The sequence below is a fragment of the Arvicanthis niloticus genome, chromosome 2, assembly GCF_011762505.2.
Source record: "Arvicanthis niloticus isolate mArvNil1 chromosome 2, mArvNil1.pat.X, whole genome shotgun sequence".
Taxonomy (NCBI): Eukaryota; Metazoa; Chordata; class Mammalia; order Rodentia; family Muridae; genus Arvicanthis; species Arvicanthis niloticus.
In genome coordinates, this window is record NC_047659.1 from 93,622,562 (window position 1) to 93,740,026 (window position 117,465).

At 48.9% G+C, this 117,465-nt stretch overlaps 5 protein-coding genes and 3 non-coding genes across 11 annotated transcripts; 3 read left to right on the plus strand and 5 right to left on the minus strand.

The window, feature by feature from the left end:
- Positions 1-7,654: 7,654 nt before the first annotated feature.
- Duox2 (dual oxidase 2) lies at positions 7,655-26,564 on the minus strand. Its single transcript, XM_034495402.2, has 34 exons — positions 26,402-26,564; positions 25,905-26,036; positions 25,533-25,622; positions 25,151-25,321; positions 24,466-24,653; positions 24,089-24,290; positions 23,770-23,936; positions 23,147-23,207; positions 22,967-23,063; positions 22,476-22,566; positions 21,929-22,031; positions 21,234-21,397; positions 20,481-20,656; positions 20,149-20,267; positions 19,698-19,835; positions 19,336-19,449; positions 18,958-19,160; positions 18,461-18,646; positions 17,351-17,576; positions 17,175-17,268; positions 15,465-15,652; positions 14,938-15,007; positions 14,508-14,591; positions 13,583-13,761; positions 13,187-13,417; positions 13,015-13,114; positions 12,305-12,354; positions 11,903-12,030; positions 11,513-11,666; positions 10,121-10,353; positions 9,776-9,934; positions 9,320-9,475; positions 9,097-9,225; positions 7,655-8,956 (listed from the first exon to the last, which is right to left on the minus strand). Exons 2-34 carry the CDS (start codon positions 25,972-25,974, stop codon positions 8,834-8,836), a joined length of 4,644 nt encoding a protein of 1,547 aa, XP_034351293.2. The 5' UTR covers positions 25,975-26,036; positions 26,402-26,564; the 3' UTR covers positions 7,655-8,833.
- A 200-nt stretch (positions 26,565-26,764) lies between these two features.
- On the plus strand, positions 26,765-30,650 carry Duoxa2 (dual oxidase maturation factor 2). The gene is made up of 6 exons (XM_034496942.2): positions 26,765-27,034; positions 28,225-28,282; positions 28,663-28,797; positions 29,246-29,459; positions 29,706-29,920; positions 30,234-30,650. Exons 1-6 carry the CDS (start codon positions 26,888-26,890, stop codon positions 30,425-30,427), a joined length of 963 nt encoding a protein of 320 aa, XP_034352833.1. The 5' UTR covers positions 26,765-26,887; the 3' UTR covers positions 30,428-30,650.
- A 551-nt stretch (positions 30,651-31,201) lies between these two features.
- Duoxa1 (dual oxidase maturation factor 1) lies at positions 31,202-41,916 on the minus strand. 2 transcript variants are annotated; one of them, XM_034496941.2, is made up of 8 exons: positions 41,838-41,916; positions 41,121-41,228; positions 34,760-34,935; positions 34,394-34,451; positions 33,638-33,772; positions 33,147-33,360; positions 32,673-32,890; positions 31,202-32,021 (listed from the first exon to the last, which is right to left on the minus strand). In XM_034496941.2, the coding sequence occupies exons 3-8, from the start codon at positions 34,904-34,906 to the stop codon at positions 31,768-31,770; spliced, it is 1,026 nt and encodes a 341-aa protein (XP_034352832.1). In that variant the 5' UTR covers positions 34,907-34,935; positions 41,121-41,228; positions 41,838-41,916; the 3' UTR covers positions 31,202-31,767. The 2 variants fall into 2 exon arrangements, with proteins under 2 accessions (XP_034352832.1, XP_076785758.1); XM_076929643.1 differs by lacking the exon at positions 41,838-41,916 and adding an exon at positions 41,323-41,417.
- A 57-nt stretch (positions 41,917-41,973) lies between these two features.
- Duox1 (dual oxidase 1) lies at positions 41,974-76,768 on the plus strand. The gene is made up of 34 exons (XM_034494272.2): positions 41,974-42,060; positions 43,805-43,913; positions 46,257-46,340; positions 46,713-46,877; positions 47,659-47,846; positions 48,022-48,223; positions 48,376-48,542; positions 48,925-48,985; positions 49,082-49,178; positions 51,283-51,373; positions 52,096-52,198; positions 52,415-52,587; positions 54,714-54,889; positions 55,155-55,273; positions 55,800-55,937; positions 56,593-56,706; positions 57,401-57,600; positions 58,195-58,380; positions 61,502-61,727; positions 61,908-62,001; positions 62,235-62,410; positions 64,413-64,482; positions 64,862-64,987; positions 65,810-65,988; positions 66,141-66,371; positions 66,882-66,981; positions 67,193-67,242; positions 68,674-68,801; positions 72,857-73,010; positions 73,374-73,606; positions 73,811-73,969; positions 75,039-75,194; positions 75,289-75,417; positions 76,066-76,768. Exons 2-34 carry the CDS (start codon positions 43,856-43,858, stop codon positions 76,186-76,188), a joined length of 4,656 nt encoding a protein of 1,551 aa, XP_034350163.1. The 5' UTR covers positions 41,974-42,060; positions 43,805-43,855; the 3' UTR covers positions 76,189-76,768.
- Positions 76,769-77,737: 969 nt separating this feature from the next.
- Positions 77,738-98,259, minus strand: Shf (Src homology 2 domain containing F). 3 transcript variants are annotated; one of them, XM_034494274.2, is made up of 7 exons: positions 97,741-98,259; positions 88,626-88,767; positions 86,159-86,365; positions 84,217-84,357; positions 82,801-82,972; positions 82,537-82,656; positions 77,738-78,380 (listed from the first exon to the last, which is right to left on the minus strand). In XM_034494274.2, exons 1-7 carry the CDS (start codon positions 98,224-98,226, stop codon positions 78,194-78,196), a joined length of 1,455 nt encoding a protein of 484 aa, XP_034350165.1. In that variant the 5' UTR covers positions 98,227-98,259; the 3' UTR covers positions 77,738-78,193. The 3 variants fall into 3 exon arrangements, with proteins under 3 accessions (XP_034350165.1, XP_076785759.1, XP_034350167.1); XM_034494276.2 differs by lacking the exon at positions 84,217-84,357 and having other exon boundaries at positions 78,014-78,380; XM_076929644.1 differs by lacking the exons at positions 82,801-82,972; positions 84,217-84,357 and having other exon boundaries at positions 82,537-82,732.
- An 8,100-nt stretch (positions 98,260-106,359) lies between these two features.
- Positions 106,360-106,431, minus strand: Trnah-gug (transfer RNA histidin (anticodon GUG)). Its single transcript has one exon. It is a non-coding gene; the product is annotated as a tRNA-His (tRNA).
- Positions 106,432-107,905: 1,474 nt separating this feature from the next.
- Trnah-gug (transfer RNA histidin (anticodon GUG)) lies at positions 107,906-107,977 on the minus strand. The gene has a single exon. It is a non-coding gene; the product is annotated as a tRNA-His (tRNA).
- A 526-nt stretch (positions 107,978-108,503) lies between these two features.
- Trnah-gug (transfer RNA histidin (anticodon GUG)) lies at positions 108,504-108,575 on the plus strand. Its single transcript has one exon. It is a non-coding gene; the product is annotated as a tRNA-His (tRNA).
- The last annotated feature ends 8,890 nt before the right edge of the window (positions 108,576-117,465 follow it).

Consider the following 117,465-nt stretch of genomic DNA (forward strand, 5'->3'; position numbering starts at 1 on the left):
GGCACAAAATTTACTTTGATTTCAAATTTAAGGTTTTCATTGGTATGAGCTTCTTATTAATATAAAAGTGAGATGACTATTGATACTCTCATGGGCATTGTGCCTGTGTAACACATTTAGGAATACAAGGCTTAGACCCAGTCCTTCTTTAACTTTTTTAACTGATTTGGGACGGTTAACCTATGAGTTAAGGGACTATAGCGAATTCAGGGCTTTGAACTTATTGTTAGGAGGTTTCCCATATTTTATTTAGAAATAGCTGAGAGGAATGAACAGACAACAGTCCAGGTTACCTTACATGGATAGTTGGTTTACAAAACATCAGAAGTCCATAGAATTGACGTTACAAATATTTATATATTAATGTCCATTCTGATTAGAGAATTGTCTGCTACTGACAGCTTCCTGTCTTGGATTCTAAGAAGAAATTGAGCATCCTTGGAGTTATTCCAGTTGTGTGGTGACAGCCGCTAGGCAAGAATTGCCTCTTTCCATCTACAGACAAATTACTGTCCAGAAAAGGACACACATGCAGAATAGTCGACTGATTATATCTGCCTAGACAGAGTAATCAGCCCTTAATAATCCTGCAGCACTAATGTCTGTCAGATGGCTCTGGACCAGAAGGCTGAAGATTTGATGCTCCAACTTTCGGTAGTATAGAGGCTTTTCAGGTGTTCAGCGGTCTCTATAAATTGGCTGTTTTAGAAGCTATGTTTAGTGCTTCCCATTCAGTTAACTCAGTCATTCTGGATTTCTGACGGGGTTGAAGATCTATAGTCTCATAGCCAATCCTGGCTATTTACTTTGAGAGAAAAGATCTGATGTAGATGGTTTTCAGCTGACATTCATTCTAAAGCCAAAAAAAAAAAAAAAAAAAAAAAAAAAAAAAAAAAAGCCAGGATCAAAAGTAAGTGTTTTAGTTAGGAGAGATGACAGAGGTTCTGGTTAGTCAACAAAATGATGGACTGGGTATTAGGACTATCTTGTACCTCACTGGAACAATTAGGAATAAGTATGCTCTAATTGTATTTTGAGAGAAAAGTTTTACTTTAACAGGAAGAGTGATATGTAGGAGGAGCTAAGGGGGAAGGAGTACTGAGAGGAAGAGATAGAGTAAGGAGAGAAGATGAAGGAGAGGAGAAGCTAGGTGATGAGAGAGAGAAAGAGAAAGGGGGCATGGAGGCAGATGTTCACGTGTCTCCACCAGTCAAAGATAGTTTTTATATCTAGGTTGGGTATTGGGTTACACTTCTGATTGAGCATTACCAAACTTATAAATCCTTTGAGTAACATTTAAAAAAAAATTGTATAAAAGCAAAAGGGAAAGGGGGGGGCATGGGACAGGGGTTTTCTAGGGAGGGGAAATGGGGAAAGGGAATGGCATCTGAAATGTAAATAAAATATAAGATAAAATAAACAGTCTAACATCAAGCATTATACAAACACTATGCTACAGATACACACACATATGTACACACACACATATACATACTTATGCCCACACACATATACACATACACATATGCACATATACACACAGATACATACACATACACAACAGACACACACTGATGATGATGATGATGATGATGATGATGATGATGATGATGATGATGAGAGTTTTTAAGAGGAAAGATCCAAATGAACTGAGAAGGAACAGTCAGAGGAGCCCTGAGGGACTGCAGGTCAGTTGGTTTGCCAGCATTATCCTGAGAGCAAAGAGGAAAGCGTTTCCTATGCACCTCTGAGGAGCATGTGGGATGCTGATGACACTGTTAATATTCCCAGGCGTAGAAGTTGATTTCTAAGAATACTAAAGAAAGATTTGCACTTAAACAAAAAAGATCCACATGCAAGAAAATTCACTGATTCTATATTATCAAAATGTGGAGGAAATCCAAACATCTAGTACCAGGAGACTCACATAGAAACACAATGGTGCGCAGTACGTGCACACAATGGACAGGACATGCACTGGGTGTTCTTACTTGCACCATTCAATGAGTGTGCTAAGAATGCATGATCATTAAAGAGAATGAATATTACCTATATGGACTTAAACAGAAATAAATAGAGCCAAGATATAACCACATTAACTTACATTTATGTATAGTATATGTTATATGTGCACATACAGCTAAGCATGTACAGTCTGTGTATATGTGTGTGCATATGTGTGTATGTGTGCATGTCTGTGTATGTGTATATGTGAGTGTGTGTGTGCATGTGAGTGTGTCTCTGTGTGTGTGTGTGTGTATGTATGTGCGTATGTGTATATGTGTAGTGTGTGTGTATGTATGTGTGTGTATTTGTACACTAGCACCACAGCAGGCATGTGAACAACTTCTGGAAGTCAGAAGGTTTTTTTCCATTTAGAGTTAGAGTCTCTCTTGATTCTGCTCTGCTGCTCACTTGAAGCTAGCTTCAGGTTTCCTCCTGGCTTCCATCTCGCCATAGGTGTGCTGGGATTTCACACACACCAGGGCAGCATCAGACTTTTTATGTACACTGCCGGGGTTGAGCTTGGGTTGCCAGGCTTGCCCGGTAAGCTCGTTTACTAACAGAACCATATTGCCAGCCCACTTTTCCCTTTTGGTAGTGAAACACTTATTTTTAAAATTTCATTTGGAGCAGGTAGTGATGATGCATGCCTTTCATCCCAGCACTTGAGAGACAGAAGCAGTCAGAGGTAAGTTTTTTTTCTCTTTCTGCCATGTAGGTTTTGGGGATTGAATTTGGGTAATCAGACTTGCTGGCAGGTGCCTTTATGTACTGAGCCATTTCTCCAGCCCACCTCTTTCTTTCTTTCTTTCTTTCTTTCTTTCTTTCTTTCTTTCTTTCTTTCTTTCTTTCTTCCTTCCTTCCTTCCTTCCTTCCTTCCTTCCTTCCTTTCTCTTTCTTTCTTTCTTTCTTTCTTTCTTTCTTTCTTTCTTTCTTTCTTTCTTTCTTTCTTTCTATTGATGAGAAATTTGAGGCTCAGAAACCTCCCTTAGGTCACAAATTAATTCTATTAGTAGAAGCAGAGACGAAGCCTAGGCTGCCTGATTGCCTTTCTAGAACCTCAGAGTTGAGGTCTCATTTCTCAGAGGGGAGAGGAGAGTGCCTTTGTGGTATAGTCACCAGAGTCACCAGAGTTCTCTATCTAGGGATTCTTGATAAGTCAGCTGGGAAAATTCCCAGCCCCTCCCCCTTCCCTTTTGTTTTTTGTTTTTGTTTTTCGAGATAGGGTTTCTCTGTGTAACCCTGGCTGTCCTGGAACTCACTCTGTAGACCAGGCTGGCCTCGAACTCAGAATCTGTCTGCCTCTGTCTCCCAAGTGCTGGGATTAAAGGTGTGCACCACCACTGCCCAGCTCCCAGCCCCTTATAATGGCATCCTGTGACTAGGACAGAGACACACGCTCACTACCTCACTTTCATTTCAGGCCAGACCAGGGTGGAGTAACTTCCCAATAATGGGTGGAGGGAAGTCCTCAGAGGGCAAGAGAGATCTCCTTCCTGGAATTGCTCCAGATCCTGGTTGAACAGAGTAGGAACTCTGGGAGATGGGAAAGGAGAGTCAGATAGGAGACTGCTCTGTCTGAGAACCATCATTTAACACACCCAGCCCCACTCCCTATTCCTTGGAATAGAGCTCTGCCTTCAGACCCTTGGCCTCAATTACTAATAATGATGGCAACTGAAACCTTACTTGACATCTAGCATGAGTAAAGTCTCAGTTTTGAGAGGCTAATATGATAGCTAAAGACATGGCCTCTCTCTAAGCCTGCTGGGTTCAAATCACTTACATAACTCCAAGCTTATTTAAACATTTCTGTGTTTCCATTTCAGTACCTCAAAATGGGGACAATGATAGCAACTGTTTTGTAGCTCATTCTAAGGACTCGGTGAGCACTGGACACACAACAAGAGATGTCTGCATAGGTTGTTAAAAATCTTATTATCTTTGTAGGGGCTTTCTTATTCATCTTATCTAAAGGAGCCTTCCTTCCAGTCTCTCACTGTTATTTTATAGTCTTTAAAGATTTTATAAGCTGAAATCTTCTCCTCCCTTTAAATTGCTTGCTGTTTGTGTCCACTTCCACGTAAATGCCCTTGGAGCTGTGCCTGTGTCTGAGACATACAACAGGGCCAGCACCTTCGGAATAAGTTGATTGTTTCACTGGACCTTGCTAAATACTCGGGAGAAAATACTCAAGACTCTGCCATTCTGTGAAGGAGCAAGCGAGACGCCAAATGTTCTCTTTATTTACTCAAACTTACCCAGATAGAACTTAAACCCAATTTGTCTCAAGAGCTGTTCTTTATAAAAATCACCTGGACTGGATCCCTGCCCTCAAAAGCTGGTACCAAGAGCTGGGAAGGATGGTACATCTTGTCAACTGTCTTCTTTCAGTTGGACTTAAGTTGGGGAAAGAGACAGCAGTTCAGGCTTTCTTCCTTAAGCAGAGAACTCAGTCCCAGAGCCTCCTGTCCTGGTCAACCGCCTTCCCACCTGGCCCCAAAGCGTTTCCCTCTCAACTCACCCTAATCCTCACCTTCTCTGTCCTTGGTCCCTTAACCCTCCATCCTAGCTGATATTTCTTCTTTATCTCTCTTTTAGGCTTATTCTCCTTCCTATTTGTGTGTATTGTGGAGGGGAGTGGCAGGGTGGTTGGGATGGGGTTGGTTCCAGGGATGGAGATCAACATTGGAAATCCAGAGCAGAAACAGATTGCTTTCTTTTATGCTGTTAATATAAGAATTTCCTCTGTCTCATCTTCTTCCAATCTTCTTTCTCTGGGACATTTTTGCAGTGTCCCTTTTTTACAGAGCATAACTTTGGCACATACACTTATGATATTAGCGACTTCATTTTCTCTACCCAAGTAAGAGCTGCCCAGTGCTACCCTCTCACCACTGCTCAAGAAGAGTCTCTCAAAAGACCCCAGACAGGATGAAGCCATTTAGGGTCTTGCTAAAGACATTGTGCCCATCTCATTAAGTCCTTGACTTTTTTTTTTTTTTTTGGTTTTTCGAGACAGGGTTTCTCTGTGTAGCCCTGGCTGTCCTGGAACTCACTCTGTCCTTGACTTTTAACTCAACCATTCTGGGTTTCTTGAAATCTGTCCAAGATTAGACAGAACAGTCAAATTACATATATGTCTGTCTACGGCCAATGTCTAGAGCCTGGCTGTGGCATCAGGATTAGGCTAGGCAGGCTGGGTGCTACTCAGAATGCTCACAATCATAATAGAATGTCTCTCTGTCCACCTGGACATGCACTTAGCACTGCCTTGGAGTCAGAGCGACAAGTAGCTGGATAAGCATAGTCTTCTGTAAGGCAGAGGACACTGTCAATAGGACAAAACAGCAACCAAAAGATTGGGAAAAGATCATTACCAATCCTACATCCAATAGAGAGCTAATATCCAATATATACAAAGAACTCAAGAAATTAGACTCCAGACAACCAAATAACCCTATTTAAAAGTGGGGTACAGAGCTAAACAAAGAATTCTCAACTGAAGAAACTTGAATGGCCGAGAAGCACTTTAAAAAATGTTCAACATCCTTAATCATCAGGGAAATGCACATCAAAACAACCCTGAGATACCACCTCACACCAATCAGAATGGCTAAGATCAAAAACTCAGATAATAGCAGATGCTGTCAAGGATTTGGAGAAAGAGGAACACTCCTCCATTGTTGGTGGGATTACAAGCTGATACAACCACTCTGGAAATCAGTCTGGCAGTTCCTCAGAAACCTGGACATAACATTACCTGAGGACCCAGCTATACCATTCCTAGGCATACACCCAGAAGATGCTCTAACATATGACAAGGACATATGCTCCACTTTGTTCATAGCAGCCTTATTTATAATAGCCAGAAGCTGGAAAGAACCCAGATGTCCTTCAACAGAGGAATGGATACAGAAAATGTGGTACATCTACACAATGGAGTATTACTGTTATTAAAAACAATGAATTTGAGAAATTCTTAGGCAAATGAATGGAACTAGAAAATATCCTGATTGAGTTAACCCAGTCACAAAAGAACACACATGGTATGCACTCACTGATAAGTGGATATTAGCCCAAAAGCTCGCAATATCCAAGATTCAATTCACAGACCACATGAAGCTCATGAAGAAGGAAGACCAAAGTGTCGGTGCTTTGGTCCTTCTTAGAAGGAATAACAAAATACTCCAGGGAGCAAATATGGAGACAAAGTGTGGGACAGAAACTGAAGGAGGGGTCATCTGGAGACTGTCCCACCTGGGTATCCATCCCATGTGCAGTCACCAAAGGCAGACGCTGATGTGGATGTCAGGAAGTGTAGGCTGACAGGAGCCTGATATAGCTGTCTCCTTAGAGGTCTGCCAGAGTGTGACACATACAGAGGCGGATGCTCACAGATAACCATTGAACTGATCATGGGGTTCCCAAAGGAGGAGTGAGAGAGAAGACTGAAGGAGCTGAAAGGGTTTGCAGCCCCATGGGGAGAGCAACAATATCAACCAACCAGAGCTCCCAGGTTCTAAACCACCAGCCTGAGAGCACATAGGGAGGGACTGTATATGTAGGGGAGGATGGCATGGTTGGGCATAGGTGGGAAAGGAGGTCCTTGGTCAAGTAAAGGCTGGATGCCCCAGTGTGGGGGAATTTGAGGGTAGGGAGGTGGGAGTGGATGGGTGTGGGGGGATATCCTCATAGAAGCAGGAGGAAGAGAATGGGATAAGGGGTTCCTGGGTGGGGGCGGGGGGAGGATGGGGAAAGGGGATCACATCTGAAATGTAAATAAAATATCCAATAAAAAAAGTTTAAAAAAAAGAAAAAAAAGATCACAGACTCTTCGTGAGACTGTCACTTCTCCAGCATGGAGAGGAGGAAGAGAAGGGAAGAGAAGGAAGCTACAGAATGTTAGAGAGAGCTCTCATGGCCATGTTAATGGCATTTGGCAGTGTATAGAGGATGAGTGGCTTAGGATTAGGCAAATATTTTTGAAAGAATGAGCAGGAAAATGCTGATGGGTCAGATCTGAAAATAAAGCTAAAGTGACATCTAAGAGGCTGGGATTTAAGGCTGGGGGCTGTATGACTTGGTGAGTACCCGGGGGCCAGAGGCCAGGGCACACATAATGTTGTTCATAAATATGTTCGCTGTTATTTATTTATTTTTTAAAAAGTCTCATTTAGTGAAACTTAAAAATTAAACAGACTAAAACTTAACACACTATAGTTACAAAGCATATTGTGTGTGTGTGTGTGTTTTCTTCCCATGTATATAATTTGAGACATGCTGCTAGCTTGCCTCCCGATTTCTTCACAAACACCTGAATAAATATGGAAATAAGTTCAAAGACCTCGGGAACACTCCTTTGTAGTCTTTACAGACAAAATCGGTGCCAGAGTCCCAGGTCTCTTGGACTCTGGCCTGTTTGTCCAGCTTCATCAGAGATGGCTTCACTATAGAGATATTTGGCTTCTGAATAAACTCACCAAGGAAAAGATACAGGCTTAGGGATGTTGAGTTTGCTTGAAACTCTCCTTGCTACAAATTCTACCAGCTATACAGTATTATGGCTCTGCAATTCTGCTCCTAGATAAATGCCATACCCAGAGAAATGAGTGCGTCATATTCACTAAAAGACAGACACACAAATGTTTATAGCAACTTTATTTACAATCAGCCAAACCCAGAAACAAACCAACCATCTACCAGCAGAATGACTAAACAAACCGATACATCTCTGTAGTGGAAATGCTACTCAGCAGTAAAAAGGGACAAACGTCCAACAAACACAATGGCATGGATGAATCACAAAAGCACCGAGGGATGAGAAAGAGGACAAGATTAAAAGTTCATTCCTATATGACCCAAAGTGCAGTGACAGAAGTCACGTTCGTGGTTGCTTTTATGTGAGGGAGATTCACTGGCAAAGCTTCCGGGGTGGCTGGAATGTTGAAAAGTTTTTTTTTTTTTTTTTATCTTGACCAGGATGGTAGCTACTATAAAATTTATACACTTAGTGCAAATATACCTCTGTACATATGTTACAGCTCAGCTTTTTAGTAAAATTCCAGGGAAAGAAGGAAAAGGGTCTACACAGGTAGAGGTGACATCTGTGTACTGTGATTGGGTGGCCAATTCCCCTAGGGTAAGAGGCTTCCAGTGCCCAGACAGCACAAACCAGGAAAGCTGTTCTGATTCCTCTGGGGAAAGGGAGCTGAGGGGGTTGGGTTGTGTGGTAGAGAGACCATTGCTGTCTTAACCCTGGAGCTCAGGGAATACCTTTATGCTTACAGGAGGATTCACTGAAGGGTCAAGACAGCAGACACTACTGGATGACATTAGGAACACAGGGCATCTGTTCTCTGGCAGCCTTATGGATTTGTGGCCTCTCAGAGCAGGAAGGTGTGGGGCAGAAGCTGAGGGGAAAGACCCAGAGCCTGAGTTGAGGCAGATGGGCTGTGCAGGCTCTCAGTATGTGGTTTCTGAGACAAACTCAGAGAAGATTGTCATGCTTTCCTTAAATGATTCCCCCATGAAAAGGCCACAGCAAAACAACAATTTTGTGAAGGCAAAACAGAAACAGAGACCTATCAGAGGTGATCTCCAGTGTTCTGTTCTCATCCACAGTTGTCAGAAATAGGGGCTTTTCTCTCCTCACTGTACATCCCATAACTTACTATGTCATGAGCTAGGTATTAGAGTGGCTTTGTCTACCTGCCCAGAACATAGGTGCTGTGAGGGGCAGGGCTCCAGTTCCCTGGCTGTGGTCTCAAGTGACAGTAACAATGAAGAAGGACAGCAGCAGACAGGACAGGGACCAAGGAGAGCAGGCTCAGAAGTTCTCATAATGATGCACAAAGTGGGCCCGGTCTTGCCTGTTGATTAGCTGACAGGACTTTTCAACATTCTTGGTCATCCCTGGAGGACCACAGCTGAAGACTCCAATCTTACGTACCTGTCCAGGGAGAGACATGTGCCTTGGAGCCTTGAAACACCCACTGCCCGGAGAGATCAGCTTCTCCAGCCTGACCACAATAATCAGACCAAGATGAGAAAGTGAAATTAGGGTCCTGGGGTGGGAGGGGATGGACCTACTTGTGGATGGACTTCCTGCAGAGAGTTGAAGAAGAGCTCAAAGGGAGGGCGGCCAAAGTGGGTAACAGAGCGCAGGCCCGTGAACAAACTTCTGTTCAGCACTTTCTGGAAGTGCCGCTCACAGATGTACTGGCGAATGAAATGGGGAAGGACAGTCATTGCTAGGACCAACCCTTGGCCCTGAGAGTGGCCCACCTGCCATGCCTGGCTGGCCCTGACCTACCAGCATGGTGGTCCTGAGGTCAAACTTCTCAGCCAGCTGAGTAATATAAATGTGCACAGACACCAGGTCCTGGTGGTCATTCTCCTCCACCTCCCGGATGATGTCAGCCAGCCACTCAAACTGCCTCTGAGTCCTTGTCACCCAGATGAAGTAGATCTGAGGACACACACTGGGGCTCAGGGCCAGCTCAGGTCTGGCTCCCCTCCCTACAATCTGAGATGCTAGGCAGCCCCAGATATCCTGTGTAGAGCAATGCTCTGGTCTTAGCCTCCAATGGACAAAGGCCAGCAGAGATGCTTCTGACCACTCTCCTATCCACACTCAGGATTTGACATGTGAATGGCTGTGTGTAATGGTCCCCACAGACCCTGCAGCGGAAGCTTGGAGTGTGCTTCCGTGACGGCAGGGCTCCTTGGGCCACACATTTCCCACGCAGAGTGGAGAAAGGATACTCACCTTCTTACAGAGCATCTGGTTGCCCATGGACGATTTGAAGACCAGGTCTTTGAGGATGGAAGCAAAGGGGGTGACTCCAATGCCCCCTCCTACCAGCACTGAAACCTCAAACTTATGCCATTCCTGGTGGCCCTCTCCAAAAGGTCCATCGAGGTACAGCTGCCAAGAGAAGGAGAAGTGAGATGAGCCAGGCCCTGCCCCAACTCTGAGGCCAGAGATGGGGAAGACTAACAGAGGTAGGGGACAGCGCACCTCAGTACTCTTTCAGACTAGATTTGTCACAAAAGGTACTGGGGCATCTAGTGTCAGGGTATAGGGAGCAGGGACATTCCCAGGGATGGGCACCTTTGGGTATCTGGCACAGGTGCCACCCTCTGGGGGTGAGTAGATCTCCCTGAGGCGAGTAGTCCAAGGTCCCACAGCCCGGATGTGCAAGCTGAGTGTGTCCTCATGGGGTGCGGAGGTCAGCGTGAAGGGGTGGTACTCATTGGTACCCAGACTCAGGCAGGCGATTCGCACCCACTGCCCTGATTTGTACTCAAAAGTCTTGGGCCTCTGGAACTGCAGGTGGGTGACCCCTAGGGGTCAGAGTGGGAGAAGAGCCTAGATCAGAAAATACCCAAAAACTGACAGGTGTTTGTTCTTTCTACACTGCTGAGGCCCAGAGGGTCTCACACAGGCACATGGTCTAGGCAGGCAGTTTTCTGGAGCTGAGAGTAGTTGAGTCTCCTCTGTTCCCTGGGCAACATAAGAGTTGGGCACTTCTTCCCCAATCTAGTGTCTCTCTTCTCTCCTGCCTCATCCCAAAGAGGGTGCAGGCTCATAGCACTGCTAGATTAACAGCCTCTAGGGTGAAGGGCTCTTCAGGTCTCCAGAAGCTTAGCAAACCTCCCTCACATGGAGGTAACTTTCACAAATGTTGGCACGCCTGACAAGCAACATCTTTTGTTACCACATCTTAATAGGATAGTATTTGTTGTCTGACTACAGTTGGGCCTCAAGTTTATTCACATTTGTTGAAAAAGGAGGTTAACAAGTTTTGGAGAGTGTGAAAGGCTACTTTGACTTTATCCTCATGTAATCTTAACTGGAATAAAACTGAAATGAAATTGAATCCTTTGCAATGTTAATCCTAGAGGTTAGACGATGTTATGACACCTAACTCACCTCCCGCCTCCCTCTATAGTGATAGAAGCTTCCACAACAGCCCATTCAGACACAGCAATCTGCCTGTCAGGGCTGTTTGCCTCTTCGATGTGAACCAGGTTGCACACTGAAGCCTTCCTCCTCCTGGAGCATCGTCTTCATCTGCTCCTTCCCAGCATTGCTTCTCACTGTCTGCGGGTCTCTTTCTTTATTTTTAATTATGTGTATATATGTTTGTCTGTGTGTAGGTATATGCACACTGAGTGCAGGTGTCCATGAAGGACCCAAGAGGGCACTGTATTCCCTGGAACTGGTTAGGAGCTGCCTGACATGGGTGCTGGGAACTGACCTCGGGTCCTTTGAAAGAGCAGAAAGTGTTCTAACTACTGAGTTATCTCCCTAGCCCCTTGTCTGCAAGTCTCACAAGAAACTAAGCATAGCCCTTCTTGGGGTGTCATTTCTATCAGAAAATCTTTAGGGTTCAGAGTTCCTCAAGAGGATGTCAGAGGTAGGGATCAGGAAACCTGGCAAGCCCCTGCCATGTCTGAGGAGCAGATTGGTTCTCCATGCCTGGGTCAGACCAGGTCTTACCTGAAGGCAGCAGCTCGGCCTTCACCACGCTGATCTCCACCTTCTTCCGGCTCAGGCTCACTAGTTTGTCCCCCAGATAAATAATTGCAGGGACCAGGAAGTAGATGTGGAAGCTGGGTAATTGGATGAGGGCATAGCTGCCATGGATGATGAGCTGAAAACATGACCAGTTAGTATTGCTCCACCCATCAGGCCCCGAGTGGCTCCTCCTTGTCAGGCATGGCCCACCCAGGCATGGGCTTTGATGGGCTGGCATAGATCCCAGGGTGGGGGTCTCAGAGCTCAGGATCACAGTCTTGGGTCTAATTCTCCATTTTTCCTACTTTGCCTTCCCTTTCCATCCCAAGTGTCCCCCTCCAAGGTTCACCCCTGCCCAGGGAAGGCACTCACCAGGGCATAAAGCACAACATAGAGGTGGTGGGTCATCCAGAAGCCCCGGAAACTGTGGCGGCGGAAGTGGTGGGAGGCAAAGACGTACATGATGGCCAGGACCAGGAGCAGGAGCACTCCTGTCATACCTGGAGGCAGGAGGACAGGGTCAGTGGGTATCCTTAGAACCTCATCCTGAGCTGAAAGTACAACAGGACATCCCCCTGCACCGTCCTACTTGACATTTACTCTAGTCCTTCAGGGCTTCAGAATAGCATGTCTGTAGGGGCTGGAGCCAGGGCTGGCCTGTCGGAAAGGGGCCTGTGGCTATTATAGATCAGTGTATATTCAGGAAGAGGAGAAAAAGTAGGAGATATGCAGTTAGAGTAGTGTTCAGATTCCACACCCAGCTCCACTTCCTACCTGGAACTGTCTCAAAGAACCACCAGTAGTACTTTGGGGGAAGCTTGGACCTGTGGAGTAAAGGCACAATGAGCCTCTGGCTGAGGGGGTTTGCCACTCCCACACCACAGCCTGATGCTGTCCCCAACTCCTGAGGTTACTAGGACTCCACTAGAATGGCTAAGGGATCCTTCCAGGGAACATGGTGTCCACTGTCACGGTTCTACCCCTGCACCCACCACAGCTCTTCCTGCTAGTCCATCTTACATTCTCTTCCTGCAGTAGACCCTTGCTCGCCTCCTGGAGTACTTGGTTCATTATTCTGTGAGATTAGTGAGGGCAGGGACTTGCGTTCTGTGCCCAGCAACATCGGGTGCATAGCAAAAGCGTTCAACAACTGCACGTATCTGGAATAGCCCTGCTCTCTGGCACTTGACTAAAACACCCAGCACATGGTGTATAAATATTTGTCCAATGAGCCAATATCAAACTAAGATAATAAACTGTGTGTCAAATGGGAAAGAGGCTCTGATGTCATCTCCTAAGGTCCTTTCCTGGCCAGTCAGACAGCTTCCTTCCTGAAGGTAAATCAGTCGCCTTCAGCTTCCCCATGAGGGACAGCTTTGTGTCTTCACTCACTGAGAAGCTGTACTTCTGTGGTCATCTCTTTCTTTCCTATTACAGCCTTAGGCCCACCCAGAGGACCCTGGGATGCCTTCCCCTGAACTGACCCATCATTCACAAAGACTTTAGGAAAGACGCAGGCCATCAGGCTGAGGGGACTGACTGAGAAGATGTACACGTTGACTGCATGTCCAAGACTGTGCAGAACTGAAAGAGACATCATCAGACATATTAACTTGACCAACACTACTCCCAACTCCCATCCCAGGAGCCACATACCAGCTAGGACAACTGCAGCCATGGCAATCCAGCGATGGAAGTCCACAGCGGCATCGAAGGGAATGTAGCGGTTGAGGAAGGTCTCCCGCAAGAAGGTGATGAGGTTGCGGCACATGGTGAGCAGGATGTAGGAGAACATAAAGGAGACACTGGCTGCTGTGCCCCGGGACAGGATGATGCCCACATAGGTGGTTTCTTCAATGTCCGTGGGTGGTGAGGCAAAGCCATAGTCTGGGGCCAGAGTTGAGGCAGATCAGCAATGCACTCAGGCTCCTGAGCCTGAGTCAGAATGCCTGGGCTCTGCCGTCCAGACACTGAGGACTGGGAAGGGCAACCAGACTCCCCATTGAGGTATGGCTTGTTCCCTGCCCACTGCCCACAACCTGGCACTCTTACAGTAGGCACGGTCTGCAAACAGGCCTATGCAGATGGCTGAGAAGATTGTAACACACACAATGTGACGCCGGTAGTTTTCCACAAATCGATTGAACTGCTTGAACTTCTGGGCCAGGAAGCCCCTCTGTGTTTTCTCCTGCAGTGCCTCCGTGTACAGCCGGGGAGAGGGCACCATTACCCTGTGGCAGTGATAGACAGGACACTGGTGAGGAAGGGGTTCCTTGGCCTTCCTTCAGTCCTACCCATAAGTGAAGGTCTAGTAACCATGAAGGACGGGTCATAACAGTGGAAGGGAGGCAAGCAGCCCCCATTCTCCCAACCCTTACCCTGATTCTTACTTGTTCTAGACACCTCCCTTTCTCTCTCTCCACACCCAGTCTACCTTTTCCTCTCTCTGTCTCTCTGTCTCTCTGTCACTTTCTCCCTGTCTCTGTCTGTCTCTGTCTCTTCATCTCTGTCTCTCTGTCTCTCTCCCTCTCTCGTTCTGCACCCTATTCTTTGCTCTCTACACTGGCCTACTTCTGTACCCAAGGCAGCAGAAGCCGGGAGGCCTCTTACAGCCATGGCAGTGGAGTTGTGAGCTGGGAATCTTGCCTGAAGATGAGTTTAGAGGCTGAATGAATGAGTGAAGATGAGGCCATTGGACACTTCAGCCCTCCAGTGGGCAACCCTGAGGAAAGGTCAACGAGTCACTTTCTCAACAGTGCCCTGCCTCTCCTGCTAAGGGCCATGGGGTCCCTCCCTGATGGTACACCCTACAGGAGCAGATCAGGAGCTACAGTAGTTCAGGCGTTTCATGGAGAGCTACTAGTGCCACATCATGTGTGTCGAATGGAAGAGGACTGGAGGTGATGTGTCAGGACTCAGACACCCTGAGACTTCTTTCCAAGCATCCTGGGAATCCAGGAATCTAAGGAAAACTCACCTTTTGCCAAATCTTTTCCTTAGGCCAGCACTTCCCAGCTCTGAGGTTTCCATGTCAGGGACTGCCATTTCCGGGGGGCAGGAACTGAAAAAATCAAACAAACAAATCAAAGCCCTGGATCCTGTTTCCTTTTGATTGTTGCAGCCAGGAGAAGACCTGCCATATCAATGTTGGGCTGGAGTCCAGGGAAGGACCCCAAAACAGGGTGAGCAGTTACAGTCTGCTCATCTGTCCTTAGGGCGACTCGGGCCTGGAGTGGTAGAGAGAGAGCCAAAGCTCCTGAACAACACAGGCTGTAGGAAGCAGCTGCCGTCCGGGCTGACACTGACCTTGCTAAGGCAAACATCTGATCAGTAGCCCGGCTTCCTTTCTTTGCTTCTCTCCATGGACCTAGTCAAGGAGACCACCCAGTCCCTCCCATCTCACACACCTGTTCCCGGGAGTCCGGGTGATGAATGAGACTCGAGAAGCACCGCTTTGTTTAAAGATGTCCCCAGTGCCTAGAAAAGAGAACAGGAGCCCAGATTGGCTTCTCTGGAAGGGCGGAGGGTGGAGTGGGAGACTGTCCTCTCCTCCTGGGCTCTGAGAAGACTGCTCAGCATTCAGTAGTGACTTAGTCATGTCCAGATCTGGGGCTTCAGCCCCATTTTCCTCCAGGTACACAGGGCAGTGTGCACAAAGAAGAAAGGGGCTACCCTCTGGAAGATAGAACTCTACATGTCCTTTGAGAAAAGAAAACAAGGTCCCCTGCTCTGGCCAGATACACCCCAAGCCAATGCCCTGGCTTGTCCCTTGGCTTAGTGAGCGAACTTTGCACAATATACAACTTGTCTCTGAATATCCACGCTGAGCTCAGTACTAACCACCAAGGACTCGGAGGAAAGAAAATAAGGCCTGTGTATGACTACCAGAAAATCTGTTGTGAAGACTCCTCATCTCCCTTTCACACTCACACACCTCCAGCTCCACCCTTGACACAGAGCTTCGTGAATCGGAGATCTCTGTCATAGTCCCGCAGCATGAAATGGAAGTCCTCCCAGGTCAGCTCCTCCTTGTCCTGGAAGCCCGATTCCCGGAACATGGACTCCACCACCTCAGTCAGCTGGTCCTTGGACAGGCAGTTGTTGGAGATCTCAATGAAGGACCTAGTGGAGTATAGAAACAGTAGTTATCATCCAGCAAGGTCAGGCTTGGGCATGTTTCCACATTACCTAATGTGGTCACCATCAATCTGGGAAATGGTACTGGGAGGTGTCATTCAGCCTGAAGGTGACACTAAGGCCAGTGAGGTGATGGCCACAGGCTCAAAGGACCTTGACAGCTTAGAAGAGCAGTGCCACACCCCTCAAAGAAATGGAAACAAATGGGAAAGGATAACACTTGCTGCAAAGATGGGTCCAGAATACACCATGGTCCTCTCTTGTGATGGGCTCACTGCTAACTCTCTTCTGTGGAAGCCCACCCATACCCAACAACCTCTGAGATCCCACTTTCACCACCCAAAAAGGAGTGTGGGAGGGGAGTGGCTACAATGGCAGCTGCCCCCTTATGCCAATACCCCAGGGCATATGGAGGACCCACTCAGGCCCACGTCTGATGTCACCCATGGTGACAGCTGCAGTGGCAACTCTTTTTACATTGTCCACTTGGACAAAAACAATTGTGTGTGCAGGGCCAAACAAGCACTATCACTATGCTAAAAAGCATCATGTCACTGAGGCAAAGCAAGACGCACACATTTTATTATAGGCTGAAAAGATGGGAGCTGCCATTGCTGATGGGACCTCCTCCATCCTCCTGGATTTCCTAAACAGAGCCAGGACTGGACTGCAGTGACATGCCAATGAGATACAGGCTGTAGACATTTTTACTGTTTTAGAAGTCTATGTTGGGGACTGGAGAGATGGCCCAGGGGTTAAGAGCACTGGCTGTTCTTCCAGAGGACCCAGGTTCAGTTCTCAGCACCCACATGGCAGCTCACAACTGTTTGTAATTCCAGTTCCAGGGCATCTGACACCCTCACACAGACATACTTGCAGGCAAAACACCAATGCACATAAGATAAAAAATAAATCAGAAAACCCTCTAAAGAAGAGGAGGAGGACGAGGAAGGGGAGGGGGAGGAGGAGGAGGAGGAGGAAGAAGAAGGTGGTCTGGGTTGGGATTGTCAGGAAAAAGGAGTGTTAAGAACAAAAAGGCAGAAAGACACTTGAAAAGAACCTGAGCTACTGTGCTCTATTTACCCTCATGTATTTCCCTTTGTCTTTTTTCAATGGACTATGTACCAAATGTTAATCTCAGCATGGAAAAAAAGCAGATTCAAGAAGAAATGAAGAGATATGTCTTGTGGTGCTTGAGGGAAGTCATTACTAAGGTTGGTTCTGTCCTTGGGAATGAGAAGTTGAGGGTGCTCACAGCTGGTCTTTATTGACATTTTAAAACCAGAGCAATGTTTTTGGTAGTTTTAGATAGCGTGGATATGGATCCTGTTAAAGGCAAGGACCTGCCTAGGTGATGTCTTGAAGTTGGATGTCTTGAGAATTCATGCAGTATGTACCACTCAACATGGATGGCCACTCAGCCATCTTGCCTGCCCTCCTCTGACCTGAATTGCTTTCCTGTTTAAAACATCAAGATATTTCAGGATTGGAAAGGCCCAGCCTGTACCGCATCATGGTGAAGAATTCATCCTTGGAGAGGAAGCCATTTCCATCCAGGTCATACATGGTAAACATTAGGCGGGACTTATCCTCTGGGGAACCTGAGAGAGAAAGGGGATATAAGTCACCTCCTTGCTAACATACTCGTGGTTCCTCAGATGCTCCACTAGTCCCCACTCCCACCTTTCATGAAGACCACCAGGATGTCCAGGAACTCCCGGAAGGATATGTAGCCATTGCCATCCTTGTCGGCCAGAGAAAACATGGACTCCACAAACATATCCTTGGGCTTGAGGCCTAGGGAATCCGCAAACTCAGCTCTGCTCAGCTCACAGGTCAGAGCCTCTCGTACTTGCTGGGATGAGTCCAGGGGCAAAGTCCCTGCATCAGCCTGATTGATGTCCAGCACCTGCACTTAGGCAGTCACAGAGAAGGAGAGAAGGAGGTAAGGCCTAGCTTACCTAGCTGGGATGGAAGCATATCTCCCCTGTGTGCAGGTCAGAAAACCCACTCCTAGACATACTGGTTGAGGCCTCTACTCTCCCATAGGAGGGGTCAACTGAATCTTTACAAGCTTTCTGTTTCTCTCTGGACCCAAGCTCCATTCAGTAAAAATAGTACTGATGGGGAAAAGGGGGGAAAGTAAGAAGCAGGGGGCAAAGTTGGGGAATGAAAAGAGAAAGAGCCTGTTTCAGAGGCAGTGGGTATTGGCTATAACATGACAAACAGCGTTGAGCCTATATGCTCATGCTAATTCAGATAGCACTGCCATGTGCCTAGAATCTGAATCCTATCAGTGTACAGATAATTTAAAGCTAACACATCATTACCATTTGTTATGCCCGCAATATACCAAGTACTTAGGCTAAACACAGTCTACAAAATGGTGATTTTCAAACTCAAGTCTATAATCAGCATCTCCTAGAAAGATTTGTTAAAATGAAATTTTCTGGGGATCAGAGCTCCTCATTCAATCTGTTTGGGGAGGATCCTGAGAATCAGCTTTTCTATTAAGTTTCCAAGTCAGTTGACGCTGCTGATCCAGAGGTGCCATCAGAGAATCCATCACATAGACCATCTCACTGGCCCCTCTCAGCAATGCATGCTCACAGTTTTAGTTACTGTTCGTTAGATGATAAGGTGAGGAAATCAGAGACAAGAACATGTGAATTGCCTAAGGATCCAACCAAGACTGTCTATGTCTAACCTACAGTGTGAAATCTGAATTCACCCACGAGAACCCATCCAGCTCAGGTTGGCTCCATTCCCTGTGCCAAGTATAACTCATGGCACCTGAGCAAAAAGCTGTCTGAAGAAGATCTCCAAGATGCCTGCCCGCTGCTGCTTGGTCACAGCCTTTCTCAATAGCTCCTTCTCCCCCATCTCAGCTATGCGGAGGCCCGGAGTGCCGCAGATGCACAGGTCTTGCAACAGCCGCACGAAGCTACCCCGGTCCTCTTCGGAGTTAAACATCAGCACCTAGGTTGGAGAAAAGCCTCATCATGTCTGGCGCTGGCTTTTCTGATTTAGTCCTGCTGCAAAGGACCTTAGGCTGAGGGAAGAAGAGAAGTCTCTTCCCTCACCATCCAGGCTGTGGTCAGAGAGTGACCTTAGGGGACAAGTGAGTCTAGAAACTCCTGAAAGGAGACTCCTTCTCCAGCATCAGCCTTCATGGATAAACTCTTTAGCTGAGAGCACAATGCTGAGAAGACTCGCATATGAGAGGGAATATGGATGAAAAAAAAAAAAAAAAAAAAACAGTCCATAGAGGGAGGCAGGATGAACTGTACCAGGTCATACTCCTTGGGGACCTTGAGCAGCAGGGTGCGGCGTCCACGGTTACTGGACAGGATGAGGTTGACCTGTTGTGGGGGCCGCAGCTGGATGGTACGGATCAGAGTGAACCATTTGTCAAGGACCTGCAGACTCCTGTCTGGAAGCAGCTGGAGAGTGACTGGATAGTTCTTCTCCTTAGGGCCTGGCCACTCCATTGCTGAGGAAAGGGCAATTGCGTGGTGACTCAGCAGAGGTCTTTGAGCCCATGTGATTCTCTTATTTGAGCATATAGTTCTAGTGAGCCTGGCTTCCACCCCACTCTGTAACATATTTCCCCCTTCCTCCTCAGGCCCTGACTCCATTTCCCTCCTCCTAGTCCTCAGGTTTCTCACCTGGTACTCCATCACTGGCTGTTTGTTTCTTCAGACTCTCTTTGCCTTTCTTTAGTAGCATCTTGCGTTCTCGGTTCCGGAACTGAGCCACCACTCCAGCGACAATCAGACTCACTGAAGGGAACCAGAAGAGACTAGTGAGAGGGAAGGAGAACCCTTTGCTCGCAGCTTTAAGGGGAGCGCTCCTTAGATACCCAGGAGCTCTCTGAGCCTGGCTCAAGCTATGCAAAGGAGCTAGCCCTGAAAACCAGCATGTAGTGGGGTGGTAGAGGGCAGTAGGGTGGGGTGGGAGGAGGAATGGACCGGGCCAGTCTGTGAAGAGCCGGAGGTCAGAAAAGAGGTAAGGAAAGCTAAGCTCTTACCTAATGGAAAGCAGCAGACAGCCACAAGGGTGACGCCATAGCCAGCACCACTGCCCTCAAAGTAGTCAATCACAGTAACAGGCACACAGGCGGGCAAGACTTCAGTTGTGAGTTGCTGAGGCTGTGGGCAGGGTGCACCTAAGGGACAAATCAGAGAAGTCTGAGTCCAAGAGTCCTACTCCTTGGGTAAGCCTCTTGCCCTATATTAGGAAGGGCCAAATATCTTCTCCCGTTCCCAAACTTACGCCTCTGGAACTTGTTCCTCTCAAAAGACCTCTTCCATATCAAATTTCTCAGCATCCACCCTGCTCGATTGCTAGGTATAGCTCTCTCGGGCTGGCCCAGACTATAGCATAGGAGGCGGCCCGACACAGAAAGCACACAGCTCCCTGTACAGCACAGATGACTCTGTCCCCATACTATTGCTTGTCTGTTTTCCCAGGCTACTCACCTTCCTGCCAGAAAAAAACATTGGGCTGCAAGATGCTGGGGTCCACATTGGAGACAGCTACCAGTACATCCCGCAAAGTGGTGTTTCTGATTTCTGCAATCTCCTCCTTGGAGAACAACCTAAACGGGGTTGGGGGTGGGGGTGGAGGGGAAGAAGGCCATTACTGGATAAATGGATAGGAAGGTTATTTCAGTCCTCCAGTGACCTTGTGTGAAGAAAGAGACTGGAGTGGATGGAAGTGTGGTATGCCCCTAGAATCAAGACCTGTGGGGGCTATCTAGGGCCAGACAGAGGGTCTGGGGCCCCACCCCAAGGGCCCAGCCAGGACTTACCCATTCCTAGTGTTCTCAAACCAGTAGCGATCACCATCCCGGAGCCTCACAAACTGGTCAAGAATGATGCTGCTGAACAGAGGTCCAGGGTCCCCATAGCTCTCCAGGAGTCCACCCAGGAGTAGTTCCAACTTGGACAGGTCCTGGTTGTACAGAGCAGCTGTGGCCTCCAGCACCTGGAACATAATGGAAGGTAACAAATGTGCACGCGACCTCACCAACAATGTCATCAGTAAAACTGCAGCAACACTGAGCGTAACTACCTCATAAATTCTTACGTTGATCAAGTGACTTCATCTGTGTAGAGATATTTGGAACAGCACTGCCATAGAAAGTTTTGGCTGCCTTTTTTTTGTGTATGCATGTATGTGTGCACAGGCACATGTTTCTGTACATGAGTATGTGTGCATGTAGATGCCAGTGGTTGACCCAGGGAGTCTTCCTCAATCACTCTCCACCTGATTCTTTGACACAGGAATTCTCCCTAAACCTGGGTATCATTGTTTTGGCTGGGCTAGCTATCTAGTAAGGGTCGGGAGTCCTCCTGTCTGCCTCCCTAGAACTGGGATCCCAAAAACATCTCAGACTTTTATGTGGGTGCTGAATATCCAAATTCAGGTCCTCATGCTTGTGTGACAAGCATGTTACCAACTGAGTCACCCCCCCCCAAACTCCTGCCCCCAACCCCCCCTTCACCCACCCCCACTCTGCTAACTGCCATTGTTACTGTGTTGTTATTATTATTTACATTACCTGGGGTTCTACTTTGGGGTTGATAGCACTCCAGTTCTTAGGAGGCTCCAGTCCCAAGGCCAGCAGAGCCTGACTATAACTGGGCAGCCCCATATCTCGGCCACGTTGGATACTGCTAGCCACGTAGTCTGTGCGAGAGAATCTCTCTGGGCCAGGCCAGTAATCTGAAAAGAGACCAGACTTTGAGTCAATCATCCCAACCCACTCCATCCATTGCAGCCTTATATCCAGCTGCCTGGAGCTCTCCTCAGCCCCAGTCCCCAGCACTCCTCTATATGACATTGGTGACCTTATTTGCTGTGGATCCGATGTCACCATATGTGGTCAGGGGCACTTTTTCTAAAAAGGTTAACTCTTGATACCAGCCAGAAATTCCCTCCTCTGCATGTTCCAACTTTAAAACACGACTGGATAAGAACCCTTAAGACCTAAGTAAACACCAGAGATGGTGTTCGACTGCTGTACCACCCCCATGCCCACCACATTCAGGCATAGTCGACTTAAAATAAAAGCAACATAAACACAAAACTATAATTGAGGCGGGGAGCTCAAATTTCAATTTCTTGTGACGTTTATTTGAGGTTTGAGAGAAGCACATCTGTGTGTCTGCATCACAGGTACCCTAGGGCTGCTTGGTGACTAACTCAGAAGGATCCTCAGACTTCCAGTTCTGACACCCCACCCTCTGAGCTCACCTCTCAGGTCTTCAATCACTATCCTATCCTCCAGCTCTGATATCTGGGAAGCCATTCCCAGCAGCAGCTGGTCCACATCTCCAGCTGTCTTCAGATTGGGATTCTGAAAGTAAACACAACACTGAAGATTTTGACCCTGAACCTCAGGAAAACAGGTCCCTAGTCACTCTCAGACTTACACTCATATTCTCTCTCTCTCTCTCTCTCTCTCTCTCTCTCTCTCTCACTGTCTCTCACTCCTCTTCTCCCCCTCCCTTCTCCTCCCTTCCCCCACCCCCTCTCCCTCCCTGTCTTTCACTTCCTTTCCTTTCCTCTCTCCATCTCCTTCCTGAGCTTCCAAAGCAGCTAGGACAGCAGGTACATTGCCCCCACCCCCACCCCCAGCCCAGGCATTTCCAGCTCTCGAAAACAATTCCCCCTAGATAATTTTCTCTGCCTTTTGGAGCACTGCTGCTCAAGGGCCAAACGGTTACTGTTCCGAGCATTTATGCTAAGTGACTTTGACTCCACCCCCACCCCCATACTCTGACCCCCATCTCAGGCTAACCTCTCTCATCCAGTAGCTGTTGCAGACCCTGAGAGCTGGAGAGCTGACAGAACCTTCCTTCTGGAATGTCCGGAAATAACATGTGGAGTTTCTGAAACAGGGTGACAAAAACACCATGAGGGAATTCGGGGCAGAAGCTAAGGTGGTAAGTGAGGTGAGCACTTCTCTGGGCTGACAAGAGTAGAGGATGACTGGTGAGTTTCCTTGAGCATTGGCTTGGATTTGCAGACAGAGTGATCTCAATGGTGGGAGGTCAGAAGAGGCCCCAGCTGCCAGACACACCCCACGCTCAGCAACCAAAGTTCTGCTGTTAGAGCTAGGAGATTTCCTGTGGGTCCCAAACTTCCCACCCCAGGATCCTGCTTCAACGCTCCCTAAACAATTCTGCTTCTCTTCTAGATGAAACTGTGGAGGGATGCAAGCCCCAACCTCCAAGCCCACTCAACCTACCTCCGATACTGAGTAGCTCCAACCAGCAACCCTTCCCTTACCTCATGTAGACCCCAGGGGGCACCATGGTAGAGAGGAACTGCTCAGCCGCCACCACGAACTCTGGGGAGATGCTGGGGTCCATGAAAGGGCGGTACCCTGCATCAAGACAGATGCCTTACCTCACACCCTGGCATCACCACTCTAGGTGTCCCCCACCTCCCACAACTCCTCTTCATTACCTGAATACTCTGGAGGTGTTTTCTGCAGGAAGCTGGGCAACCATTGGTATAGAGCAATGTTCTGAGGTTAGAGAGGGGAAAGGAGAGGTTGGGCTGAGCCTTTGGGGAAGAAAGACTTAGGTACAGAGATGAGGACCAGGCAAGGCCAGTTGTAGGGGAGGGAGGGGTGGGCAACTAGAAGCAAAATCACCCATATAAACATTCTCAGGTCCTTTTTATATAGTCTCAGGTCCTTTCCCATTAACCCTTCTGGGAATAAGGGCCACACACAACTAGGGGAGGGGCGTTATTTAGAACAAGAAAAACTTTCCTGGGGGAGCACAGTCTCCCTGGACCTTGCACACATCATAGGAAAAAAGGCATAAAAAAACCAACAGCATCAAGTGCTAGATTCTTCAAAGAATTTATTGGAGAGAGAGAGAGAGAGAGAGAGAGAGAGAGAGAGACACTAAGTAATGATCAAATCCCAAGTCATCTGGCATAAACAGAGTCTTCCTACACATTAGCTCTCCCTGAAGACGGGCCTTTCTACAAAGAGGTATATAGTGTATAGGGAAGGGGCAATGCCCAGGACCCGGGAAGCTTTGTTAAGGGAGTACAGACTCCCTGGTACCAGAACTCACCTGGTAGGTGGCAATGACCCTCTTTCGAGCATGCTGGAACAGTTCCTCATCCCCCCAGTCCGGGTGCTCCTGCTCCAGCTTCCTGGCACACAGGTTGTGGTAGCGAAACCACAACAAGCCCAGTGCCTGCAGAAAGGGCTCCCTGTTCCCGCGCTGGGCCCCGAAGGCTGCATCCATGTGGGGAAGCAGGACAGGAGATGGACAACAGCTTGAGCCAGGGAAACACAGACCCACAGGCAGACCCTCTCCTCCAGTACCGGTCCCCAAGCAGCCTGGTGCCTCCAACCCTACCCCTCCTGCCAGGGCCCCACAGTCTCACCATACAGCCCCTGTGGTCCGCCCTGCCCGGTGGCGGGATCCGGTGCCATCCACATGAGCAGAGAGTTCTGGGAGTTCCGCGGGAAATTGGGGTCGGGCCCAGAAGCCAGCTGTCCTCCAGAGAAGCTCCTCAGAGTGTCGCTCCAGGAATGAGAGGAGCCATAGATGGCGCTGCCATCTAGCCAGCCGGTCACCTGGTTGCTCTACAGGGAGGTGCAGATGAGCAGGGTCAGGAGGACCAGGCAGGTGCCTGCTGGTAGGCTAGAGCCTCATCCTGCTCAACCTTCCTTCCCAGCTAGACCTCAGGCCTCCAGAGGATCAGGCCTTAGATTCCCCTCCCAGCTCTCTGCCCTCCTGCCTTTGGCTGCCTGGCCTCACCAGGTCCCTGGGGTTGCTGGGACTCTGTCCAGTCGTGGGGTCCCAGCGGCTCCTCTGAAAGGGCAGCACCACGTTCCCGCGCCCGTCAGGGTCGAACACTGGGTCTCCACGCGGGATATAAATGTTGAGGAACTCTGCGGGGCAGCCTGGTGTTTCCACACTCACCAGGTCCGAGAGCACATGGTAGCCTGGGTTAAGAGAGCAATGTGGTGGGTAAATCACCAAGTCCTGCTCTCTTTAGGACCAGAAAGACCTTAAATTATCAGGGCACAGAGATCAGAGCACAAGCTTCAGTGTGGTCTCTTAGGCTTATCCCCTGTGAGCCTTGATCTTTTAATAGGGAAACAGAACAGTAGCATTCCCTCGTGAACATGCCAATGTCGTTGTGGGGTGGCGGGAGAATAAGATTTGAAAAACAAGCTCCCTTCACCTCTGTGTGGCAGTCATTAGAATCTTAAGGAGAGATATGGCCGAGGCATCAGTTCCTGAGAGTTCTAGTGGGGACCAATGTACTTGTTGGTTTGGAGTAAGATGTAAGAAAAAGATCCCCACATCACAACCAAGTCCTCAAAGAAGAAAGCAGAAGCACTTCTTGGAAAGTCCCTTTTCTGCAAATTGCGGTGGTCCTTTCCCTGGACACTCAGCAAGCTCCAGATCTACCCTGGTTTCCTTTTCCTACACTCACCAAAGAAGACCCCCAGCACTGTGCGGTTGTGGACCGAAGCCTGCCCTGAAGTTCCGTTAGCTTTAGCGACCGCATCGCTTAGCCGGCGAGGGTTGGGCAGTAGCGGCTCCTCCAAAGCCTGATAAACACCGTCAGCATAATTAGCCGGTACTAGGCGACGCAGTCGGGAGCCTGGAGGGGACAGAGAGTTGAGCTGGATCAAGACTCCCTGCCCCCAAGAAGCCCCAAACCAAGTTTTTCTGAGCTCTCAACGCTCCCCCCGCCCCCCATTTCCTACCCCAGGAATGCATAAGAATGTTACGGTGGGAAGGCAATCCCGCTGGCCACCGCTTCTCTCCCCACACTCGAACTGCATGCCCTCTCTGCAGAACCCAGGGCTTACCTGCAGCACCGCGCTGGTGGTACTTCAGATTATTAAACCAGCCATCGTATCTCTGCACTTCCCAGGGCAGTGGGGGTGCGTCCTGGCCACCTGTGGGAGCAGAGAGCCTTTCACTTCGCATTAACCTTCCAGAAACCCCTGCATGACCCGATGGGCTTAGACTCCTTCCTCAGCTGGCTAACTCCTGCCTAAGAACTCTAATTCCAATCCTTTCGCTGGGCCGAGGCGGTTAGAGGTCTTCCATCTCACTAGCCCAATAAGAGATGGATCAACCCTTCCAGCTTCCAGGCGTCATCTGCCTGCACCTCTCCCTTTCCACACTCCCATGGGACACTGGTTGACCCCTTTCAGCTAGAGGCCCCTACTACTTACCTACTGGGCTCAGGGGTCCAGTCAGCAGAGCTCCCAGGAGCACTAGTGTCTTGGGGTTTGTTGGAAGCATGCTGTCCTTGAGCCAGGCGGTGGAAGGTAGTGTGTGAAGGACACACACTCCCACAGCTGGTACTGGGAGAGTAGCAGAAAGATTACCCAGGCCCCACATCTTCAGGACGTGCTTTCTGGGACAACCTGGTAGGAATTGAGACCGTCCCCCGTCCCCTGTCTCCCGTTCCCCTCCCCCCACCCTAACCCTGTCTGAGTGCTGATTTCAACCACATGAACATCCTGGGCAGGAGTACAGCCGGACTGTCTCCGGAGTTTGCTCTAAAACCTGGTACTGTCACCCCAACTTCCCACATACTGCTTCTCCAGGAGAGGGATAGAAAAGGTGGAGAGGCTAATGAACTGAGAGTCAGGGACTCGCAGCCAACCTCATCCTCATCTAGGGTGAAAGTGCGTGCAAAGGGGAGAGAGGAGCTAGGAGATCCAACCTCTGGTGTAAGACTCCGATCCGGCTCAACAGTCTTCCGTGTTCTTGGAGATTTTCTTTGCTCCGCTCCCCGCTCGCCCTCAGCTCCGAGAATCTTCACCCTTCCTGGACGCACTTTCACCCTGCTTTCCGCGTCCTGTCTCACAGGTGTCAGCTCGCGCCACCGTTGCAGGTGTGAGTGTGTGAATCAGAGGCTTGCTGTCGAGTTAAGGACAGAATTTCCGTTATTTGCATGTCTCCGCCCCCTAGTTTGCATGATCTCATCTGGACAGGACCCTGCTACCTGGTTTGGACACCTCCCCTACTTGCCGCTCCCGCTCCTATAAAAGGGGGTCTGCGTTTGTTTGCGAACGCAGCGAGAAGCCGCAGAGCCAGGAGAGTTTCTGGACATCACGCCTCTGCGCTTCTTAGGAGAGCCGCAGGGTTCAGACTTTCTATCACTCATCCCAGCTCGCTGCCTGCGAGCAGTTCGCGAGCTTCTTGCAGGATGACTGCGTGGGACGGGGTGCTCCCCTTTTACCCCCAGCCCAGGCATGCCGCCGGCTTCAGCGTACCGCTGATCATTGTTATCGTGGTATTCTTGTCCTTGGCTGCTAGTTTCCTGTTCATTTTGCCTGGAATCCGTGGGCACTCGGTAAGGGGGTACTCAAAGCTCTCCTTACAGGGATTCTAGAAGAAGCTCATTTCGTGGGGGGTAAGAGAGCGATATGGAGAGAGTTTCTTGGAGACTCGGGACAGAGGAGACTAAGATTCTCCGAGGATCGGCAAGAGCAAATTCAGAAGTCTGGTGCAGTAAGCAACTCTTCCGAGGGAGAAGGACAGCCCTGGTCCAGGACATCCCGAGATGATTCCAGCTACATTCTTTTGGAAACTGCTTTAGACAGTGGGAACCAGCCCAGTATATTTGGGATTAAGTCTAGGCTTCCGGTGCTGCCAGGACACCCCCTGGCCCCCCACGCCACACATACACACCCGTCTCTGAATGCCTTAGCACCTCTGTCCAGTGCTTTGGACAATGACCAAGAGAATGGGGACTTCTGTGCTTTCCTTACTGTGTTGAGTTAAAGACTCAGAGAATTGCACAGAGGATTCAAACATATAGACAGCTAGAGAATTTTCCATTAAACGCTCTCAGCCTCCAGGTCCTAAACTGTACATTGTTACAAGTCTGAGAAGACCTTTAATCTTTTTGTGTTGGTCTTTTTTTGTTTGTTTGTTTGTTTTGTTTTTTGTTTGTTTGTTTGGTTTTTCGAGACAGGGTTTCTCTGTGTAGCCCTGGCTGTCCTGGAACTCACTCTGTAGACTAGGCTGGCCTCGAACTCAGAAATCCGCCTGCCTCTGCCTCCCAAGTGCTGGGATTAAAGGCGTGCACCACCACTGCCCGGCTTGTGTTGGTCTTTATTGGTTCGGAGGAACTGGCAGGTCTAGAAAAATCCCCAGTCTCTCTCCCTTAGTTACAGCCAGGCCCTGGGGCCTCCCTCTTCTGGGAGAGGTGACCCCTGTCTGCCTGGCACTTCTGAATTCACCGAGCCTCACCAAGCAGTGACTGAATCAGAGGCAGAGAGCCGGCGCCAGACAGCTGGGGGTATAAAGGTAGTCAGAGAGTGCCAGGCAAGGTAGACCTGGAAGTAGGCTTGGGGAAATGTTCAGGGAAACACACGCCCTGAAAATATCAGAAATATCATTGGCGTAGAGGAACTTGAAGGGAAAACATGCATGGCATCATCTTCAAAAGGTCAGGAATGCCGTGGAGTGGGGTCGAGGGAGGCCTTGAGGATGGGTTGGGCTGTACCCAAGCCTAATCCAGTGTATCTTTCCCTACAGCGCTGGTTCTGGTTGGTGAGAGTTCTTCTTAGCCTGTTCATAGGTGCAGAAATTGTGGGTGAGTGAATTGGGTAACTTGGGAGAGGGGTGGAGTAGGGAAAGACGGTCACTGAGAATCTGGGAGGGAGCATGGTTTCTGGACCCCCCCCCTTCCACTTTGCACCTATTTCTAGCACCCCATCTGTCCCTTTGCCGTGGGCTTTTCCATTTGTTTTGAGACAGTCTCTCACTATGTAGCCCAGGCTGACCTTGAGAAGTGCTTTTATTTGCCCAGGTGTCCCCTGCCTCCCACTGTACTTGCCCACTGGTCTGTCCTTACCTTACGACGCCAGGCTCCTAGAACGTTGTCTTTCCGATCCATCTCCATCACCAAGCCTCTAGTTTCCACCTCCCCACTTCTACCCTCACCCACATGTCTCTGCATGCATCTCCCCGTAGCCGTGCACTTCAGTGGAGACTGGTTCGTGGGGAGAGTGTGGACCAATACATCTTACAAAGCCTTCAGTGCATCCCGTGTTCACGTTCATGTTGCTCTGCACGTGGGGCTGGTGGGCGTTAATATTACACTCAAAGGTAAGGAGGTTGGGGCAAAGTGGGCTCTTGGGGCCAGGGGATCCTGCGGTTAGAAGCTGAGTACCAAGAGATGTCGACCCCCACTAGCTTTTCACAGTCTCATCTAGGCCATCAGAACACACAGACCTTTTCCATCGCGACTCCTAGCAGTAACAAAATTACAGTTAGGAGGTAGCAACAAAAATAATTCGATGGTTCGGGGGGTTACCACAACATGTAGTAAAGGGTCACGGCATTAGGAAGGTTGAGAAGCACTGTGTGAGAGGACCCTTTCACATCCCTCGGGCTTTAGAAAGCCTTTGATTCAATTGTGTTTGTGTTTCCCGATACCACTACCTAACCTTTCTCTTTCCTGACAGTCGCCCCACCCTTAGTTCCCTATCTGAAATTCTTTAGTTTCCGGGTCCCTAGCCTTGCGCAGTGCCATGACCCCCACGGCTTCCCGCAGGAACACCAACGCAGCAGCTGAACGAGACCATTGACTACAACGAGCGTTTCACTTGGCGTCTGGACGAAGACTACACCAAAGAGTACGTCCGTGCCCTGGAGAAGGGACTGCCAGACCCAGTGTTATACCTGGCAGAGAAGTTCACACCGAGCAGTCCTTGCGGGCTGTACCACCAATATCACCTGGCGGGTCACTATGCCGCGGCAACACTGTGGTGAGCCTGTGATGGGGACAGGGCAGGGTGCATGTGACTTGGAGAGCGCGGTTGTACTGCAGCTTCGCGGGCAGGATCGGCTGGCAATCCGCAAAACCCACGGAAGTTCACGTCCCAGCTACAGGGGAGAGGCCGAGGGGCTGGGAGGGGAGGCTCAGGAGCCAGCTTTCCCAGGGGGTTCCCCTACACCTCCAGCAGCCCTGGTCAGGGAACTCCGCTCACGGAGCGCTGCTTGGTCCCTCGCAGGGTGGCGTTCTGCTTCTGGATCATTGCCAATGCGCTGCTCTCCATGCCCGCCCCGCTCTACGGAGGCCTGGCTCTGCTCACTACCAGTGCCTTCACGCTCTTCGCCGTCTTCGCCTTCGCCTCCATCTCCAGCGTGCCGCTCTGCCACTTCCGCCTGGGCTCTGGCGTCCTCAAGCCTCACTACGGCGCCTCCTTCTGGGTCACGCTGGCCACCGGTGAGTATCGAGGGTGCTTACCTGTACATGAGATGTGCGCTCTCCGGTTTACAGAATGAGCGCTCTTATTTAATCTGTTCGTCTCCGTAGCAGGCAGAAGGTGGGAACAGACACGGTATTTTGTGGTTGAGAAGGGCTAGTTCGGAAGGGTTCAGTGTCTTGCCCCGGTTTGCATGAGAACTCGTGCTTCATATAATGCACGTCAGTTCTTTCTGACGGTTGTGTGTATAGGAAACTCCATGGATGGACTCCAAATCATGTCAAGGAGATCCTGCACCCCTGACTCCCTCTGTCTTTCCTCCCTCCGGTGCAGGCATCCTGAGCCTCCTCCTCGGAGGGGCGGTGGTGATTCTCCACTACACTCGGCCCAGCGCCCTTCGCACGTTTCTGGATCAAAGTGTCAAAGACTGTAGCGATCAGGCTAAAGGAAACTCACCTCTCATCCTCAACAACCCGCATCACGAACAGTTTAGGACTCCAGACTTAAATATTACGACTATTCTGTGAAAAGAACTAACTACGGCTTCCTATCCTCCCTTGGGATCCCACAGACCAGAAGACGGTGTTAAGAGCGCTGTGCCAGGAGCACAGCTGAGTCTAGAGGACTGCGTGGCCATGCGGGAGGACAAGGGGGCACCCCGGGTGTACCTTTGCTCTAGAGAATGGATTTCTCAGGAGAACTGTAAATAAACTTTTTTTGTTTTGTTTTTCAAAATTCCCCTGCCAATCAATTTCCTTGGCTTCTCTTGGCCCTTGGCGCTACAACCTTGAGAAACTTCTCTAGGCTAGTAATAGCCGAGTTTTCAGGTGCTGAGAAACCTGAGAAACACAGTAGGGCTCTGGGAGAGGCGCGCCCTCTAGTGAGATCTGAAAGAAACTGACAGGTATCTGCATCTTCGTGAGCCGCTCCAAGAGGTGGTCTGTTGTGGTGCGTTCTCCCCAAATCTCTGCCAAACTGAATGTATTGGGAAAGATAAGGGTTTTGGCGTTCATTCATTAATTCTTTCAGTTGTCTTCTTTTATGTTTGTATCTGAGAGCTAAGAGAGAGGTCAACAAGGCATAAAAATATAAATCCTGGGGTCTGGAGAGATGGTTCAGGGGTAGAACACTAGCTGCTGCTCTTTCAGGGTATGGGGATTGAGGTCTTTGTACCCACATGGCGACTCCGTGTAACTCCAGTTCCAAGGCATGTCTGCAATGCCCTCTTCTGGCCTCTGCAGGCACTGCATGCAAGTGGTGCACAGACAAACATTCAGGCAGAACACTTATTATACACATTATACATAGCCTGGGACTTTTTTTTTTTTAAGTTTTTTTTTTTCTCAACTTCAATAATCTTACATAGCATATTTAAAAACTAAGGGTCAAAGAGAATGTGGCACACAGCCAGTTAATGTTAAAACTGGAACATGTTTGCTCTCCGGCTAATGTGGACCCAGAGGTCACACAAACTGTGAAAACTGAAAAAGAAAGGAAGGGGCCCAGACCCCCAAAAGCAAAAGATGGATGCCGAGGAAGCCCATCATATCTGTTTTGAGTGGAAGGTTGGCACCTTGAAGAGGAAAAGCATTCAAGAAAGTTGATGCTGTGAAGAAATAGCCACCCCGTGCTGTCGCCATGACAACAATTTCTGGGCATGTCTGACATCTCTTCAGAACCTTGGGATTTTTGGCCATTTATTTTTTTGCATTAGTATGTTGTGTCTCTTATTCTGTTACATCAACAAAGTGGAGCTGGGCATGTGATATAACCCAACCCACCTCCTGGGTAGTTCTGCTGGTTTTGTGGGGGCTCCAGTGAGGCCTGGAGCCAGTCTGTAAACTCAGTGGCTGCCAGGAGGGGAGCATTACAGGGAACAGTCAGACTCTTTGAGGTGTTCCTCCTTAAAACATGTCTCAGAGGAAACCTTTGACATGGGGATATCCTGGGTCTCAGGACTCTCAGCTATGGACCGGTAGTGGGGACTCAAGAGTCCCCCTTCTTCAGAACCCCACTCCAGCATGGGGTCTTCTGAACTCTGGTTGAAGAAAGCCTTCAGTCTATGAGGTTGTATCCTTTGGGCCACGGCCATGACCAGGCCAAGCAGAATACACAGCAGTCCTGTGGATGAAGGTGGCATGCATCTTGCTTAGTTTAGTAAGTCCTCCCAAGATCACCTAAGAGCACCAAAAGAACTCTAAGGGAGGTCTGGGCCACTGCCTTAGAGTAACTGGAATTCATAGGGATGACTTAATGTCCTAGGGGTCTATATTGCAAACGTGAATCTATTGTCCTGAATTTTAATACTCCAAACTGAGAGAGAGGAAGAAGAAAGAGAAGAAGACAGACTGGAAATAGGGACAGGTGGAAATGGAAGGAGACACGAAGACAACGTGGGGGAGCAGAGAGAGCTCGGCAGGAGAGTGAAACAGTAAGACAGGTTGGTTTAGGGCATTTGAGGTAGTGTGAAGTGAGGACATGCATGGCCTCTGGGAAGAGACATGAGAGTGTGGTCAGGGGACGCAGGAGGGAGCACACAACAGGAGGAGCTGGAGGACGTGCATACAGAGAGTTAGGGGACAATGGATGTGACAGGGAAGTGAGCACAATGAGGAGAGGAAATGGCACTGGAGAGAGAAAGCTGACAGAGAGGGAGTTAAGGATAGGGCTCTTAAAAAGCCACTGGCATCTTCACCTCTAGAAGCAGACCCCCATCCCACTGACGTGATAGTTCCTCCATCATGAGCCCTCATTTTTAGGGAAGGGTCTCACCTGTGCCTAACGTGAGCCAGAAAGCAGGTCCGTGGTGAGTGTCCAGCACAGCAGTGCCCAAGTGCAAGGGACAGGGCGATATGAGTGACGTGGTCACGGAGAAGAAGAGCAGTGCCAACAGCTGGAAGAGGCCAGTGGCTAGCAGCATGTGGCCACCATAAACCAGCACTGGCATAGACAACATCACATTGGCCAGCAGCCAGAAGAGGAATGCCACCCTAGAGAGCCAAGACACAATGACGGTTGGCCCAGGTACCTCTACCTGCTAGAGAGGATTGCAGGGCCCAGGTAGACGGTGTCCCCAATATGTGAAGGAGAAATCTTGCCTGTGGGCTTCCCAACAGAGAACTAAGGTTACTAATGGCAGCTCCTCCTACTCAGGATTTTCCCTTGAGTGAAAACCAGGTGGCTAAAAAAATCCGTTTCTGAGTGTGTAAGCCAGTAGGGTCTGTCTCATCCCGTGTCCATGCTCACCATAGCATAGCTGAGGCATAGTGCCCTGCCAGGCGGTATTGGTTATACAGGCCACATGGGCTTTGAGGGGTGAACTTCTCAGCCAGGTATAGCACCGGGTCTGGAAGGCCCTTCTCCAGGGCCTTTGTGTACTCCTCTGCATAGTTCTTGCCCAGGCGCCACGTGAACTCCTCGTTGTAGTTGATGGTTTCATTCAGCTGCTGCACTGGGGTCCCTGAGGAACAGGGCAGCTGTGCTTAGTAGGAACCCAAGGAATGCATTGGGCCATTCACCTTGGTTAGGGGTTCATTTGCACTAGGCAGAAGGTCAAGCGCTGGCAGCTGATAGTGAAGACAGCTCTGAATTTCCTTTCCTGCCATTCCCTCAACTCCCACAACTCCTCCAAGCTTCAGTGCTAATCACACAATAGTTCTGTGCCCCACACGAAACACATCAGTGCATCTCAGAGACACAGAGCAGAGCCTTCCCTCCCTTACAAGTCAGAACCTCACCTGTGAGGGTGATGTTGACTCCTCCAAGGCCAATCTGCAGCCCCACATCCACGATGACCCACTTGGGACTGAAGGCTTTGTATGTTGTGTTGGTGTTGACTTGTCCCACAGACCACTCAGAACTGAAGTTCACAGCTGGGATTGGGGAGTTGCAACTCAGGAAGGTCTGGGCATTACTGGGTTAGTCAGAAGGAGAACTACAGGGCTCCATGTCTGAACTTGTTGTAATTGCACACCCATTCACTAGCCCATGTCTGACGCCTACTAAGTCTGTCAGTCACTATTGTGGGATGAAGCAAAGGGTCAGGATCTAAAATTTTCCATGTTCATACTCTGCTTACCCCCTTCCAAGTCCATTTAGGGACAGCCACTCACAAATCTGGGTAAGGAAACAGTAACATAAAACCATGATGGGCAAACACAGACAACATCAATAAAAAAAAAAAAAAAAAGTCTGGTTTTTTCCTAATCACTGAAGCCAAAGAAGGAACTCCCCTGGCAGAGTCTTCCAGATTCATTATGACCCAAATAAAACGTTAGAAAGATTTCGAAGATGCATCCTGTAGAATTTCCCTGGCTCACACCTCTCAGGGTAAGGGTGACAGTAAGGGAGGGGCTAAAACCAAGGCTAGAGAGGTGTGCGGGCTGGATCACACCCTGAATCAGTGGCCACTACAGAGAAGCAAAAAGAAGAGAGGCAGGCCACAAAGAGAAGACAAGACAGAGGCAGCTGCCTCTGTGGCATTTGGCACTCACCCAGAATCACAGCCCCGATGAATAAGCTGGTCACCACTCGTAGCAGCCAGAACAGCCTCTGAGTCAGAGTGGGTGGGTTTAGTGAGCATAGCCCTTCTTCCAAGCTTGCCCTTCCTCTTTCTATGATGGGGAGGGGCAGGGGTTCTACAACTCAGCCTATTTGGCCAGTTACAATCAGTGTCTGACACAAAATCACGCTCAATCTGTTGGTTGGCTGAGGGGAAACTCCACCCTAGGGATGTACAGGGTTGTGACTGGCAGTCCTTCCCTGGGTCTGCTTTTATCTAGACAGAGTCTGTACCCCTCACTCTTAAAGACAAAGTCTCTCTGGGGCTGGAGTCTTCAGGGCTGAGGTTTGTTTCTTACCGTCCTCCCACGGATGCCAGGCAGGATGATGATGAAGGTGACCAGTGCAGTCAGGAAGATGGTGATAATAACAGCCAAAGTAGTGTCCATTGGAAAGGTTGGCTTGGGGCCAGTGTAGAAGGGCAGTGTGTGTCCAAGAACAGCCATTTTGGTGGGGGTACGCAGAGGTGTTGACGCTGCAAGGAGAGGCTTTCATTGAGAGCCCTCTGTGTACCAAACACTACCATGGGGCTAGGAACGCATCAAAGGATAAACCACCCCAGGTCTGTCGTCTCTGAAGCCTGTTTTGTTGGTGCCTTCATTCTTCACCGCCTTTCCTGCCTCTCCGTTGCCTTTCAGCCATGTGTCCCCCATCCTTGGCTGTGACAGAGTTAGGTCTTGGCAGTCAGTCTCTGCTGTCCTTTGCTGCCTTCCTAACCAACCGCTCAACACTCTAACTGAGCTCCATTGCTACCCTTGGGGCTTTTCTGTTTCTTCTGGGGATATCTGAAGCAAAAGAACTCTCTTTTATTTCCCCCAGGCTGTAGCACAGGCAGATCACAGAACATAAAAACAACTGTATTTACTATCAAACAAAGCCATAAGGGTAGGAGATGGTACAGATTATGAAAGGGTTGCCTTTCTTTTTCAGTCTCCAAACAACAGGAGCCAAAAGGCTGCTAAGTGTACAGTTTAACTACACCAACAAGGGGCTGGTCCATTGACCCAGCACTGCCCAGCTCCTCAAGCACCCTGCCTATGGACTGGTGATTCCAGAAAAACCTGAATAAGCGCCCTCCATCACACAGTGCTGGGATCAGACTTTCTACTATTCCCCGCATCATCAACATAGCCCTTTCTTCCATTCACATCCCCACGCCGTATTTCAGCTCAGACACTGGCTTCTCTACCTGTTGCTTCATGGATCTCAGAGCTCCGTTGACTCTTGTCTGTCCCTTTATTCAGAGGATGTTAGTAAAATGATACCTGGCCATTTCATCAGTGTCTGGACAACATTAATTGCAAGACACCTTATTATCTCACAGGTCATGAAGAAAGTACTGCCGATTAAACCAGAACAACCATTGATGGTCAGAGGCACCCCAACTTCAGAGATATCAAAATCAGAGGTGAAAGATCACCACCCATTAATCACAGATGTCGAAACCAGGACCCAGTGTCCCAGTGACCCACAGATGCAGTTCCTATAACTCTTCTAGGTGTAATCTGTACTGGGGCTTGGGGGACTCAGGGGACCAGGATTTTCTCTGAGCAGGAGGAGTCCCTAAGCGGGAAGGTAACGCAGCAGCTTTGGACTCACACAGCCCCAGAGGGCTTGAGTTCTGCTCCTGTCTTTTGGAATGTCTCCTGTATTGAGTTTTACTGAAGAACAGAGATAATAATTACTTCAGAGGGTCTTTATGAAATGAAATTGGGTGTGGAAAGTGCAAAGAACACTATTGGAAACAAACAGTGCCATGCTATCAGGCAAAGAGGCAGGGAGACTGACAGCCTAGCTTTTAATCCTGCCTTTTGGGCAAGTTGTACAACCACAGCCTCTGTTTTTAATGTGAAAGTTTTGCTTTCTTCTTAAGTGTTAGACTCTTCCATCCCAGAGAAATACCCATCTTGTCTCCAGCTCCACAGATGCTCCTGGGCTCTTCCCACCACTGCCTTCTCTATAACTACCACACTGGCAGTCAACCCTAATATTCTTGCAGCATTCTGTTCACCACTGGACCATTTCCCCAAGGATAAATCCAAGTTTCTCCAAACTCAAATCACACACAGAGAGAGAGAGAGAGAGAGAGAGAGAGAGAGAGAGAGAGAGAGAGAAACTTTTTTGATCTCCTCCATACTCTCGATGTCCGGTCCAACTCTCCTTTTCCCAGCCAGGGCTTTTGTCAGCCTAGTGTTGGTGTTTCCACACCTTTACTCATCCCTTGTCTCCTTGGCCATCGTAACCTAACTTTGCCGAGTCCTTGTCTTTAGCATCACCTCACTAAATAACCTGAAGGAAAATTCTTACTTAAAAAAAAACTTTTATATTTGTTGTACTTGACACTGCAGAACACACTGCCTTTCTTGACACTTGCTCTCTGCTTCCACAGCGCCATGTTTCCTGAGTGTCCTACCACGGCCACCCTGTGTAGGCTCCTCCTTCTTCCTCTCTACTAAACATCTGTGTGGCTCAGGATTCCATCTTGATTCTCTTCCTTTGACGTCATCAAGGTTTCCCCAGATAGCCAGGCGTGGTGCACATTACAGGTGCGCCCCTGTAATCCCATCACCGAAGAGGTGGAGCAAGAGGACTGAGATTTCCAGGCTAGCCTGAGCTATATGCTAAGACCCTCTCTCAAAACCCAAAACAAAATAATACTTAGGTAATCTCATCTGTTCCCATGGCTTAGATATAGTTCTCAGATGTCGCCCTGCGCTCCAAACTCAAACTGACCGACCGCCTCGCAGCCCTTCCCACTTGGACGTTCCTTTGATGCCTCAAATTTAGCAGGTTCCAAATGGGATTCCCTGCTACTCGGCCTTTAGTCTATTTTCTTTGCTTTTCAACCTGATCACCACCATTAATCAAAGATGTCGAGACCAGGACCATCTTACACACACCCCACACCCATGTATTTTGTGAACGTATCCATCGGTTGCCTTCTCTATTGCCTCCTCCTACTTTAGCCCCATTCTCTCCTCTTGCCTCGTGCAAGAATAATTTTTCTAATTACTCTTCTGTCTCTTCTCTGCCCTAGGTAAAATACTTATTTTGTTACTATCACACAGAAAACGCTTTGTGAGCAAAGATGCTTTTCTCCCCTCTCCATGACTGAAATGCTTTTTCGAGCTTCTTGCCTTTGTATGGGCTATATCTTCTATCTGGAATGGTCTAGCCTTGGCAAACCCCCTTTTCTCACTTCAAGTCTCAGCGCATTTTACCTTCTGTGTGAAGTTACCTCCAATGCCATCGGGCCAGTGGGCAGGTTTCCTACTCTACCATTCCAAGTGTGTTTGATGCATATCTCCATAATCACAATCATTACTGCATGCCATCCCTTTGAACATTTATCTCCCTTTTAGACAGAGTCTCCTGGAGGGCAGAGATTTAATCTTCCCATCTTTGTATCATCTGCATGTAGCATATTCTAATCAAACTCTGGAACAGATTAATGAATATAAATGAGTTTTCTGCAGGTCTTTCTTTCTGAGTCTTCACACAAGAGGGAGCTATGCCCCTCATTACTTTTGCTATACTTCTATTTCCATTAGCAGAGCACTGCCAATTCAAGGCTAAAAGCTGCCCAAGAAGGGATCAGATGAACCTGACCTACATTTTGTAATCTCAAAGAACTGTCTAGAAAGCCTCTTCTAATAGCTAGAGTCTCTAAGAAATGTAAACGCACAAACTTAAACGTTTATATTTAGTTGAACATGAAACATACTCTTAAGCTTAGCTGAAAGTGTATAGCTAAAGATCTGTTACTTTGAGGGACTAGAAAGATGGCTTGGAAGTTAATTAACAGCACTTGTTCTTGCAGAGGACCTGGGTTCAATTCCCAACAACCATGTGGTGGCTGGCAACCATCTGTAATGCCAGTTCCAGGGGACCTAATGCTCCCTTCTGGCCTCTGCAGGAACCAGGCATGTACTTGGTACACTGGCATACATGCCTGCAAAACACTCATACACATAATTTTTTAATTAGAAATAAACTTGTGTGCATGTGTGTGTGTATGTGTGTCTGCATGTGTGTATATGTGCATGTGTGTGTATGTGTGTCTGCATGTGTGTGTCTGCATGTGTGTGCATATGTGTGTGTGTGCATGTGTGTGCATGTGCATGTGTGTGTGCATGTGTGTGTGTGCATGTGTGTGTGCATGTGTGTGTGTGTGCATGTGTGTGTGTGTGTGTGCGCGCGCGCGGGCGTGCGCATGTGTGTACCTTCCATGACATCTACATGGAAGTGAAAGGACATCTTTGTAGGATTGATTCTCCTTCTCATCTTTAGGCTTGAACCCAGGTTGTCAGGTGTGGGCATCAGTGCCTTCGCTGGGTGAGCTGTCCTGCTGGCCTAGTGACATTTATTATAAAACATAAGGGTTTTTTGTTATAGTGAATTTTTATTTGTAACACCCAAACTGAAAACATTATATTTCTAAGGAAGTATATATAGGAAGAAAGGCTATACAATGTGAAATGCCTTAGGTCTTAGTTTGGATAGGGGTATGGTGATACATTCTTTAATCCCAGCACTTGGGAAGCAAAAGCAAGCAGATCTTTTTGAGGTGGAGGCCAGCCTGATCTACACAACAAGTTGCAGGCAATCCAAGGCAAGAAGAAGAAGAAGAAGGAGAAGGAGGAGGAGGAGGGGGAGGGGGAGGGGGAGGGGGAGGGGGAGGGGGAGGGGGAGGAGGGGGAGGGGAGGAGGGGAGGGAGAGGAGAGGAAGAAAGAAGACATGAATTAAGATAAAGCATAGCTTGTTCATAGAAAGAACTCATTTAAGCAGTGAAGTGGCTCAGAGGGTGAAGGTGCTCGCTGCCAAGACTGAAAATGTGAGTTTGATCCTTAGAAGCCACATGGCGGATGGAGTGAAATGATTTCTAACAGTTGTCTTCTGACATGCATACTCATGCCATGGGATGCATTCATGCATGTGCGCTCAAACACACACACACATACACACACCAAGTAAGTGTGAAAAGTGAAAGAAGAACACATATTATATACTATTATATGTTATATGTGAATCCCAACAATGGATATTTGCAGCATATGCATCTTGGTCAGGATCACGTATTCTTAGTATCCCTGTGCTTATATTAATGAGAGGTTATAAAAGTTTTGTGAGCATGGCTCATCTCTATTAACATGATTCCTCAAAGAAACACTAACAAAAGGCTTTTCTGTATCTCAAGTACAGAAAGGACATTGTTAACTTATTTGTGAGTCTCCAAACTATTAAGGCTGATTAGAGCAAGTGATGGGTGCAGAATACAATTTGCCTTGCTTGGTCCCTTAGTCTCGTGCTCTCGTCCACTCTTTCATTTCACAACTTAGATATTCCTTACTCTATACTGCCTGGCTCAGTAAAGCTGAATTTCACCACTGGTCCTAATTTGGTTTCATTATTATGCTAACAGGGCTTCAGACTGAAAATAAGAAGCTGTAGAAACTCTGCTTTGCCAACAAAGCCCGAGTTTCTCTTGGGACTGTCTTTCTCTTTCAGGCTTGACAAGTGAAGTCTAATTGCAGAATCGGGTCTAATCTAGCAAAATCTCACATCAATATTAACTTTATCCCCTGGTCCCTTAGCTCACTACTGTGACTGGGATACACATGCATTTTTATATGATGGACATAAGCAGATGTAGGACAATCAGACACACACCAACAACCTTAAAAGCACAGCCAGGCGAAAGGAGAACCCTCATTTTGTCGTGCCCAATAACACGGACACCTGTAGTTTTCACAGGAGCCCCTGCGATGAGTTGGGCGCTTTCTTACTGAGGAAGGCCAATTCCTTCACTTAGGGGTTCTATTTTCTCACTTGACTTGGAAGGCAGCCTTTAAGTACTTACAGCTTTCCTCAGTGTTCAGTAGTATTTCAGACTTATTTACCTAGTCCGTACTTATCACAAGATGAAATGAATTTCCAGTGTTTATAGGACGAGTGGGGTTAACAGTCTTGAAGAAGTTCCGATCCAGAACATCTCTCTCTCTCTCTCTCTCTCTCTCTCTCTCTCTCTCTCTCTCTCTCTCTCTCTCTCAGCTTGACAAGATTTTCTTCCTAAGGCCTTCTTCTGCCCCCCCCGCCCCCACCAGAACCTGCAAAGTAAGGACTACTCACTTTCTATAAAAGCACTTTAGGTGACATGTCTAATATTGTCAAGCACTCTGGTGGGTGATACATGACTACCGGAATGTGACAGTTTATTTCTCTTATTGAAGTAAAGCCCATTAAAAGTTTACAGCCCTAGCTGGCTAAAGGAAGTCTTTTTCAGGAACGCCTAACCTAGTCCTCCTTAAGGAAGTTAGAGGTGTGTGTGTGCGGGGGGGGGGGGGGGGTGTGTGGGGGGGGGGGGGGATTTTCCAGTGATGTGTGGTAATGAACTCGGGGATAGGAAACTGAGCAATCCAACCAATCCAGACTCTAGTTAAGAGAAATAAAGATTCAGTGTCGACAAATCTTGTGACTTTTATAGCCTTAAGAAGTTCGCCTTGTTTAATTTCTTGTCAACTTTTTTCCTTCCCAAATCCCCCCCTTGATCTGAATTGGTCTGTGTAGACTCAAGAAGTGCGCCCCTGGAGGTCAGTACCGGAGCAGCACTTCAAGGTCTGATCTCACAGACTGTACCCACCCAATCCAAGGTTCCCTACCTTCCTCTCTTTCAGATACAGTGCGTGTGGCACCTGGCGCTGCTTTGGGAACTCACAACGCTCCTTGTTGTGGGGATAGGGCAGGAACCGGGTCCAGACGTAGTCGTCCTGTCACCAAAACCATGCACTTTGTTCAGTTAGAGTCCCTTCCAATTCCCCATTCTTCTAACTCAATTGCGGACCAAGTTGTGACCCCACAAACCCAGCCTGGTGTCTTCTCCGCCTTCCATTCCAAGTCATTTTCAACTTTCTCGGCCCTGGCACTCCGCCCTCGGACGAGGGACAGACTGGCGTGCTAGGACAGAGCTCCAGCACGTGTGCCCTCTGCATCCACCCCTAAGACCCCCTACTCCTACCCATGCCAGCTCCCCTGGCAGCTGTAACACAAAGGAGGCTCGCAGAACCGTGAGACCTGGGAGGTTCCGCCAGGAACCCTGGTTACCTAGACTTACAGGTTTGGGGGACAAGTGGATACCTTGCTTTGGCGCCAGGTCTGATCTGTGGGTGAATGTTGGGTACTTTCTTTGTTTTAGAGCCCTGTGTGTGGGGAGGATTTGGGAACAGCTCTCCTGCCCCGCACCCTGATTATCTTCCACCCTCTTCCTCAGCCCCCAAGAGTTGGAACTTGGGGAGGGAGACTTGCCCTTCCCGCCTCCCAAACGGCTAATGTGGCTGAACCTTCGGCACCCAGGAGCCCTGCATCCTACACGGTCTCACCTTTCATGCTCCGGTCCCCTTTCATGCTGGTCCCCTCGTTAGCTTCTATCCCGCCCTACTGTGCCCCGCCCCAGAGCTGGGACACGCTGTCTGCTCTTCACCCCCGAGCCCCGCCCGCCCGACTTAGAGCCGGAGAAGCTGCCAGAACCGAGCGGGCTACTGCGAACCCGGAGACAGCCGGGAGCCTATCCTCAGTCTTAGGCTGGGGCGACCAGAAGCTAAGGTCAGAACCCTGAACATTTCTCCTGGCCCACGAAAGGGAGTGTTTCGAGGGAGAGGGTTCTAGGGGTGGGAACAGCGGGGGTCGGGGAGGAAAGGGTACGGTGGGCTTCCTTTTCTGCGGACCGGGAATTGTACCTCCAATCTTTCCCTGAGGCTAAACGGAACCTTGCTAAGGCCTGAGCTCAGCACACCAACTTTGAAAAACCAGGATCCTCTGGTCCTGAGAAAGTTGAGTGACCTAGTTTGTTTGGGCCTAGAGGGTTTCTTGGCACCAGCACACCATGCCAAGACTTTGTTGGTCTTCAGTATACAGTTATTCCCTGGGTCTTCAGGTTGGGATCTCTGTGGCTTTAACTTGTCTTCCTCTCCTTCCCACCTCAGGGCCAACAAAATCACAATTCTAAGACTCTGGTTTGGAAAAATGGCCATGTGGGCAAGAAACAGACAGGCTTGTACTCTCCCAGATCTGCCGCTGCCTGGGGCTTCGTTGCCCTGGAGTTGTGCCTTCATTTCCAGATTGTTTGGGAAGTTACCACACCCAAGTGGCTATGTAAACTGTTAAGGGCTACCTACCCACAGAGAGGTTATTAGCATGGCCACTCTCCTTTTGAGTTTGTCCCCACAGTCTGGCCTTAAAGCCTACAGGCTGTTAGGGATGGAGTGATGTATCTACATTTGGAGTTCAGGCTCCTGGAGACTTGATTGGAAGGGGAAGGAGGTCAAACTATTTGGATCAGGGAAACACAACGATGGCCCCACCACTCTACCACCCCTGACACACCAGCTTCAGCCCCACCCCCAGAGCCCAGCTCCTCACAAGCAACCAAAGGCCACACTCCAGAGAACCTCTAGATACATGGACTCCTGAGTTGGGGGCTGGACAGTCTGGGTTTCTGCACTTGTTTAGTAGGAGATGGGGGTGGGACGGGAGGTGAGGTCACCTGCTGGGTTCCCACCTTCAACTAGATAGCAGGAGCCCTGGCTGAAGTTGGGGCTTTCTCTGAGTACGTGACTTTCACCACCCCACCTCCAATCTTCAGGTTGTCCTTAAGACATCTTCAGTGACATTTTGCCAGAGGAGTACTGGCTTGAGTGCCCTGCTGCCTCTGTTTACCTGTGGTCCCACATGACTTGTTAGCCTCTGGAAGGCAGGGCCGAACAGGGGCAGCTGGTATGGTACTCCTCTTGAGTTTCCTCGAAGGAGCCAAGATTCAACCTCTGTCCAATTTGCATTACACCTGTCAGTCTTCTTGGCTTGAATTCAATCTCAGACTCCAACCATGCTTCGGAGTGAACAGTTCAGGCATGCTCTCCACCTTAGCTAGGAGAGGGTGATAAGGGTTGGATCCGTTAATGGTTTACCTCAGATCTCACAGAGGATGTACAGCAGACCTGAGCCCTCAGCTGAGTTCCTCAGCTTCCTCTTCCCAAGCTGGGCTCCTGCAATGGAACAGCCTCTGTGAGCAGCTGGGCCAAAGCAAGGGTGTTCAAGCACTCAGAAACTAACGTTCACAAGGGCAGGGTTGGCTTTGTCCTGTTCTTCACTGGCTCTAGAGCCGAGGTCAGTTCTGTACACGCATGTGTTGGTCAGTTATTCATTGAATGAACTAGAGGCCTTCTGAGAGAGTGAGTCTTTTGCTTTTTGCTCCCCAAGCCCAACTACCCAGCCTTGATTCTTAGTGGCCCCGCCTTATCATGATTGTCTCGAATACCTGGGCTCATCCTTCCATCCTCTGTCGCTCTAGGTCTCTGTTTTGAAGTATTCCAACATTTAGTCCCCCATTACCGTTTTCATCATGGGGTTCCACTTAACTCTGGCCTGGATTCTCCTGGTTGGGACACTGGCTTCTTCGGGTGAGTACAGACTAAAGAAGAAGCTGCATAGGGTCAGAGGAACCAAGGTCCTCTGGTCTTTTCCAAAGAGGTGTCAATCATTTCTGCATCCTCCAGCAGATATAATACCCTGTATATGCCAGGTGCTTGTTTCTAGATGTTGAGTAAATGGGTAGACAATAGAATGAAAATGGTTTCTAGTGTGGGTCTCTTTCTCTCCTCCGTCTTCTATCCTGTTTTATGAGGTAAGTTCTCCTGACTTAAAATAGGAAAGACCGAGTAGACACCAAGGACAATAAAGCTTCTTGGAGTAAAACTGGACCCAAAGCTTAGAAGGACTGACCAGTGTTTTTAAAATAAAATGATCTTGGAACAGGGGATATACTTTGGTGGTACAGCATTTGCCAACACATATGAGGCCCTCATGTGTTCATCCTCAACGTTGGGGGAAAAAAAGCACAAAATAAAATAATAGCATCAGAACACAATATAACCGCAGCAGTTCCCGCTTTGGAAGTCTGAGAGCTTTAGAGTACGGCCGTTTGCTGTAGCGCAAGGCTCTGAAGAGGAAAGTGGATGCACAACATCACAGGTTAGGTTCAGTAGAGCAAGCTGCTATCCAGGTGTGGTGGCTTTCCCAGCACTTTGGAGGTAGAGGCAAGAGGATCAATAATTTAAGGTCATCCTCCAGTACATGAGTTCAAGGTCAGTCTGGACTACTTAAGACTGACTCAGAACAAGCAAACAACGGCAAGCTTTGGAAGCCTTTTGCATCTTGGGAGATGATAAATGAAGATAACCCTCCTGGCTGTCGATGGAGAGAGTGATACAGACCCTACACTTCTTCCTTGCCATAACCGCTCACATTTCAGTTCTTTCCAGTACTTTCTCTTCCCGGAGCTTCATTTTCTCTCCCAGTTTGTGCCTCTTATCCCCAGGATATACTCTCTCCAAAGTACTGCCCTAGGCCTGCTGCAGTTCATCTTATTTTGGAGATCTTGTGTGTGTGTGTGTGTGTGTGTGTGTGTGTGTGTGTGTCCTACTATCCTAGATCCTAGGCCAGGTGAAGTCATTTTCCTTCCTGATGAGTGTCTGTCTGTGCACCTTCATGTGTCAGTGACAGCACACATCACCCACAGCCTGAAAACCCTGTCTTTGGTCTAAGGACATTCAGAACAATGGGGCCCCTCTTGCTTTCTTCAGTTCTCCCAGGTGAGTAGAAAAGAAGTCTAGTTGCTTTTGGGGGGAGTGTGTTTGGCTGGTCACCTGATATACTGACCAAGAGGATTCTAGACCCTGCCTTCTTGTTTTGCTTCCTCAATAACCCCTTCGCCTCCCTCAACAGCTGAGTGTTCCCTGGTGGGCTGTAAGTTTTTAAACAGGAATTAGGGTTGGAGAGAAGGCCCAGCAGTTAAGAATGCTGGCTGTCCAGAGGACCTGGATTCAGTTCCCAGTATTGACATGGCAGTTTATAACTGTCCATAATGCTGGGCGGTGGTGGCGCACGCCTTTAATCCCAGCACTTGGGAGGCAGAGGCAGGTGGATTTCTGAGTTCAAGGCCAGCCTGGTCTACAGAGTGAGTTCCAGGACAGCCAGGGCTACACAGAGAAACCCTGTCTCGAACCCCCCCCCCAAAAAAAATAACTGTCCATAACTCCAGCTCCAATGGGTCAGTAGCCCTCTTCTGGACCTGTGGACATCAGACATGCATGTGGTACTTCGACACACATGCATGCAAAACACCCATACACATAAAATAAATAAACCTTAAGGAAAAGAAAAAGAACAGGAATGAGTGACAAGATGTTCCAAAGGAGGAGGGATCCTGTCATTCACAGGATCAGTCCTTGGTCTCACCCAAGAAACTGGCAAAAAGACCAGAGTAGAGTAGCAGTAACACACCCTTGCCTTGGGGCTCTGCTTAGTGGGAAAGAGCTAAGCCTTCTTCATATGGCCCCTGACCAGTGATGGATGGGTCACAGAATGACTTGTCCTTCCCTGTTATAGGGTGTGGCTGGCTCTTGTTCCAATAGGTAGGTGTCTGAGGGCTGAGGATGATGTTTGTCCTGCTGTGTCTCCCAAGGACTTGAGATGTGAGGGGACTCCAAGCTTCCGCATTGTCTTCTGGATTGCCAGTTTTCCCTCCTGAGGCCGTTTGTCAGCAGGCGCTGCACGATGATGCACCATGCTCCACTTTAGAAGTCTTCCTCACTGTGTGCCTTGAAGAGCAGACTTGAGTTTAGAAAATACTTTGCCCTTATTTCTCCCTCTTATTGGAATCATAGGACCTGTTCTCTTGTAGCCTGCTTGGTCTCCCCTGCATGCACTTGCCCAGTTACCTCCTTCCTTTCATCTTCACACAGGAGCTCAGAACCCCATTTCTTGGGAGGTGCAGCGATTTGATGGATGGTATAACAACCTCATGGAGCACAGATGGGGCAGCAAAGGTAGGTGAAGGCACAGTCCAAGGGCCAGGGTGGTGCTCACCAGTGGAGAGTCAGGGCTGTCAAGTATCACAAGAGGCTATCTCAAGTATCACCAAAGGCTGCCAATATCTAGGGAACAGAAGAGGTCAAGAATGTTCTTGAGGTACAGAGATTGCTAAGTGGTTAAGAGTACGGTGCTGCTCTAACAGAAGACCTGAGTTCATATTCCTGCATCTATTCCTAACAACTCAAATTACCTGTAAGTCAAGGTTTAGGGGTTCTGATGCCTCTGGTCTCTGTAGGCACATACACTTACATTCACAGACAGACAGACCGACAGACAGACAGAGTCACAATTGAAATTCATCCTTGTCTTTACCTCTCCTATGCCAGGCTCTCGGCTACAGCGTCTCGTTCCAGCCAGCTATGCAGATGGTGTCTACCAGCCCTTGAAAGAACCCTACTTGCCTAACCCCCGAAAGCTCAGCAATACGGTCATGAGAGGTCCTGCAGGGCAGCCATCTCTTCGGAACCGTACAGTCTTGGGTGTCTTCTTTGGTGAGAGCTGTAGGGGGATGGTTCTGATGTTTTGATCGGGAATCTGTGTTTACTCACATGCAACTGGGCAGGTGAGGAGCAAAAGCAATAGAGACAACACTGCACGCTACAGCGAACCTCAGCCCCTGGAGGAACATAGCCAGTGGGGGTCAGCTGGACACCTCAGTGCCTAAGGAGTCAGGGGATGAGAAAGGATACTATGGAGGATCAAAGGTGGAGGTGAGAGATGGAAGAGGAAGCCATTAACAGGATAAGAATAAAGCAGATGGGGGCGGGGTAGAACTGTCCCTAGGACACTGCTGCTCCTAGAACATACAGAGAGAAGGGTTCTAGCTGCCACAGAGAGGGCACTATGGGGGTGTTGGGGTGTCATAAGGTCAGTGACAAGGGGTCGCTGCAAAGATGATGGCTCCTACTGGCTATGTTGGGTGTCCATGCTAGCTCCCATGTGACTTGCTGCTAGGCTGCAGGCCTTCGGGGAGGCTCCTGGCTGCATGTTGGAGCTAGTGCCCACAACCCTGCCTACTGAGGCGTCACCGCTGAACACCTCCCAGTTACCAAGGAGAATGCCAAACTAACAATGACAACATCTTAGAGCAGGTGTAGGCACAGGCAGGCCAAGAGAGACAGAATCAGGAGGGAATGTGGAGGTCAGGGCTTGGACTTGCCCATAATAGGAGATGACTGTCTGAAGCTTGGAGTAGAGGGTAGGGATGGTGGGGACTCCATACCTGAGCATGGCCGACGGCTGGCCCAGCAAACCCTTCTGCATTATGGGCAGGCTACCATGTGCTCTCAGACCTGGTGAGTGTGGAAACACCAGGCTGCCCCGCAGAGTTCCTCAACATTTACATCCCGCGTGGGGACCCAGTGTTCGACCCTCACAAGCGCGGGAACGTGGTGCTGCCCTTTCAGAGGAGCCGCTGGGACCCCACGACTGGACAGAGCCCCAGCAACCCCCGGGACCTGGTGAGGCCAGGCAGCCAAAGGCAGGAGGGCAGAGAGCTGGGAGGGGAATCTAAGGCCTGATCCTCTGGAGGCCTGAGGTCTAGCTGGGAAGGAAGGTTGAGCAGGATGAGGCTCTAGCCTACCAGCAGGCACCTGCCTGGTCCTCCTGACCCTGCTCATCTGCACCTCTCTGCAGAGCAACCAGGTGACCGGCTGGCTAGATGGCAGCGCCATCTATGGCTCCTCTCATTCCTGGAGCGACACTCTGAGGAGCTTCTCTGGAGGACAGCTGGCTTCTGGGCCCGACCCCAATTTCCCGCGGAACTCCCAGAACTCTCTGCTCATGTGGATGGCACCGGATCCCGCCACCGGGCAGGGCGGACCACAGGGGCTGTATGGTGAGACTGTGGGGCCCTGGCAGGAGGGGTAGGGTTGGAGGCACCAGGCTGCTTGGGGACCGGTACTGGAGGAGAGGGTCTGCCTGTGGGTCTGCGTTTCCCTGGCTCAAGCTGTTGTCCATCTCCTGTCCTGCTTCCCCACATGGATGCAGCCTTCGGGGCCCAGCGCGGGAACAGGGAGCCCTTTCTGCAGGCACTGGGCTTGTTGTGGTTTCGCTACCACAACCTGTGTGCCAGGAAGCTGGAGCAGGAGCACCCGGACTGGGGGGATGAGGAACTGTTCCAGCATGCTCGAAAGAGGGTCATTGCCACCTACCAGGTGAGTCCTGCCGCCTACCTGTTGTCTACCTGTGTTTAGGAGCCAGAGAGACTCTGCTCCCCCAACAAAACTTCCCAGGTCCTGGACAACACCCCTTTCTGGGAAGGCCCTTCTTCAGGGAGAGCTAGTGTCTAGGAAAAACTACTATACAAGGTAGTAAAGCAAAACTCTGTTTATGTCAGATAATTTTGGAGTTGATCATTACTTAACATCTCTCCTCAGTAAATTCTATGAAGAGCCTAGCACTTGATGCTGTTGTTTTAAAGGCTTTTTCTCCCATAATCAGCCTTTGCTGGTCCACATGTCTACTTGAAAGCCTTCCCTGGGCCCCTTCCTCAGGGCCCAGTCCTACACACGTGTCTTTTTACCTCTTGATCCTCAGAATATTGCGATGTATGAGTGGCTTCCCAGCTTCCTGAAGCAAACTCCTCCAGAGTATCCAGGTGAGGGGTGGGGTGGGGAGGAGGGCTCAGAAATTGTGAAGTGTCTTTTAGTATGGATTTAAAGCCTCAAAGTGTCCATTTCTCCTCTTACCTCAGGATACCATCCATTTCTGGACCCCAGCATCTCCCCAGAGTTCGTGGTGGCATCTGAGCAGTTCCTCTCTACCATGGTGCCCCCTGGGGTCTACATGAGGTAGGAGAGGAAGCTCACTCATTTGTATCTTGGACCCATTATTGATAAACTCTGCCTTCAGGAGCCCTCGGGACAGGATCATATCAGTTCGATGTTTCTAGCAGCTAGTTTCTAGAGAAAATGGTGAAAATGGAGGGGGATGGGTGGTCTGTTTTTAAATAGACGATTCATTGTGCATGGTGCTGGTTGTCTGTAGTCCACGATCATGTGATTTGCTTATATGTGTCTGGTCAATGGCTTTTCAGACAGTTCTGGCCGGCCCAGAACTTGTCAAGATCCTCCTACCTTAACCTCCCATGTAGCATGATTACATAAGTACACATGACTGATCAAAAGAAAAAAGTTTATGGTCGTTAAAATATGTATATGTGTATGTAGCTGGGTGGCTCACACTTTTATTTTGTTTTGTTTTTGTTTTTGTTGAAACAGGGTTTCTCAGTATAACCAGGTCAGACTGTCCTGGATTCCTTTTGTTGACCAGACTGCCCTTAAACTCACAGATATCCACCTGCATCTGCCTCCAGAGTGCTGGGATGAAAGGCATGTGCCACCATGGAAGGTTGTGGTTCAGGTCTTTAATCTCAGCACTCAGAAGGCAGAGGCAGGCAGATCTCTGAGTTCAAGGCCAGGCTTGTCCATAGAGTGAGTTCTAGGACAGCCAGGGCTAAAGAAAACCCATCTCAAATAAAAAACAAAACAAAACAAAACAAAAAACAAACAAAAAAAAACAATCCACAAAACCAAACAACAACAAACAAAAAACCCAACCTATCAAACAAATAAAAACAGTGTGTGTGTGTGTGTGTGTGTGTGTGTGTGTGTGTGTGTGTGTGTTTGCTTATAGCAGCTCATGTCCTTAAAGTCAGTTCACCTGCTTGGGAGGCTGATGTATGAGAATTAGCTTGAGCTCAAAAGGCCAGTGTAGGCAAAATGGAAAACTTAATCTTAAAAAAAAAAAGTAGTGCGTGTTTAAAGTCTCTAATCCCAGCAGGCAAGAGATGAAGTCAAGAGAACAGGAGTTCAAGGTTATTCTCTACTACACAGAGAATTCAAGGCCAGTCTGGGTTACTTGAGACCCTCTCTCAAATAGAGATTACACATACATATAAGAATTATATAGATGATATATACATAATAAAAGTGTGTATACGTGTGTAATCTACATAAGTAACCTATTATATGTCAGTCAACCTATTTATATAATCAACTTCAGATTTTAATTATCTGAAAAGGTTCCTTCTGTACTGAAATTGTAGATATTTTGGGCCATTTTTCCTGAAATAATAAATTCTAGTGACTATTTAGATAGCATTTATGTTGTATCAAGTATTATAAGAGTATGGGTTGGGGAGATAGCTCAGTCAGTAAAGTACTTGCCACTCAAGCACAAGGACTTTAGTTCCAGGGTTCAATCTTTAACATCCTATAAGAAGACAGATATGGTGGTTCAGGCTTGTAATTCCAGTGCTGAGATAGTAGAGGCAGGTAGATCCCTTGGTCTGGCTGATTTGTCAGCCCAGCCTAATCCTCCCAGGTCCCAATGAAAGACCCCTAAAACAAACAAGCAAACAAATCAAGGTGGAGAACTGTCAAGGACTGACACCTGAGCATAACTTTTGGACTCCACATGTGCCTGCACCCATATCACACGTGTGTGTGTGTGTGTGTGTGTGTGTGTGTGTGTGTGTGTGTGTAAACATACAAAAACTTGGATATCACTGTATGAGCTAATGTGCTTAGATTATAGACAAATATGCCATTTTACATAAAAGATCTATGTATCCATGGATTTGCTATTGGTGAGGATCTTAGAACCAGTTTCCAGTGGCCACCAAAGAACCCCTGTGTATAAGACCGATTTTCTTCTGTGTGTGTTCTTATCCATGTGGAGACAGTGTGGACAGAATTTTTTTAATGGCTAAATTTTCAGATGTGTGGTCAGATGGGAGCTAGGAACCTTCCAAAAGCCAAATTGTTCAGTAACTACCAAGGTCTTGATTGCACAGCAGACAAGGACCCCTGGCTGAAGTCTTGCAAACCAAAGCTGATGCCTGGCTTTAGGACCCCGTGGTCTCAGTAACCATTCTTGCTCCTTGCATTTTAGGAATGCCAGTTGCCATTTCCAGGGGGTTCCCAATCGTACCTCAAGTGTCTCTGGAGCTCTCCGGGTCTGCAACAGCTACTGGAGTCGAGAGGTCAGAGTTGGAGATAAATATTGAACTGATAAATGCACGTGTTGTATATGTTGCATGTGTATGTGTCGAGTGTGTGAAGGAGGTGGACACTAGGGCTGAAGTAGCCAGCTTGGATGGGCTAGTATGAAGGGACCAGCCTGGGGACATGGTCAAAAGCCAATCGCCTATCCTCACCCAGGGCCTAAATATGAGAGACAGAAGGGAAGGGGGACTATGTGATCATGTGTACTTCCACATTTACTGTGCCTCCTAGGTGTCTCCTTTGACAACTCTGGGCCTCTGGAGGCTTTGGAGCATCAAGCTATGCCATCCCACCTAGACAACTGCTCGATTGATGATGGGGTATATATACCCCTAGCTTGGGTCTCTCTTCTAGTAAAAGGAGAACAGCAAGTTCACACAGTTCTTATGACTTCTGCAGGACCACACAACTGGTCAATGGGAGAGCAAAACTGAGCATCCAGATGCTTTAGTGTCCTCGACAATCATATGGTCAAATCTCCTAGGAGCGAATAAAAGTTTAAAACCTTCCCTGTGCTCCAACACATCCGCTTTGGGTAGGAATATCATTTACCATCAGTGCAGAATTGGCCTGAAGTTGAGAAATGCTCACCAGGAGCTAAGAACACGGCAGGCTCAGGATGTGGCAGATGTGGCATAGGGAGCCAGGCACCCAAACTCTGGTTCCATTAGCCATGTCTGTCTTCTCACTACTCCTTCAGCATCCCAAGCTACAAAGGGCTGAAGACGTGGACGAGCTGCTACTGGGCATGGCCTCCCAGGTTGCTGAGAGAGAGGACCACGTGGTGGTTGAGGATGTGCAAGGTGAGCCTGAGGCTGGCCCTGCAGCTGGGAGGAGATCCAGCTGGACCTGCAGAGGCAGGCAGGGAGGAGCTCTCAGTCCTGAGAGAATTTCTGATCCCCTGATCATGGTTCCTTCTCCATGGCTCAGATATTTCTGGGATTGGTTAGAATGGTCTGGGCTGAAGGCTGCATTGATGGCCCTCAACTCCCTCCAACCCTTTAGTATTTCTTTTTCAGATTTCTGGCCTGGGCCACTGAAGTTTTCCCGTACAGACTACCTGGCCAGTTGCCTGCAGAGGGGCCGGGATCTAGGCCTGCCATCTTACACCAAAGCCAGGGAGGCCCTGGGTCTGTCTCCCATTTCCCACTGGCAGGACATCAACCCTGCACTCTCGAGGAGCAATGGCACTGTGAGGAAGGGTCAGAACCCAGAGAGCTGGGGGGAGGGGCCTGGGCACACTGCCCAAACAGGGAAGATGGACAGTAAAACATGGGTACCAGAGACTGACTTGGTGAGAGGACAAAACTCACGCAGGTCATGTTTTCCAATCCTGTACACCAAGCTAAGAGATTCCAAGTCCAGCAGGATTTGCCTTTTGACTCTGAAGGCCCCAGTCCAGTAAATATGTATTAACTATCTGTTGCTTGCCACACACTTACTTGATAGTCATTGATTTTGTTAGTCTTAACAATCCTATAGTGGGCATTGTGGATCCTTGACTTAGGAACAAGCTATGTTTCTACGTATTGATATTCTAGCTGCCATTACCTGAAATTGGCTGTTACACTCTGAGCTATCCCCTGTAGGCAGACAGCATTGCCTGCTCACCCACAGACAGAGTTTGATTGTCTTACCACTTTTGCACAGTCACCTTGGCACAGTCATCTTGGCACAGTCACCCAGGCATAGAGGAGTTTGCACAATCGTGTGCCTAGTACATTGTATTTTGCCCTTACTGTAGGGTTGCAGAAAAGGCTCAAAAGGCTTATTATAAGGAAGTGCTGTACCCAGCGTGGCGTCTCATGCCTGTAATTCTAGCATTTGGAGACAAAAGCAGGAGGTTCAAGGCCAGCAAGTTCCAGGCTGGCCCAAGCCTGTCTCAAGAAATACTCTTCTCACCCCTCCCTAAAAGTAATTCATATGATGGTCTCAGGGGGTAGCTCAGAGTGTAACAGCTAACTTAGGGGTAATGGCAGCTAGAATATCAATACATAGAAACATAGCTTGCTCCTAAGTCAAGGACCTACAATACCCACTATAGGATTGTTAAGAGTAACAAAATCAATGTCTGCCAAGCAAGTGTGTGGCAAGCAACAGATAGTCAATACATATTTACTGGACCTTCGGCGTCAAAAGACAAATTCTGCTGAACTTGGAATCTCTTAACTTGGTGTACAAGCTACAAACTTGTAAAATCTACATAAACATAGGAATCATGAGACAAGTCAATAGGAAGTCTTTGGCTTCAGTTAGGTGTCACTGGAATGAATCTGGACAGGCATTTATATACAAGAGCGGGAGTTGTCAAGATGGCATTTGCTGCCAAGCCTGACAACCCAAGTTTGATCCCCTCCAGGCCCCTCACGGTGGAAGGGGTGAACCAATTCCTGAAAGTTATCCTCTGGTCTCTACATGTGCATCACAGTGTGTACACACACGCACTCGCACACGCGCGCACACACACACACACACAGAGTAAATTAAATTAAATTAAAAGCAGAGTAGAGCCGGGCAGTGGTGGCGCACGCCTTTAATCCTAGCACTTGGGAGGCAGAGGCAGACAGATTTCTGAGTTCGAGGCCAGCCTGGTCTACAGAGTGAGTTCCAGAACAGCCAGGGCTACACAGAGGGGAAAAAAAAAAAAAAAAAAAAGGCAGAGTAGAAAACTCTGGTAGTGAGTGAGATATCAGAGACCCTTATCTCTGTCCCAGCACATGGGAGGCATAGGCAAGATTACCTCAGTTCCAGGCTAGCCTGGCGGCAGAGTGAGACTCTGTTACAAAACAAACAACAATGGATAATCAGATTTTTTTTTTTAAACACTCTCACTTGAATACATGGTGATCCCTCTGCCTCACTTTCTCAGTGCTGGGATCACAGATGTGAGCAACTGTGACCACGAATTGCTAGGGATTTAGTTGTTTAAAGTTGTGTTTGTTTGTTTTTAACTTTAAGGATAGAAACCTTTTATATATCATTTCAGGATTCAACCTCTCGCAGTCTGACTTGCTTTTCGGGCTCCACCTCTTCCCATAAACTATGTGGAGGACTGGCCTTTGTTGTTGGGTTTTGTTTTTTTTGTTTTTTTTGTTTTTTCATAGAATAGGAATTGGAATCTGTGGAAAGCTTCCCGTAAATGAGTTAACTTACTCTAAGCACCCAGAGCAATGCCTGGGGTGTAATAAGTACTCTCTAGGAATGAGTTATTATTAAGGTCATTTGTTGTTATTGGCCCAGGGGCTAATGCCTGGGAGCTGTCTCACTGCCCAGGACTGGTTGGTGAGTCCTCTCAAACAAACACCCTCTCTGTTCCAGGTGCTGGAGGCCACAGCTGCCCTCTACAGTCAGGATCTGTCTCGGCTGGAGCTACTTCCAGGGGGGCTTCTGGAGAGCCATGGAGACCCCGGACCCCTTTTCAGCACTATTGTCCTTGATCAGTTTGTCAGGCTACGAGATGGTGACCGCTACTGGTTTGAAAACAGCAGGAATGGGTGAGGCTCGCCTGGGCTGTGTCTTAGAATCTACCACAGCCTGGACCACAGGCCCTCTACTTGGCCCTACACAGTCTTCACAGGTCTCACTCAATTCCAGCCCCTCTGGGTTTCTCAAGTGAGGATTCATCTCTGACAGCTCCCTAGGCTGGCAGGCTCTTACAAACAGCTATGAATCAGGGGTTCTTTCCCCATGAGCTACCTGAGTGTGAGGTCCTAAATCTCTCCTCAACCTTGACAGCTCCCCCACCTCTCCTATGCCCAGATTGTTCTCTAAGGAAGAGATCGCAGAGATCCGAAACACTTCCCTACGGGACATCCTAGTGGCTGTCACCAGGGTGGACCCCAGTGCCCTACAGCCCAGTGTCTTCTTTTGGCTTGCAGGTAAGTTACTAGAGGTAGATGAAGGGACGCTGGCCCAGAGTCTTGTCCTTTCTCAACTGTAGACTTGGTTTGATGTGGTTGGATGACCATTCCAGGTGTGGTGTGAGCTACGGTTCTGCTCTTGAGAAATTTGGGTTGCCATAAAACGGTTTTCCTTTGCACAAGCTTAGTAGATGCTGAATTGGGGTCAGGGCCAACTCCCTTAAAGACTTGGAGGGGATTCTTACATTTAAATGGAACTAGATGGGTCTGTGGGTGGCATTCAGAGGGCCAAATGAGGGTAAACGATATTATATTCCACAGCAGTGCTGAAAAAAGGATGTGGGGAGAGCAAGGTGTGGTCAGAGATTTTGAGGTCATGCTGGGACCTGTTTGCTATCCACATGGGCAAATGCCATTATATTGTTGCAATGTCAGGGGTAAAGAGCCCCATTCTACCTCATCTCCTCTGTTAACACCCTCCTTGGTGACCTTGTGTCAGATTGTGGCATACTACTGAGTGTTCTGACTTCCTCTGCCTCCCCAGGAGACCCCTGTCCACAGCCAAGCCAACTCAGCACCGAGGGCCTGCCAGCCTGTGCCCCCCTCTTCATTCGGGACTATTTCGAGGGGAGTGGATTTGGCTTCGGACTCACCATCGGGACCCTTTGCTGTTTCCCCTTAGGTAGGAGAGTTATGGGTAGGCAAGGTGGAGCTATTGAAAGGTGTAATCTAGGGGGCAGGCTGGGGTTGTTTTATGCATAACAACAAACAAGGCAGAATACTGTCTCTTTGGGTGGTGAGAAAAGCTTTAGGAGAGGGAAAGGTGTCTGCCTGCAGATAGGTGAACTCCAGGGAGATTTGTGTCCCTGATCTTCTGGGATGCCCCCAGGCCCAGCTTGGTCAAGAGTCCATAAGAGTCCCTGGTCTGCTGCTGTTTGTAAGAGGTATCAGAGCTATTAGACAAATCCTCAGCTGAGAAGCAGAGCTGGAGTAGACTCAGTTTCAGGAACAGGAGTGTGGTAAGGCTGTTGGTGGGTGGCCCAGGAGCCTGGTATGGTGTGTCTAGCTTGTGGCTTGAGGAATCTGGATGTAGTTTCTGTCCGGGAAGGGACTTGAGTAATGGAAGCAATGGTGGCTGATATTTTAGACACTACTCAGAGCTTCCCATGGGTTGCAACATGCTCTCTCCACGGAGCCTCGCAATTTGAAGGTTGGGCAGCAGGGAGGTCAGAAGGTAGGGATAGAAGGAGCTCTTCCTAAGGAATGAGTTAGAAGGGGGTGACTTCTCTCTCTGACAACCACCTTTCCCTGAACATCCCTCTCCACTCTCACACCAGTCAGCCTCCTCAGTGCCTGGATTGTTGCCCGGCTTCGGATGAGGAATTTCAAGAGGCTCCAGAGACAAGAGCGCCAGAGCATCATGTCTGAGAAGCTTGTAGGGGGAGTGGAAGGTAGGCCTAATGGTAGCCAGGGCAGTGATGGGAAGGACATGATTTGGGGTTATGATCCATAACCCCATTCCAGAAGTCCAAGGAAAAGGATCCTCATTCCTAGGGGTGTAGATGAAGCCTGGGCAGGTCGGGGAAAGCCATGGTAGGCACTGGATCTGCAGTTTTCCAAGCTTCAAAGCTCCTCCCAATGATCCCAAATAAATGGAATGCGATCGAGTAGTAGAAGAGTCACAAGACCCTGCCTTCATCTCAAAGGGCTGTGACTCACAAGTCCTGAATGGCTGTGTGGCATCTTGTGCTGGAATTGCAGGCAACAGAAGTCATTAATGAAGGTCTGAAGTCAAGTAGGACTGGAATCCTGGCTGTTGGACCTTAGGCAGAACTTGTTTTAAATGCCTCTAAACCTGTTTCTTCTTATCTGTGAAGTATCGATCCTAATGGTGCCTGTATCTTAGGTTGTGAAGAAATGTGATAACTAACCCAAAGCAGTACAGTGAGCATCCAGCAGACACTCAGGAAACAGTGGCCCTTATTTGCCTCGTGGGTTAGAGGAGCAGCAGAACCATTGAGGAGAGAATGGCCCTCAGAGTCCAGTGTTGGTGGGGTCGTGCTGCCGAGACCCTGCACTGGCGGTCTGTCTCCCTATGTGTTCTTCTGCACCCCAGCTGACCCAGCCCCATCTCTTGCTTCCCAGCTTTGGAATGGCAGGGCCGCAAGGAACCCTGCAGGCCAGTGCTTGTGCACTTACAGCCTGGACAGATCCGAGTAATGGATGGCAGGCTCACTGTGCTCCGTACCATCCAGCTGCGGCCCCCACAACAGGTCAATCTCATCCTGTCCAGCAACCGTGGACGCCGCACCCTGCTGCTCAAGATCCCCAAGGAATATGACCTGGTATGGCCCAGCTGGCCTCATCACAGATGAGGCAGTTAAGTAAACAGAAAGGAATACTGAGCCAAGAGACAGGGTTTTTGGCTTCTAGTCCCCAAATGTAGTACCTGATAAAGAGATAAATTTGAACATGTCTGTCCTGTTCTGGATCTGCTGGTTCACACGGTCTCCTCACATTCTGGCAGCAGCTTCTTTGGTTATAAGTCCTAGCCATGAGTTCCTGGAAGAACCTGGGTCATCTTCCCTATTCTCTTATTTCAGACTTCAGAGGATTTTCTTTTTTCCCACAAATTAATTTATTTATCCATTCTATATCCCAATCAGGACTTGGAGGGGAGTTAAACAGAAGGCTGCCATGGGTTCTGACTACCCAGGTCACAGTCTATCCACCCTCTGCCCCATTCCCTGTCCCCCTCCCCCGCTCCAGCTTTTCTCCAGTATGGAATGTGACTCACTGAAATACGTTTTCTCTTCTGTAAATGAAGGACAATTATCTCGTTTGCAAGGCCACACCAGTGACCCCTTGTGTGTTCCATGTGAAACCACTGTCCTCGAGAGGCTCTGACATGTTTGCTTCTGCTCCTGCTACCTCTGAAGGTGCTGTTGTTTAACATGGAGGAGGACCGCCAGGCACTGGTGGAAAACATCAGGGGAGCGCTGAAGGAGAATGGGCTGAGCTTCCAGGAGTGGGAACTGAGGGAGCAAGAGCTGATGAGAGCAGCAGTGACCAAGCAACAGCGGGGTCACCTCCTGGAGACATTTTTCAGGCACCTTTTTTCCCAGGTATATGTACATGGGATTAGACCTGGTGTGTACGTGTGTGTGTGTGTGTGTGTGTGTGTGTGTGTGCGCACGCACACACACCTGTGGTGACATCCTTTCCTACATGAGGTCATGGGAATGATCATTCAAATCTCAGGGTTTGAATTCTCAGCTGAAAAATGTGTCCTGATTTAGATCAAGTCACCAGGCTTTTATGTAACTGGAGTCCTAGGGCAGATCTGGAGGTGTGGGGGTAGGAGTGTGTCCCAACAGATTAAGTTCAGCCACTTGCCTCACAAATCAAAGTAATGGTGGCTACTCAGGGAAGGAATCTAATTAACATAGCCACGTTGGAAAGCCATGTTGTTAGATAGAACATCTAAACACTGTCTTTGCAGATACTGACAAGTACTTCTGGATTATATAGGGAAAGGGCAGAAGCAGGGGGCCTAAAGCATGCATAGTTAGTCAACCTTAGTCAAACCATGGTCTGGTTGGTTAGTATTTCAATGTCAGATCTGCAACTTGGCTCCAGTGACTATGTTACTTCCTATTACTTAGGGAAACCTTCTGGTTCCCTTGAGATGAATGGTTTTGCTTAGGTGGGCAGCCTCAGTTCCTACCATGGAGTACCTGCTTCTGTTTAGAGAGTAATGTCATCATGAGATAATCTGCCTGTAAGTTCTGCTTGCTGTTCCAAGGTGACCGAAGGTTCATGTCAGTAGCTAGAGATTTCCAGGGGTCTGGAACAGGATGTAAAGTCTGGTGGTAAAATGCCTTTGTTACGCTCTTCTCCATGTCTTCATCCTTGAAAAGGGATGGGATAGATTAGGTAAATTTAGGACTGATCACCCTGATGACATCAGGGAGTTATTCATTTTGCTTTTTCATAGGGATTTAATTTTAATTATGTCCACGTTGGTGAGGGACAAATGAGTGTGGGTGCCTCCAGAGGGCAGAGGTTATCGCATCCAACTTGGACTTGAGTGACAGGCAAGAGGTTGTGAACTTCCTGAGAAACCTAATGAGGGTGTTGGGAACTGAACTTGGAACCCCTTGAAGAGAAATATGTGCTCTTAATCCTTTGCCATCTCTCCAGCCCCTAGTTTCAGGTTTTAGAGAGGCACTCATTAAGCAATTAACATGTCTTCATGCCTGAGCTGAGCGGGAAATGAAAGCCCAGAGGAGATGCACAAAATAAAGGCACAGATGCCAAGATTTACTCTGCTTCGAGGAGTCTGTTGGCCCACTTGAAGAGTGCTCTTCTGCAAAAACAGCCTCTAAATTCTTTTCATATTTACTGTGAAGATGTCCCAACCCATCTGAATCCTGTCTCCTGATGTAAGACTTCAGGGAGACAATGTGCAGGAAGGAAGCAGGGCAAGTCAGTACTGTGGGGCCCCTGAGGACCATACTTCATCCCTTCTTTGGGGAGTGCACCATGGAGATGTAATATCTGCCATATGAACTTTTGAAAACTACTGGGAAGATGTGGGAAAATTTGATAGAGGGGAGAATCCCAAGACTGATGTACACATCTCGTACAAAAAATGAAGGTAACCTGGGTAGAACACTACAGTGGAGATAGAAGATTAAATGTGGAAAGCTTGGTGGCACACACCTGAAAAGGTGAAACAGGAGGACTTGGAGCTCAGCCTGGGCTACTGTCTCAAAACCAATGATGTCTGTGGACATAGTTTAGTGGTAAAGTACTTGCTGGGATGTGTTCTATCCCCAGCATGGGGCTCATGGGTAGACATGAATCTAGCATGCATGCCACACCTAACAAGTTAATCATTCTATTAGGATAGTGGTGATAGTCACACAAGAGGCTGATAAGGAATGAAGATTATAAAAGTGATGCAGAAAACATATGATCTAAGATGTTAGAGAAGAAAAGCTTTCAGTCTGGTGTAAGTTCATGATGGAGGTCAGATTGGCAAGGGCTCGGAGTTGGGAGAGTTTTGGCCCAGGAGAAAGGAGTAAGACTGAGTACTGTAGAAGGGAGAGGGGGAGAGAGAGAGAGAGAGAGAGAGAGAGAGAGAGAGAGAGAGAGAGAGAGAGAGAGAGAGAATGTCTGAGAAGGAGCAAGGCAGCTAGCTGGGAGAGGATTCATATAGGAGACTGTCATTTAATGGGCATGCGCAAGGGACTCTGGGTCAGACTTAACTCTCCACCTAAATGACTATGAAGTTTGCCCAAGAAACAAGGGACCCTCGGCTGGTAGGGCTCCTTGCTTGGTCACAAGTAGGATCTGGGCACCAGATCAGATTTCATCAGGATAAAGGGTGGACCTTGTTCTGGAAGTTTAATGGACTGTCAGCTAGCCTGTGCTTTCCATCTTTAAACGGTTCCCTAGGCAGCCTCTCTTGCTGATTTCATCATAACCTGTGAGATAAGTGAGGCTGGTGGAAATGAACCTCAGACAAATAAAGGGATGTGCCCAAGGTTATGTAGCGCACAGGTGGCAGTGTTGGGACGTGAACCCAGGTCTCTTACCTCCTGCCCCAGGCTCTTTCCATTAAAGCACCTTGTCTGAAACTGCAGTTCTTGCCTCATGAAAACAGCCAGGCTTGAACTGAGCAGCTGTTGGTAGGCAGGAAAAGCAGGTATTGCGGCCTGTGGCCTACCTGCTTCCCTCTGTCTGTTCTCTTGCTGGGTGCAATCCCTGGTAAGATGGAGGTGGCCCATAATAAGAATTCTCCTCTCCCAAACCCTTGAGATGTCAGGCATAAAGGATTCACATAGTCTTAGTAACCCCAAAGTGGGGTCTTTGGCTTGGCAGGGAAAGATCTAGACGAGAAAGCTGTCAGCAAACAAGGCCTGACTTCAATTACCTCTACTTTCTCCTTGACTCTTCTCCCCCCTGTGATTCTGAACCCACTGTGCTCATGTCAAAGCATATCTGGGACCTCTTGGTTCTAACTCCAAATATCCAGGTTGGGTCATACATACTTGGTTCAGTCAGCTAAGTTAGGGGGCCAGGACTCTGTGGTATAAATAAAAATTACCCACAGGCCTGGACTGCTTATAGGGGGTATGCTGGACAAATATCTGCCTCAGAATGTGGCCCTATCAACCTGTAAGTGAAGGATGTCTCCTCTTCCCCCCACCTCCCACCTCGGGGGCTTCCTAAATGCAGGTGCTAGACATCAATCAAGCAGATGCAGGGACTCTGCCTCTGGACTCTTCGACGAAAGTGCGTGAAGCTCTGACCTGTGAGCTGAGCAGAGCTGAGTTTGCAGACTCCCTGGGCCTCAAGCCCCAGGATATGTTTGTGGAGTCCATGTTTTCTCTGGCCGACAAGGATGGCAATGGCTACCTGTCCTTCCGGGAGTTCCTGGACATCCTGGTGGTCTTCATGAAAGGTGAGGAAGAGGAAAATAATTGTCCAGACAGAGATGGGGCACTGACGTTGAAGTGTGACTGACCCATTGGAGATGGAGGGCCCCGAGGCTAGGCCTTCAACTATGGCAGATGCTTGGCAGTCTAGAAAGGGTTTCTAGAGGTTGGGTAGGTCTCTCCTCACAGAACCCCTCTTCTTCCAGGCTCCCCAGAGGAGAAGTCTCGCCTTATGTTCCGAATGTATGACTTTGATGGGAACGGTCTCATTTCCAAGGATGAGTTCATTAGGATGCTAAGGTTGGTCCTCTCCAGCAGGCAGGACAGGGACTGCCAGCGAGAAGGGGCCAGCAATGGGATAGCAGAAGTATAAAGGAGAAGTAGAGGGCATCTTTTTTATCTTTGTAACCAGAGCCTTCTAGAACTAATAGGGGGCTTGGGATTCAGCTAGCTGGGACCCTGTTATGGAAGACCCTGAAGTGGATGGCCAGTGAGCTTTTGTGTCTGGGCCTGGTGCCTGCTTCCAACCATAGGTCCTTCATCGAGATCTCCAACAACTGCCTGTCCAAGGCCCAGCTGGCTGAGGTGGTGGAATCCATGTTCCGGGAATCGGGCTTCCAGGACAAGGAGGAGCTGACCTGGGAGGACTTCCATTTCATGCTGCGGGACTACGACAGTGATCTCCGATTCACACAGCTGTGTGTCAAAGGTGGGACTGCCTGGTCAGCAGGGCTGATTTACTTGTCAGGTATAATTCCTATATACTTTTAGGAGCACACAGAAATACTTTATTTAAAAACCAGAAGAAAAATCAATATAATAATGAATATATAATATAGCTAGTGTTGATTATACCCATGTAATTATCAAATGAAAATAATATTTATTTTTATCTGTATGGAGAAAGGGACCCAAGAAGAGGAAAGTGCCCTGGGCTTATGAATGTATTCTGGCTGTTGCAGTGGGTGGGGTAAGGATGGGGTAGAAGACTTTTTTGTTTGTTTGTTTGTTTGTTTGAGACAGAATCTCGCTATGTGCATGGTGGGTGGCCTGGAACTTGCAATGTAGACCAGGCTGGCCTTGAATTTGTGGCTGTCCTCCTGCCTCTACCTCTAAAGTGCTGAGATAACTGATATATGCTACTATACCAAGTCTTGGGTAGGAGATATTAACTGGAACCCTGCTTCTCCTGGCTCCTGGCCAAAGCCACCCTACCCTTGCACCTCTCAGCTTGGAGCAGGGAGGAGACGATGCCTCTTTGTTACGACTCTATTTGGCCAGGCTATGTTCTCCTCAGCTGGGTTGTCTGGTTCTGGTATATTTGGGGTTTGGTCCCCTAACTCCCACCCTATCTCCTGGCTAAGCGCTCAGTAAGCATTTGGAGTACATCACAACCCAACTCCTTTGTCCTTCCCACTCCTTCTTACCCTACCTGTGTCTGACTCATGTGGGTGGAGGTCAGGGTCTCATCGAGGGAAGGGACAGATAACAAGCAGAGGGTCTGTGTGTGGCTGGTTCTGAGCTGTCACAATGTCTTCGTGATTCTTCTCGGGGCGTGTTGAGACTAAACCCGGTCCTTCCCAGATTATGAGACAAGTGGGGGCTGGCAGCATTGCTGAGAGACAGGAGCAAGTCAAGCAAGATGTGGATGAACTTCCTCTGGCCTGAGGGCAAAGGGAGCTGCTGAAGAGGAAAGTTGAGTTTGTAGCTTTTCCTACCAAGCCAAGGCAGTGGGCACTTGGGCCCGAGGGTGGGCAGGGGCCAGGGTGGCACTCGGAAGTGAGTCAGGCTACACAGTCGTTGGGATATTCTGCCCTGGGATAACTAGGCAAGGGGTTGAGGATCAAGCCAAAGGCTAACTCTGTGTGATGTCTGGTTTCAGTTTTAATCATCACTATGCTTTGTTGTTTTCTTCTGATCTTATTTGAGAAAGATTTTACATGACAGAAAAGGGCATGAGATATTACAAACAGCCCCTCCCTTTTCACCAGAATCCGCTCTTCATTCCTATTTCAACACACTTGCTGTTTACTGAAAATTGGAGAGTGGATATCTGTACTTGGTTTTAAACACTTGATGTTAGAGTGACAAATATGGATCCGTGGTTAAGAGCTCTTGTAGAGGACCCAGATTCAGTTCCCAGTAACCACATGGCAGCTCACAACCATCTGTCCAGGTTCCAAGTTCCAGGGCATCAGATGTTCTCATCCGGTCTCCTCGGGCATCAGGCACTCATGTGATACACATAAATATATAATACAGAATACATAGATACGAGCACCCACGAACATAAATTTAATAAACCTTTAAATACTTGAACTTCATGTAGATGAGTTTACCATAAGCCAAGACATCTTTGGTGTTGGCTCAGAACTTAGAAGCCCCGTGGAGGCTCCAGATCTCCTAAGAATTTGGATTTGCAGCTCAACCTTGCTTTGTTCAGCCCTGACTGAACAATGAGATGAAACCTCCAAGGTTTTATTATGAACGGTTTCAAACCTCCCTTACAGCTGTCACTGATAGGTGAGTGCAGTTCCCCCGGGCGTGGGGGGGAGGCAAGAGCTGAGACTGCGGTACCCTGAGGTAGGATCTCTTTTTAATGGAGCCTTTCTACAGGCTTAGGAATAGGAAAAGGGGGACTGTGCACACTGAGTCAGGCTCTCCTAGACTCTGGGCTCTGAGCTGTTCCCTAACCAAGCTCTGTGCCCCAGGGGTGGAAGTACCAGAAGTGATCAAGAACCTCTGCCGGAGAGCCTCCTACGTCAGCCAGGAGAAGATCTGGTAAGCTCCCATCTGCATGTGTTGGGTAGTGGTCATTTTGCAGAATGGCTGAGGTTGGGCACACCCCACTATCCAATGTAGTACCTTCATGCAAATAGAAAAGGGCTCCACTTCCTCCACGTGGACAGACACATCCTTCCTCAGGATGAGGAGAAATCCTACTGAGTTTCGGCAAAGCTTGCTTACTGCCTGGGCCAAGAGTCCTTGTAAGGACAGAGTTATATATGGAGGCCTCAACTGGGACTCATTCTCTCTGTGTGTCTGCCTATCTGTGGGAATCTTGCTGTCCTGCATTGTGGGTTTTGATCTTTCCTGGACAAAGTTAGTTTGCAGAGCACGGCAGCAGAAGTCAGATGGTACGTTTGCCTTTCCTTCCTAGCCCTTCACCCAGAGTGAGCATCCATTGTGCCCGAAACATCACGAAGACTGCGTCATCACCACAGAGAATGCAGTGCCCCATGGACACAGACCCTCCTCAAGAGATTCGACGGAGGTTTGGCAAAAAGTATGCCTGCTGTGCCCCTAAAGTCTATGCATTCCTTCAATGATCCATTGCATGGTTCAGGGTACTCTGCTTTATTGGCTGATAAAGACTCTCTGCCTCAGTATGCTTTTGTTCAGTCTGGTGCACCACACTGACGAATATTGGAATGGTAGGAAGGGCAAGGGAAACTCAAGGATGTTTTCTCCCTCTGCCCAGGGAGTCAGGAGGGCCTTTATAGAGGCCCTTCCCTAATTATGTTTTTGTTGTTAGGATAAAAGAATGACTCCAAGCAACTTGGGGAGAAAGGGGCTTATTTGGCTTACAGGTTACAATATATCATAGAGAGGTGCCAAGGCAGGAGTTAGAAGCAGAAACCATAAAGGAACACTGGTTACTGACGTGCTTCCTCTAGTTTGTTCAGCTACCTTTCTTATACAGCCTAGGCTCATCTGCCTAAGGATGGTGCTGACCATGGTCGGCTGGGTCTGGTGACATCACTTAAGAAACAAATGCCCTATAAGTATGCCAAACACCAGGTGTGTCAAGTTGCCTACTAAAGCTACCTGTGACAGGCCCTTTGAGCCTTCTAAAGCCTCACTGTGGGTACCTGGTAGGAACTACAAACAGGGAAGGGAAGGAACTCTCTGTGAACGGACCCTGGTATAGATGGAGTGTATCCTCAGAGATGAAATAACTACTTGGAAGTCAGCCCTCAGAGAGTGGTTCTGAACCCTGCTGCAAGAGGCTTTGTTCTTCCCAGGCTGTCCCTCAGAGGGTCCTCCTTGGCGTAGCAGGTTTCCACTGGTATTGAGTCTCACAAGCCAAAGGCTTCCTCTCTCCCAGGGTAACTTCATTCCAACCCTTACTGTTCACTGAGGCACACCGAAAGAAGTTTCAACGCAGCCGAAGCCACCAAACGGTGCAGCAGTTCAAGCGCTTCATTGAAAACTACAGGCGCCACATCGGCTGTGTGGCAGTGTTCTACACCATCACTGGGGCGCTCTTCCTGGAGAGAGCCTATTGTGAGTGAGGTCACATACCGCAAGTCTGAGGCTGGGAACTGGGGCCTATTGTGAGTGACACACATCCCAATATGGGATTGGGGGAAAGGGCGGGCTGCAGTAAATGACAATAGTGTCGCCCCGCTGACAGCTGCACTGTTTTCCCTCCACAGACTATGCGTTTGCGGCACACCACAGCGGCATCACCGATACCACCCGCGTGGGCATCATCCTGTCCCGGGGCACGGCGGCCAGCATCTCCTTCATGTTCTCCTACATCCTGCTCACCATGTGCCGCAACCTCATCACCTTCTTGCGGGAGACCTTCCTCAACCGCTACATTCCCTTCGATGCTGCTGTGGACTTCCATCGTCTCATTGCCTCCACGGCCATCATCCTCACAGGCAGGGGCTGCTGCTCTGGGGTTTTCTTGGTACCCTTTGACCTTGCTGTCTTTCTCTCATGCTTCTCCTCGCTGTCATTTGCACCTGACTTTAATGTTGATTTGGGTGGCCTTCTCCATTAGGATGGAGTTAGCTGGGCTGTGGGATGAAATTAAGCCCAGGAGCCTACCCTTCCCTGAAAGGCTTTTCCTGCATTTTCAAGGGCATCCCTGCCTCAACTTCTGACAATCTACCAAGACTCTAGCACAAGGATACAAATGATTGCTTTCCTAGTCCTTATGCTATAAAACAGATCTGTGAAAGAAACCAAAGGAATGTGCTTCCAGTGGTATAATTTCAGACGTGTGGTTGTGTTCATGGGTGGAACAGGGAAGGAACTTGAGGTTGATTACAGGTCAGCAGCCCAGCCCCCAAAGGTGCTGCTTCAATCTGCCCTGTTTGGCACTTGAATGTGTTGCACACCCTCACTTGGCTGTCCCTGGGCTCACCACCGTGTCTGGTCTTTCTTAGTCTTACACAGTGCTGGCCATGTGGTGAATGTGTACCTGTTCTCCAACAGCCCGCTCAGTGTCCTCTCTTGCCTCTTCCCTGGCCTCTTCCATGATGATGGGTGAGTGTGTGTCAGGAGTGAATTTCTTGAAGGGAGGGGATAAATCTTCTCGGCCTAGAGGACAGTGTCACTTTCTAGGATAAAGTGACAATGACCAAGCCGAGCCACCAGCAGAGGGAGAGACTGGTGACTGGGTTGTGCTGCTCCTCTGGGAACTCTGGGAGAGGTCTCAGAGAACTCAACTCATGGTTTTGCTGTGTCTTCTGCACAGGTCCGAGTTCCCTCAGAAGTATTACTGGTGGTTCTTCCAGACTGTGCCAGGTGAGAGCCCTTCCCTTCCATCAATGTATATAGGCTTCACTCTAAACTCCAGGCTCTGGGTTCTGTCAGTAAACAGCCAAACTTATTCAATTCTTACAGTGAGCCAGGCTCTGTCCTCTGCCCCCGAGGACACTCCTTGGTACTAAGCCTTAGCCTGACTGCATTGTCACTCCTCATCCTTGGGCTACTTCCTCCCTGGAAAGGGCTTGCTGGCCTCCAATCTTGACCAGTTCTCAGGAGATTGGGAGTAGCTCCCTCTTTATAATACATACACCTACCATGATGCTTGCTTTGAGGAATGCTGTGTCCCGACTGCATGGGAGAAGGACTTGGCTTTTTATCAAACCAGACAGAAGTCCCTACCCCCCTACCCACACCATAAGATTTCTTGACAAAGATCCCGGGAGAGCGGGGGGGGGGGGGGGGGGGGGGAGGAGACATAGTTCTAGCTTCCTACAATCACCATTTCAGAGCTAATAGCTGTGAATCTATTAAGACTCTTCCTAAACCTATTTATATTCCAGTCTGTCCCCTCTTGGGGGTAATGTGTTTTCTATGCACTCCTTTCTGTGAAATACAGCAGGGTTTGGTTTTTTGTTTTTTTTTTTTCCTACTGCTTTGAACTTCAGAGGGCGCTTGCTGACTTGGGCACACTGGGATTTGGTGGATAAGGCTGTATTTATGCGCCTCTCTCTGCTCACAAGTTTACAGGCTGTGGTTCAATCCCTTCTTAACCTTTGCTTTCCCCGCACATCAGGGCTCTAATCTTCCTAATTACTGACTCTCTCCTCCTTGATCACTGGAGGGTAGTCTGGGTTTCTACACCCCAACCCTGGCTCCAGCATTACCCTCTCTGTACCCCTGGCATGGGATCCTCCATGAAAGAGGATGGAGCTTTCTATCAACTCCAGGCTGGACAAAGAACTCTGACAATTTGCTGGGTTAGTATGACCCCATGCACAAATTGGCTCAGAGTTCATGTCAAGTCCTATGATAGCCAGCCGGGTGGTACTTTTGACACCATGGGAACAGAGCCAGATATCCCCCATGTCTCATCTAGAGACTTCTGTGCCTCCAATTCATTCAGCACACATTTATACAAAGCCTGCAGTGTGCCAGGCCTGGCAACAGGCAGGAGAATCAGTGGTTACAGCTTAGCGTGGTCCTTGTTCTTGAGGACCTGAGAGTCAGGAAAAGGGGTGACATTTAAAAAAAAACTGTGATGACACAGGCAGAAAGGATTACAGCTATAGAAGATGAATATACTGTGTTGAATCAAATGGTACCTATGATCTGGGTGCACTTAAGTTCGAGACCACTTTATCACCTGTCTAGTTTGAACAGCGGAGTAGAGAGGGACATGACTGAATACCCCAGGACACACCGTCACACTGCACGGTCCCTCAGTCTTTTGCCCCGTCCTCCTCATAGGTCTCACTGGGGTCCTCCTGCTCCTGGCCCTGGCCATCATGTACGTCTTCGCCTCCCACCACTTCCGCCGACGCAGTTTCAGGGGCTTCTGGCTGACCCACCACCTCTACATTTTTCTCTACATCCTGGTGAGAGTTTTTGGCCATGGTCCAGGCCTGTGGGGTATGTGAAAGACATTCCTTGGGAGGCCATGAAGGCTGGGACATTGATTTTTCCATCCCCTAAGTTATTTCAAGTATTCGTTTCTCTACATCCCTCTACAAAGATGGAAATTATAGAGTGGGGCTCTCCAGTAAGTTGACCTATTATGTGGCTCTTGGAAGATTCCTTCCTTTCTGTGCATGTTTTTTTTTTTTTTTTCTTTTCTTTTTCGTAGTATCCCTGCCAGGTTCATCCACATTCCTCATAGACTTCCCCACACTGTTTCTCTCCAGCTCTTCTCTACCTTTGGGTGGCTAGTTTTTGGTTCCAGGGTGGACTTCTTGCACCTTAAGGAAGAATTACTCTTTTGGAGAAAGTTCTGTTCTGATCTCATCTGAGAAAACATTACCCACATCATCCAGCCAAACAACACTTGTAAAGTCAATAAGATCACTCAAAACACCAGCCAGATTGCTGATAAGATGGACTTTAAGACTCCGCCTTGTTGGCCGGGCGGTGGTGGTGCACGCCTTTAATCCCAGCACCTGGGAGGCAGAGGCAGGCGGATTTCTGAGTTCAAGGCCAGCCTGTCTACAGAGTGAGTTCCAGGACAGCCAGGGCTACACAGAGAAACCCTGTCTCGAAAAAACCAAAAAAAGAAAGAAAGAAAAAAAAAAAGACTCCGCCTTGTTATGCTTTGGATGCAGCAAGTAGTTCAAGAGGATGCTGAGATTGATTACTAGAGGAAAAGGAGCTTATTTGAAGTGTTATCAACACCATGGACAGACAGACAGAGAGACAGACAGACAGACGCACGCAGATGGTCTGGGCTCCAAGGAGAGAGCTCAGGTTCCAACACCAGAGACAGAATGGCTTGGGTCTTTGAAGATAGTAGAAGCTAGGTAGCAGAGGAAGGGATTGCTTACACCTTTTGAGGATGGGGGAGGTTTACACCAGGAACCTGCAGCCAGGAGGAGGCAGAGAAGGGAGCAGAGAACAGATGTGGCATTCCTTTGATGTAGACTCACTTCCCCCAGAGATATGACATTGGCCTGTCAGCTAACTCAGGACTCAGAGACAATGCCTGACAGTATCTGTGAGAGCAGGCCCAAACAGAGGCTGGATTCTATCACTGCCATTCTTATACACCTATACTGTTTCCTTCTTAACCCAGGCTCCATGTCTTTTTTCCTTCACACTCTCTCTCCTCTCCTGATCCCTTCACTCTCTTCTGTGTTGTCATCAGCTGATTCGATTCACCTTAATCCTGAGCTAACTCTGACCTGGGTCCCTGTGCTATTACTCTGATTTCCCACCTTCCTCAGCTACACAGTAGTCCCCAAAGGGCACTCTACCCAAGTCTGAAGGCCTTCACTTTTCCTACCTGATAATTCATGGCTTGGCTGCTAGCATTCAAAGAGCCCAAGCCCCTATGACTAGCATTTTTATTTCCTGATAGAGCAGTATACAGGGGTCTCCCTTGTTCTGAGATGAAGAATGTACCACTACCTGGGTATGGCTTGATCTTGTTATCCTACCCCTTCCTCCCAGATGAAGCTCTGTCCTCACTAATAGCTGGGATATACATGCGCGTGAGTGTGCATACACACACCCACACCCACACACACACACACACACACACCCACCCACACACACACACACACACACAGACTTGCCTGTGGCTCAGCACTTCCTGATTCTAAAAAAAACCTATCTGGCTTGGCTTCAGATATTTCCTAGAACTGCTGTTTATTCCAAAGAATCTCTCTGTCCTCAGGGAGCTTCGGTTAACTAATTTCCTCCCTTCCCACTAATTCCCTACCTATCCAATAATGTGTGGATCCCTAGCCTGCTGCCTACTGCTTCTGCTACAAAAATGCTGCTTCTTGTTCCTGGCGATAGAACTAGTTGGAAGACTAGTATGGCCAGCTTGATCCCCTAAGTCCAAGACTGCTTCCTGATCCATTGCTGGTTGTAGAAATAACTGGGTTGCTGGGCAGCCCCAGCCTGGCAGATTGAGAACCTTTTACATGGGTAAGGAGATGGGGAATAAAGCAACTCTCTTATCACTTATCATAGGAGGTGGAGGGAGGCAGTGTAAGTAAAAGACTCCAGTGTAGAACAGACTCTGAGAAAGAATGTGTAAGTTGGCAACTCGGAAACTGAACTGCCCCACCATGGGGAAAGCTTTAAAAATGTAGAACTCTTTACTGGAGAAGGAATTCCTGAACAAAAGACCTGATTTCAATGAAACAGATAGCAACCAAGTGTCTCTTCTGTCTTAGCTCTGAGGGAGGTCCAAGAAGTGGCAACACTAAACCCCACCTTTAGGAATTTAGGATTTGCTGCAGAGACCAGTGATACATGCACACCGAACAGAAGGAATTGCTGAGCAGAATGTCCAAACAGTAAGCCATAGGAAATCACAAAGGAAAGTTTTACTTACATTGAACTGGTCAGGGGCAACTTTGAGAGCAAATGGGACACAGGCCACAGCTTTAGAAGAGAGAGCTAAACAGTGACAAGGCTGAGTGGAAACTGAAGAGCAATCCAGGTAGCAGGATCTAGGTAGAAGGGCACGCACACAGATGTAGGGGTGGGAAACATGATAAGACTATCCAGGGGACAAAGGAGACAGGCCTGGGTGGCTGGAGACATGTGGGGGTGGCTGATAAGGCAGAATGGTTATGGCTCATCAGAGCCCATGGACATGGTGGAGCACAGAAAGACAAGAGCAGTGGGTGAGGACATTAAGCTTGGACCACGCCTGTGATTGGGGGTGACAGATGCAATGGGGCCCACACAGGAGCTGGAAATTGAGTGGCTGGGAAGGCTGAGGCAGAACCTGAAGAACACTGTTGCTGCAGTAGCTGTGAGACACAGAGGTGAAAAGGGGGTCACTAGTGTCACAGGCTACAGAGAGGAAGCAGGCATGACTTTAAGAAAACCCTGTAGTAGGGCCTGACAGCACATGACTATAGTCCCAGCTACTTGGGAGCCTGAAGTTGGAGGACCACAAGTTCCGAGCCTGCCTAGTCTACAGAGTGAGTTCAAGGCTAGTTTAGTCAAATCATTCAGACTTTTTCAAATAAAAGGAAAAAAAAGGGGGGGGGGCTTGAATGTAGCCTCTAGGCTTAAACCCTAAAGAACAAAGAGGGAGGGAGAGAATCTTGGGTGGGGCTGGTTATAGTCTGGCAGGTCATTTCATGGAAAAGACAGACTAGTTAAGTGTTCTTGGCCACCAAAAGGTGGGATAAACAGGACACCCTCTTTCCAACCATTACTGAGTATTAAGTGTGTACCCAGCGGGCACTACAAAGGACCAAAACAATGCTAGCACAGTCCTTGCCTCCTCAGACCATTCAGGACAATGATACGCATGGGAATGAGCAAAGGCTGATTATGGATGATGACAGATTTAAGTTAACAAGGAGATATGATTTGAGGAGGCGCCATTTCTGCTGAAGCTTGGGAAGGGGAATGGAAGTTGCTATGGGAAGAACTAGGAGTAGGAAGCCCAGGTTTTCTCTTAGCCCTGTAAGTGCAAAGATTTGGAACCCAAAAGACTCATATGTGAGGAACAGGGAGGAAGAACCAGCCAGCTGCAAGGCCAAAGTATGTAATGGGAAGTTCACTAAGGCTTTTTAGACAGAGGGAATGATTAAAAAGTACTTCAAAAGGTCACATTGCCTGGCGTGTTGATTCAGGCTTGTAAATCCTGTATTCAGAAGGCTGACACAGGAGGATCACCACAAGCTCAAGGCCAGCATGGGCTACATCTGAGATCAGCCCCGCCCCCCCACCTCTCCCTCTCTCATACACACACTAGGCATCTATCTGACAAGAGTCCAGGTGGGAGTCAACTTGGCTATGTCTGGGATGGTAGTATTCCTTTGGAATGCTTTGGAGGATGGAGGAGGCAGTGGTTGTTTTAGAACCTAGACGGTGAGGTGGAGAAGTTCATAGGGTCTCAGGCTAAGGCTGGCCCCACAGTCTGTTGTGTGCACCTCTGTGTCTGAGCCATGTTCTTCGGTCTGTGCAGCTCATCATCCATGGCAGCTTTGCTCTGATCCAGATGCCCCGATTCCACATCTTCTTCCTGGTCCCTGCAATTATTTATGTGGGGGACAAGCTGGTGAGCCTGAGCCGGAAGAAGGTGGAGATCAGCGTGGTGAAGGCCGAGCTGCTGCCTTCAGGTACAAGCCTGGAGGTTGTAAGGGAACCAGCTTGGCTACTAAGGCAACTGACAGGGTACAAATAGTGCTTGGACCACTCTAGTCTCCTAGCCTTTCCCAGTGGAAGCAGAAGGGGCCTGGAGTTGCTGGGAGGAGTAATTGGGTGAGAAATGTTCTTTGCCAGAAGATTAAGTCCTGCTTAAGACAGAATGGAGGAGACTGGGCTAGGCTTCCCCTTGCCCTGTGCATCCCCCAGCTCCTCCTCAAGGCAAGGTCCTATAAAGGAATGTCTACTTGTTACCAGAGCTGAGGTTGGAGGAACTTTCTAGAGACCATACTGTTGCCGGGTCCAAGGCAACACTCTCTTGAATCATCCCTTCCCAGGAGTGACCCACCTGCGGTTCCAGAGGCCTCAAGGCTTTGAGTATAAGTCAGGGCAGTGGGTTCGGATTGCATGCCTGGCTCTGGGAACCACCGAGTACCACCCTTTCACACTGACTTCTGCACCTCACGAGGACACACTCAGCCTGCATATCCGGGCAGCTGGACCCTGGACCACCCGACTCAGGGAGATCTACTCACCCCCAACGGGTGACACCTGTGCCAAATACCCAAAGGTACCCAACTTCAGGGCAGGTATCTATTCACTCTTAGATTCTCCCAGCATCCCAGGCTCCCCGCTGTACTAACCCTTCCACATCCAGAGACCTCACCCTGTATTTTTCCTGTGTCATTTAAGTCTCTTTCCCTGCCGACTGTTTCCACTTCTGGCTTCAGAATGATGGCCAAACTGAATTTAAAAACCACTGCACTCCCTACAGCTGTACCTCGATGGACCTTTTGGAGAGGGCCACCAGGAATGGCATAAGTTTGAGGTGTCAGTGCTGGTAGGAGGGGGCATTGGAGTCACCCCCTTTGCTTCCATCCTCAAAGACCTGGTCTTCAAGTCATCAGTCAGCTGCCAAGTGTTCTGTAAGAAGGTGAGCACCAGTCCCTATTTGCGTAACAATGACTGCATCTCCTGCCTCCAGGCTTGTCTCTGATATCCAGACAAAGACAAGTCAGTTTGAAACCTGGAGAGGGGCAGTGTGTTGGAAAGACACCAGGGTGTCCTGACAGGCAGAATTGGTATACTGATGTCCGTAGGCCCCCACCCAGTTTTCCAAGAGCTTCTTCATAGGAGTGCCCACACAGGAGTTACCTGTGGGAGTCTCTCCAGGAAGGACTGAAGGAAGGTAAAACAAAACAAGCAAGCAACAAAACTGCATTCCTTTATCCAGAAGAGACCAGCCTTTGGAGCACCAGCTGGGAGAGGGAAGGGCACCTTTGGGGTGGGGCACAAGTAAAACTGGCTTAGGTCTCAGGATCCAGGGGAGGTGCCAAGGTAGGACTTGCAGGTGGGTTGGCCTTAGCAACTTAGTCAAGGCTTCAGGCCCCCTCCACACAGGCCCCCTTTTCTGTAATTCTGACCCAGTGGCAGGCCCCTGCTTGTCTCTCTGGGCCTGGCAGGTGACTCAGGTATGCTGGAATGCAGCAGGCAGAGCCCAGCCTACATGCTGTCTGCACTCAAAGGGTGCCAGCTCTTCTGTTCCTTCACTTGCAGCACCTGGTTTATCCTCTTGAAAGCTTAAGTTGGCTCCCCTTCCGGGATTGGGGTTAGAAGGCCTTTTTTTCTTTAAGTCACATTTCAGGCAGCTAAGGTTCCCCAGGGTGGCAGCTCTATGAAATGCCTTTCAGCTCAAAAGTTCTGCCTCCAGGTAGCTGCTCAGCCGAGCAGCACCCACTGAAGGAAGTGCTAGGATGGCTTGGCTTGAGGAAGTTGCCTTGGACCGGACAGACCTTAGCTCAGTGGTGGAAGGCTCTTTGGTGAGATTGCTTCTCACTCCCACCTCTCTCTGTCCAAGGGCAATACATCTGTATTGTACATTCCATTTCCTAGGTAGTCTAGAGGCAGGAACAGACTAGTTAAGGTCAGAATTCCATGTTGACATGCAGGACCTATAGGGAGTGGGACCTGAGCTGGCTCTGAGCCCCAGTGTGTGTCCTCAGATCTACTTCATCTGGGTGACAAGGACTCAGAGGCAGTTTGAGTGGCTGGCTGACATCATCCGGGAGGTGGAGGAGAATGACCGCCAGGACCTGGTGTCTGTGCACATCTATATTACTCAGCTGGCTGAGAAGTTTGACCTCAGGACCACCATGCTGGTAGGTCAGGGCCAGCCAGGCATGGCAGGTGGGCCACTCTCAGGGCCAAGGGTTGGTCCTAGCAATGACCGTCCTTCCCCATTTCATTCGCCAGTACATCTGTGAGCGGCACTTCCAGAAAGTGCTGAACAGAAGTTTGTTCACGGGCCTGCGCTCTGTCACTCACTTTGGCCGCCCTCCCTTTGAGCCCTTTTTCAACTCTCTGCAGGAAGTCCATCCCCAAGTAAGTCTACTTCATATCTTAGTTCTCGGCTCCTTTGGTCATTCAGGGGCTGAGCAAAGCTCTCAGTCCTACTCTATCAAGGAAACAATTGGTCACTGCTGAGAATCCAGGGAGATTGGTAAGTTACAGACTGAAGAAACATAGATGGAGGACCACCCTAAGGTGGGAGGGAAGGAAGAAAGGAAGGATGGATGGACGAAGGGAACAGAGATTTGCCAACTCTGAAGCCTAAGTTCATCCACCAAACAGAAGAGCTCAATACTAGAGACAGCCCTTACTATACAGTCAGGGCTATACTCACCATTAACGCTAAGCCAGCTCTTCCCCTGAATGTGGACTGAATTTTCACCATGAACAGTGAGTGGGCTGGCCACAGATATCATATACACCAAGCTGTCCCTCAACTTGAACAGCGATTCAGTTGGTCCTTTTACACTGACCTGGCACTTACAAAATTGAACTAGACTTTTAGTGAGCCCGCCCTCACCATACATGGTACAAAATAAACCTTCAGTGTGAACACTGGATGGCCTTTAACAGGACCAGAAAGCTAGCCTGCTCCAGGAACATGAACCTGGCTGTTGTTTTGAATACTGACCCAGCTCTACCAGTGAATATGTTCATCTTTGGCTCTTCCTCCTCCAACAGGTCCGAAAGGTTGGAGTATTTAGCTGTGGCCCCCCTGGCATGACCAAGAATGTGGAGAAGGCCTGTCAGCTTATCAACAGGCAGGACAGGACTCATTTCTCTCACCATTATGAGAACTTCTAGGCCTCCTGCTCAGCAACTATGCTCACTACTGCCCTGCTGGGACAGCAGGGGCTCTGGCCTGTGCCTTAACCCAGTACTCTTCATTTCTGGCCACCTCAGCCTTAGCCCTCCCCCACCTGCCACCTTGGTCCAGGTAGCCATGCTCAGACATCACGTGTGGGCTCAGAGATCTCTAGGGCCAGAATGTGTCTTGAGCTTGTGGAAGGAGCTCTGTTTCAGAACTATAGGTTCAGAAGTAGGGGAGCTTTGGGGTTGGGACACAGTGAGGATTAAGCAAACATTCAGTAGACAACTTGTCACGTTTGTGTCTGCGTCTGAGTGGTAGTATGGATGCCGGCATTTCTGAGTCCTCTTCACTCTGTGTTCTTCTGCTCTTCAAAATGGCTCAGAGATGTCTTAGAGTAGCCAAGGGCAACTTACAGAAAAGAAATCCTCAGGACCAGCCTAACTGAACAACTGATCTCTCAAATCTTAAAATGTATCAGAACCTTCTGTGCCCACTAACCGCCTAGAGCAGTGCTCCTCAGGCCTATCTCCCTCTTCCAGTAGTCTCTTTTGCAAATAAAGTGTTTCCCCCTTCGGGGTTTCTTTTTTGCTGCCTTAGTTCAGAGTGGAGCTAAGGAAATCATCCACTCAAAGGACTTTGCCACGTGGTCCAGGCATCTCTCCAGTTCTACTGAATAAAAGCACAAAGGCTGAATATTCCAATGGAGGTCCCTCTCCTCCTCCTGCGGCAGGGGTGGGGGTGCCCTTCCTCACTCTGGCCTGTGTTAGGCTGCTGACAGCGATCAGGAAGGACAGAGAGGTGTCCTCAGGGAGCTGCAGTCAGCCTGGCTTCCTCCAGGGCATCAGCTATTCTAGGTCTGCCCGAAGACAAAGTCTTCCAGGCAGCATGAGGAGATTGGATGTCTCCTAGACCCTCTAGGCCTGTTTTCTCCAGTGCAAAATGGTGGGTTCTCTTCCTGTCATTCAAAGGCAGAGGAACCCTTGGAGAATTTCTGAAAAGGTGCCCAATGCCAAACGATTCCGTCTATTCCCTCGTTTCTCAAATCATACATCCTCACTTAGGAGAAATTCCCAACTGATTCTTGGCACACTTTAGCGTCGCGGGCTTGGGTTGAGGTAAGGGGCCGCAGGTCGTCCTAACAGGACAACCGTCCCAAGGGTGTCTGGTCCCCATAGAACCTGTCTGTGGAGCAGCGGGGAGGCGTCGGACACACGGGCATCGGCGGAGGTGCGAGGCCCCAGGCCCAGCCACCAGAGGGAGCTAAGGGAAAGGGACGCGGCGTGCCCGTGCCCGGTCAGCCAGGCAGGAGCTGGGAGCGGGAGCGCGCCTCCCGCCTGCGCGCGCCTTCCGCGTGGCAGCGCCGCCCGCGCCGTCAGCCTGGCGCGCTGCCTCTTTGTCTCTTGGCGCCTCCCGCCTCTCAGACAAACGGCTGCTGGCGGGAAGCTGGGCTCGCTCGGGAGCAATGGCAGGAGCGACGAAGCCTGGACACCCCTGCCCAGCGTGAGATGTTTGGTCAAAGGATGCAAGTGGATGCTCGGAAAGTGCTTTTCGCAGGCGGCCGGCATTGGCTCCAGCACTGATTTATAGTCTGGCTCGCTCCCCGCCCCCTCCCGCCAGCCCCTGGGCGGCGCCGGCGGCCACGGGCTCCCTGGCCAAGCCTCTGGCCCGGAGCCCGGGCTCGCCCGCTGGGGACAGGGGCTGGGGGAGGGGGACGGGAAGAGGGGAGGAGGCGGAGGGCGGGTAGTGCGGGAGGTCGCCACTTCCTCCCTAGTGTCTGACCGGGGCTGGGAGACCCCTTCCTCCTCAGGATTTCCTCTGTTCCCAGCTCCACACAGTCCCTTTATTCCAAGGCCCAGGATTCCCTCCCCTTTATAATAAATTAAGAAATCTCCAGCGCCTACTAGATCCTAGGACAAAGGGAAGCCAGGTTTCTAACATGTCCTTGGTAAGAACCGCAGCCCTCGTGCAGGCGACAAGGGCTGGGTCTAGGTCTCACATCTACAGAGTCCGGATGGCCACAGGGTAGAGCAGGGACATGTGTTCCGCTCCCTTAATGGGCAGCTTGCGGCTGGCATAGTGGTGCACGATTTCAGGGACACTGCTGAAGGGTGGGCTGTTCTGGCCCAGCACATACTTGTGTTCCTTGGTCCGGGACAGCTTCATGTGCATGAAGCCTTGACTGCTCCTAGGAAGAAAAAGAGATCCCGGTGATCAGGGGTTCTCACCAGTCCCCTACTTCTACCCACCCCCCCTCTCAGCAAATAGGGTTCCAAAGCCAGCTTCAAGTGGGGGGAGGATAGGGACGCGATGATGGGGGGGGGTTGAGTAGGTAGCAGGAGGCTCTGGCTTTGCGGTGAGGACATTGGGTGTGCCGAGAATGTGTGTGAGGTGAGTATACAGGGTGTGTGCTGGTGGGAAGTGCAGTGACCGGCACCCTCCGATTCTGGGATCCTAGCCCAAGCCTATTAGCCTCTGGCTAAGGCCAGTTTAACCCTCCCTTGATTTTTGAGACAGATTCTTGTAGGTCAGGCTAGGCTCTGTCTCTACCTCTTAATTACAGGTGTGTGCCAGTTTATGGGGTGCCGAGCACAGAACCCAGGGCTTTGAACATCCTAGCAAGCACCTTACCAACTGAACTACAGCCCAGCCTTATGCTCAGCTCACCCTTCTTGAACTATGTGGCAGCACCAGTCTTTGGGTCTTACACCAAGTCAAGCCCTCTCAGTCCAGCCAGCCAGTCCTTAGGCCTAGAGTGACATCATCTGGAGACTGTTAGCATTACCTACCCAGAGTGAAGTACCATAGACAAAGGAATTATGGTGTGGAGGTGAGGTGAGGTGAGAGGGGATGGGAGCCCCTCATCCTGGAGTCTGATGGAAGCCTCTTTCCAGCAGAGAAGCAAGCAGTTCTAGCACAACTGACGTTTGCTGCAAAGGCTACTGACACAGACTTAATATTCCTTTTAAGTACAGAAATTTGATGTTGAGCAGGTCTTAAGGCCTGTATGTGTATGACCTTGGGGAGGGGCTCATTTTCCCGTACTATAGTTTGGCTGAAAATTGTGGGGGGGGGGGGGACCCTGTTTACAGCAAAGCTGTCCCACCTTCCTGTGTTATTGTGGTAATCCTATCAAGAGCCCACCAGGGGTAAGATAGTAATTTTAGTGATAAGATAGTAACTTCAGACCCAACCCAAATACATCGGTGGTCAAAACATAAAAGAAAGCGAGAGAGCATGAGGCTGCACCCTCCCCGGGGCTGAGCTCACATTTGACTATCTTATTTTCTTCCTTTTCTCATAATCCTCATGCTTAACTATATACTAAAATAACTTTAATAAAAATCTTCAAGTTTGCTTCATAAATTGGCTAGTCCTGAAACTCTTTTTTCAGGCCACCAATCCTGGTTTGGCCTGAGTTGAGATACCTAAAACCCTTGGAGGGAACTCAAGCTGTTGAGAATGACAGTGTGACATTGGACATCTTTTACCTGTACCTCAAAACTGACAAAAGGATACCTTCCTCTGTCTCTCCCATCTTCCTGAACCCAGAAACTCGGCATTAGCTAACCCTACCCTCCAGACAGAGAGCCAATGTGCAAAGCTCTAGCCTGCTCTCAAATGCCCACCCCCCACTTTAGACAGTATGGGGGTGAGGCACTCAGCAAGAACAAGTGTCCAGACTGCCACTGGCCTGGTTTGCCAAGCCTGGGTCTCTAACACACCCACGGCCATGGGCTAAAGAATGTTTGGTAGAACAGAGCCTAATTTGCCTCCTCCTAGCCTGAGCCCAGAGGAGCAAGCAAAGGGCAGAGAGGCCTGGATGGCACACAGGACCTGTAAGAAGGCTGCTTCCACCCTGACACCCTTGTTGGCAAGGGGTTGGCAAATCAGTTGCCCCATCTACCTGAGTACAAAAATTTTTTTGACTAGAGAACTATTACACTGGGAAACAAATGAGGAATGGAGATGAATGGGGGAAATGAAGGAAGGGATGGAGGGAAACTGGCCCCTAAGGCCCCTCAGGGTCTGGTTCCTCAAGTCTTACTTAGGAATCTGCCTGACTGTGAATCAGGATATAGAGGCATCTGGAGTTCTGAGATACTACCTGGTGTGCAGAGTAGGCACACAGGCCCCAAGGGAAAGGTGCCAAGGGTGTGAGCAATGGGGAGGTAGGACAGTAGGCAGCCCCCATATGCTGTGGGAAGCAGTGTAGGCCCTGTCTTTTCTCACCTCAGGATTTGAGAGTGACCCTTCCCACAGCCCACTTGGGAGAACTGCCTCTCTCAAACTGCACAGGGAGTTTTCTCAAGGAACAGACTCAGAAGGATAACTGGCCTTCATCGGCTTTACCAACCTCTGGAGGAGGGGTGGTTGTACTTTTCAACCCCCAACTAGTCCCAAGGGTCCATTAAGACACAGCAAGGTCCTTGCCAGACCCTCAGGGTGTTGGGTGGGACCAGCTGGGCTGGCCTGGCTTTCTGAGGAAGCTGTTTAATTACCAGTGAAAGCCCTTCCATTAGGGAGAGAAGAGAAACCATAATTGTATTTGAGAGAAGCCATTTATATGGAAATGAGACCTTGGCAGACAGCCTGTGGGGCGAGGTCAGGGAGAGTGTAGAAGTCCAGGCCCGCCTTCTTAGTCCTAGACTAGGCAGAGTCCCTCACCAGTTCCACTCAAGTCCTAAACCTTGGTGGTATCTCCCTTTGGGCTGGACAGTACCAGATGTCCAGCAAATGACAGCTGGGCAGGGTTGGAGCCCTGTCACTGAACAGTGTAATTCCTGAAGTCAGACTGAGCGAGGTACTGTGTGTGTGTGTTTGAAACAGTCTCTGGCTATGTTCTCTAGGCTGGCCTGGAAATCTTGGATGTAAGGAATCCTGCCTCTGCTTCCTAAGTAACTGAAACCACAGTACTATCACCACATCTAGATTAGAGACTTAATTATTAGCTGGTGACCTTGAGCAACTAACAAAGCTCCTTGAATGTATTTCATTTGTATTAAAAAAGAGAGAGAGATTTATCAAGCACGGCAGTAGTTGATTTGGACAAGTTATATATGCTAGGTGGTACGTGGCAAGAATTTCAATTATCTTAACAATGTACTACCTCAAGTTGTGTAAATCATATTTTTGACAAATGAGTTTTTCCAAAATCCTCTTTTTGATTTTATAGCTTACAGACTCCTAGAATACAAGATCTAGAAGAAACACACAACATCAGTTCATTCTGCAAGAAAAGAACCTGAGGCCCGGAGAAGTTGTCAATGGTCACACAGCTAGTTTTATCAAACCCCAAAATAGAACTGAGGCCACTTAACTCTCTTTGGTACATTTCATGATCTCTTTTAGTGAAGATGAACAATCATCTCTTAAATGTGTGCAATTCTTTATTTTTGTTTTGTTTTGTTTTTCGAGACAGGGTTTCTCTGTGTAGCCCTGGCTATCCTGGAACTCACTCTGTAGACCAGGCTGGCCTTGAACTCAGAAATCCGCCTTTCTCTGCCTCCCAAGTGCTGGGATTAAAGGCGTGCACCACCACCGCCCGGCAAATGTGTGCAATTCTACCCCTTGGACTTGTTTGGGGTGCAGGGGGCATGTACCAGTATCTAATGTACCAGTGAATATGGTGTGAGGTATCCAAGATACTCCCGTATTGAAGGGGGGAGGTAAACAGACACCTCACTCCAGCTGGCCACCTTATGAATGGGTAGAATTCCTGGTTCCCAAGAAGAGCACTCACCATCCTACTGTGGAGAACCTGGGCATCTGAGTGTGCCCTGTGTAGAGCTGCTCCCAAGGAACTCGCTGATGGGAACCATCCTCCTCTCCCCTCACATATACAGTGGACTCAGTGGAATGCTCTGCCCTCCTAAGACCTGGCTCTCCCACTCCCTCCTCACCCTGCTGACCTTTCAGGTAAAACTCTTCCCATATCTCCTTGCAGATGTTTCTACATGTTAGTGTTTAACCATGATGACAATAATTTAATTTAGCTTAAAAACATGCTGGGTACTAAGGCATTAAATCAAGTGCTATTATTTCCCACTTAATCCTTCCCAATAAAATGAATCTTATCAATCTTATTATTAAGAAATGGAGACCTTGAGAGGCTGAACAGCAAGTGACAGAAACCTTCTGAACTAGACACTACCCTTCAAAGGCTCCCGCCTGAAGAGTCTCAGATATTTCAGGTTCCCCAGTCCCTGGGGGATGGAGCCAGCAGTTGTTCACAGGACATCTGTCTGGTCCTTCCCAGTCTGGCTACACCAGAATAGAATGCTGGAGTCCTCTCCTGCCCTACAGGTTAGTGGGTCCCTCTACCCACTGCCATGCCTACTCACTTGAGGGAGAGAGAGAAGTCATTCTTGCTGGTCTCACTGTTGCGCACCAGGTAGCTGGCCTCTTTGCACAGCCTGAGCAGGTTCTCGGCATCTGTTCGGCTGATGGCCCCATGGTACCAGCTGAGGATGAGAGAGGGGAAGGGGGGCATCTCTGCTGGGTCCCTCGCCGTCCAGGCCCACCCATTCTGGGTGTCCCCTGCAGGGAAGCCAGTGCCAGGAGGGGAGGAAGAGGGAGGGAGTCCCCACCTGGACACAGACACTCACACCTGGTTTTCCAGAGGCAGTGCTGGATCTGTCCACTCCCCAAGGGGGCTGCTGGGTTCCATGCCTAGAGGCTTGGCTGACTTGGAGTTCCCAGCAGATAGCCTGGGAGGTAACCGCCCCTTCTCCTCCCGGCCAGGTGACAGGCAATTCTTCTCTGATCCTTCAAACTGGGCTGTAAGGAACAGACTGGTCATGGGTTCTGATGTGTCTAGAAGCAGAGCCTTCTCACGCAGCCAGTACCCTACCCTACTTCTTCCAAGTCCCCACAAAGGCCAAAGGCATGTTCTGGGAAGGTTTGCTTACAAGCCTGGCTGCCTGAGTCCAGGGACAGAATCCTGGACCACTTCTGGGAGGGGTACAGTCCCTGAGCCACGCCAAGCCTCCTGGGGCTTCTTAGTCCACACAGGCAGGCAAAGGAGGACAACATGAGAAACCACTTAAGCTGTCTCCCTCAGTGGATTGCCTTCCTTTCTTCCATCCCCCTTAGGGTGGCTTCAGTGTTGATAATATTGTTTCTTTCTCCTCAGAGTTCATTACCGTTCTCCAAATCACCCTGCCAGGCTGTAGAAATGACTTATTGATCTAAGAACAATTATCTGATTCCCCTTGGTACCATCCTGACAGGCTAATCCTGTCCAAAGTCGCCAGACTGCCTGGCCCTCTCCACCCCAAGGTCACTGCCCATTGTCTTCCCTCCCTTCCATAGAAATCTCCAAAGCAGAGCAGCCTGGTAGCTGAGCCAGCACAAGGGAACACTCCCTGCCCCTCCAAGTGGGTCACATGCATAGGTGACACTCTCTTCTACCCTGCATTTATCAAATACCTACAACTTCTCATGCACAATGTACAATGGATGCTCATACTGGCACACACACACCAACACCCATACACCCTTGGGTGTCTATGCTGGATGGAGAGGAAGAAGTTGATGCCTTTGCTTTTCCTCCCAACAGAGGCTCTTTCTCCTTGTAGCTTGCATCTCCCTTCAGTCACTAGATGCAAACACCTCCTTTACCAGCACTTCCCCACACCTCACTAACACCAGCCTTGGCAGGCAGAGCTCCACCCGAAAAGAACTTACGTTTTAAAACAGTGGATTTTTCTTTTTTTAAGACATAGTTCCACTCTATAGCCCAGGCTGTTACAGAACTATATAGCTCATGACAGTCCTCCTGCCTCAGCTTCCCAAGTGCTGGAATTCTAGCTAACAACTGGATTTTTATGCAGCGGTGAGGAATAAGTCATAGGGAAAGGGCCTTTGTTAAGAGAGCATGCATACAGTTCTGGGTGGGGGTGGGGAATTACATTATCTTTTCCTTCTTCCTCCAGGACAAGGGAGATTCTTCCAACCCAAGCCCATGGGGGCTAAGAGGTAAAAGACCTATCACCCTGGCCATAAGTCCCCAAAGGACCCACCGCTGCTGTCCTCCAGGCTGGGCTCAGGGAGGGGTGAAGCTGGACCGGAGATGTCCCTGTCCCCGTCAGGCAGGGAGGGGCTGCTGTCCAGCTGTCCCACAGGTGGAGGCCAAGGTAGGTCTTTGATGACCTTTATGTCAACTGGAGCCAGCAGCAGAAGGGAGACAGGAAAGAGACAGTGACAGAGACAGAGAAAAGCAGAGGTTGAGACACCCAAAACACAGAGCTAAGATACACAGTAGCCTAGAAAGGAGGAGGGGCAGAGGCAGAGGCAAAAGTAGCTCTGGAGGAGGGAACAGGACTGGAGGGCTGAGCAGGGCAGGTATTAACCACACCAGCCCAGCCCCGTGAGGAAAAGGTGGGAGTCTTGAGTGGCAAACAAGAAGGCATAGGATCTTGCTTGGTCAGCCCTGCAGGTTCCCTAATCTTCTACCCCCTCACAAGCTTCCAGGAACCCAGAGGACTGGGAGAGTGCAACATGGGAGCAGGACCTGCCCACACCTCCCAGAACCACACCTGGTACCCTGACGCCCACTGCCCCCTTTACTCTTCTATATCCAGCCTGGGAACTGGCAGACCTCAAGACTGGGACAAAACCTTGGGTTATCTGGAATACTCAGACTTGGGGCAGAGGGATTTTTTTTTTTTTTTTTTTTTTTTTTAAATCCAATCCTCCTCCTCCCAGTCCTGAGTGACGCCACCAGTGGCTGGCTGTAGGACCACTAACGAGGTTTCCTAATGATGAACATAGATTTTCCCATTAAGCAATCCAAACAGTATTGATTCTCCAAGGAGACTTCTGGAGATAAATGGCCCATCCTTGATGGGTGTGTGCTTTACAGGAAGCAAAGCAGAAACTTGTGGTTTCCCAGTTGGGCTGCCAGGGTAGGGAGGGCAGAGCTGAGGGCTGGATGCAGGATGAGCTGTCTCTGTGTGAGAGGTAGGTAGGTCTGTGGTGTGTGTGTGTGTGTGTGTGTGTGTGTGTGTGTGTGTGTATGTGGTATCTCTGTGTGTGGTGTGGTATGTGTGTGTGTGGTATGTGTGTGTAGTGTGTGATGTGTGTGTGTGTGTGGTGTGTGTGTGGTGTGTGTGTGTGGTATCTGTGTGTGTGGTATCTGTGTGTATGGTGTGGTATGTGTGATGTGTGTGTGATGTGTGTGTGTGTGTGTGTGTGTGTGTGTGATGTGTGTGTGTGTGTGTGTGTGTGGTATCTGTGTATATGGTGTGGTATGTGTGTGTAGTGTGGGATGTGTGTGTGTGGTATGTGTGGTGTGTGTGTGTGTGTATGTGTGTGTGTGTGTGTAGGGACATGGAAGCAAGGGTGAAATCTAATGGCGCCTCAGTCCTCAAGATTCAGGATGGAAGGAACTCTCCCAATTGAAGGCCCTTGCCCCACCCACCTCAGACTGCCAATATGCACGTTTCCATGGTGGACTTGGGCCTGGGACATAGTGATGTGGTTGGGACAGGAGAAACCTGATCTTCATTTAGCAACCTCACAGCTTCCATCTGCAGCTCTGAAATACCCTCAGAGCCAGACACCCCTGGTACGGCAGGGCCTGCCACTAGAGACTCAGCCTCAGAATCCATGTTATACATACATCAATTTGTATCATTTGAAGTGTTGAATACCCTTTGTTAAATATATTTAACATATGTCACAAGTTTCACAATCTGTACGGGAATGTCTTTATTTTTACCCAAATTCCCAAAGGTAGTTACAGCTCAGGCTTGGCCTTAAAGAGAGATGTAGAGAAGTTTGTTCACTCCTGCTGGGCACACAATGCTGCATCCACGCTGCCCAAGTCCCTAACCCACAGCACAGAACTCAATTACCCTGCCTTAGAATTCTACTCCTAGACCTTGCTTGGTTCCTAGGGTCTGCTTCTTCCATTCTCCTGAGCCTGGAAAGTGCTCAGAGGCCCCAGCCAGCAAGACTCACCAGCAAAGGCTTTGGAAATCCGGTCCTTCTTCCACTCCCAGGGCTGGTCATACTCTTCTGGAGGCCTCTCGTCATCCTCAGGCAGGCGGGACTCCCTGGGCCAGGGCGTCCCCTCACCTTCTGGGCTGGCCCCCTCATCTTCTGGCTCATACGGTGTGTCATAGAGAGGTAGGGGTTGACCTGCTGGCTCCTTAGAACCCCGGATCTCTGTCCAGTGCAAAGAGGAGAGAGGTGTAAGGAGCACGCGCAACCCAGAGCCTCTGCCCTGGCTTGGGGAGAGCTCAGCAGCCACAAATCCTGCGTCCCTCAACCTTGAGACATTTCCTGGGCTCCATGGGAGGAAGTGGCAGACAAGTAGCAAAGTAAAAAGAGAAGGACCCAGGATGACCAGCAAGGGCTAGAAAGCTGCAGAGGGCAAGTTAAGGAAACTGAGGCAGAGTCCTCCTCTAGTCTATCTCTCCCTTAGTGCCCAGCTCTGTTTCCTTACTCATTTCTACTTATGTTCTAGTTAAAGTAACTTCACAATCAAGAAATCCTCTGTTGCTCAGATACCACTGATCCCCTTGTATTTTCTCCTTGACAAGTCAACTTTATCCACTGTCTTCTCTCCTTCGTGTTGATCATTTTCTCCTGGATCCTCTCTTGGTCTCAGTTCCCATGCTTGGTTCTTCCTACCCTGACTCCTAAGCTGTTTGCCGAGACCGTACAGCATCAGTACATCTGGAGTGCTGGTCCTCCTTCCACAGCCGTTACCAATGATTCTTTTTGTCCTCAGCTTCCTTCAGACTCATCACCTTCTCCAGAGCTAGGAAATCATTTTAGGATCTCTAATCTAAATCTGATAAAAGCTCCAGAGTTAACTTGCCACAAAATGTGTATTTTAGGACTGGGACACTTGCTTAGCATGCACGAGCCCTGGGTTTAATCGCCAGGACCATCCCCGCCGCCAGCCATTATCCCCGCAAAAAATGTACAGTTAAAGCACTTAAATTTTCACATATAATTCCAGGATATTCACAGCCCATATTATCTCTCAGGCCTAACCTGGGTATCTCTTCTTATCCTGTCAGCTTCTGCCCACCTCACTGCTTCTGTTCGACCTCACTCGACTGCACTCTTTAACGTCACCTGCTCATTTCCGATACTCATGGCTTTCAACCTCATCTCTCCATAGCTAGACTTTACTAGGGCAAACCTCCACCTTACAGGCTCTTTGAAATAACCCACCTGTGATAACAATCTTCCCCTCACCAAGCTCTAAGGAGGAGGGCAGGGCAGTTTATCTGATTGGCCAGCGAGTGCTCACTCTCTTCCTCAGCTCTGCCTTCTTACAGAAACACAGGAATTCTTTCTCTTCCATACAGTGAGAAGTGTGTCCCCATACAGAGGCTCACAGCTACCCTGTGCTGCCAAGCCTGGGTAAGTAAGTTTAACTTTCTTGAAAAGTATTTTAAAAAACATCGTGTTAACACTGCTAAGTTATATTCTTCAGTCAACTTTATCAGCAATAAAGAATTTTTAATTGCCGGCTCCTTGGAATCCCAACAGTTGGGCTCGGCATGGTGGCATATGTATGTAGTCCCAGCACTTGGAAGGTAAGGTCAGGAGGATTGCTGTAATTTCAGGCTAGCCTGGATTACATAATAAGTTCCAGGCTAGCTTGGTCTACATATTGAGACCCCATCTTATAAAACCAAACACAAATACAACAATACCAAGAAGCAACACACCAAACCATTTCTGAAATAGCTTGCTAACTCGGCTTTATGATAGGTAGATCTTCTAGTCCATTCTGTATACCGTGCCCTCAGAAATCCCCTTAAATGCCATATTAATCTTCTTTCTTTCTTCTGGCACAAGTCCACACCCTTCACTTCATCTCTGCATCCTTCTTGCTCTCTGCCATCTCAGAGCAGGAAGCACCACTTCTCTTGGTCTCCTCTTCACCCCTCCTCTCCAATCCCCTCCTGTCCTTTTTGTTCACCCCCTACTCTGGCTCTTTCCCTGGGTCATCTCTTGGCCTGTTTCCCCTAGGGCAGGTCTGACTCAGTCCTTTCTACTCTAACTCTTGACACTTCCTTGGACCACTCCATGGCACCCAGTGCATCTGCTCACCTGCTGTTAGTGTTTCTCTTTGATAATGTTAACTCAGACTCATCACATTTCCAAAGGCTACTGACTGACTGACTCTCTTTTGGGAATGTTTGACTCAACTCATACCACCATCCTGGAGCTAGGAAGCCTGTACCCAGTGCTTATATGGGACCTTTGGTTACATGGCCTCCTCTGTGGCCTCAGATGTCACAGCTTACACCTTCTCTTCCAAAATCTTGAAGGCCCTGACCACATTCCTAAGGACCTGGCACAGGCTTTCTCCCTAATTGCCAGAGACAATGAGACCAGTCCTTGGATTTGTTGTGCAGAGCCAAGGCCTCAGGGAGCAATCTCCCTCATCCTCAGTACGTACCAGCCATCATCTTTTGGGCCTCATAGGGCTCCATGTAGCCATCATTCTCAGGGACCATCTCTGGAGCTCCTGAAGTTCCTCCTGAGCCTTCACCAGTTTCCTGAACATCAAATGGGTCCGCATAGTCCTCTAGGATTGCCAACTGGGAGAAGGCAAAGAGAACAAGGTTCAGACAAGGACAGGCAGCTCTGCTCCCCCTGGCAGAGATGGGGCTTCTTTCTTTCCTGGTAATTTTCTGCCTTGTAGTCATGTCCTAGGCTGAATAACCAGGATGAAGCTATTGGGTCTCAAGAGTTAATCTTAGGGTCCGAGCTGGACAACGGCCTATGCACAGAGAGAACTCAAAAGCACCATCTATAAATGTGTGGCAAGAGTTGTACAGAACAGCAGAACAGTGAGGCAACTCAGGGATTAGCCTGTTGCACTTCTAGATGCTCAACAAAGAGCCAGTGGCCTTGAAGAAACTAAAGCAGATGCTGTAGCACAAGCCTTTCACCCCAGTCCTCAGAAGGCAGAGGCAGGTGGAGCTCTGGGAGTTCCAGGCTGTTCCAGGCAGAAGGAGGAGGAGCAGGAGGAAGAGGACGAAGAGGTAGAAGAAAGCAAGAAAAGAGACATCCCTTTGTCACTGTTCTGTCCTCAGGTCCTTGTTCTGTGGGGATGTGATCATAAACTCCCTTTGAAGAAAGTGGACAACAGGCAGTTAGGAAATATACCCTAAACTATTCAACTTAAATGGAACATTCAAATTTGGAACTCCTGCTATTTGTGCACATGGCTATCAACTTGTAGCTGGTTGAGGCCTCTCAGCCACCAGGGAGGAAAATGCCTCAGGGACACTACTGAAATGGCTGAGTTCCCAGAGGCCAGGGCCCAGAACACCAGTCTTAGCTTTCCATTTCCCCTTCTCATACACTGGCAAGCCTTGGTTCTTGCTCCCAGTGACAGCAGAGGAAGCTGAGGCGCTCAGGGCAGGGCAGGCTGAGGACAATGGAGTCTTTCTCCAAACTGGGCAGGAAAAGGTAGGACTCACCCAGCCAGACCCTGGAGCACTGCACCACTCAGAGGGTCACGGCTGGCATCAGAGGTGGTTCTGGGGCTCGTGGCACAGGGAATGGCCACTTCTGTATTTCACCCAACTGAAGCCTACACGTGAGATCTGAGGGAGCCAGCTGAGCCAGGTGACCACCCTGCCCTCGGTGAGAGGACCTGGGAATGGGGAATCCCTGGGAGGACAAGATGGAGAAAGAACCAACCCCACCTCACACATCCCTTTGGCTGTCCCTTTGGCCCCATGTGTCCCATGTATAGGTTTCTGAGGTTGTCCCAGTGACTGCCTCTACCTTATCCTGAGGTGTTTTAGCTCCTACCTTGTTCCAGTCTGGCCCTCAGCTCCTTTACTTCCCTGCATAGCTGCCTGCTTGGGGTAGCTCACATCACCCCACCAGTAATCCAGGTCATCTGCTAGCCTACACATCTCATTTGCATCTCTCTAGCTCCAATAAGCAACTGACCTCAGGCTGTAAACATCCTTCCCATTTATTCTGTCAGCTCCATCTCTCAAGCCTTCACCCCTAGTCCTCCTTTCTCCAGGAAATATTAACCTCTTCAGGTCTGTCACACACTGTCCCCCTATCCCCAACTTTTTTTTTCCCTCCAGGCCATTGGTACCCACAACATCACCCACTGCCCAGTGCTGGCAACTCTGCCAGTCAGCACACAGCATCAACTCGTGTGTGGCAGCCGTTCTACAGTGCCTGAGTCACCTGACACATTATACTTACACCTCACAATAAATAGACCTCCAGTGTTTTGAGGAAAGAGTTCAAGGTTAGAGAACACGAGATTCTACTTTCCTCTTCGGACCAAGCTCTGAAAGCACCATGGTTGTTTTACTCAATGGTTTTCTCTCTGCCTGCACCCCTTTCCTGTCCTGGCTAATCCTTGCTCAAGTTCCTTCTCTCTCAGAAGCCCCTTCCCTTCCATGCTCCTACCGGCCCAGCCTGTGAGGTACCTCTGTCTGATTGCTTTGTGTGGCAAATGCTTGTTCTACTGTTGTGTCTTTAGGCAGACTGGGCACTTCCTGGGGGCAGGACCCACATTTATAGCTAAATACCCAAGAACTTACAGCTCTCAGTAATTATGTTAAGTCCATCACATAAAAGATGAGGGGAAGAAACCATTCTCCCCTCCCCTGATTCATTTAGAAGATGTAGAAAAAATATGAGCTTAAGTAGATATGGTCATTAAAGGAAGTCTTTCCAAACAAGACTGCGTGCAGTCTTCTCCGGTGCAGCCCTCAACACCCCTCCTAGCCTCCTGAAGCCTTACTTCAGAGCCCTTCCAGGCCTCCCCTCAGCAAGCCTGGTTAGAGTTGCTGAGGAACAGTTGCTTCTTCCTGGAATCCCTACCCCTCCCAGGCTGGCGTGGGCCTCCCCAGTGCCAGCTGACAGTGCCCGTAGGCAACCAGGTGGCGGTACTGCAGACAGCTCAATGGCTCCTCTGTTGCACTCCTGGTTCCACACCCTGCTCCAGGAAGCCCTGGACCCCCACCGTGGGCTACCCACAAGGCCCAGAACAGGAGTGGCAGCAGAGTTGCCAGCTGGGAAGGCTGACAGGACTGGTACCCACTCTGAGCACAGAAAACCCAAGTCGTATCCCAGGCTTGCTTGCCCAGTGTTTCGGTGTCTAGTGGGGGATAAACCACTTAGAGGAAAACAGTCCCTGCAGACTACATTTGGCCTACTACAATCTGTTGTCTGTGGTCCCCTGACCCCCTCTGATGTGCCCACTGCTCTACCCAACACTCATCACAGGCCCAACACACAGTAGATGCCGAATGCATATTTACTGGATGTCTAAAGAGCTTCTACTCAGGTCTCTATTGAAGTGACATCTGTGCCACCTGCCCTAGTCACTCTGACCTTTGAATGACCTGACTGATCAGGGGCAGTGGGAGGCTCAGGCTCACTGAAGAATCCATTTCTGAATGGGGATCAAAGCCTCTGGCTCAAGGGAGGATGGAGAGAGCTGCCACCTAGAGCACCTAACACAAGGGCGATACTCAGGCACCCCCTCTTTCCTGCCAGTGTGCTGCTCAAGTGCTCAACTACTTCCCAACAAGGAGGTAAGGCAGCGGCTACTCAAAGGGCCCTGTATCACGCCCTGCTCTCTCTTCTGCCATCCTGTAAGCTGTGCTGTCTCTAGGACCCTGCCACTCATCTGTTCAGTGGGGCAGTGGCCCTCCCAGAGCAGCTGCCAGCCTTTGAATCTCCTTCCTGCCTGTGCCCCTCCCACGGCAGCTGACAGGACTGCCATCTGTGTCCATCTTCACTCTGCAGTTGGCCCCAGTAACATGTTTCTGACCCTGCCCATGGGTTCTGGGACCGGGTGTTGATGTTTGCAGAACAGGTACTTTGTGGACTCCAGAGTTCCCAAACTCTCCTATTGCATATTTCCTCTACAGCTTCAAGTCCACAAGTGTCTTCCCCCCTCCCTGCTGTAGCAGAAACGGTAAGGGCTAAACAGCAAGAAGCAGCTGTAAGATTCTTAGCTGGAAGGTTGACGGCGATGAGTGGTCAATAAATGTTAGCTCTTAGGGCTGGAGACATGGATCAGCAGTTAAGAGCGCTGGTTGCTCTTCCAGAGGACCTGGGTTCAACTCCTAGCACCCACATAGCAAAGCTTCAGTTGGGACAATCAACCAAGGCCCCCTTGTGGTGTCCACAGGCACTGCAATGCACAAGACTGAGACTCAATTCTTTCCTCGATTTTCAGATTTATATTTTAGTTTAGGAGTTGAGGTCATAGTTCAACGACATGAGCCTTTGCCGAGCAAGGCAAGACCCACATCAGGCTCAGTCTTTAACACTAGAAAAAAGTCAATTGAGCATTGACAGTCTGATTCTGTTTGATTTAGTATTTCTCCACAGTATTTAACCATTTGTCACTCAAAACCAATGACCTAACCAGTGTGGTTAAGAGCACAGTACTTACTTTCTGAGGTCAAGCTTCTGTCCCTGCTACTCCTACTTACTGTAATACCCTCTCCTACTGTACGTGCTTGGGAGATATGAACATAACACAAATGGGCTATTTCCCGATTTCTACTTATAAAAGTAATGCCATACTTAGAAAATACCCAAACATCACAGACGTGTGGCTGATGTCACCAACCCTTGTAAGGCCCTTGGGTGTGTCATGTCTGTGTTTACTTCAAGACAGTTCGGCCAGTGGCAGGCTCTAGTGCTCAGGAAATGGTGAATTAGGCACAGAACACACCCTATGCCATCTCTTCTCCTATAGTCTCTGTTGCTAGCTAGCAAATGCTGCATGAATGCCGCCTCTCCACTGGGCCCTGCTGCTGAGGGCCCTGGTGTGGTGCTCAGACTAGAATCATCCTTCTGGGTTGTCAGCTTCAGGTCTACCGCTTGCCAGCTGAGAAGCCCTACAAGTGGGACTCAACACCCCTGTGCTTCAGCTCTCCATGTACAACCCAGGGATAGACTCTTAGAGGGTTGCTGTAAACACTGGACCAATATACATTAGCTGCAGGAAATGGTGCCAGGCACAAGACACATGCTCAGTAAATGCCAGCCACAGTAGTATTAAAGACAAAGAGACCAAATTTTGGGGTCCCCCAGGAATTCATACTGACAGACACAAAATAAGCTCTAAGAAGAGTGAAGCACCCTAAGGTGTTCCCCCAAGCCCATGGTTTGCAGGAGCTGGGCCTCATTCTTGCTCTTACATAATGTCACGCTGGTTCTGGGATGAGGACAAGTAGAATTACAGGAGGTAGCCCCTCCGGGTACTCAGCCCCAGCCAGGCCTTACTCAGCCTGGGCAGCTTTCTTCTCCCATCCACAAGCACCAGCATCTCAGCTGTTGCCAGCTCTCAAGAGGCAGAGTGCAAGGGTCAAGGTGTTGACCAAGTCACTCACTGGCCAGGCCAGTGCAGATGTCTCTGGTTCCAGACTGTGGTACTCAGTGTGAGGCAGCACCTGATAGAGGAAACAGGCCAGCCCACAACCCATCAGCACTCACAATCTCCAGCCATCCTTGGGGTGCCAGTGACGACACAGATAACCAGCCCAGGGCTGGCCTAACTGGGCAACACCAGTCCTTCCCCCACCCACTCCTCCCTTTGTCACATTTTCCTCCTGCATCTCCAACACCGAATAGGCACAAGCTAAGCTAACCAGACTTCCATACTTTGTGTAGACATAAGAAGGCAAAAAAAAAAAAAAAAAAAAAAAAAAAAATAAAGACAATAAAAGGAAAAACCTCAAAAAAAAAAAAAAAAACCCCCCAAACAAAAACAAGAATCCCAAAACAAAAAAGCCAAGGAACGGGTGTCCCTCTCAGCACCTGGACCAGCATCACCTACGGACACACACAGCACACTCAGTGAACACTAAGAGTGGTCCTAGTTTTGGCAGTCAGTACAGAAGCATCAGGACCGAATGCAGACACCTCAGCCTCTTACCTCACGTTTCTCTTCCTGTTTGCTGCCTGCTTTCTAAAAGGAGCCAGGACACTCCAAGCCTACGCTGTACATCTGTGACACACACCTGTTGTCCAAAGTTCTCAATACTGGGGCTCAAATGCTGGCTCAGATTGATCCCTAGGATGCACTGCTTGGAAGGAGTTGTTCTGACCTTCCCATGTGTGTCTGTATGCAAGTACACACACAATATACATACACATTTTAATTTTAAAAAGGCTTTCAGTATAGGGCTCAAAGGGTGGTGCAGCAGTTAAGAGTGAATGCTCCTCTTGAAAAGAATCTGAGTTTGGTTCTCAGCATCCACATCTGGTAGGTAGCTCACAACTTCCTGTAACTACAGTTCCAGGGGATCTGACACCCTCTTCTGGTCTCGAAGGGCACTGCATTCATATACACAAACTCACATAAGATGCACACAAATGTACGTGTGTGTGTGTGTGTGTGTGTGTGTGTGTGTGTGTGTGTGTACACACACATATATATATATGTATATATTAAAATATTTAAAATTGTTTTTTGGTTTTTCTGGGGGTTTTTTGTTTGTTTTTATTTTGTTTTTTGAGACAGGGTTTCTCTGTGTAGCCCTGGCTGTCCTGGAACTCACTCTGTAGACCAGGCTGGCCTCAAACTCAGAAATCTGCCTGCCTCTGCCTCCCAAGTGCTGGGATTAAAGGCGTGCGCCACCACCGCCCAGCAAAATGTTTAAAATTGTTAATGAAATCTTTTTAAAGTTTTTTTTTTTTTAATTTCAATACTATTTGGGGAGCTATGCACTCCTGTAAAAATTTGAGAGCTATGAGCCTTTTCCCATATAAATGAGAAATACCTGCACACAGCTTCTGGGTGCTCAAGAGCCCCAGGGTTGCCCCCGTGAGCTAGGAATAAGAGGCCTGGTACTAATACGGGGTACCTGTTTTATTATCCACGTCAGGTCTGGCATTCATATTGGCACAACAGAGGACATACTGCAGATGTAATAGGCAACTCAGCCTTCATTTCATCGCTGCCTCTCATTCCTTTTCCCTAATTAGATCATGGTTTTTTTTCCTGTTGATGCTTGGAGAATAGTGAATGCATGAAGAGGAGGCCCAACACCCTGGATCCTCTGCCGGAGCAGAGCCTGGAAGTGGGACAAGGGCCCAGCACCAGAGGGGGTTCTTTGGGGGCCATCTGGCCAGGCCCTAGCTGCCGGTTGCAGGGTGTCGCTCTTGCTGTTCCCACACCTGCCCTGCCAGGCCTGGCCAGATGGTCAGCTCTGAGTCTTTGCCAGCTGTACAAGTGGGTTTCAGAGTGGGCTGGTAGCCAGAAAACCAAGCAAAGGAGAAGGCTAATGAACCCCCAGGACCTCAGGGCTATGTCCAGACCTCATTCCCTCTTGCCTCCTCCCCCTATGGTGCCTTGGCATCTCTAGCTTAGTGGGGAAGCACTTCTACCCATTCCATCCAACCTCAGGACACAGCCCCCTCGGACTCTCTGGAACCTCTTTCTGCCAGCCAAGGAGCTCTGCAGAGCTGAGGAGAGGGGAAGTGGCCACATAGTATAGAAACCGAAGCTCAGTGGGAGTGCCATCCAGAGGCAGCATTGTACACTCAGTAGGCCCTGAGGGCGTCTGGCCACCTGGGTTTGGGGTAAGAGCTCAGTTACCTTGTCGGGCTTAGCATTTCCTAGGGGAATACTCAGGGATCTCTCGAATTCTGTTCCTAGATGGTAGGGAGCTGATGGATTTCTGAATAATGAGGAGCCATAGGTCAGCCCATGGGACAGCTCAGACGGTACATCCTGGATCCTTCTATCACACACACCAAAGAAAGCACAGATTGTGTGGCTCCTGGGAGAGCCTGTCGGATTTCATTCCTGTCTCTGTGGCTGGCTGGCAAGAGACTCAGACACCTCTTGTGCATCCCCTCCCCCAGGTCTGAAAAACCCACAGGTCAGAGCTGACCCAACTGAAGCACAGAGCACAAACAGTCTTGTCAGGAAGGGTCTGAGGGTCTGTGCATTGGGCTACAGCTCCTTCCTTAGAGGTTTCTGGGAAAATATGAAAGGAAAACCGTGTCTGGGAAATCCATGCCCCTTAAGCCACCCTGTTAACGGATACGCACCATTTCAGGACACTGGGTCAGACACTTTGGAGACAGAAATGACAACAACAAAAATGGACGTTTTCCTGGAGGAACCCACAGTGTGGTGGGCAGCCTGTTAGGTCATTCTAAGCCACTACAGGAAGAATAGCCAAGGACAGCTTAGACCATGGGCCAACAGCCAGTGGCCAGGGAGGAGGAGACTGGTCCATGGGGAGGACAAGGCCCAGCAGCTCCCCTCTGCTTCACTGCCGTACCCCCATCGAATCATACAAGAGCAGGGGCAATTAGGAAGGGAACTGCACACAGCCTGGGAGAAGTGCCCTTGGGATGGCGAGCCAGCATGGTCAGCCATGCTCTACAGCAGGAACTATGGGGGCAATGATTCACACGCCTCTTATCCAGCAAGCCTGGCGGGACAGTGATCTTTTGGATAAAAAGCCCAATTGTGAAACCTGAGGATTCGGGTATTAACTGCTCTCTAATCAGATAAAAATCTTCTCTACTGAGGGGAGACAAGCAAGCCCTGGAGGGATGAGCTCTCAGACACGTGGAGGGCAACAGAGGTGGGGTGGCCCAGAGTCACTGTCTTCCGATTTAGGGAGACTAAGGACAGCTTTCAACTGTCTATCATCCAGGACAGGATAAAACTGGAATTAAGAAGGGAGGTAGATGTCCTGAGAAACAAACTATTGATTGGGAGGCTTCCTCCAGTGCCTGCAGATCCATGAAAGCTCCAGTCTCTCTCAGAATGGACAGAAAGAGGGAAGCCAAGAGGAGATGATGAATGAACCCAGTCACTCAGCCTTAACTGGGCAACAGGTCCTGACCACCAAGTGTCCTCATACTTGGGGGAACACTGGAAGCAGTGCGCCTGTACCCCAGGGGTAAGTTTCTTCAGTAAGAACTGGACAATGCCCATATTGACATCCGGAGTACAACATTTCCCCCTCTCTAATCCCACTGGGAAAGGCAAAGGCTAGTGCTCGCTGTGTTCACGTAAGAAATCTTAGTTTTCAGCTCCTTTCTGGGCTTCAGACCTGCAAAGATGCCTGGACTCCAGGACAGGATGGGAGGATGGAGAAGGGGAAGAGGAGGGGGAGAGGAAAGCTTTGTGGAGGGAAGAGTCAAGAGATCAAAGGGCAGAGAAGCCGCTGCTCCGGAGAGGGCACAAAGGCCATAAACCGGCAAAAGGGAGGGAGAGGTGCTTCTCAATGCCCGTTAGAAAAAAGGCTCCAGGATCAGGGTGGAAGGATTGCAAAGCTGAGGGAAGAGCCCATGAGGGAGGTCGTCCCTAGTCCTGGGGCCCTAACAGGAAACAGGGCAGAGTTTGGGGCTCAGACTAGAGGGTGGAGAAGCTAACAAAGGGGTTAAAATTTGAGCCCCCGTGTCAGGGACTAAGCTTGTGTCAACCAGAAATACTGACAGCTAAAGGCTGAGCCCCAGCCAAGCCACCTTTGTCCCTCCCTAAATCTCCAGACCTCAGACCACCATCCCTCCTGGACACCCACGCCCGGCGCAGCACTCACCCTGTCGCTGCTGGCAGGGGGTCCGGAGTCCGGAGGGGGCGCTGGGGGGCCGGGGGTCTCGACCCGAATGAGGCGGTGCGGGGGTGAGCCATGGCGCGGGGGCGGAGTGGGGCCAGGGACCGCTGGGGTGGAAAGGGCGGCGGACACGGACGAGCCCCCGGAGTAGGGGTCCTCGAAGTCGCGGTCTCGCTGCAGCCGGTAGGCAGCCAGGATGTCCGGGGGCGGCGCAGGGGGCGCGGCCGGACAGGGCGCTGGGGGGCGGTAGTCGGGCTCTGGGGGGGCGGGTTTGGCGCCCCCTCCGCCGCCGCCCCCACGAAAGCCCAGGTGCTCCCGCAGCCACTTTGCGACTCCGCCACTGCCTCCCCCTCCTGGGCCGGTCCCCGCACCCCCAGCCCCGCGGCGGGATCCCCCGGGGCCGCCCCCCGCGCTGCCCTGCGCCCGCGGCCCCGGGCCGGAGCCCGGAGGAGGAGCTCCGCTCAGTAGCATGGGGCCCTCCCAACTGAGCGAGCAGACCGCGGGCAGCGGGGGGCGGGGCGAGAGGGGGCGGAGCTGCGCCGGCGGGAGGGGCGGAGCTCGTCGTCATTGACAAGAGGGGCGGGGCCCCCTGCCTAACGGGGACCGGAGGATTCTGAGTGGAGTAGATGGGAGACTGCGGGGTGCGGGTAGCAATTGCTGCGCCGAGAGTGAATCTTCCACGTGTCGCTACGCGTGCTCCTGTGGGGCGCTCACTAGTCCCATCTGCTCTTCTTTTTCACCTCCCAGTTTGCGTCAGACGCGGGAAGATGAGTCCCCAGGCACATCCTGCCCATCCTTATTCCTTTCTCCCAACCCAAAGACCCAAACAACATTTTCGAAGAAGCTGCTCTGTAGATGTGCCTTCACCTCGGGAGTACCGCTTACCTCCTCCTATCCCTCAGCTCATACCCAAACCTAGGTTGCCTTTCTAGCCAGACAAACTTCTCACATGCCATGTAATCAGTTCTCCAGAGACACCCGTTGCTCTGATGTTTCCACACCCACCCACCAGCTTCAAATGCTAACAACCCTCGCACAAACAATTCCCATCCACGCATACACCGGCTCCCAGCAGGCCCACGCAGCCCTCACAGCTGCACTGCTTTCTTGCGGAAATCCCTCAAGCTACACCCTGGGTTTGTCAATCAGTTTGTGACAGAATAAAACCAGACAAGTCAATAAATCAAGTGAGAAACAGGTCTAATGTTGTCTACAACCAGCTCCTTACCTTTTCAGGGCCCCGATACTGGTCTGATGATGCCCAGGGGCCTGGAGTTTTGTCTTAGAACAGAAGCAGCAGATTGTTCACCAGAAGTAGAGCCAACAACTCTCTGTCTCTTTTGTCTCTCTGTCTCTCTCTGTCTCTCTCTCTCTCTCTCTCTCTCTGTCTCTGTCTCTCTCTCTCTCTGCTGGGAGAATTGTCTGCTTTACTGTGGTACTGGCTCTACACACTGTCTCTGTGCTTCCTCACTCTCTTCCAGTTGCTTATGGTTGTTTTTAAGACTTCATACTGTAGTAGGCCAGGCATTCCCTGTAAAAGCTCAATCTGCTCTACTCTGGCCCAGTCTCCAGAGAGGGTTGAACAATCTGACTTGACTGGCATGTACCACCTTTGTGAGACTCAGGTGAACCTCCAAAGAGGACTGATTCCGAAGCTGAGAAAGAAGGATGTGATGGGAAAACATGAAATCCATTATTCTTATCATTCCAGATTGCAACTATGTTAAATTTCTGCCATGTGCAAATTCTAATGTCATGTATTCTCAAACAGTAATGTGACCCTTGATCTGGGGTGTGTGTGTGTGTGTGTGTGTGTGTCTTGTTACATTGTAGACTGCCCTTTTTAGGTTTTTTTTGTTTTTTTGTTTTTTTGTTTTTTTGTTTTTCAAGGCAGGGTTTCTCTGTGTAGTCCTGGCTGTCCTGGAACTCCTTCTGTAGACCAGGCTAGCCTCGAACTCAGAAATCCGCCTGCCTCTGCCTCCCAAGTGCTGGGATTAAAGGCATGCGCCACCACTGCCTGGTGTAGACTGCCCTTTTTGATAAAAACGTTGTTGGACTCCAACTGCATATTGGATAGCAGGCCTGTAAAAGACTCTGAGAGCTTTCACTTCACGGCGTCTAATAGAGAACATAAGAGGTTTACATTCCAGAATGTACAGTTTAAAACATTAACTAATGATGCAATGGTAAACACAAGAGATAACAGGTTCTTGATATTCTAGTTAACTCTTAGGAGAAGGTCTCCACACTCACCCAATGGGAGAGGACAGGAAAGGCACTGGACAGGAGTCAACAGCTCTAAGATCTAGCCAACTCTTGGGCCAAGACCATGCCCTGGTCCTATCCTAGAAAGGGTGAGAGGAGTTGTTGTGCAGATTAAGGGTAATGAATGACACAGACTCAGCCCTGGCTATATGGCCCTGCCTAGCCTGGTAGCCACCTTGCAATCTGGTCTAAGCTCAGACTCATGATGCTCCTGTTGTCTCAAGCTTTCCCAAGTTCTGGGATTGCAGGTATGAGCCACCACATTAGTGGTATTTGCTTCAAAAAATATAAAATGATGGGTGGCAGTGGTGGTGGTGGTGGCAGCAGCGGCTGTGGTGGTGACATGTGGTGGTTTGAATGAGAATGGTCCCCATATGTTTGTTGAGAAGGATTGGGAGGTGTGGCCTTGTTGGAGGAAGTGTGGCTTTCTTGGAGGAGATGTGTCACTAATGGCCTGGTCTCCACCCACCTCCTCTCTACCCGCTGCTGGTGAATCAGGATGTAAAGCTCTGAGCTACTTATTTCTCCAGCAACATGCCTGCCTGCCTGCCACCATGCTCTCAGCCATGATGATAATGGGCTAACCCTCGGAAACTATAAGCAAGTCCTCAATTGAATGCTTTCTTCTATGACCATAATCCTAGTAATTGGGAGGGTGAAGCCACTGGATCAGAAGTTCAAGGACATTGTTTGTTAAGGAGTTTGAAGCCAGCCTGGGCTGCCTGAATCCCTGTCCCACAAAACAAAAACATACCTGTAGTGCTGGGTATGGTGGTACACCACTTTAATCCTAACATTCAAAGGCAGAGGCCAGAGACAAAACATTGTAATTACAGTGGGCATGCCTACAATCTAGCTCTCAGAGGCTATAACAGGAGTCCCTTAATGAATTCCAATTCATCTTGGGAGACTCTCTCACAAAAACCTAAAAGGCAGGAGCTGAAGAGATGACTCAGTAGCTAAGAGCACTTACTGCTCTTCCAGAGGACTGACTTTGTCCAGCACCAACAGCAGGCAAGTCCAGCTCCAGGGGATCCCATACCTTCTAGCTTCTGTGGAATCCAGTGTATATGCAAGTGTATGCATGTACAGGCACTCTTTTGTGTGCACACACACAGACACACACACATACACACACACAAATGAAGGCAAAAAATACCTGCACATAAAAAATAAATAATTTTTAAAAGATATTTGAATATAGGCCTAAAAATAAATGCTAAGAGAAAGAGAAGCTTCCAGCAGAAAGATAAGACACACCCAAAAGCATGAGTGTAGGCTTCAAAGAAGACCTGAAGAAGCAGGACATCCCCAAGTGTGGGTGCAGGCTGTGCTAGGCTCCTCGAGAGCCGTGCTCGTTGCTTTGTGTTTAGGTTTGTTCGTTTGTTTGTTTTGTTTTGTTTTTTACAATTATCATATATAGGATTTTGGAGGGTTTTGAAGTTACCACATTCAAAGAGTTGCTAAGAAGTCCAAATGAGACCACAAGGTGCTTCCTTAGGGTCCCTGATAAGACTATAATTGATAAGGTAAAAGCATAGCTCCCAAGGATACAGGGATGTAGGATGGCTCTGCTATAGCAAAGCTATCAGTCCTGTTACGGTTCATTGGAGAGAATGAATGAGGGCCCACCCAAGGTCATATACATCCAGAACTTAAGCCTGTTATTACTTCAACATAAAACATCTATGTATGACCAGGAGCATACAAAGGCAGGCAGGCAGAGCAGCCTTTATGTTGGAATCTTTTAACATTAAAAAAACAGTGTGTGTGTATGTGTAGGTTAGAGTTGCTTCTCTCCTTCCACAATTCTACCAGGAATTGAACCTAGACTGTTATTAGCCTTGGTGGTAGGAACCTTTAGAAGCTTCAATTAGACTCTGGAATGAGGAAAATCTTCTGCTTTCCTATGCCATCATATAGTTCTTGGTTTTTTTATGCTCCCTCAAGATTTGGATAAATGAAATAAAGGATAAAGTGCCATTCCAATCCAGGAGGCATTGGAAGTCTAGCAAAGGAATAGAGGTGGAGCCCAGCATGACAGACAGACAGTCTTCACAGGGGCGAGGGGTGGCCCAGCATGACAGACAGACAGTCTTCACAGGGGTGAGGGGTGGCCCAGCATGACATACAGATAGTCTTCACAGGGGTGAGGGGTGGCCCAGCATGACATACAGACAGTATTCACAGGGGTGAGGGGTGGCCCAGCATGACATACAGACAGTATTCACAGGGGTGAGGGGTGGCCCAGCAGCTAAGAGCACTTGTTGCTTTTGCAGAGGGTCTGGATTCAATTTTCAGTAAGCACATGGCAGCTCACAGCTGCCTATAAACTGCAGGAGGTCTGATGTTCTCTTCTGGTCTCTGGGGGCTCCTGCACACACATGGTGCACATACACTCCCGCACACATAGACATCCACATAAAATAGATGTATTAAACCATTTTTCAACCTGAGTGTTATAGCTCTTATGCACCTTTAATCACAACATTCTGGAAGCAGAGGCAGGCAGGTGTCTGTGAGTTTGAAGTCAGCCTGGATGAGCCTCCGACCAGCTAAAGCTACACTGTGAGATCCTATTAAAACAACAACTACTACTACTGTTAGCATTCTATCTAAACTGTCAGGTATGCTCCTCCCCACAGTTACCTGGCAACAGCCAGGTAGGCCTGGTCCACTATAAAAGGGGCTGCTTGCCCCCTCCTCTCTCTCTTGCTCTCTTGCCTTCTTGGGCGCTTCCCTTCCCTTCTCCCCTTTCCCATTTCCTTCCCCCTCTCTCTACATGGTCATGGCCGGCCTCTACTTCTCTACTCTCTCTCTCTGCCTTTCTCTGCCTCTACTACCCTCCTAACTCCCCTCCCCATGCCCTGAATAAACTCTATTCTATACTATACTGTTCTGTGGCTGGTCCCTCAGAGGGAAGGGATGCAGTGGCATAGTGCCTGAGACATCCCCTTTCCCCATACCTCACCACACACCCACAGAACACATATTTTCTCCCTCTTTATCTTTTTGTTGTTGTTGTTGTTGTTTTGGTTTTTCGGGACAGGGTTTCTCTGTATAGCCCCTGGAACTCACTCTGTAGACCAAGCTGGCCTCCAGAGAACCTGGGTTCAGATCCCGGCACTCATATGGAAGCTTTTGATCCTTTGTGACTCTAGTTCCAGAGGATCTCACATCCTCTTCTGGCCTTCACAGGTACCAGGCATGCACACGGGGCACAGAAGTACATGCAAGTGAGAGACCTACACACATTTAAAAAACAAAAAAAACCCCAAACCAACACCATTTTTCAGGCTCTGCAGTTAGGAACACTTGCTGCTCTTCCTGAGGACTGAGTTTGACTCCTAAATTTCATGTTCAGTGGCTCACAGCTATGTGTAACTCTAGCTCCAAGGCGCACCTAACACTGTCTTCTGGCCTCCATAGGCAACTACACATACATGCTTCTCTCTCTCTCTCTCTCTCTCTCTCTCTCTCTCTCTCTCTCTCTCTCTCAAATAAATAAATATTTAAAAAATCTCTGTGTGCTATATTCTCATCATTATAGTTCCTTTTGATGCCCAAAATCTCCCAATTTGGCCAGTGAGAGAGAACCTTCTCAAGAGGTGCCTATATAGTTTTACCTGACCTTAGCAATCTTTTCTCTTCTCCTTCTCAAATATCAATTAAAAATAAATAAATAAAAATACAGGTGCCAGGCCATGGTGGCGCATGCCTTTAATCCCAGCACTTGGGAGGCAGAGGCAGGTGGATTTCTGAGTTCGAGGCCAGCCTGGTTTACAGAGTGAGTTCCAGGACAGACAGGGCTACACAGAGAAACCTTGTCTCGAAAAAATAAACAAACAAAAACAGGTGTTTTGCCTGTTTGTATGTCAGTGTACCACTTGTGTGCAAGGAGAGGTGTTTGATCAAGGTGTTGGATCCTGTTACAAATGGTTGTGAATCATTGTGTGGGTGTTGAGGATCAAACCCACGTCACTCTAAGTCACAGAACCTCTCTTCCTCATTGGACCATTTTCTTTTTGGCCTACAGTTTTGGTCAGCTCACTGTTTAAAAAATTAAATCAGCTTCCAGGGTTTAAAATTATGGGACATCTTGCACAAAACTTCAAGTTCCTGTCAACTCCTAAAACACCAGAAAGTCTGGCACACCGGGTTTACATTCTCATCAAATCAAGTGTCAGAGGATGAGTAGCTAGGGTGCCTTCAAGTGGATTCACACTGTCAGAGACGGTCTCAGGGTTTCATTGAAGCTCCAAGCTCTTACCACTGACTTTCACTTTTCTTACTGTCTTGTCCCTTTGAAGGCTGAGAAAAAATGAAAGGCAAAGAAGAAGGGAGTGAAGAGAGTAAAGGAAGGAGGAAAGGACTTTGTGTTACTGGAAAAACAAGAGGGTACCTTTTTTTGTAGAATCACACAGTCTCTCTCTCTCTCTCTCTCTCTCTCTCTCTCACTCTTCCTCTCTCTCAATTTATTTTATGTATGTGAGTACACTGTCGCTGTCTTCAGACTCACCAGAAAAGGTCATCAGACCCCATTGCAGATGGTTGTGAGCCACCATGTGGTTGCTGGGAATTGAACTCAGGACCTCCAGAAAGAGCAGTGCTCTTAACCACTGAGCCATCTCTCCAGCTCCTTTATCTTATTTTATTTTATCTTATTTTTTAGACTATCTCTTTAATATGAAAACAATGTGATTCTATACCGAAAGAACATAACGGTAAAGCTAAATCTTGATCGTGAAGCATTGCTACTCATTTAATTGACTGTAAGAAATCCCCTGAAGCTAGGCACTTATGTATATCTGTAATCTCAACTACTCTAGAAGCTCAAGGACTGAGCTTGAGGCTAGCCTAGCTATGGAACAAAGCAAGATCCTGGGGGTGGGGAGAGGCAGAAGCCAAAAAAGCCAACAAACAAACCAAACTCAAAAAACAACCCTATTCATTCATTTTTGGAGCTAGTGTGGCAGTATACTCCTGCAATCTCAGTACTTGGGAGGCTGGGGCTGGAGAATCCCAAGGCAACTTTGACAGTCAAATGAGTTCAAGGCCAGCCTCAGCTATATGCGACTCATGCCAAAAACAAAACAAAACAAACAAACAAAAAAACCTAAAAATTTAGGCGGAGCTGTGTGTGTTTGGGGCACATTCACGGTCAAGATTTAGTCAACACATCCGAATGGTGGTGCATAGCTGTGATCCCAGCACTGGGAAGACTGAAGCAGAAGAATCACAATGAGCTCCTGAGGAGAAAGCTTAGGGGTTAGGAGATCTAGCTGTTCTTGCAGAGGGTCCAGGTTCAGTCCTAGCGCTCCAGTTCTAGGGTGTCTGCCGACTTCTTTTAGCCTTCCTGGGTTCGCAGTATATATGTAAGCAAAATTCTAATGCATATAAAACTAAATATTTTTAAAAGATCTTAAAAATAAAAACAAAAGCCTAAAGGAATGCAAGCAACAAAAACAAAAGCCAGAGTAAAACACGCAACAAAAAGGACTCAGTGGATCCTGCCTGCAATGTGCTTGCAATTTTTCTAACTTTAGTGGCTTAGTTTCAATTCTATCTTTCTTGGCAATAAGAGATGAGAGTGGAGGGCTTTCAAGTAGACTGCCCAGACCGTTTCCGCTTCTAGTCTCCAAATTCGCGTCTTAATGGATCATCTCTTTCTTCTGCTCTACCACACTAAACTGTCCCCTACTGGCACTAGTTGGGAAGGAGGGGCGGGAGGCGGGGGATGCCAGGAAGACAGGCCTCGAGATGGATGGAGATTCCCTCAGTGTGAGTACTTTTACCCACTTAGGCAAATCTGTCATCTACCTCGTATTCTGTTCTCACATCATCATTTTTGGGGGAGTTCAAGGTAGCGGTATTTTATGTAAGAAGAGGAATATCTTCACACGTATGGCTACGTAAGTATTTGTTACACTACGACTATCATGGCAAGATAATGGCACTGGAAAATGGCAATAATTGGTGGATGATGTGAAGAATGAGAAGGAACGTTTCAGTTAGACTTGGGCACATGCAGCCTACAAACGAACGACGCGATTTATAAAAATAAAAACGGAGGTGCGGGAAATCCATCCCTACAAGGTCACAGGGGCGCTGTTTCGATCGTGTTGAATGGCTTAGACAACGGCTTTTCAGAAGGAAGGGATTAGAAACTGTTCGATCTGAAGCCGTAGTCAGAGCGTTAAAGAATTCTTAGATGCAGCGATCGTTGGAGAAGCTCGATTTTCAAAGAGAAAGAAAAAAAAAAATTAACAGTGGTTCTTGTAAAAACATGGAAATCCAAGAAAAAAACAGGAACCCCTTGCCGTGCCATTGTTGCCACAATGCCGTGACTCGGATTCGAACCGAGGTTGCTGCGGCCACAACGCAGAGTACTAACCACTATACGATCACGGCGAGCTACCAGGGACCTGTAATATTTCGCTTCTGAATATTCTCTTCAATACGCATAGGCCTTCCCACTTCCTGCGTCACTAAATGACCCATCTATTGGGCGGGACTCCAACCTAGCGTAGCTTGCGATGCGCAGGCGCATTACGTTCTTGTTGCTAACCAGGCTTCACTTTAGTTCCTTAGTCGGGGGCAAAGTCGTCGCTTGCGAGAGGTATGGGGGGTTGAAGGTGGGGGAATTGTTGGGCGGAGACCTCCTGAGCATCCGGGGACCCGAGGTGACTGTCTGGGGAAGCCGGTCTCCAGTGCCTGAACCCTTGCCAGTGGACTCTGCAGTTCTCGGGCCTGCAGAGTCGTTCCCTGTTGAGTCTCTTGGCTGCAGATCCTCTCCCACCCCTAGCAGCGACCCACCGGGACCTTTGCTGAGGGTGCGGATGCCCTGGGTACTGAGTTAGCTGGATGGACAGAATTCAACTGAATGCCGGTCAGCTTCCGCTTTCCGCCACCATGACTTCTCTCTTTCTTGCACTCTCTCCCACTCCTGGATGGCTAAATCCTCTCTCCTTGATGCTCCCGCTCGGCTTTGCGCCCACTTCTGACCCCACTGGGCGGCAACTGGGACTCGGTCCGGTTTTCTTCTTGTCCATCAGCGCGCCCGCCCACATGGCGTCTAGCCTATGAAGGCTTCCACAGAGAGGCAGTAATATTTGCCAAACCAAGAATGTGCCAGTGATTTCTAACAAGAGAGTTAAAAGTGGCCACCCTTAACCCTCCACTGCAGAGCCACTAGAGATCTCGCTAAACACCAACCAAATCCTTTCACTATTTCACGTCCCGGACTGCAGTACATCCGCCTGCTTTTCCTGCTCACGCGGCTTTCAGTGTCGTCTCCCGCCCTCAACGACTGGCGCCCATTCACTCAACAGGTTCTTGAGGAGCGCTAGCTGTCAGCCAAGCCAGGCCCTAGAGCACTGTGGGAGCGGGCAGGGCCTTAAAATGACCCAGGGAGAACATTTAGGAGAGGAATCACAACAGTGCCTTTTCATGATTGTGTTCAACCCTTTGTACATTATTAAATTGCTGGTTGACAGATTCCCATTCTACTTGTAAAAGCTATCTCAAAGGTTACACCCTCTGCGGAGCCTCTTCTTTTCATCACTTCGGCGTCTACTCCAGTGCTTTGATGGAAATTTGTAAAAAGTCAAAGATGTATAGGAGACTAAGACAAACCACCGTATTTTTATGAAAACAGTAACATTTGTACATAGCACTTTTCTGGCTGACGCAATTCTCTGTAAACACCATCCCCATGACAAACTGAAAGCCTCGGAGCTCCTGTAGTCTAATTTAGCCCGCGCTGGTATAAACTCTGCTCTCAACTATCACTTGTTTGAGGTCCATTCTCTACAATGTTAGCTACGTATTAAAATGGAGCAGAAGAACAAAACGCAGCTCCCTTGCCGTGCCATTGTTGCCACAATGCCGTGACTCGGATTCGAACCGAGGTTGCTGCGGCCACAACGCAGAGTACTAACCACTATACGATCACGGCGAGCTACCGGGAACCTAGGGTCAGGGTTCCTTACTTGATCTCTTCTGTATTGGATGCCCCGCCCCTCTGCGACGTCACTGGGTTGCTGGCATTTGTTTCCGCCTATCATCAACGGCGGGACTTACGAGTGTGCGCAGGCGCTTTGGTTTCCTTGGTTAGATCTGCGCGCTGGCGGAAAGAAGCCCTCCGTTTCACAGCAGTGCTAACAGCGGCGGAGTGGGCCTCTTTTTTCTTTGTCCTTTTCTGTTTTCTTTTGAGTCAGGGTCTGATTCGGGGCAGGCTGGCCTCTAACGTCCCGAGTTTTAGGTTCCCAGGCTCCACCACGCTGGGCTTGCCAGGCATTTTCATGGGCGTCTTTTTTGTGGTGCGTTCCCAGGCCAAGCAGAAACTCGAGAAGACTGTAGCCAATCGTTAAGGTCAGCTGGGAGCCCTTGAAATACAGCAGCGGAGAGATAGCAGGAGATGGATCGTCCCTGTCTCAAGGGCCGCACTGGGTAGTGACTGCGGTGTGGCGTTCCGGTAGCTCGCCGTGATCGTATAGTGGTTAGTACTCTGCGTTGTGGCCGCAGCAACCTCGGTTCGAATCCGAGTCACGGCATTGTGGCAACAATGGCACGGCAAGGGCGCCTTTTTAGTGCTGGAGTAGTGGTGAAGTCGTAATGACTGGCTGGCTCATTCTGTTGCTCTTCCCTGTTGTTCATGCTGAAGGCATTATAATACGTGGTTAATTCTCAGAAACATATACATATATATATGCGCAATTGATGTTACAAGCCTGTCGGTTTAGGTACCTTGCTTTTGTTAATATCTCTGCGAGGTACTTTCATTTTCTAAGTCATATTTTAAATGTTAAACCATATTTTAGTCCTTTTAAAAACCTCACACGGCTTGATTTCATCACAGAGGGCGTAGGAATTATAGAAAGGATGCGAAAATTAGGGGTTAGAATCCGGTAGGTAGGAAACAAACCGAACTATTTTTGGTTCAGATCATATGACAAATGAAAGATACTGCCATACTGAAGGGACTACTTCTTGTGGTCACTGTGGCATGCTAAGATAGCCTCGTGGGTGCTGGTGTTTTCTCTTCCCAGTCTACCTCAGATTAAAGCAAATTATCACGTTGTTTTGTGTGCTCTTAAAAAAAATCCAGGCACCACAAATTCGGGTCTATTATTTGGCATTAGGCCAAATGGACGTGAGTTTTAGACCTGGCTCTTGAGCAGGTGATAATGTCTGTGTGGCTGTCAAGAAAGGAATCCGGAGAGGTCCTGAAGAAGACCCAGAGAAGAATGAGTTTCTCCAGCTCCTCTCTGGGCCTCTGGGATAGCAAAGCAACTCAGGAAACATTCCTGGGAGAGATGAGCGTTGTAATGGGTTGGTTCCTTTCACCCACAATCCATCAGAAGCTACTTACGGAACAGTGTAGAGAATTAAGACTTCATTGCAGTCCCCCTCCCCCGAAATCCCCAAACAAACAAAAGACAACAAAACCCACCCTTGCATTCGGTAATTTCCCTGGGTCTCACAACACTCTACAAGATTTGGTGAGTTGGAAGCCACATAACAGGACAGCTTGTACCTTACAAGTGTTCTGAACAAAATACAGTAGGTGAACGTGAAAACCCATCATGCTTTGTGTGAACAGTTATGCATCTAGGAAATGAGTACCAGCGAACTAGTCACCAGGACTGTGGCAGCCGGTCCTGGGCTGGCTTTGCTATCGCTGGTCCTGTGAGCTGCACCCAGAATGGAGGCTGGAAGAGTTGCAAGCATTCCTTCCTTAGGGAGACATAAACCATGTCTACCTCCCCCTCTAAGGTCCCAATAACAAACCAAAGTACAGTTTTATCAAAGGCCCCCCCAGAAACTAGAAGGTTGTTGGTTACTTACAGAGTCAGAGTGAGGGGTTACTGACAGGTGACCATAAAGTGGCCACATTAGAAAGTCTTCACCCAGAAAGATGACTTCTCCCCACAGTCACATAGACAGTGACTTCAATCAACCTCTCCCAGCATGTAAACTCTATTGTCTCCGGAGACCTGAGGTTACATGCAATTAGAGCAGAATGACATGCAGGTGGCCAGGAAGGATGGCTGGAATCTCAGGGAGAGAGTCCAGTGCCCCTACCTGCCGTCCCTTTTGTGAGAGAACAGCAACTGTCCACTGGTTCAGTCATAGATGGCCGCTTCCAAGCGGGCACAGCTGACCTGGTCAAGACAGCTGCTCTTTGGCTTGGATGACCAAGGAGGAAGGAGTGGTCACTCTGGCACTACTTAGGGGTGCAGGAATCAGTCCATTTTCTCTGTCAATTAAGTCAAAGTCAGGAAAAATTTGAAAGTGAAGCAAAGCCAAAGTTTATTCAAAGGGGACAATTTCAGAGAGAGAGAGAGAGAGAGAGAGAGAGAGAGAGAGAGAGAGAGAGAGAGAGAGAAGGAAAGAAAGGAAAACTTCCCCAGGGCAGGCAACTTGTTAATCTTAGCAGCTGCCCAGAGGAGAATGACATGAGGAAGGGAAAAGCCATTTGAGTAAAGCCAGCAAGATGGGTAAGGAAGCCCAAGTACCAGAGTGGAAAAAGCATTTATAGGCTCTGGAAGCAAAGAAATAGCCAAGAAAGAAGCAAAAGGAAATAGTTACACCTTTTAAAGTCAGGACTCATTAAGGCAAGCAGACCCAGCATGGTCTCATAGCAACTTGTAGGGACTGTAGTGGGGCTGGGAATTCTGGGAAGCCAAAGTATAGCATTTTGTTAAAGAGATAATTACCCACCTGTCTCTCTGGCATGGTTTAAGGTGAGCCTTCCTGGGGGTGGTCTCTTGGCAAGATGATTGACAAACTGTCTTACCTTCTGGGTAGCTGGAAATGTTTGATCTCCATTCAGGTGAGAGATTTCATCCTGTTGACAGAAGAACTAGTTTTCCCTTACTGGGCTTTTCCATTGCTCTGTCAACTCTCTAGGAACACAGTAAAACAGTTAAGAAAACACAGCTCAGAAACCAAAGCTGAGGTACCCCACTGCCCACCCATATCTGTAGCCAGGAACGCAGATGGAAGAAGCTAAGGAAATGTAGCATGTCCCAGGTGCTGGCGAGTCTGGGAGTGGGGTGGGGTAGGGTGGGGTGCAGGAGGATGCTCTGGCCTACAGCTGGCCCTCTGGACAGGAATATTGTCACTCTGGAGAAGGGTCAACCTAGCCTCTTTTAAGGTACTCTGCCGGTTTTCCCTGCTCTGAATTCAGGGTGACAGATCAGTCTGATATAGTGACTTGCCTGGCTATTAGACTTGCCTTCAGGCAAGAGCGAGCCATTACTGTGCACAAGCCTCTGAGTTGTTGTCCTGGCTTGTGCTGTTGTCCTGGCTTGTGCACCTAACTGTGGTTTTACCGTTTAGATTCCTGAGCACGGTTGGTGGCATTCATTTCCTCTGCTTATCTCGGGTGATGAGGTTTCTGGGCTGGCAATGGTGAGAGCCTGAGTCCCAGAGAGCCTGGCCTGGGATGACGTCACCATGACCCAATTGGCACACTCAGCGGCCAATCAACACCCTCCTTCACTGCTCTCACATTTAAAAATTGTTTGTTTTGGTTTTGTTTTATTCTACAGATGTTGTCACCAGACACCACATTTCCTAGGTTGGAGCGCCCGCAAAGAAGCCGCGGTGTTAACAGTTCCTTCAGCGTACACCCCCAGCTCCAGCGGTCTCCATTTTGGTTGAATTCCTTTCAGGTTTCCCATAAGCTTACTTTTTTTTCCCAGCAGCAGACCTAAGTCTCCACCAGGAGGCGCTGTATCCCAGGCGGCTGACTTGGGAAGCAGAAACTGTAGGAGAGTCAATTTGGGAGACACATCTGACTTAGTTGAAACACCCCTCCAGCTTCTCTAGAAAGTTCACACTCAAGTTCATCCCTCCCCGTCCCTTTTCTTCTTCCCCTCCTTCCATCATTCATTGAACAAGACTCATTTTGCTCTTACAATACCGAGTATGGCAGGACTACAAAGCCGCGGAAGAAGCTTTTGGTCCAGAGTGGTTGATTTTCCAGCTGCACTTGTCACCTGACATGTGCGCAGTTCAAGTGACTAGCGCAGATGCCCGCATCAGCTGGCCTCTTGTTTCTAGATCTTTCTACACTCATTAGAAAGAGGGCTCGAGGAGTTCCTGTGGGACTTGATTCCTGTCCCAAGACCTGACACTTTTTCCTGAGTCCGGAAGATAGCAGGGAGTGGTTTCCAGACATTATTCTAGAAGTGACCAATTGGAAGAAGCTTTCTGCCACAGAGTAAGAAAAGGCCAGTGTGGTAAATCTATCTTGCGATTTCATGTCTCTCCAGTCAGAAAAGAGGCTCACAGGAACACTCACGATAACAGTTGCTGGTGCGATGTGCCATGAGGGGTGTGTGTATAGATAGTGCAGCCACTTTGTAAATCACCCTGGAGGTGTCTCAGAGGCCTACAACCAGGACTGCCACATGCCTCAGCCACACCATTCCTGGGCAAACACCCAGTGGACTTCACATCCTACCACAGAGACACATGCAAATCTATGTTTAGCACTGTTCTATTCGTAATAGCAGGGAGTGGAGTCAGCTGAGATGTCCATCAACAGACGGATGGCTGAGGAAAATGTGGCTCATGTGCATAACGGAGCACCAGTCAGCTCTGAAGAAAAACAAAACATTGGAATTTGCAGGACCTGCAAGAGGAGTAAGGGAACTCAGGTCCTGAAGGACAAAGTCACACGCTCTCGAATTTGTGGATGGGCAGCTAAGCGCTATGGAAGCCTGCTACCTCACAATGAAAACATAGAGGGCTAGCAGAGAACAGGTGGGAGGAAATGAGGAGGGCTGAAGGGTTGAGTGGGGATGCTGCAGGCTATTGTGAGAGGAGGGGAGAGAGAGCGGGTTAACCAGTGCTAAGGGTGTATGTGAAGCCTAATGGAAACTCACTAAGTTAGTATGCTAATTTCAAAATAACTTTAACAGAATTATCCTGCAAGGGCGGACAATGGCAATCTCAGAGTACATCCGGTTATTACATGAAAATTGCAAAGTATGGGAGTTACTGTTCAGAGATGGTCCAGAGGTCTCCAATCCCGGCTACTGAATTGGCCTTGATTAGCCTCCATGGCGAGACTGCATGCTAAGACCCTGTTGCTGACGAGTATGGTCACTTTGGCTACAGAACATAGAAAATAATTAATCTCAAATTGTGGTGGTTTGTATATGCTTGGCCCAGGGAGTGGCACTTGTTGGAGGAGGTGTGTCACTGTGGGAGTGGGCTTTGAGACCCTCCTCCTAGTCACGTGGGAACCATTGTCTGTTTGCCTTTGGAACAAGATGATAGAACTCTCAGCTCCTCTAGTGCCATGCCTGCGGGATGATGCCATGCTTCCTGCCATGATGACAATAGATTAAACCTCAGAATCAGTAAACCAGCCCCAATTAAATACCGTCCTTTATAAGAACTGCCTTGGCCACGATGTCTCTTCAGAGCAATGGAAACCTTAACTAACACATCTACCTGGAGACTTCCTCTCTGCTGGGCATCTTACACAGGGCCAGGGGGTGCTACACAGACTACGGAGGGAACAAAGACTTCAGTGGCTTTATCCGGTGCTCCACCTTCCATACCACAACACAGGCCTGCCAGGCAAGAGGTGCCAAGAGGTGCACAAGTGTTACGGAGTAATAACCAGTTTCTTGGGTTGAGGCCTGCTCCACAGGAGGCACTCTGATGCCTTATACTGTAATCTTGGTCAAAGGCCCATGACTGGCAGCCACAGGTTCTAGGATAGAACCTGCTGTTGTTCTTTCCCTAAATGGTCATGTCAAATTGTCTCTTAAGTATTGGTGTAGATTGTTGCCACTCTTAACCTTACTTAGCCAGAGAAGATTCTTTTTTTCAGGAGGCAGCAGCCAGTGCAGAGCTTCTTAGTCAAAGTGTTGAGAACTAAAGGCCCAGCGTGCAGCCTTAGGAAGGACATCATTATACCCTTGCTGAGGCTCAGAGGACATCTTGGAAGAGGAGCTGGAGAGAACAGAGGAGCTGCAAAGAGGGAGTAGTACTGTAAAATGCTGCTCCAGGACAGGACATAGCTAGCTACCACTGTCATGAACGAAGAAGCCACAGTTACCTGCACATCATCAATAGCACACCTTACCATGGACAGGGCCACTGACAGGTAGCTGTGTATCGATCAGATCTCCCATCCTGCCATGGAATCAATCAGATGGGCAAAGGGCCTGCTGGGAGTTGTGAATTAATTTCTTTGGATGTTCAAACCCTGAACAAGTCATGACAGGAACAGTCACACTGTCAAATGTCTCAGGTTGCCCCAGGCTTGTGACCCTCCTGCCACTGCCCCTTAAGTGTTGGGATGACAGATCAGAACGTTACCAGACAAAGTGCAGCGGAGTGAGTGCCTCAGTGGGAGACAGTTGCTGGGGCTTGCAGATGGTGGCCCTCCTGCTGTCTCACAGTCTTCCTCCTGTGTGTGCATACCCATGTCACCTCTCTGGGTATACAATCCTCATATACGGGCTTCTGTTAAAATACATAAGACTAGTCCAAATTGGTCCCATTTTAACTTCTTCAGAGCTTTCCCCATAGGCTCTGGTCTGAAGTGTTGGGTGCCAACTCCTAGCAGAAAGCGACTATCATCTTTGCAGCCATCTCGGGCCATATATTTGAAGATTGATACTTTTCCACCCTGACAAGAGACTTGCAAGCAGCCTACAACAGCTGAGCACGTTCTGATAAACATCTTGTTTTGTTGTTTAGTGTCTCCAGCTGCAAGGCACACGTGGTAAAGTGTCTCCAGCTGCATTTCCCTGCTTGTGATTTTCTTTCAATAAATGAGCCTTGATCAGAAAACTTTGCCTTGGCTCCATTCTTCGAGTCTCTTGCCCCTCCATCCCCACTCTCTCTCACTCTCTCTCTTGCAGACCCTGTTGACTGACCCACGGCCAGGTCACTGAAGTATGAGTTTTAGGAGTTCAACGTTTGAATTTTACAGGAACATGACTCATTCCATAACGGGAAGTAATTGTAGGCTAAGGTATCTGGTGTTGGCAGAGCTCCAGGGTGTACATAAGCTCCTTTGACTTATAAAATCTATTTCTTCTAAGACAGGCAAAGCAGCACCATGGTTAGAAGAAAATGCCCCCTAGGCCCTGGCATTGGAACCCTTGGTTCCCAGTCAGTGGTGCTGTTTGGAGAGGTTTAGGCACTTCAGCCTACTTTGCTAGAAGGAGGAGCATCACTGGGGACTTTGAGAGTAAAGCCTTCCTACATTCCTGCCGATGCTGAGGATATGATCTCTGCTTTCCCCTGCCTGCTTCTTACGGACATGATGCACTCCTATCCATCTTGAACAAGAGGCTCAGATAAACTCTTCTATAAGTTGTCATGGTGGTTTTTTCCTAAAGATTTATTTTTATTTATATGAGTACACTACAGCTGTCTTCAGACACACACCAGATACCGTTAAAGAAGATTGTGAGCCACCATGTGGTTGCTGGGAATTGAACTCAGGACCTCTGGAAGTGTTCTTAACTGCTGAGCCACCTCTCCAGCCCGGTCATGGTGTTTTATCACAGCAGAAAAGAAACTACTGCATCATTTAATTAAGTAAAAGATACTTAACAGGGGGCCTGGCAAGATGACTCAGTGCATAATAATGCCTGCCACCCAAACCAGGTGACCCGAGTTAATACCTGGAACCCACGTACGGTGGAAAGCAGACCAACTACACAAAGTTGTCTTCTGACCTCCAGATGCATGCTATGGCATGTGTCCCACCTCATACACCATGTACACATAATGATGATGGTGATGATTAATAGTAACAATAGCAACAACAATAAAATGAACTGTGTAGAAATAATACAGAACAGGAGATTTTTCTGGTACCTTTGAGCCCATGGAGGCTGGTTGAGGAGAGAAATTCTATAAGTCACAAGTGTCTAGAGAGTTGTGGGACAAAGACATTTTTGTTGGTTATGAACAGTCATCTCCAGAACTAAAGCCTACTGCTTAAACTGAAAGTGTTTTTACCCTAGATAAAACCAAGCTTTGCACAGGCAAGAGATGGGCTTGTGTACTCAAAGCAAAAAACAACATAGTGACCCCTAGTGGCAAACCAAACAGAAGCGGAGTAATTTGGGGTAAAAGAGGTGATTGGGGTCAACGGAAAGGGTGTCAAGCTTTGTGGCCAATTGCAAAGGAACCTTCTTGCCCAGGCCATTGGACACAGTATCTCTATGATGCTGTACCCCTCGTGGACTTATGCTTTTCTCTTTTATTTCTGATATTTATTAATTTATTTTTATTTAAAGGGGAGAGCATGAATACAGTTCCCCATTATCACAAATCATGTGGCAGCGGAGAAATCATAGGAGTTGGTCTGTCTCAAGAGCAAGGGATAGGCCTCACCTTGAGAAAGCCACCTTCTTGATTATGGCTTTCTGTTGCTAGATAAGTGTGCTCTTGTTTTTAGATTATTTATTTATTCACTCATCGATTTATCTATCTACCTACCTATCTGTCTGCTTATTTCTCTCTCTCTCTCTCTCTCTCTCTCCCTCCCTCCCTCCCTCCCTCCCTCCCTCCCTCCCTCCCTCCTTCCTTCCTTCCTTCCTCTTTCTTTCTATCTACCTATAAGAAGGCAGGACCTCTGTCTCACCAGGACCACAGTCATAGAGGGTAGCCTGAAACTCACCTGGCTGGTGTCAAACTTGCAGGAACCCATGCTGCCTTGACCTCCCAAGTTGCTAGGGCTTCAGACATGCACAGCCATGGCTGGACTGCTGTTGTCTTTTAAAATCTTGGTTAAGTATGTCTATTTATTTGAGCCTTTGAATATAATTTTTAAAACAATTAACTTGTTTGTTTATTCGTGGTGCTGGGAGTCTGCAGCAGGGACTCAGGCATGCCAACCAAATGTTCTACCACTGAGCTGTACTTGCAGACTGTCATAGACCTTAGAGAGGCCAGTGTCTCACTCCGCTTAGGACATGGAAGCAGAACACCACACCTTAACTTATTTACAACTATCTCTTTGCTTTATGGGTGACTGAATCATTTAATCCAGTGGCTTAGAGGTGGGAAAGGGTTAAAGAGGTCAAGAGGAGCTGCTGTGCTCAGCAGGACAGATCTTTCTCCACTCAGTGGCTTAAACAACAGGTATTTGCTTTTTTTGGTAACTTCTTGAGGTTGGAAGGCAAAGGTCAAGGTACCAGGTGATTCAGTTTCTGCTTACCAGCTCTGCTCCTGATTTGCAGAGTGTCATATATCACATATCACCTTGCCCTTAAATGACAAAACAGACTGACACAAGTCATATATCATCCTATCCTCACAGGACAAAGAGTAGGCAAGGGACCTAGGGTGAGCAAGCTCTCTGGTATGTCCTTTGGAAGGACACTAATCTTATCAGGTTAGTATTCCTCCCTTAAATTAGACCAAGGGTGTGATTTTATAGTCCTGATAAGG

Coding starts and splice junctions, on each gene's coding strand:
- Duox2 (XM_034495402.2), bottom strand. CDS start 25,974: ATGCTTCCAACAAACCCCAAGACACTAGTGCTCCTGGGAGCTCTGCTG. Junction 25,623..25,904: donor TGGACCCCTGAGCCCAGTAG/GTAAGTAGTAGG, acceptor CTGCTCCCACAG/GTGGCCAGGACGCACCCCCA. Junction 15,653..17,174: donor GAATTCTTCACCATGATGCG/GTACAGGCTGGG, acceptor ATACTCCACTAG/GTCCTTCATTGAGATCTCCA.
- Duoxa2 (XM_034496942.2), top strand. CDS start 26,888: ATGACTGCGTGGGACGGGGTGCTCCCCTTTTACCCCCAGCCCAGGCAT. Junction 27,035..28,224: donor CTGGAATCCGTGGGCACTCG/GTAAGGGGGTAC, acceptor CTTTCCCTACAG/CGCTGGTTCTGGTTGGTGAG. Junction 29,921..30,233: donor CTGGGTCACGCTGGCCACCG/GTGAGTATCGAG, acceptor CCTCCGGTGCAG/GCATCCTGAGCCTCCTCCTC.
- Duoxa1 (XM_034496941.2), bottom strand. CDS start 34,906: ATGGCTGTTCTTGGACACACACTGCCCTTCTACACTGGCCCCAAGCCA. Junction 34,452..34,759: donor CTGGCATCCGTGGGAGGACG/GTAAGAAACAAA, acceptor ACTCTGACTCAG/AGGCTGTTCTGGCTGCTACG. Junction 33,361..33,637: donor AGTCAACATCACCCTCACAG/GTGAGGTTCTGA, acceptor CCTGTTCCTCAG/GGACCCCAGTGCAGCAGCTG.
- Duox1 (XM_034494272.2), top strand. CDS start 43,856: ATGGGGTTCCACTTAACTCTGGCCTGGATTCTCCTGGTTGGGACACTG. Junction 62,411..64,412: donor CACACAGCTGTGTGTCAAAG/GTGGGACTGCCT, acceptor TCTGTGCCCCAG/GGGTGGAAGTACCAGAAGTG. Junction 75,418..76,065: donor TGCAGGAAGTCCATCCCCAA/GTAAGTCTACTT, acceptor CTCCTCCAACAG/GTCCGAAAGGTTGGAGTATT.
- Shf (XM_034494274.2), bottom strand. CDS start 98,226: ATGCTACTGAGCGGAGCTCCTCCTCCGGGCTCCGGCCCGGGGCCGCGG. Junction 86,366..88,625: donor GGCCCAAAAGATGATGGCTG/GTACGTACTGAG, acceptor TGCACTGGACAG/AGATCCGGGGTTCTAAGGAG. Junction 84,358..86,158: donor GATTTCCAAAGCCTTTGCTG/GTGAGTCTTGCT, acceptor TGCTGGCTCCAG/TTGACATAAAGGTCATCAAA.